General features: G+C 55.7%; 12 protein-coding genes across 12 annotated transcripts; 6 read left to right on the plus strand and 6 right to left on the minus strand.

The window, feature by feature from the left end:
- Positions 1–3,422: 3,422 nt before the first annotated feature.
- On the minus strand, positions 3,423–11,284 carry NCLIV_047790 (conserved hypothetical protein; the record flags this gene model as incomplete). The annotated part of the gene is made up of 7 exons (XM_003884330.1): positions 3,423–5,133; positions 5,448–7,177; positions 7,358–7,671; positions 8,124–8,215; positions 8,672–8,816; positions 9,344–9,431; positions 10,385–11,284. The coding sequence occupies 7 exons, from the start codon at positions 11,282–11,284 to the stop codon at positions 3,423–3,425; spliced, it is 4,980 nt and encodes a 1,659-aa protein (XP_003884379.1).
- A 2,162-nt stretch (positions 11,285–13,446) lies between these two features.
- NCLIV_047800 (hypothetical protein) lies at positions 13,447–15,668 on the plus strand (the record flags this gene model as incomplete). Its single annotated transcript, XM_003884331.1, has 5 exons — positions 13,447–13,911; positions 14,199–14,291; positions 14,624–14,722; positions 15,504–15,536; positions 15,606–15,668. The coding sequence occupies 5 exons, from the start codon at positions 13,447–13,449 to the stop codon at positions 15,666–15,668; spliced, it is 753 nt and encodes a 250-aa protein (XP_003884380.1).
- A 6,000-nt stretch (positions 15,669–21,668) lies between these two features.
- NCLIV_047810 (hypothetical protein) lies at positions 21,669–24,128 on the plus strand (the record flags this gene model as incomplete). Its single annotated transcript, XM_003884332.1, has 4 exons — positions 21,669–21,920; positions 22,586–22,726; positions 23,254–23,421; positions 23,916–24,128. The coding sequence occupies 4 exons, from the start codon at positions 21,669–21,671 to the stop codon at positions 24,126–24,128; spliced, it is 774 nt and encodes a 257-aa protein (XP_003884381.1).
- A 4,832-nt stretch (positions 24,129–28,960) lies between these two features.
- Positions 28,961–32,992, minus strand: NCLIV_047820 (conserved hypothetical protein; the record flags this gene model as incomplete). Its single annotated transcript, XM_003884333.1, has 2 exons — positions 28,961–29,472; positions 29,995–32,992. 2 exons carry the CDS (start codon positions 32,990–32,992, stop codon positions 28,961–28,963), a joined length of 3,510 nt encoding a protein of 1,169 aa, XP_003884382.1.
- Positions 32,993–35,867: 2,875 nt separating this feature from the next.
- On the minus strand, positions 35,868–43,585 carry NCLIV_047830 (putative kinesin motor domain-containing protein; the record flags this gene model as incomplete). The annotated part of the gene is made up of 6 exons (XM_003884334.1): positions 35,868–40,064; positions 40,273–40,385; positions 40,810–41,014; positions 41,259–41,330; positions 41,635–41,728; positions 42,387–43,585. The coding sequence occupies 6 exons, from the start codon at positions 43,583–43,585 to the stop codon at positions 35,868–35,870; spliced, it is 5,880 nt and encodes a 1,959-aa protein (XP_003884383.1).
- A 5,479-nt stretch (positions 43,586–49,064) lies between these two features.
- NCLIV_047840 (conserved hypothetical protein) lies at positions 49,065–83,932 on the plus strand (the record flags this gene model as incomplete). The annotated part of the gene is made up of 20 exons (XM_003884335.1): positions 49,065–54,959; positions 55,407–60,329; positions 60,945–61,079; positions 61,771–62,443; positions 62,557–62,807; positions 63,135–63,745; positions 64,012–65,401; positions 65,886–66,294; positions 66,920–67,301; positions 67,766–69,697; positions 70,048–70,176; positions 70,466–70,949; positions 71,375–72,372; positions 73,241–73,885; positions 74,368–77,757; positions 78,358–78,825; positions 79,427–79,532; positions 80,175–81,155; positions 81,595–83,223; positions 83,669–83,932. The coding sequence occupies 20 exons, from the start codon at positions 49,065–49,067 to the stop codon at positions 83,930–83,932; spliced, it is 25,695 nt and encodes an 8,564-aa protein (XP_003884384.1).
- A 1,322-nt stretch (positions 83,933–85,254) lies between these two features.
- On the minus strand, positions 85,255–87,853 carry NCLIV_047850 (putative exosome complex exonuclease; the record flags this gene model as incomplete). The annotated part of the gene is made up of 5 exons (XM_003884336.1): positions 85,255–85,550; positions 86,097–86,250; positions 86,732–86,887; positions 87,157–87,255; positions 87,515–87,853. The coding sequence occupies 5 exons, from the start codon at positions 87,851–87,853 to the stop codon at positions 85,255–85,257; spliced, it is 1,044 nt and encodes a 347-aa protein (XP_003884385.1).
- Positions 87,854–96,098: 8,245 nt separating this feature from the next.
- Positions 96,099–98,390, plus strand: NCLIV_047860 (hypothetical protein; the record flags this gene model as incomplete). Its single annotated transcript, XM_003884337.1, has 1 exon — positions 96,099–98,390. One exon carries the CDS (start codon positions 96,099–96,101, stop codon positions 98,388–98,390), a length of 2,292 nt encoding a protein of 763 aa, XP_003884386.1.
- Positions 98,391–109,289: 10,899 nt separating this feature from the next.
- Positions 109,290–121,159, plus strand: NCLIV_047870 (putative cAMP phosphodiesterase; the record flags this gene model as incomplete). The annotated part of the gene is made up of 18 exons (XM_003884338.1): positions 109,290–110,048; positions 110,726–111,032; positions 111,419–111,698; positions 112,072–112,171; positions 112,632–112,736; positions 113,158–113,246; positions 113,444–113,504; positions 113,906–114,149; positions 114,561–114,924; positions 115,089–115,194; positions 115,606–115,713; positions 116,123–116,209; positions 116,764–116,816; positions 117,438–117,480; positions 118,625–118,758; positions 119,114–119,904; positions 120,469–120,559; positions 121,057–121,159. 18 exons carry the CDS (start codon positions 109,290–109,292, stop codon positions 121,157–121,159), a joined length of 3,825 nt encoding a protein of 1,274 aa, XP_003884387.1.
- Positions 121,160–123,023: 1,864 nt separating this feature from the next.
- Positions 123,024–127,899, minus strand: NCLIV_047880 (conserved hypothetical protein; the record flags this gene model as incomplete). The annotated part of the gene is made up of 7 exons (XM_003884339.1): positions 123,024–123,611; positions 123,942–123,988; positions 124,367–124,438; positions 124,697–124,984; positions 125,380–125,486; positions 125,707–126,746; positions 127,144–127,899. The coding sequence occupies 7 exons, from the start codon at positions 127,897–127,899 to the stop codon at positions 123,024–123,026; spliced, it is 2,898 nt and encodes a 965-aa protein (XP_003884388.1).
- Positions 127,900–129,649: 1,750 nt separating this feature from the next.
- On the plus strand, positions 129,650–130,288 carry NCLIV_047890 (conserved hypothetical protein; the record flags this gene model as incomplete). The annotated part of the gene is made up of 1 exon (XM_003884340.1): positions 129,650–130,288. The coding sequence occupies one exon, from the start codon at positions 129,650–129,652 to the stop codon at positions 130,286–130,288; it is 639 nt and encodes a 212-aa protein (XP_003884389.1).
- A 2,852-nt stretch (positions 130,289–133,140) lies between these two features.
- NCLIV_047900 (conserved hypothetical protein) lies at positions 133,141–137,084 on the minus strand (the record flags this gene model as incomplete). The annotated part of the gene is made up of 3 exons (XM_003884341.1): positions 133,141–133,592; positions 134,272–136,524; positions 137,066–137,084. 3 exons carry the CDS (start codon positions 137,082–137,084, stop codon positions 133,141–133,143), a joined length of 2,724 nt encoding a protein of 907 aa, XP_003884390.1.
- Between the last annotated feature and the right edge of the window lie 1,616 nt (positions 137,085–138,700).

A 138,700-nucleotide genomic window follows, 5' to 3' on the forward strand; every position in this document is an offset into this window, starting at 1 on the left:
CTTTAAAGCTATGCGTTGAAGGACAATGCAAAGTGCTTGAACGGATTTCATGGGAAAACTATAGATTCGCCCCGTAGACGAACATCTAGCTGCTAACATTCACTCAGTCCCGAGACAAGTGTTCTACCGCGTAGGAACTGGTTGGCCGGCCTTCCAGCGGTGCTAATGCCTTGTTACAGAAAGCCGGAAAGTGCTGAATCCTTGAAATCCCGGGGAGCAGCTCAAAGGTAACGGAAATGCGGCCTTCCAGGAGAAACCCTTCATTGAAAACCCGCTAACTGCGGACGAAACCCTACCACTCTGGAGCTCAAAACAAGTCTACCTGAAAAGACTCGGCCTCATCCCCCAGCTAGTGCTTTTATCTGGATTTTTCATGTGCATGGTAGGTAAGACAGATAAACTGGATGGCAGCATCTCCGTGACGCCAGAGTGGATGAAGAAACAAGTGCGTTTGCGGTATCAGGGTGCCCTGAGTTTCAACACTAGTGGATGAACCTTTCCGACTCGCCGTTACCAGAAAAAACCCTATATGCGCGAAGGCGGTGGTCATGCGCTGCGCAGAAGAGATATTCGGCTCTCTGAGAGTGAAAAAGGTGGCCGGCGTCTAGACAGCGAAAGAAACGACCCTTCATCTTTGCATCTCGTTTCCTGTCACAGCGAGGATCGAAGCTCCAGAGCTACGTTTCTGCCGGGAGAACCGGGACCGACAAAAAAGCAGACTCTTTGAGCTCTACTGAAGGTTACTCCTGGCGTCTCGTTAGAGTGTGTGTGACCGCTGACGCACAGAACGCTCCCATGGTCTGTAGTAAGTTAACATTGAAACGTATCCAGTGTAAAGTTTGAACTTAACGCAGCTTAAATTGCTATGTTGCTACGTTAATCAAATAAGTTTCAGCGTTATTGACATTTCATTGACATGCTGACGACATAAATACTAACAAACCGGCGGCTTTGGAAGAAACGCGCACCAGTGCATGCGATAGAGTGGTACATTGCCTGCCCCATATACCACGCGTTGTACCCCAGGGATACAGACATGTTTCAAGTGGAATGAAGAGACCAAGCCGGGTCAAAGCGTGCGGCGAGGCTGGGACTTCCGTCGACGCTTCTGCCGGGCGGTGGATGCACCGGAGTGCACCAGCAGAAAACGGAGTGTTTCGCGACAAAAAGCGAGAGTGCCGTTTGACACTGTTCTAACGCGCATTCAACGTATTGGCGTCTCATACGGGTTCAAACGTTTTGACAAAACTGTGCCACTGTCTTTGTTTTTACCTAGATTTATACGTAGTTACAGATACACTGGTATGTGCATGTGTACATATGCGCGGCCAATGTCCGAAAGAAACGACGGCAAAACAATCGCTGTTTGCGGAAACGATGGGTCAGAGAGCGAAGCCCCGAAAAGGAGCGAGAGACAGGACTGCAAGGGCGGCGGGACAAAAAAAGGTGCAAAAACGATGCAGTGAGAGGGCATCAGACTGAAGAAGGAAAGTGACGTGCAGACAAGAGAAGGGAGTCAAAAAAAGGCAGGCGTTGCCCGTGAGAAAACCTACGACAGCGAGGCCTGCCACATTCTCATGCTTCACGAGTGGCACCAAAAAGCAAACAGAAGAACGGCTCACCATTCACTTTCAAGAAAATCCCACCTCAGACAAAAAAGTGAAGGCGGTGGTGACAGAGAAGAACGGGAAGGGAAATCGTTCGTTCAGGTGGCTCGGGGCGAATTAAACATATGTGACTCAGAAACACAAACACCCAATTTGACAAGAAGACAGAGAGACAATGTAAACACCGGGTTTCAAACGAACACGACCCTCTTTTGTTGCGTCAACGGAACTCAAAAAACGTGGTGCATGCGCTGCATGCGCTGCATGCGCAGGAGGAGCCCCTGTCGGAGGTGCATGAACCCACGAAAGGTGCGTCTGCTCTCAGTCCCCGAGACTCTCGCTGGAGCATCCGAGCACTGCAGAAGCATTTCGGACCGGCAAACAGTCTTCCTTTCTTCCACTCGCGAGTCGGCTTCGCCCCGTCAGTTTCCCTGGCTTTGGCACTTTCGAACGACGGCACCAACGAAGAGAAAGCATAGAGATACTAAGATGTGCACAGTGAAGACTCCCTGGGCATCGTAGAGGAATTTCGGAGCGAAGACGAACCCGACCTGTGTGCAGGTGGAACACGTGACACGTCCAGTGAAAAGTGGGAAAGGGTTCCAAAGCAACAAAGTCCTGATCGATGCTCCCTGCCGCTCGGCGTCTTTTCTTTGTCGCCTTCCTTTAAAACGTGAATACAGCCCTATCTGTACTAAGCGCCGGTGTCATATCTAACTGCCATGGCATCTACGAATCTCCCTGTACTGGACCACCTGCCTGTCTGTAGCAACGCACTGATGTAGAGACACAGGCAATTCGGTAGGCCCCGCGTCTCGGATCGGCCGCAAGCGCATGCATGACCCATAGGTGTGTCTCTCTCCACACACAAAGTCGACACAGTGAAAACGTCCAGAGCTCCGGAGGCTTCCAGGGCCGAATGGAGCCGCCACGCGGCGGTACCGGAAGTGGTCACCGAATATAAGCCGAATAGCGCCGCTTAGGGTGACACTGCGGTTCGAAGAGAGTATGGCTAAAGGAGCGGCACGGCCGTTTCCCAAGTGGCCCTCGTCTGACCCATTTCGCCCTTCTCGAGAACCGCCAGGGGACGCCCCACGTACAGAGAGCGAGGAGCCCGAATTGGTTCGATAGTGTCACTTTGAAATAATGAAGAGACGCGCTTAGAAACGCAGACAGCAACTGCGAACGGCTGCAGTCTTCGCGTGCGTCGCAGCGAAGTCGGGCGTTCCCCGTGTGAACAAACGCGAAGATGGGCGGGAGGCGTATCCAGGCCGCAGGCGACGCCGGGGCATTGCACTTACCATCAAATGCCGCCGAAGATTGTAGAGTGCTATCATCGAACCGGTGTGGCGGATGGCTGCAAATAAAATAATGCTGAGGCAGAATACACAAAACACCGGGAAAAAGACATGGACCAAGCACCGCCAACAAGCGGCTATTCACCAACGCAGAAAATGTCGGCGGATAGAAGACGAAAACAGATAGCCCTACCACCTTCACGTCGCCTCTGTCGAGGGATGTAAATGCACAATGCACAGGCGGCATCAGTAATAATGCTCCACGCAGCATCAATGCATATCGCTATAAGCGCATAGCCACAAACATGTATGTATGTATGTATATATATATATATATATATATACGTTCCGACATGAGAGGATTTATGCTTGTAGAAGTGCGGATGCGGAAACTCGTGAGGCAAGCGGCCTTCCACGCAGGTGAGTGTCCAAGTCCAGCGATCTACAGCCACGAAAACGCAGCGGTGGGGAGCCGAGCGCAGGGATCTCTGTTTCCCCGAAAGGAGGGAAAGCGCCTCTATGCTTGGGTGACTCTCCGAAAGAGCCTGCGGCAATTGCCGACGCAGACAGGGACGGCTGACCCGACAGAGACGCGCGACACGACGCGGAGAAAATCTTGTAACTCGCGTTCTTGACACCCTTCTTCCATTTCGTCGGCCCCATGTGGAAGTTGACACAAAACCGCCTCGCCTTGGCTGTCGTCTTGGTCTTCACGTGTCCCCGGGAGAAGCCGAGAGTGAACATCGGCTGGAGGCTCCGCAGGGTCGCCACCTGCGTGCCCAGCGATGGCCGCGGGCGCCCGGAGAGCGAGAAGAAGCGACAAGACAAGGGGAAGAAGCAGAAAGGGGAAGAAGACGTGAAAGAAGGTGAGAACTAGCGAGAAGACTGAATGGAACGAACTGAGCCCAACAAACGCGGCTTCCACGGGAATTTCCTTGAAGGTCATCCGGTGGCCTGTGACGGCAAAAACGTGGAAGGCAAGGAGGACGATGGCGGCAGACAGAAGCCCGTCAGGCACCACGAAGACCGAGGAAGAAACGGACGGCGGGGGATCCGAAAGCGAAGCCGCCTCAGGAAGAGACAGGTGCGATACTTCCGCCGAGTCATGAGGCAGAGACGCAGGTCGGAACTCCGCGACGAAAAGGTCGAGAAGGAGAGCCGTTTCCGCGAGAGCGAGGAAGAGCGGGAACATCTTCGCGTTTCCCAGAAGTACCATGAAGGAGGGAAGGAGGCCACACACTAGGGTGTACATACACCTCACGACGATGGCTACAGCTCGCTGGGTGCCTGCGCACGGCTGCCTGGCGTCCTTCCCGAGACCACGTCTCGGTTCCCGCCTTTCCGGTTTCGCCGCAGAGTTTCCGTCGCTGTTTGTGGAAGCCTCGGGCGCGGCGGCCCCCGATCGGCTCCAGAACGGAAGTGCAAAGACGGAGGAGGTTGCGAGCGCGTACCCGGTGGTCAGCACAGACAGCAAAAAGATGAGGCGAGGCAGAAGCAACACCAGCTGGTGGGCGAGAGCCTGGAGGGGCTGAAGCGTGGATGCAGGGACGTGGCGTTCGAGGAGACGGATATTGCCCTTGGAGGTGAAGAGTAACTGTCCCAGTCTCACGAGACGCGTCCACGAGTCGGCGAGTCTGAGTGCATCTTCCTCGCAGCCGAGAGCGATCTGTGAAATCCAAGTGAGACTGGTGAGAGTCCACGCGAGCAGGCACCGACAGAGAGAGAAGAAGAAGAAGGAAGGAACCGCGAAGACTGGCGACAGAACCGAGGAGAGCAGAGGAGAAGACAGAAAGAACGGCAGTTCCGAGAAGTAGTAGCTGCCGAAGGCGAGGGCAGGGCTGGGGACAGAGACGGTCGCTGGCGAAGGCAGAGCCGAAAACGAAGAGCTAGCCAGCACTTGCGAGACGACGTACAGAGAGAGCGCGAGGAATTGAACCTTCATACTCCACTGAACGACGGACGATCTCGAGGACAGCTTGCTGGCGCCCGTCGCAGCCGCGACCCGACCACGAAACGAGGTTGGAGAAGACACACACCGACGAGAAGACGAGGAAGAGGAAGGACTGGATTCGAGGAGCGGAGACGCGAGCAAGTGGAGAGAGACGAAAACGAGGAAGGACGAGAGCAGCGCAGAGTCGACGACAACTGGTTCAGGCTGGCTTCCCGGCAGCGCTTCGACAGGATCGAAGAAGCCGTCGATTCGCAGAAGCGCCAGCAAAAGCGGAACCCTGCATGCACATACACAACCAAAATCTGCTTACGCATGCAAAGGCTGTCCTAAGCGGCGAGAGCAAGGCCACGTCGCGGAGAGAAACGAACAAGGCGCGCGCGGCGCCAGAAGGAATCCCTAAGGGCAGAACCCCAACAGAAACACAACCCAAACTCGACTTCGAACGTTCTCTAGCTCGCTGGCACCGGAGCCCAGGGAAGGTGGAGTGTATGTAAGCACGGAGAGGCGTTCGCCGGAATCTCGACGCGGAGTCTCCCGTGGGTACCTCTCTGCTTGGGAGGCGCCTCTGAACAAAAGCTTGGCATTCCTCACTTGAGCATGTTTGCGCGGAGGTGCTGCCTCTGCCGTCTGGATGGATCGGGTTCCACCTTCTCGCCCCTCAGGCTCTCCCGCCTCGCGGCCGCCTGGTCTAGCCTCCGCTCCCTCGCTGGTTCGTCGGCGTCGCCCTTCCGCGCCCGGCCCCACAGGCTTCCCGTCCCGTTCGGCTCGTCCTGGCCGCTCTTTCCGCCTCTGCGAACCCGCGCGTCGATCGCCAGGCAGGCGTCCGCCACCCGCGACGCGAGAAAGAGGCTAAGGCCCACAGCCGCCACGGCGAGAGACAGCAGGAACCGGACAGCTGCATGCTCGCGCATGCTGAAGCAGTCACTGAAGAGGAAGGCAGTAAGGAGAGACCCGACAACGAACGTTCCGTAAAAGTTGGTGACGCTTCGCCACCAGCAGAAGAGCGAACAATACACGGCCCGCCGGTATCTCGCCTGCCGAAGCGCCGGCCAGGGAACCGGGGAAGGCGTCTCGAAACCGCCGTCGGAAGGCTCCGGCGCGTTCGCCGAAGGCAACATCTCCCTGGCTTCTTCGCACGTGGCTGCTTCTCGTCCGCCTCGCCTCTTTGTTGTCAGCGTCGCCTGCTGGCGCCCTGTCGGGTCCTCTCTCCTCGCTTCGTTCGTCAGCTGCTCCGAGTGCACTCGGGACACACTCGCGCCGGTCGTTGGTCCGGAAGCCGCTTGGGCGCCGCTGCCCGCGTGCTGCGCGGTCGGCTCTCGATTTTCGTGCAGACGGAGAAGCGACCGGAGAACGAGGACGGTTGCAAGGCCCAGCAAGACGCCCGCGAAGATCGAGGAGTCGTGGGTAGTCGAAAACTGCAGTTTGCTCGCGTCGAAGACAGCACGCGAAAACTCGGCGCACGCAACCGCGTAGTCCGAAGCCCCAGAGAAGATCTCAGCAACGAGGGAGTCCCCAGAAAAAGAAGAAGACGAAGAAGGAGACGAAGGGGAAGGAGACGAAGCGGAAGGAGACGAAGCGGAAGGAGAAGCGGCCTGTGAGGATGAAAGACGATCTGGCTTGTCCGTCGCGTTTGCCCGTCGCTGGCCGGAGGGCCTGGGCTCCTCAGTGACTTGTTTGCCGTTTCCTGCGCGTCCTTCTCCTTCGTCTGCGTCGAAGCGGTCTGTCTGCATGGTCAGGCGACGTTTGAACGCAAGGGGGAGACGCGCGAGAAGACTCTGGAGACGTTGGAGAAGCCCAGAAACGCGCTCCCACGACTGGCGCACGGTGTGGTGATCAACCACGGCTGTGCACTTGGCCATCCGCGCATAGGCATCGATCGACCGACGCTGGTGCCACGCCACAATGTGCTGGAGCTGCGCCACGTACAGCAGATCGCTGCAGCGGAACGCGAGCGAGGCGTCAAAAGACGAAGGAGAAGCGCCTGAGGAAGAAAGGACGGCGCAGGAGGGGACGAAGGACGAGAGAGACGGGACAATGTCGGGGATTAGAGAGCCTACCGCAGAGAAGGGAATAGGGACACCCAGGAGAAGAGCCGCAGTGGATGTCCAGTCGACCTGGCGAATGCGTCGCGGGCGATACAGAGGAGACGCCGACGCGGAAGAGGAACCCGAGGCCGAGGCGAGAAAGGCGAGCCCGGAGTGGTGCCGAATATAAGGAGGAAGAGGCGTCGGGAAAAGAGGGAGAGGCGACGCGAGGTTGGCCACCTCGGAGGAGGTGAAGGAGAAGGGAAGCATCGAAAAGACAAAGAGAGCTGCGTCGACCTGAAGAGAAGGGAGACACGAGAAGGCCGCGACGACGTTGAACGGGACAGTGTTGAAGAAAGAAACGGTGCGCACCAACGCGCGCGGCTCGGCCCTTCAAAGAAGCCAAGACACCTTTGTGGAAAGACGCGAACCAGGAGTCCGTCCATTCAGTCGCGAAATGGTTCTCTTCAGACTTACTTCCTCACTCATGGATCCTCCGTGCGCGCCATCATCAGTCATTCCGTGGTCTCCCATAACCATCAAGAGGGTCCGCATAACGGATGTCGGGGCGGCTTCCGAGGACGCCCGACAACGCTCGGCGGAAGCGGGGGAAGCGCAGGCCGAGGCACGCGTCTGATTCGCGCTCCGTGAGGCCCTCTCTTTGCCAGCTTCCTCAAGAAGGTGGGCCGCGACATTGAGAACGGCACGATCCATCTGCCTCAACTTGGCGCCCATCAGAGGACTCCGAATGTCAGCCTTGTGCCCCACGTGATCGACGCCGAGGAAGTGTCCTGCGACAAACCCCCACGTCGACGGCGAAGAGAGGGGAGAACCAGCGGTGGCGGAACACGAAGAGGCAGAACCTTCAGCTTTCCCTTCGCACCTGTCTGCTTCGAAGTCACACCTAGCAGGAAACAGAGGAAAGAGACTCCGGGAGAAGTTCGATGCAGACAGACACGCCCGTCACGCAACCCAGGCAGTGTCGGAACCGTTCGCGACCTCGATCAGTTTTTGCCGCGGTGTGCTTCCTACAGAAAGAGCCAACCAATGGGGACGCGATGAACCGCACACAAGTCGGAGACAGAAGCCGCGAGAGACAAGTCCCACGGTGGAACGAGGCACACAAACAGACAAAGAGCGAAAGAGAGGAAGGAAGAGAGGGAGAGAGAGAGAGGAAGGGCGAGAGAGAACAAGGGAGAGAGAGAGGGAGAGACAAAACGGAGAGACCGGAAGGCACAGGTACCTTGGAGTGAAACTGCGAACAGAAAGCGGAAGGCTGGCACACGAGACGAAGCCCCGAGCACATCGGCATCGCCAGAGAAACAGTCGAAGAGCCTGGCGCACAAAAACGTGTATGGAAGGGATATGTTTCTACCCCCTGCGCCTATGCTGCAATTTTCTCTCCACACTTTACGGGGGGACAGAAAGAGGCGTTGCGCCTACGGTCCCCGGAGAGTCTTCCCTCTTTGCTTCACACTTGTTCTCTCTTTCGGAGACTCTCCTCTTCTCGTGCCCCTCGCTTCGTCTGCGCGCTTGTGGAGAATGGAAAGCCCTCCCACCGACGCCGCTGCTCCGTGCGCAGTTTTTGTTCACGCACGCTTCCCTCTGCTTCCCTCATTCCACCTTTTCTTCTCACAAGTGTGCGGCCGTCCACGTGTTTGTTGTCCCTTTCTTTCGTCTGTGGCTCCGCGCAGTCGCCAGCTCCAGAGCGCACTCTCGGCCCTTTCTCCTCTTCCTCCCCGGCTTCACTGGTTCCCTTTCTTTCTTTTTCGCGTCATTCTCTTCGCTTACTCGGCTTCTCTCGCAGTGGGGAGGAACTGCCCCAGAGACCGCAGCACGCCGTCGTCGACTGTGTGGATGTCGTGGATGTCGAAGGACGGCGAGCAGTGCGTCGCGGTGAGTAAATGCCCAAACAGGCTTTCCCACGTGTCGTCCCCTGGCAGGAAGCAGCAAAAGAGAAAACGAAAAACAACTGCAAACGTGTGAACGCCGAGAGTCCCCCGCACAGCGCGAGGTACTCGAGTTCGCACACCCGTCACCACCATTTTCCGAGACGCGAAGAGAGAGGCAAACGCCGAGAAAGGCAGAAAGAAAAAGCTGCAGGGAGAGACACACAGAGAGAGAGGAGAAGCGTGGGGGCGCACCAAAGGAGAGAAACGCCTTCCTTCCAGGACAGCTAGAGGAACGGCGTCTGCATTGAGAGGAACGTTTTTGAGTGTGGGGGAAGAGACCTCCAAAGAAGGCGAGACACAGAGGGCAACACACGCCCGTTTTCTTCGCCCGCGATGTGACGATGTGACAGCCCCCGTTTTTGGGCACCCTCGCCGATTTTTCTGCCGCGGGTTTTGCTACTCTGTCCCTCGGCCTTCTCCCTTTACGTGTCTCCCTCGTTCTTCGATCGCTCTTCTTCGATCGTTCTTGTTCGATCGCTCTTCTTCGACAGCTCTCTCGTGGGCCGCTCACCGAGCGCAACCGACGCCCTGCCACTGTTGCGCAGTTGGAGCAACAAACTGTCTTCCGTCATTCGGGACGACGCAAAGGATTCGCGGACCTGCGCAAACCCCAGAGGCAGTCGTCGGAACGCAAGTGCACACAGAGGCGAAAACGACGAGAAACGCGAGCAGGAAAACACAGAGGGCGGAGAAGAAACAAGCACCGACACCTGGGGGCCGGGAACGTGGCATTTCGCCGTCAAACGCCCAACAGAAGTAACGAGCAGTAAATGCCCGTACAGTGTGCTGGGGACACAATGACTGATATGCATGGGATAGGGCCATCGCACGCCTCCGCTTCTCAAAGTATTTTCACGGAGAAAGCATGGCAGAAACTGCGTTCAGCTGCCGAAGCAGCGGAGACACAGGGAAACCGCAGACGGCGCCAGACTGACAAGAAATCTCGACGCCTCCAAAGCGGCGAGCCTCGGGAAGAGTTCTGTGCATCTTTCGACTGACGTCACCACCCCTCCGGGCGTATAGCTGCAACCATATGGATGTCTTTACAAACCGGATATCAACAGAGGAAAGCAGAGAGCGAACCGTCTTGCACCGGCATCTCTCTCTCTCGTCCCCCACTCCACACAGGCATGTGTGCGAAACACGCACGTACACAATACGTTCAAATATACATATATACATATATATATGTATATATATATAGATATATATATATATATATGTATATATGTATATATGTATATATATATATATATATGTATATATGTATATATATACATATATATGTATATATATGTATATATGTATATATGTATATATATGTATATATGTATATATGTATATATGTATATATATGTATATATATGTATATATGTATATATGTATATATGTATATATATGTATATATGTATATATATGTATATATGTATATATATGTATATATATGCCGTGTGCCTTGGTCGAAGCAGATTTCGCGTTGGGTTAAGTGAGCCTCTTTTCGAGCATTTGGCACAGAGAGAGCGGAGGTGGACCCCCTGTTCTTGTGCTGTACCTCGAAGAACGTGGGCAAGGTTCCGGACCCCAGAGCTTTCAGCCTTTGCGTGGTGGCCGTTGGGGCGTCGGCCTCGAAGACGAAGAGCCGAGAGGAGAAGGGAGACTCGGCGACAAGATGGCGGTCGTGGGCGAGAAGGAAGTGAAGAGAGGGCATGTGGTTGTGGTGGGGGGGGGCATCCTCGCCTGTCTCGCTGTCTCCGGTTCCTTCATCCTCTCCGTTTTTCTTCGCGTCTCCGAAAAACTGCGAAAAGAAGCGCAAGTCCCTCGGCTGCGTCCAAGCCGGCTTCTTCGGCGAACACGCGACGTCAGTGGAAGAACCAGGAGAGGCGGGCGGAGCCGAGGCTACAGAAGGCGCCGTTGAGGCCGCCGTTGAGGCCGCCGCGGCGCCCGCAGGCGCTCCCCCGTGGGGGGGAGTGAGGGAGAAGCGCGGAGACAGTAAATTCGGAGGCAACGCTGCGGGCCGTTTCCCCGGTTCCCACCAGGCGAAGTCGAAGCGCAGGGCGTCCACGAGGAGAAGGAGCAGCTGTTCGTACGGATAGACAGACACCCAAGAGTGCGCAGACGTCGCAGAAGATGCCGCGCGAGGCGGGGCGTTCGAACACGCAGGCGAGGGAGACAAAGGACACGACGGAGAGGCGTCGGCTGTCTCCTCGTCTCGGCGCGGCGGGCGCGCGTCTCTGTCTCCGGCGCGGAGCGCATCATCGTAGGGGTGGAGGTGGAGGAAGAGAGGGGGAAAAGGCAGCTCGGAAGAAGAAAACACTCCGAGCTCGATTCTGGAGAGAAAGAAGCCTTTCAAGAAGAAGAAGGTGGCGGCGACGAGGAGAAGGCCGATCCCAAAGAGCAGACCCAGCGGCTCCCACGTCAGAGGCCCGCAACAATCGCGACGCGCTTTCGCCATGGCTGTGTCCGAAGAAAACGAACAAGTCGCGGGAGACAAGGCAAAGGAGACACGGGGGTATGGGGAACGAAGGACATGGGAAGACGGAGAGACGCAGGAGAGAGGGGGAGAGTCCACGCGCCACACGCGAAAGGCAAGCGGCACGGTACCGAGATGAGGACAGGAAGGGACTCGCCTGCGAAAACTTCCAGGAAAGGAAACGCGACCGCAGAAAAGAAACTCTGCGGCCAATTACGGGAAAGAGAGAACGGTGTCAAGGAAGCGGGGCGAAGGGACTCGGAAACACACGGAGCCTCGACGCGTCACCAGCATCTCTTTGGAAGTGCCTGTTTCAACTCACGTGGCCAAAGAGCTTCACGTTTCAACGTCCAGACCCTCGCGGGAACCTCGGAGCCTTTACAAGAGACTCCCCGCTCGTGTTCGGCTTTCCACGAAATAGCCATCCCGGCCGGCGTCGCCAACACCAGTGGCAAAGATATATATATATATATATGCGTACCAGTGTATTTGTACGCTTGAGGTGATACCGGTTCACCTATATATGTATGTGTGAATAAATGGAGACGTGTGCGGGCCCCTGCCTCGTTGCTTCGGAGACCAAGAGTGTGGGCGTCGTCCGTTGGTCTGCGGCTTACAACGAAAGTCCGTACAAGCGAATGCAGATGCAGATCCACACGCATGCAGGTGCGTGCGTCTACAAATCGTAGATGCAGTTGGAGAGGCTTCGTCGTCGGGTAGTCTTCCAAAGACGGGAGGGTGTTTGTTGCCAGGGCCAAAGTCGGAAGGCGCCTTCTGCGGAGAGTGTCTTTGCAGTGCGGGGGCGAGAGTCGACAAAGACGGAGACTGTGGAGGGTATCCGAGCGTTTCGAAGGCGGTGGAGGCGCAGCGGCTCCATCCAGCTTTCGAGGCGTTTTTTTGACGAGGCACGTCTCGCGTGAAGGTCGGACTCCTCTCGCCTCGCACACAGAGAGATGCGGTCGGAAAGACACACAATGGCCAGCTCTCACCGAGCCAGGAAAAAAGAGGAAAAAACGGCGCGAACCCAGCCTTCCGCCGGGTGAAAACAGTCAACGCAGTTGCCTCTCTCTTTCCTGGCAGACGACATCGGTCGATTCCAGCGGACGGCCCTCCCGCGCGAGCGGCGCGCGCACACGTGAACATGAAAGGGGGGTACGGGGGGAGTCTGCCTCTTCTCGGTCTCTCAGAAAGGGACTCTGTCGGCTCTCGCCCGGTCCTCTCGGATGCGGGCACGGAGGAGTGTGAAAGGAAAAGTGCGGGATTCTTCAGACGGGCGCTCGCAGAGAGGGCTTCGGAACTCCCGTGCACAGGGGCGCCGGAAACTGCATGCGAGTTAGCCAGCAGAGACCACGGACTGCTTCTTCGGAGACACAAGAAACACCCGCAAACTCGCTGCCTCCGCCGTGCTCCCTGTGGACCAAAAAAAGGTCTGAGTTCAGCCGTTCCTCGAAACTGCCGACGCGCGAGCTAGTGATGCCTGCCTCGTCTTTCTGCCTCTCTGTGCGTCTCTCTGCCTTGCTTTTCCTGGCTAGGACAAAACGCGCGGCTCAAAGGCCCCGTGTGTGTCCTCTCAACTGCTGTTGCCGTCTCGCGCTGCCGTCCTCCCCCTTCTCGCATTTTCTTTCCCGAAAGCGAAGGCGCCAGCGAAGGAGTCGAAGGAGCCGCTCTCGTTCCTGCGGTATCTCTCTGGCTTCTTTTCTGGAGAAAAAGAAACGCTGCGCTGGGAGAAAGCCGTGCCTTTCTCGCGCCTGCGGCGCTCTCCAGAGGGGAAAAAGTCCAGGCGAAAGAGAAGACAACAAGATCCTTTCTACACACTTTGGTGTCCAATGAAAGGGCGGTCGTGTCGCCTTTTGTCTCGTGACTTGTCGGCCATTTCCCCGGGAAACCCACGCCCTCTCGCCTGCCGCCGGGACGTCTCTGTCAGAGATCCACGCGCGCAGCCGCCTTCACCTGTTCCTGGCGATTCCCACGAAGGCCACCGGTCCTTCTTCTCCCTCCTAAAACCGTCGTGTTTCCTGGCTTACTCCGTTTGTTCTCCTCTTTTTCCCTGTTCTCGTTCTCCTCACTCGCGTTCTCCTCGTCCGCGTTGTTCTCGTGCGCAGCGCCCTTCTTTTGCCTCTCTCCCGCCTTCCTCTGCCTCCTTCATGGTCCCCCGACTGGTTTTCCGCGGTCTCAGACCTGTTGGCCTGCTTCCAGACGCCCTTTTCTCCTTTTCTCTCCTCGCCCTGTGCTCCGTTCTGTGTCGCCTCGCGGCCTCTCGCGCCGCGTCTGCGGTGTCTCTCCCCTCTGCGTCGCTCCCCTCGCTGTCTACCACTTTGTGCTCTTCTGCGTCGCCCGTGCTCCCCGACCTCGGCTTCGCGTCAACGCTCGGACAGCCTGCGCGCACTGAGACGACGCGTGTTCGCGCGGAGGTTCCCGCAGGCCCCGAATCTTCTTCCAGAGCCCCCAGTGCATCGAGAGACTCCGCGAGCTTCTCGCGAAAAACCGCTCCTGGCTCTGACAGCGAAATTCAGACCATGGAGGGAGAAGCCGCCGCGCAAAACAACGAGGTGAAGAACGCCGTCCAGGTTGCCTACGTCACCTGTAAAGACAAATCCCAAGCAGAAGAGGTGAGACGGCAACTGAGCTCGGAAGCACTGAAAAAAAAAGGGTAGTTGACGGGGCGGAGAAGCGGACTGCCGCGGAGTTGTCTTTCCGTGACGCGGGAAAACGGTCAGCTGAAAGCATCTTTGGTGTGGATTCGCCTCGCGCCTTCGCTTCGTCCTCGGCTTTTCGCGTCCGGGTTTGCCCCTATAAGGGACGGATTTAGGTAGGTCGGTGGCCGGCGCTTCAGCTGCTCTGTACGGCTTGCCGATCTGCTGGAGAAAGGCAAATCCATGTGGGTTTTTCTTCTCAGGTTGCCTCGAATCTGGTGGCGAGTCGCCTCGCTGCCTGCGTCAACATCGTCCCGGGCATCACCAGCATCTACGAGTGGGAAGGAAAGGTCGAGGTGAGACTCCCCGCTATGCCTTTTCCCGCCCTTCTACGATCGCTTTCTTCACTGGCGCTGTTCGGCGGAGCCGCCTCAAACGCTGCGACTCTCGCACTGCGGCACTGTCTTCTTCGCGCGTGAAGATCGCGTCTTTCCTGCTCCCGGGGGGCGGGGCGTGCCTGTGTGTTCTGTGTGCAGTTTGTCTTGTGCGCTCAAACCTATGTGAGAAGTGGCTGTTCGCCTTCTCGCGTATGTTTCTGCTTTGTGTCGCGCTTTCCTTTTTTCGTGCGGCATTTGGACGGGTTCGTAAGGCCACCGGATCGCTTTGTCGGCGCTTTGTGTGCGCCCAGAAAGACGAAGAAGTTCTGCTCATCATCAAAACCCGCAAAGAACTGGCGTCCGAGCTCGTGGCAGCTGTCCGAAAATTGCATTCCTACGACGTTCCCGAGGTGAGGAGCATGCAAGCTTCCTACTCAGATTTTTCTGCCCGTTCGAACGCGTGGAAAAACAGAGAAAGGTGCATTTGAGATTGCCGGCGAGGACTGACTCGCATTCTGCGGATGCTGTGTTGGATACACAAATGCAAACGATTGCCGTTTCGGCAGAGTCGCGCGGGTCTCCATAGCTTCACGCGAAGGCCGATGGGCCGCCAGAAGGCATCCAACAGAGTTCGGGGAATGCAGGCACGCGGTGAAGGGGGTTTGGTCGCGACTTTAGGTTTACTTACAGGCGATCTTCGAGAGACAGCTTCGAATGTCTGCGTGCATACGCAGATTTCTCCGAGAACCGCGAGCCTCAGCAAAAACGGGGCACGAACGGCGGCGCTTCGTTGCCGGGATCCCTGCAGACGCATATACTTCTGTTCTCGTTTTTTGTAATACAGTTCTGTGTACAGGTACATTCTCTTATGCATATACAGCAGATGCACCCGGATGTATGTGGACACAAATAGATGTATATTGATGTTGTATATCTAAATCTACCTATATATATATATATATATATATATGCTAGATGTAGGCGCAGAGGTGAATCTGCTCATCCACCTACATACATCAAGAAAAATATCTTTATTTTGACAAGCTTGAGAGACGTCACACATGCTGTGCATCCGTGGGGGCCGTCTGTTGCACGGCGGCTGACTTTCTCTTCTAAGTTGTGCTTTACATCGCGGAATTCCATGTCGGCGTCTGTTGTTTTTTTTTGGGTCCTCGGTTTCTTTGCTTGCAGGTGATCTTCCTAGACGTCGTCGGCGGCAATGAGGTAGGCAAGACACGGCGGGTCTCGAGAAAAAAAACGTTTGTGAGGTCATGTCTTTCTCGCTTACGGCAGCCAGAGGCCAACATCCTTGTGGAAAGGTTCCAGAAAGTGAAGGAAGCGTTGGAGAAAGGGTAGGTGAAGCAAGGGTGCCAGGGAAAGTAATCGTAGAAATATCAGTAATCACACTGACGGGGCAGTAGGCGTGGCATCAGTGGTAACGGCTGTGTGGGGCGAGGCGAAATGGCGCAGTGGATGGGCTGGTGTCACGCAAAGAGTTTTGCTCGGATCTCGATCGAGAAGACGATCTACAGAGAGCCGGCTCCGCTTTTTCCTGAATCGGAAGAACCAAAACGTGTGCGTTTGCCTGTTTCCAAAAACAGCCTTACCTCGACTGGGTCAAGCGCAATACGCAGAGAACCACGTGAATGCACTACAAGGTGGCCGACTTCAACGCACACAGCAAACGCCTCACCCAAAGCATAGAACGCTGAGGGAAACACCCCGGAGTCGCAACAGGGGTTTCAAATCGCAGTGGTGTGTGCCAGTGCCTGGGGGTTTGCCGATTGCAGGCGCTTTTTCACTGTTGATGGATATGCTTGATCCTGTGTATTTCAACGTGTACACTTTTTTTGGCATACGAACACATGCCCATTTTCAAATGCGTCCCTCTAGGTTAGGTGGACCCACGAAGTGCATGAGCATTTGAAGCGCCTCTCTAAAGTTTGAGGTTGGGACGCGAAGCCCGGAAATCGAGTGCTCTGCGTCTCTGGTAACCAGACCACGGAGGGTCACGTTCTCTACGCAGGGACAGGAGCTCGACTCCCCGGAAGACTTCTGAACGGCGTACGTTCTCTCCCCCGTGTTTGCATGCGGCCACGATGGATGCGTACGCTCCATCCACGTCACGCCAAAGGGCAAGCTGGACGGTCTCGGCGTGTAACAAGCCGGGGTGCGCACACAGAGAGTCCCATGCAGAGTTCCGTAGATCCTCAGCACCCGCCAAACGGTAGAGGGCGGATGGCTCTTTTCAGAGTCTTACTTTGCCTCGCTAACGTAGGAAGAGCTTCGTTTCTATAATGTGGTACATCTTCCGTGGATAGAAAAGAACAGGAAACTGTGAACGGCACATTTGACGAGAGGGAGGTGTCTTTCTGTGCACTTAAACTTCGTGTGGGTGTACGTCGGCAACGCAGTGGTGTGGTGGGACGGAGATCAAATTCAACTGGCGGAACCGTACGAAGATCGCTCGTGTCGTTTGTAGAGTGTTCTCCGTCAGTATTCAACCCTGGGAATTGATACAGTTCTTTCTAGTTCCCGTATTTCTCGCGTTTTCCGCGTGTGCGGGTCGAAGAAGTTGCAGGAGTTTCCGCAGAAGCTTCCTCTGCACCTCTGAGTTTTTTCTCGTCGATGGCAAGTGAACCAGATATGAGAGCAGGAGTAGACGGGTGTAAGCTCGAACGCTAGTCTAAGTCTCTAACGTACCGTTTACCTACAACTGTACGGAACGCAACAAACCTCCAGGCCAAAGAGTAAAGCCGGGTAAACTGCAACAGCACAAAGTAGTAGTGCGCACGCAGAACCTTGTTCGAGTCTCGCTCGACGATCAGAACTTGAGATGCTTTTCTTTGTCCGTGGTCTGTCGGCGATTCGCTCGAATTGTGCCACACTGCACAGCGTGGTGAGATATTTTTCCAAGTTTGGTATGTGTGTGTGTGCGGGATCCAAATACCTAACGTGCTTCCACAAATATAATTCCACTGTCCACAAGTACACAGTCATACAGCTAGGATTCGGAGTCGTCTTTTATGACGCCCTGACCTAGTAACGCTGTACAGTCTTCACCTGGATATTACGCCATATACATGCGTACAATCGCGCAGCTTACTGCATGGCACAGTGAATTATTGCGCGTAACGGAGAAGCTCGGGACTTCGCCGCCACCTGTACCTCCTGAACAGTCTCCTAGTTACCAAGGAAGTCTTCGCGGAGAAAGGAACCCCACTACGTCATCGTGATGCCTCGACAAAAGGAGCGCGGGATATAGCGAATCCCACAGCCACATTCCAAATACGCCTTTGAAAATTGTGTCCGTATGGCCATCGTGGTTGACAAGCAGGTCTCTCAGCCTCCGGCGTGTCGAGGTAAATAGAAGGGCACGAAAACCCACCGAAGGCTCAAGGTTCAAGTTCACTGCTTAGAAACCACATACCACACCAGCTAGTGGGTAGTAGGAAGCAGATTTGAAAAAAAAGGTTGTCCAACTGTCGAGTTCCGTCGTTATGTGGCACGAAACTGATAGCCATCCTCTCTGAGCAAGCTGCCTTTTTGTCTGCTTCAGCACGCGGAGAAATGCAAATCTCTATGAACTCTGTCAGCTCTCCTCATTCTGATCTTCACTATCATCAAACTGCTCCACAGCGTGTGCGAGGAAAACTTTGTACATCTCCGCCAGTCGTGGTCTACATCCTTCTCTACAGGAACTTCCGTACTTGCCGAAGAACCTTTTCGCCTGTAACGGATTTTCCCCGAGCCCGTCTCATTTTATTCAGACCAGTTTGCTGTTCTGTTTTTACTGCCCAAGGTCTTCTTCCAGAGCCTGTAGGCGGCGTTGGAGCTGGAGCTGGCTCTGTTGTAACAACGCATTTTCGTTGCGGAGCGTTTTGATGAGGTCGTGGAGGCGGATATTTTCGCTCCGCTGCTGGACAAAGAACTGCTTCAGTTCCATTTTTGAACGCTCAAGATGTTCTACGAGATCTTTTTTCATGTCGTCTACCAGAGTCTCGCATGTGCTCGTCTGCGGAAAAGGCAGAAGCCACAACTAACGCACTCGTGATGTGCACTGAAGTGTCCACCTTCCTTTGCTGAGATGAGCAGCGCCACTCCTTGTTCCAGAGAATACGAAATCGAAGCCACAGTGTTCCACACAACTCTCGCTTATCTTCAACTACACGGCAGCGCAGTGGAGCTACCGTGGGATAGTTTTCGAACAATGAACGACAGCCTGTCCACTCCCTTCTGTCCTCAGCTCAGTATCTCTCTTCAGACCCTTTTTCTACGTGTTCCTCTCTACTCCTGTGAAGCGCCAGGAGTCCCTGGACCTTGTGACCTTTCTCCTAGACTGACTTGCACTACTTTTTGGTTGCGGTACATGTGAACTTCTCTGTGAAGAGACTTCAACTCAGAGTCAATGATACTTTCGAGCTCTCGAATTCTCTGTTTCAACCCCGAACCGCTGGTTGGAGTGAGGAAGGTTGTTCGAGGGGATTCCAAAGATACATGTTCGATAGCGGGTCTAGGCGATGAAGGGGAAGGCTGCTGCGAAGGAGCGGGCTGCTGAGAACACTGCATTGTTGTTTCGTCCTCAAAAGATCGGGAACTCTAACGAGACAAGTTTCTAATAAACGTATAAGTCATACAGGTACGTCAGTGTAAACCGAACCGAAAGCTAGAGAGCAGCTAACGGCAAAAAGACGCTGGATACAAAGAAGTATGCAGAGGTTTGTAACTTAGTCACCGATGTCCTTGCCTATAATGAAAGGAGATGACAAGTTTCCAGGGAGTGGCGACCGCTGCGTTGATCGTGGGAGCCATGAGCGAGGCGCTGCCGGAATAAGGGGGAGTGAAACATACGTTCAAGGGGTAGAGAGAAAAGAGACGTACAGACGGAGGAGGAAGAAACGAGGAGGAAAGTAAAAAAGAGACAGGCGAGGCCAGTGAACGTTGTCAGATACCCAAAACGTGTGTTGGTCTACGTATCAACTGAACTGCGTTCCCCTTTAGGGTCTCGCGACAGCATCGATTCTTCTTGATGTATCTTGAACCAGCTTGGTTTATCGAGCGTCTGTCTGCATGTCTCTTCACAGAACGACACAGGGAAAGTCTGCACTGTAAACTTCAAATTTCAATTCCTGGCTCCGGTCGTTGAAAAAGCCTATCCAGAGTTACGTTCCCCGTATTCACTTGCAAGCGCCCGTGTAAGTCTTGTGTATCCTTGGCATTTCATTTGACTCTCTCGAAAGTTTACGGTCCTCTAATTCCTGCTCCAAGCTCTAGGCAACGACCTTGTGTTGTCCAAATTGCGTGTGCATCCGCGTTCGCAAGAAATGGGGCAACACACGTAAAACGTGGGGCCCCAAAATCGGTTTGTGTGTGTGAGATGCATAATATTAAGGGGAAAGATGTTTCGTCTGACCTCAGCCAACAAGCTGGAAGGTCATCCTGCTATGTTTGCGGCGCAGGGACCGCGGCAATACAGCGCGGATCTTTCCGAAACAACGGGTCTAACACGTGACAGAGAATCAACAGATGGACAAGGGACGCAGGGACGAACAGGTCGGCAGTACAGAGCGGGGAAAATGGGCCGGGAATACGTCAGTGAAAAGAGAGCTCTCTCGCCGAGAAAAAAGGCGAGCACTTTTAATTGTCATCACTCTGAGCCTATACGTTTCGGTCACATCCACCGGAGACGAAAAGACCCCGCTAGAGAACGCACAGCTCTCGCTGGAGAACGCACAGCTCTCCTTACGAGAGAGAGGGGAAACGCAGAACCGAACAACTACTACACCAGCAAATAACTGGATGAAGAAGGCGCATGAGCTCCGTTTCGTCTGCCGTTTCCTCAAGTTACACCCATGGTGACAAACGCTGCAACCCCCAGATCATTTACAGAGGTTTTGTACACGAGTGCCCGAGTGTGTGCTCTGGTACGGGGTGTCTAGATGAGACCTCACCTGACGCGGCTACCGTAAGCAGGTCCGTAGCTTCAGATGTATAAAGGCAATCGGCAATAGACTGCACATGGACTCGGCACTTGTCCTCGTATCGGTATACAGGAGGCTGAGGCAAAGGGGACAGGGAATGAAATCTTTTGCAGAAGCATTGACGACGAACCGAAGAACGGTTTGAGGCGGGAGCTCCAAAAGCGAGATCGCCTCCACCTGTTGCCGAAGCCTCCCAAGGGACTTCGAAGATAACCTCCTGGCGCAAAATGTGACAGTCCATACGCTACTCCAGATACTCCTAGTGATCGTCTGTGACCTCCACCGTCCGACAAGGAAGTCCATATTTGTGCATCTCTACGCTCGCACAGAGGCATATTTGGTCGTGACTTATGACGCGTTGGTGAAAGTCGCGTGTTTCCCCGGAGTTTTCGCCACGGTCGGGCCGAATGCCTTTTTACCCTCTTCTAGACGTCGTCAGAGGTCTACAGGTTTTTCTGTACGCGGTAGACGTGGTCGGGCGTATGTCACGACCAGGTCTACGATTCAAAACCTATCACACGGACTGGCCGCCAACGCGTTTATCAGCTTAAGAGAACCGACACCTCCCGGAAAAGAGATACTGTTTTCATGCCATCTGGACGACAGGAGACAGATTGCGACAGGTAGTACCACCGGCTCCTTGCCCGTGTTGCAGCTTGGCGCATTTGTATCGGACGCGTGCACAACTCGGGGACGCCTCTCTGTGCATTCGCGACGTCTAGCTGCCAGTCCACATTCAAAGCGGCTGAAAACAGATGTTCTCTCACTTGTATATGTCGGGCTGAATTTATTGCACACAACAGTTTGAACGTGGTTCGAGGCGGCAAACTATTGCCACTCTAGGTGACTGTCGCCAAGTGACACGGGGCAGCTACTGCCACGTCTCGACGTCCTCGTCGTGTCTCTCTCGTCACTAACAGTGGAACACAGGACACATCTCCAGGCTTGTGTGTCGCAGCTTTTTTGCTTCAGAAATTTCAGTGTCGAAAGGAAACAAAGCCGGGTTTTACTCAAACGCTTCCAAGGCTTGTTGCCTCGAGAGCCTCCACCAGGGATCCTCCGGTCCGCAGTGCAGAAGTGTCATGTGGGGATTCGTGCGCACACCTCTCTCTGCATGCGGCCGGTTTTCTTTCTCGGAATCCAGCCTCGTGTCTCTCGTTTTTTTTTGCGGTCGCCTTTGTTCGCCATCTTGTAGGCAACGCACAACCGAATCTCTCACCGCGAGCGTCTTGAGCTAGACAGTCGAAAGCGCTTCTTTACGTACCGACACACGAGTGCGTTTGGCCTCCGGGTGCTTCGTGCTTGCTGGGGGCTTTATCTCTGTCCCCGTTTTTTTTCTCCATTTCGGCCTGCGTCCAGTATTACCACAGTCACCATGGCTGCTCCGTCAGGCAAACGCGAGGGCGTCGACCTCGAGAATGTGGCGACCGTCGAGCTTCTCGAAGAACTGAAGAGACGCTATGCATGCTTGGCGAAGCCCGAAGGCCGCTACATCTTCATTGGGGCTCCTGGGTCTGGGAAGGGCACACAGAGCATGAAACTGAAAAAGAGTCATTGCCTATGCCACCTCAGCACCGGCGATATGCTTCGTCACGCTGTCGCCACAGGAACCGAATATGGCAAGCAGGTAGGAAGGGAAGACTGGTCCAGGCGCCAAGTGCAGAGCGAGAGAGAAAAAACGCAAGTTCCTGTGTGTGGAAGAATCGACATATTCAACAAAAAAAAGCCGGCATCAACCAGAAACAGTCGATTCTCACATTCTAACCACTTTCACAGATTAATGTGTATAGAGATAAGAAAAAAAAGGGGCTATTCACACACACACACCGTGCCCGTAGGAAATTATGTATGTATGTATGTATGTATGTATGTATGCATGTATGTATGTATATATCTATATATACATATGTACACATATTTGTATATGGGCTCATGCAAGTGACTCTACCGTTGTAAAACCGGAGTTCTGATAAGCACTGGGGAAGGAGGCAGATCGCGGTGTTCTGTTCGCTTCACGTCTAACGTCACGGCGTTAGGTTCCCTGTTAAGTTGGAAATTGTGTCGCTGGCCGTTACGTACCCTTGTTTGTTTGCACGGAAATGCGCTTGCGAGGTGTAGCATGCACATTGCAAACGCGGTGAAGAAAAGCGTAATAAATAGCTTCTGTTGCTGAAAGGTGTGCTGCCCATGTTCGGCTCCCCGAAAGTGCCAGTCAGTTCAGCTTATGGGCGAGAACTGCGCGAGAGGCAGGTCTAAATCCTGTGTATTGTCCTTCTCGTCGTTGCTTTGTAGGCAAAGGCAAAATTGGACGCTGGTGAGCTCGTCAGTGACGATATAGTTCTTGGTTTGATCGACGAGAAGCTGAAGACGCCTGAGTGTCGCCGAGGGTTCATTCTCGATGGCTTCCCCCGGAATACCTCCCAAGCCACAGGAGTAAGGGAACGCTTGCGCTTCCGTAGATTTCTACCTTCGTGTGGATTTCAAAACAAAAGTGCTGTCTTGCTTGGAATCTCATCACATGGAGACACCTGTGGCTACCTCTCGTTTCTTTTATTTATATGTGAGAGGAACAGCGCTTCCCACGCTTGTTTTCCTCACCAGACTCCAGCCTAGCTTCCCTCTCCGGGGGCCCTCGTGGTGGGCATCAAGTATTTATCAGTGGGGTCAGGAGGCGTCGGTGTAGCTGTTGCCGTAGATTCCGTTCGAGTCGATGTAGGAATCGCCTCATCTCTGCAGAGTGATTACTCTTTACCCAAGAGTTAATGTCTAGAGGGAATTCTGGAAAAACAAGTTGGTTTTCTCTCGTGTTTCGATTCTCCCTGTCGGCCCCTGTCTCTGTTTCTATCTGTTTCTCCTCCCGCGCTTGCTCGGTCGGTGGTGTCGCGTCTGGCAAACAGGTTTCCTTGTGTCCCTATCATCAGACTCTCCCTGCATTTCGTCCGTGTGCACCTGTCCTTCAGCTGGACAATCTGCTGAAGCAGAAAAACCAGAAGCTGGATGGCGTCCTCTATTTCGACGTGCCCGACAATGTCCTCGTCGAGCGCGTCTCAGGCCGGCGAATCCACTTGCCCTCGGGGCGCGTCTACCACGTCAGCTACCATCCCCCCAAGGTTGCTGGCCTTGACGACGTAAGCGAAATCTTTTTCTGCGTTGAGGAATTGTAGAAACTGTCACGGAAAAGCGGAGGGGCTTCCAGTACGTGATCGTAGAGACGATCAACGCGTATCTGAATCTGCAGAGACGGACCCCGGCCCGTGGGAGGCACGTGTGCCACTTGCCGACAGCGAAAGATGAGCGGCCCACGACACCGCATAATGAATGTTTTTCTCGGATCCGATGAGTTTTGTCGGTCCACTGGCAAAGGTTTCAACTGTCTTCCGTGGCAGAACGCTCGTTGCGGGTTCCAAACGGGGCACTGCGGTGGAGAGGAGCCTGGAATCCGTGCTCTCGTGTAATTATGCGCAGCATTCACTGTTGAAATGGCGAAAGACTGAAGTCTCCAGCAGGAATACCACTATAGCTCTCTCCGTGTTCTATGCGCGGACTCGGCACTGTTTCTCGTGTCTAAATTGAACGCATTTAGGACGTTCTCGGGTCCGTACCCTTTCTCTCTATGTCGCAGGTTACTGGAGAGCCTCTTCACCACCGGAAAGACGACAATGAGGTAACTCTGAAGAAGCGTCTGGATGTATTCCACAAGGAGACGGTTCCCGTGATCGAGCACTACGCGAAGATGGGTCTGTTGTACAAGATGGACGCCGCTAAGGACTCGACTGCAGTCACCAAGGAAATGTACGACTTTGTTAGCAAGCACCATAAATCGTTTTTCGGCTAACCCGTCCCGATGCTGTTCTGCTGTCACAAACAGGGCGAGGGCGTGAGGGACGCGAAAGGAACGGCAGGAAACTTTGTAACAAGAAATATGTGTCAAGCGAATGGGAGACGCGACGTATTGTTGCCGGGCAGATATGTGTCTTCGCCAACACTCGAACGTAGCACCTTCGTGGAAAGGTTCCGCTGGACAGAGTGAGATAAAGGGGAGAAACTGCAATTTGTGGAGGTTTCAGGCAGGCTCGGACTGGCCAGGCTAGTGATTGTGATCGTCCGCGTCAGGAAGGCTGGTTTTTCAGATTTGGCTGCAACATTTTCTGAGAGGAAAGACGCAAAAGCGGCCGGTTCTGAGCACGACTGGGAAGAACCAACCCGGCGAGAGCGAGATTACCGCAAAACACAAAGGGAACGGTCCCACAGAGGAATTCGTATGATATCCTCCCGGGAGGAAAGACTAAAGACGAAACTGTATGTAACGAAAACGGTACGGCTTTTATGCAGCAAAGCTTGTCTGCGAGGACTCCGCAGAGCAGAAGCAGGTGTGTTTCCACCCCTCACAGAGGCGTAGTCCAGAGTCCGAAGAAGTGCCCTAGCAGCAGAGTAGCGGACCTTTGTGGCTCCTCGCGCCAGACGAAAGCTCGTTTTGCTCTCTTGTATTGACTTCTGGGGTGAGAAAATCTTGAGTATTCTCTTGGGAGACGCCGCCATGGCCCGCTCTTCGTGAGGTCCGGGACACCGGAGAAGTCTTTGAGGGCCTTGCAAGCTTGTTTTTCCAGTTGGTATTCATGAGTCGAGGAAGCAGGAAATACGTCTGTGCTTACTTCCGCTTGTGCAATAGACTGCGAAATCCCGCCTTAGGTTGAGAACAACCCTGGGTGTACATCGTCGCGAGAAGCAAAACGTTTCCGGCTGCAGAGAGAACGAACAAAAGAGCGTTTGTTCCCTTTAGAGCAAGCGTCCTTTTGTGAATCAAGAACCTCTAGAAATCGTGTGGACGTGGAGGTTGGCACTTTCCGTACGCAAGCATCGCGCCAATAGATTCGAAAGAAGACAGGGGCTGGAGTGGTTTATAGCTGTGACGGAGCTGCCTTCCATAGTTTCTGCACATGCTTATGCCCTTCCTGCTGTTGGCAGCCATATCAGAAGAATCTCGCAATTAAACGTCTGCTTCGCCTGTTTCGAAAGAAGGCGAGCAGACCAAAGCGTCCTTGAACGGGCAATCATCGCCACAAGCGGTTCTTGGTGGTTGTGTGTAGGGCCTGCGAACGCAAAATGAGAGTGGAGAGGTGTCTATAACTGCGCATAATACTCGACGTGACGGACAGGGAAATCTTTTTTACACCGTATTAAGGAAGAACCCACCATCCGGTTACTTCAGTAACACGGTCACCGACGCTGCTTGGAATTTCTATCTCTACGCCAAACGTAATGGCCCCGTTAAGAGGCAGCTGCCCCCTTCCATGCCAGCAAAGATGCATTGTATATATCCAGTGCTGGTCATCCCTTCCTTGATGGTCACGAGCGTGACAAGGCGTCATGTGCTGTTTTTTCCATCCGTTTGCAATCACTGGCTTTGCAAATGAACTTATTTGAGCCTTTTATCTGTCATGGAGAACCAAGGTAGTGCCCGCCAGTCTCACCCTCCGCATCGTCACATGCGCAAGCGACGTGACAAGTCCTTCAGCTGTTACTGCCAACAGATGGCACAAAAATATAAAAATGTCGTTCTGATGGTTCTGCCAGAAGTGCGATTGCTATCATCAGATAGGCCGCTGGAACACCAAAGCGGTACCATTGAGGGCGCCGTACCAAGTCTGCGCTTCGTGTCCTCGTGTCGACTCCAGTCTCGCTTGAGACGTCTGTTTTTTATCTGTGAACAGCCCAGAAGGCGAGTTCAATTGCTTGGTCCAGTCTGGAAAACGAAGCTATGTGAAACGCGTTTTCCGTGGTTTCAGCTGCTCACTGGTATCTCGCATCGAAATCGATCACCCAAACTGGTCCAAAATCTTCCCACTTTCAAGCCTGGTCGGATAGCTGAGAAAGTCCACGGCACAGAGCACGGAATCCAAAGAAATTTGCGAGAATTGAGTAAAGCCTTACGCGCCCCTTCTGAAATTGTTCGAAGGCTTTTGCTGTTCCGTCGCTTCTAGTGAAAAGCAGACTTTAGGATTCTGCACTAACGGCCAGGATGCCTTGTGCGGGTGTCCCATGGACTATTCAATATGTGACCACTTGTCTGGAAGGGAAACTTCGCTCTTGGACTCTCCACTTTTCGCCCCTGGATTGATAGGACGCTGAGAGGGCAAAAGTCCACAACGCTGACTAGTTTCTTTCTCCGGAGTGTTGTATCGTTTAGCGACTTTCTCGCATATTTACCAGCCCGCCAAACTGGAACAGCGTGCAATGCAGCAGACAACCGCTATATGGCACATGCAGAGAGTCCTTCCGACGTAAATTTTCGCATACCCGGTAGATAGATATAAATGTGTTTACACCTACTAGCCCCGGCTGAATGACGCACGCGATAGTGGGATTCGTTTCGACTGATGTGGTGGAAGCGTCGCCACCTCTCTCTCTCTATCAGACATACTCTTCACCGGAGTTCAGGACGAGCGACACACACATATCACGCAGTATCACGGAACTTCTTGACATACAGCGAGTTCTTTTTTAACTCAAGCTGTAATCAAAAAGAAGCTGCCCTCCATTTGCCGGTTCTGGATACCACCACAATGTAGAACGACAACCAGCTAACCAGGGATAACACACACGCCACTGAAGAGCTCCGAACCTGCTCTCGAGGAACTGATATACATTCGTACCATGAGAAATGGTATATACATAATGGGTTCGCTCACTTCATAAACATGGGACGCAGCGGCTTGTCTCCACAGCATCCCGCGAGCTGGATGCCTATCTCATTTTTCTGTCGAGAGGAAATGGCAATCACTGAGGCACATCTGTTGTGTGATCACATCAGCCAGAACTGCGTACCGAATCGCATAACGCATACATGTATATATATATATATATATACATATATATATCCGAATGGAACTCGTTTTTGCTCTCGCCAGCGCGCCAACACAACGACACAGGCAGGACCAATATGCTTAGCAGCATGGGCGAGTGTAATTGCATAGCCAATGCTGATCCACATATTAAAGAAAATGGAAAAGGGGCGCAAACAAGTGGACGATTCCAACCGTTTCTCTCCTTGTTCGTTGAGTGCGAACCGGAACAAAAAGCCCGCGTATTGTTTCTCACAGACCAGATCCAGCAACACCGTTCAGCCAAGAAAACAGAAGGGTGCTTTTGACAGTAACCTCTATAGATATATGGGGTTACGTATTAACTCGACACGATTTGAAATTCGCGACAAACCACGTCGCGAGTCAAAATACGTAACGTTCTAGGACAGATCTGCGTGCATACACATGTGAATATACACACAGCAGCCCGGCGAATGTTGAAGACGGTCCAGCCACGAAAGAAAATTCATGGACATGGACTGAGTGTTTCATAGTCCTTCGTTCCTTTATGTGGCAGCCGCGATACATGGATACTGAGAATCCTGTGCACATATAGTGTGATGAAGACTCATCACTACTGCATACGACGCATGAAATTTTTCGAATCTGTTGCGCTCTGAAACGCGTCAGCTAAACCTGGTGAGTATCCGTACACGGTAACGATACACTGTGGGCAATCCCCTCACCTTGTTTGCAGGGTAGAAGAAATACAGCATTACGGAAAGGCACAATATGCTGATAAATGAGAACGACACCACTTGCAGGCAACAGGTCTATCCACGGATCACGGCCTCCTTTTTTCCCCTTGCTTGCCTATTGTAATCTTCACCTCTTCTTTCCCCTTCTTTCCACTGGGTATCACATCTTCTGACTCAACGGAATATTCGAACCAGTCAGCAGTCACGAACTGGCTCGGGACCGCTATCTCGTGAACGCGCAAATGTGATGGCGGGAGCACAATGAATGCCCGTCCGCTCCAAAACCACTCGCCTCTACATCGTAGCACGTCGGTACAGACGAAACAACGCAAACCTATAAACTAGTTAAGAGAGAATTCCGGCGCTGCGAACTCGGAAAAAGCCTGACAACGAAGCCATACACAAATGACGCGAGGACGTCTGGTCCGTTGAAGAAGCTGGGTTCGGATGGCATCCTTAAAAAATTATTCAGTATGTACCTCCTTCACACAGCTAATCTTCCTTGCAGTTTCTTTGTTTCCGTTTTCTTCAGGGTCTCCTGAACTGTGTAATTTTCGCATCTAAATTGCTTTTACTTTTTCTGCCTCCGTGGGGGCTTCCCTCTGCAGTCCCAGATAAGGTAGTCGGGCACGTCGTGTCACCAATGATTCCGAGAGCGAAGAAAAGAAGGAAAAGACGGCGCTGAGAGGAAACAGAGGACAAATCTCCCCGACTGCGGAAATATGTACCCGCTTATCCTCGTTTATATGCCGTGCGCTGCTTTCTCCTTGTCTGTCAATGTGCCTGCGAGCATGCATATAGCACCACATATTTCCTTCAGTATGGCGTGCCCTGGCAGGTGCATAGCGAACGCATAAAGTTCCATCGGAGATTTACACATACCTGAGCCTACACCTGTACCGGTACGGCAGTCACAATACGGCTTTTGTAAGTACTGATAAAAATTGAATACGGTCAATATATAGCGGGAGGCAGATCCACGCAGAAGCTACAACGTGTGCATTGCTTGCCTACTTTCGCGATATACACGGATCTATCTATCCCTATACATGTATATGGATGCAACAATATATATGCACACATTCCCTGTTAGTCAGTTAGGCCGCCTACATACATTTGAATGGTATGCGTGCGTCGGTATGAATATAAGCGTCACTGCTGTTCTCTGTACTTACTAAACGCATACACGAGTTCCACATCCATACGAGCATAGGCGGACCTGTTATGGTAGTGGGGCCCTCAAGGCAGATATTCACACACCTACACGTAGAGACGCAAATACTGCGAAGGCTTGCGCCGTCGCACGCCCGCGCCATCTCCACTGCTTTTTGCAATCCCGTGGAGGGTGAATTACGATATGCAACCCCCCACGCCCATAATCCCAAGCAGTCACATTCCCACTGACACCAAGAACACTTTCCTTTCCTTCGAACTGCCGACTCACCAGTGCGTCCAAGAAAGTAGAAGAAACCCAGACGGTCGACGCTCATGAGATCCCCCGACCGGCACCACGCATCGTTGTGGCGGAAAGCATTTCTGTACACCATCGCACGAGTGACGTCATCGTTGACGAACCCTAACCAATCTTGTCGGTCTGCGAGGTTCACAATCGCTTCGCCTACACACGACGAAAGAAAGCAAGCCCAATAGCAAAAGAACCATAGAGGGAAAAATATACAGATGACGACTCACATGCACAGGAGACAACGAAAATGTCAGAACAGGAAAAGAAAGAGGCCGTAAGATGGAGAGGAAAATTTGGGCTGTCAAACTCTTAGGCGCCTAGTAGCCTCACGGGGAAACCTCCTTCGACCCTCAAAAATCGCATCTAAACAAACTACCGCAGATCAAAAACTACTCAAGAAAAATTGACTCGGTGTAAAACAAATATCTGCTTATTTCTTCTTCAGAAACTTTTCGATCACCAACGCGTCACTAGTAAGCCGACACTGGGTCCAAACAACACCACACCACAAAATATGAATTTTCCAGTGCACAGCTTTCACCACACATCGAGCAACGCGCCACAGCCTCACGGCAATCATGCTTCGTATGTGTTGTGTACTGCTTTTGAAGACAAGAGAGACAAGACCAGAGCAACCCACTGGAAGCAGCTTCTGTTCTTCCATATGTCTCGTACCGCGCCGCTGATCAAGACTGCTCCGCAATTCAGCATCAAGGCACAAGCCTGTGTGAGGACCCCGGACGATTTCTTGTTTCACTTCGTCGAATCGAGCAAGCCTAGCTGTTCCTCGTTCTCCTTGGACAGTGTTGGGAATGAACCCACAGGGGCCCATTTTCCCGAGAGAGTTGATAAGGGGAGAGGAAATAGGCCAGTGAGGTCGGTAATAATGCTCCACACAAGTCTTCAAATTCTTGCCGGCTTCCTTTGTCAGACGTGACCAGATGTAACTTGTCATACCATATCCTACACACCCTCGGAGGCGGCGGTTCGGAGGAATGGTGGGCGCATTTCGACATTCCGACGCCAAACGCTTCTCTACAGAGCTGTCCCCGTTTTTTTCTCTCAATGCGGGTAAGCCGCCAAAGAGATTCGTCAACATTCTCGGACAGTATCCGGTGTAGGTACACTGGAAAGTGTCGATGTCCTGCCAGAAAGCGGGGACGGAAGGAGAGCACTGACGAGGAAGGACGATGCTCGCGCGGGCCTGTACAACGGCTGCGAAAATTGCTAGACCTCCGCTTTCTTCTTGAATACCAAGAGGGCAATATACTCTATCTTTATCCGTCAGGTCCATATGTCTGGCCCACGTGACACCAAAACTCATAACCGTTTTATCGCTCAGTTTAACAGGTACCAGTCGTCGCTCCTCTTCTCGTCCAGGATTATGTTCACCCTTTTCACCGCCCTGATTCGCTTCCCCCTTCTGCCTTTCTCTGTCCTTGTCGCTCTTCCTGTTTTGCGGAAGGGGAACAGTGACATAGACGTAAAGTGCAGGGCGAAGGTGGCGGTTAGTTGCTTGCCCAGGGTGCCCACAAACGGCACAGGCAGAGGGCCGCGTGGGTCCATTTCCATCTACAACGGATGATTCTTGCTGTTTCTTCTGCCTTTCTGAGGCAAGCAAAGTGCCAATTGCGTCTTCGTGCCGAGTGGACGTACAGTCGCCCGACTCGAGACACGCCCAACAAAGGGGAGACGATGAGCACGTTCGGCGGGGGAGATTAAAGACGACGCCCAGAGAGGGAGAACAAGGAGGAAGAAGAAGTTCTTTCACACGCACGCTCCTTCGTCGGGCTGGAGGCATTTTGCCCTTGGCCGTGCCAAGGGATTGCTCAGATGCAGACGCTTCTGGACGAAGCATCCTTTCGTCTGTCGGAAAATTAGTCTCGAGCTTCCCGGGTTCTGAATCCCAGTTATAGTACCCTACAGAGACACACGCGGCTTCTCGGATTTCTTCGAGAAGGTTCCGCTCCTGCGTATTTGGAGGACAATCGTGTGGCAGAGCTGCATTGCCGTAAACAAACACGGGAAACGCTTGCTCATTGATTTCTCGTTTGCCCGTAGGTCGCTCTACCACTCCTCGTTCCCACCTCGGACCACCCGGCAAAAATGTTTTCTCCCACAGTGATTTGGCCTCCATATCTCCACTTGATTTTCCAGTGCGCCCGTCCTCACGGCTGTTATTCCTGGCACCCACAGTTCCCGAAGTCTCCGCATCATCATGCGTCTTACATTCTCCTTCGTGATCTTTCAGTCCGTATAGCTCTCGCAATGTGGGTAGATTTTCGTCGTCGACAAAAATGCAAGTTGGTTTTGCTGCGGCAAGGGCCCGGAAGAGGGAGTGACCCTTCAGGTGCGGAGGAATGAGCGCGACAACGAGGGAGGCCTTGAGCAAACCCAGCATCATGATAATTGACTCTATACCTCTGGACATAAATAACACAACCACAGCACCTTCTCGGAGTGGCGCCTGTCCACCGTCAGGTGCACACGCAACGCCGTGTCCTGATTGTTCTGCGTCGACCGGCAGACTTCGACCACTATTATCACCGGCGTTTATTGTGGGATCGGGGACCGTCACCCCACTTCCACGCCGTCGGCGGACTTCATCTTCGTCACTTTTCTCTGGATCACACGGGGCTTGGTTTTTAATCTCGGTCTCTTCCTTCTCGGCTATATCGGAGTCTTCGGCGCGCGGCTTTCTACCGGGGACGGTGATAGGTATCTGCATCACTTCGTCATCGGGGATAAGATTCCTGGTACCTTCTCGTAACAGCACCTCTAACGTCCCGGCTCCTCGACGGTCTTTGTGGGCCCAGACCGCAACCGCGTTACTCCGCTCATTTACGTGACGGTATGAGAGAGATATGTTGGTCTCTGCAGAAAACAGAAATGGCTTTTCTCCTGCATCTACTGCCGCATCTTGGATCCAGTCCGCAAGTGTATATACGCCACTTTTGGCTAGCTGCATTATATTTTCTTGGTCTTGGAACAAGCCTTTCCACCATCGCTCTTCTGCTTCTTCCAAAGTCACTCCAGTATCAAGAAGAAGGCGATCGCGATCTGCAGCGGAAATGCTTACCAGTGTGGGCTTGAATCTATCGGCAGAAAGGTCACACTCTCCGAACTCCGCTTTCGTTCTTTCGTCTCGCGTTTTCCTCCCTTTCCCCTGCCTTTCCCCTTCGAGAGGCCACTGGGCCGTACCACGTAGGCCGATCTCAGCAGCGACATCTTGACCGTGCCCCTCGTCGCCTTTTGGATTGTCTCCAGCTTCCCCGAACCTGTCACCTTCAGAGGATCCAAGAAAAGGATCGCAGTCGTCTCCGGAAAAGCGGTTACTTCTGTGTTCTTGAAACCCGTGAGTTGAACAACACGCACCCCCCACACTGCTGTCAACTTCACAGTCACCCCCATCGGTCGCGCACATACTTGCGTCACGAGCAGCCCCTGTAACTGAAGAGGCACACCCTTGTTTGGATCCTGGAATTCCAAGGTAAGGCGGGGATGAGTCCAACGCAGCTGCCGTCAGCCGAACAGGCACCGCACCAGTCGTAAGCGGTGAGTTCATTTGAAACAGTGAGGAGCCCGACTGCATCTCGCGGCGAGGTGAGAGAGACACAGGGGGGGATGTCCCACCTTCGGAACATGGAAGTGGGTCATGTTCTTCGTGATCCATTGCGAAAAGTAGAAGAAGATGAGATTCGGACCAGACAACACAGAGAGCGCTGTGTGACGTAGAGGGGAGAAAGGAAAGACAAGAAAAAATCGGAGGAAACCCCTCCCCGATGTATAAGGGCAAACCTGGGGGCGCTGATGAATTCTTTTGGCAGCGTGATGACACCCGTGCACCGTTTGCGATCGAGAGGAAATGGACACACGGACTGAAGCACAGTGCAGGAAGGACTGACGATCCTGTAAACGATTTTCAGGAACAATACAGCGCCATTTTATAAATGAGCATCACCGGATTACGGCTTGGTGTTCTCGTTGGGTGCCGGCCCGCTTAAATTACGCGGACACACGGGGGAAGACCCTACTCGCTCGGAAACGGTTGAACGACGGAAGTCCCGAGACTTACACGCGGCCGTATTGTGTACCACAGAATTGCACCCGACAACGGAAGGAAAATCCTTCTCGAATCTTGAAGCAGAAAAGGAACACGGCATCAGTAGGGGAGTTTACGAACACAGATAGTAGGAAAACCAAATTAGACACAGTAAACAGGAACAGCAGACGATGTGCTAGTCCACGTGTCTCAAATATGCAGTTTTGTGGAGACCACAACGGCGCAAGCGCGATACCCTAGTCTCGATTTTCCTGCGCTGGAAAAGTGTGTACACGGACATCATTACGTTTTTATTAGTGGCACGTTTGTCATTTCTCTGCTCCTTTCTCGTACCCAACAACTTTGCTACTCTTAGCCAAAAAGAGCTGGACAGTGCGCTACCGCTTGTTGATCTGCATCATTGAGCAGCATTAAAAACGCTCCGCCCCCCCCCCTCGACAGTGGCGCAAGCGATGGCGTTACACTCCCAAACGACATACTCAAGGCAAAAACGGCTGTTGATGCATTTCTGACAACCAAGACTCGCAAGGAAAGGAGAGATGGTACCTTAAAAGTGAGTAGCGATGGCTAAGTAGAGGGGAAGGGATTAAAGCGGGAAACGAAGAAACGCAAAGTGATTTCCTGGAATGAATCCGTAACCGGTGCCTGCTTATGGACCACCTTTTAGAATAGTACAGGTGTATGGAGGCTACTTCACGTCTCGCTAATAACGGCTTGTGGGGATAACCAACTCGTCGAGGGTATCCCGATGTACCTGTGCTTTTTATTGCAGGCACGATTTATCTAGTACAAAACAAAATGCATCCTGGCACTTGCAGCCTCTTGAAGTGGCGTACTGTTTGCTGGAGCGCCTGTGAAGTGCCTTAAATCGCCACGCATCAGAACAAACTTTACTCGACAGGGTGCGCGTTTCATCCTATCAAAATAAAATCCACCACATTTGGGGTATGGGCTGTAGGTTGACAAGTTTACATATCTGTTGCGACCCCTCCCAGTTTTTTCTCCTCGTTTGTTAGCAAGCGCCGGTGCGAACTGGATAGGTTCGGGCCGAATGAGTCCTGGACTTGACAGTCCGGAAATTCAATAGCTTAGAACAACTAATCGTCTACAGGGTTCCATCTTGAAGCTATTCAGTGGTCTTCAGCCGGTCTCATGTCGGGGGAAAAGCCCTCTGGCGTTTGTTGTGTTTTGAATCGCCAATGGGAGCGTCTCATGTGGTTGTGGACACTGTTGACCGTCATGACACCGCTTGGAAGAGTGAAACGTTGATGCCTACACGCCTGGTTCGTTGTTTGGGACGTACAGACCGGAACATCAGTCTCGTTCCAGTTTTTGTGTACACGTAAAATCCCTCTATGACAGCAAGCTCGGTCATTTGATGAGCAGGCGAACACATCAGTTCCTCCATACGGAACAAAATAGGGGAATTGCCCGTGGGGCCTTCGGTCGAAGAGAGTATATTCAAGTAGCACAGCTAGTTCGCTGCATACGGGATCGGCGCCGTTATGTACAGGGACAGGAGAAACGCAACTAGCTTGGAGCGATGAGTCTCTATAACACATGAAGTACAACAGAACTGGCAAGCAGCACCTTCACCAGGGCCATACCATGGCTATTAAATGATGCTTGCTGTCGTGAGTTAGATCAAGCAAACGAGGGTTGGATGTGTTTCATGCCTGCGTGTTGTCCGTAAACACACTCAGGTCTGACGAACTGCTGCGGCCGGGCAGCCTGAACACAAGAACGGTGGCCATAAGAGTGCGGCAAGCCATGCAGCGACGCAGTTCTACTTCACCTGCCTCTTCGGTCGCCCCCCTCTTCTCAATTCTCAAACGCTCATCCCTCCCTACTCTGCTCCTACAAGGAGCAGAAGTACTCTTCACCTTGTTTGCCGACTCCATTCAACCAATATTCTGGGCGAACAAATGAATGCCAAGTAAAGTCACATCTACTCGAAATGTAGGCACATGCCATGTGCTACACACCAACCTTCTTTCAGTTCCTCTCTGCTGCTTGGCTTCTGCCCCCACCAGTACAAGCATGACCCATGAAGATAATCTATTCTTTCTCAACCGGCGAGCCGCCTACTTTCTCCACATTCCCTTGCGTTTTTGGAAAATGTGTCTTCGCACTACAGAAGGGAGGCTACAACAATAGCCATCGGCGTGACCGCAGTGTGATCGGTTCAGCGCCTCTTGTTTGCCAGCACCGCTGCCCCTTTTACCCCTTGTCTGTGAGTCAACAGGCGAGGCACTGCATCCCCGGGACCCGTCTGTGGAAACCGGAAGGCACTGGAAGTCCACGAACTCCCGCTGTCTATCCAGAATTGACAGCAGACGACGTTGACTGAACGGTCCCGTTTTCCGCTCTTCTCCAGTTTCCCTCCAGATTCATAGCTGAGATCCGTCGTCACACATCTCCATTCGGTTTTAGAACGCGGGGCGGCAAGAGAACACGCGGTCCTTTGCTTTTTCTCAGAGAGGAGCTAGTCTGGACGTGCTCGGACCGGAGAAGAAAGATAACAGATGTCTCGCAGCGGCCGACTGTGAGACTGACTCTGTGATACAGCGACACGTCGCCTGTCGTCCGTCAAAACGGTGTAGCCGTACAATCGAGAAGCTTGCAACGGTGAGGCAGGAGCAGAAATTGCAGTCGATTGCAAAGATTCCGCTGAAAGGTTATACGCGGAGGGACCCACCGGTGGATTCGAGACGTCAGTGAACTTTGGCGCGCATCCTGCTCCACCTAGCGCCGGGACGCCTGGGTCGCTTCCGTTCGGAGGACGACGTTGCTGCATTCCCCTAGCAAACTGGATCTGATAGCCGGAGCACTGCGTGGGGCCTCGCTCCTGACACATCTCCGAACCTGAGGGGGATGGGGGAAAATGAGAGAACGGCGGCCGTGCCATACGTGGGAGAGGGCTCAACGTTGAAGCCACAGACACTTCAGTGGTCGCCTGCGGTAGGAGCGTGGTAGACCGCTGTCCCCTGTACACACTTGGCTGGCAAAACGTATACGCTGCGGCCTCGAATGATGTGGGCAGATGTACCCTTTGTTCGACTGACAGCGCCTGGTTGTGCGGCGTTTGCGGCGGGAGTGGTGGAAGGCGATAGCGGCAGTCTATTCCCTTGTCCGCTGACGTACCGTGACCTTGCTCAATGCCTGCTCTGTGGAACTGCGGGGTCGGCAGGATTATTCCAGGCCCTAGCTGCGAACGTGTCTCGGATCCCACCGAAGCAGACAAATGCTTGGAAGGTTGGGCCATCGAGAAGTACTGGCCACGAGAGTAGGAGTGGCAAGACAGCTGTTGCTGGCTGCGGAGTAGCAGGTGCTGCGGCTGCGCGGTGGCGCTATCACGCTGCGGTGGAAGGGAAGGGATGAACATGTCCTCGTACCCCCCCCGGGTGGCGTGTAAGCCGGTCGATGGAACCGAGCTGTGAAGGTGCCGGAGCTGTCTCGTTTGCGCAGTCTCAGAACTTCGCGTGGGACCCGCCGAGGCGGAGAAATATACGGGTCCCCCGGCACTGGGGAGGGGTAACGATCCGTCCGTTTGTCGGAAAGACGATGGATCTTCCACCACTGGAGAAGATGGCATAGAGAGCCGGTCGCAGCTGCCCAGTCCATCCATTCGAGAACCTGCAGACGATTGAGTATGCAAGAATCCTTGAGATTGTGGGACGTGCCGAGGCGTCTGAGAATCGCCTGGGAGACCGCGGAATGACGGCGAGCCGGCGCCAACGACACGCGAACGCCCCAGCGTGTATTGCGGAGGGAAGGACGGTAGGGATTGCCGGGCCGCACTGTGGAGGAAGCATCCAGCAGTTTCAGGAGGGACGGTCGTAATGTTGCTGTAGATTTCATGGCGGTCCGGGTTAGGGCACTCACGCGTTTGTGCTTGAGCGTAAAATTTTGTTTGCAAGCCAGGAGATGAAGAAACCATTTTTGTCTGTCGATCTCTCAGAGGAATAGGGTAGCTCTCTACAGAACGAGACACGGCAGATTCATTGTGACCTGCTTGCTCGGCGACAAGGGAAGGTCGAGCGGAAGCCATGAAATCATGGGATTGGTGCGAAGTAGGCGGGAGATACGTGGTGGTTGTCTGGACCTCCACGTTGCCAAGGGTTCCCTGCCACAACTGTTCCGTGGACTGCTTGTCCACAAGGGTGTTCCGCTGAGTTTGATGCTCGAAGGCGGGATGTGGCGTCGGAGCAAGTGCATACGGATATTGGTTTACCTCCTCAGGTTCATTGTGCTGCCGTCTCTGTTCGTCTGGGGAAAACGCTTGTCGATCGGCGGCTGGCTGGGCACACTCGCTTCGTGCGGATGCTCGTGGGGCGCATTCGCCATTAAAAGAAAGCGGAGTGGACGCGCACGAATGATCAAACGGCCAGATTTTAACAGGACCACCGCACGTGCCTGCGGTCACAGGCTCTGAAAAGGGAGCACCCGAAACTAGGGAAGGAGCCTGAAATAGATATGGCTGGGCAGAACGCTCGCCGTAGCTTGGCCCTCCGCTATAGCCCGGATGGCCTTGAGCTTCTCGTCTCTCGTGCTCGCACCTGTCTGGGTTCGCCCTCACCTCGTGGTGTTTGCCGTGCCAGTCGCCTGGGTCTCGTCCAGAAACACGAAACTCGACTGAACCTGCCTCTCTATAATACCGAGCGTTGTGCCGCGTTGGAAGCAATGACGATGTGACGCTTCTAGGATGGATACAGGCAAGGTGATTAGCCGCATGAACATCGTTTTGGTTCTGGCCGCCGTGCATGACAGCGGAATAGGGTGGAGATGCGGATGGCTCGCAGTCATACTCACTGCACTCCCTATCTTCATGGAGCTCTCCGGATGCTTCGGACGATTCGTCGCCTGCCTCTGTCTGGTATTCAGCGGTCTCCTCGTCGATGTCTACATGCCCTTCCAAACGTTTCTTGGAACACAGTGCCGAAGGAAGACTTTCGTGCTTCGCTGATACCGGCGCAGTCCGGAGGCTGGATGTCGCAAGGCTTCCTTGAGTGGCTGCACCCGTCCTGGTTTGCAATTCCTTGTCACTGTCGCGTGCGAATCCTTCTCCCCGATTTTGTCCTTCTCGGGTCGCTGCCTCACGCTGGCCGTCGTGGAGACACTCACGCACGTGCTCCTCTTTTCGGCTTTCTGTTGCTCGGTGCTTTCGCTCAAGCCAGCACCTCAGAATCTGGAGCGCCTCCTGGACCTGCTGATGCTCGGTGTCATATTCGGGTCCTTTGTCGCCTGCGTGTGTACCTGTTCCATCTCTGGCTGCCTCACTCCCTGCTTCCGTGCTTGCGGAGTCAAGGGTTGAGCATACGCCAGGCGCGGCACTGCCCTCGGACAACGTCGAGCAAGCGTGGGGATGCATCTGTTCTGCTTGGCCTTTCAAGAGGGCTTGCAACGTTCTGCGGTCTTGCACCTTCTGATGAATGCGCTGAATCTTGTCTGCTGAAAGGGATGAAGATCGACTGTCAGAACTGCTGAGATGGTTTGCAGACTCGAGGGCATGCGCGCGTGACGTGGAGGAGTGCGGGTCACTCGGTTCTCGCCTGGACTGTGGAGATGACCACTCCTCGCTTACGTCAGATGACAGATCGACTGACTCGCCAGGTCGATCTCTCCGTTCGCAGGGGATGCGGTGTCTGTCTGCCAACTCCCCTTGGAAGCCAGAGCTCGATCGACGTTCTTCGCCGCGGCCTCTGCACGTCTTCTCGAGTGTATCGTCTTTCTTGTTTCGTTCTACCCCCGTGTGAAATGCGTCGTTTTGTCCAGCGGAAGAGCAAGACTGGACGGGGCCGGGAAGGCGACAGGCGTGGTGAGACAAATTGGCCTGAGGGGCACACCTGGGGGTAGGCTCGGTGAGGGAAGTGCCGTCGGTGTGATCTGGGCAGCTAATGGAGCGCTGGAGCCCTTTGCGTAAAAACCGAACCGCTGTTCGAATATTTCGTGCCTTGAGAGAATCATCGCTGACGTGAGAGAAAACGGACGCCTCGACATTGCTAGAATTCGGGACGCGGTCCAAGCGTTGAGGAAGTGATGGGCTCTCAAGAACGGCCAACGCAGAAAACTCGACTTTCTGGGTCGAAAGACGGAGATTTGGTATCAACCGCCCGTCTTGCATTTCCCCAGTCCCGAGGATCTCGCGACGGAAGGGGTGCTGAACCGCGGAGGCCGAGACTTGGTTCACGGCCACAAAACAGAAATTTGAGGACGTCCGCGATTCAGTGGCGTGGCTTCCGCAACGTGCAAAACTGTCGTACTGGGTAGGCTGACTCATCGCGTCGCCTCGCGCGCCACAATTACAGCTCTTCATTCTCCACGTTGCAGGACCGATTTTCTTCGGTCCCACCTTCCTGCCTCTGCTCTGCTCGCTGCCATCCTGCCCACCACGGGATCGCTGGTGCGGCGGCTGCCGCTGGTGTCTCGCCAGAACTTCAGCGAACGCAACTTCTCTCTGAAGACTTTTGTGGCCCGCTGGAGACCTGGTAAGCTCGTTCAGTTTGGCGGTGATCTTGACTGTTTTCGCTCGGACAGACAGGCGAAGGGTCGACAGCGTCTCGCGAACAAACAGGGCGGAGGGCGAGATGGTGCAGATGAAGACTGTCCAGCACGAGCCCCCGAGGGATTCCTGAAGCAGGCGGGTCAAATTGGACGATCGGTAAGAGACAGCACTCTTGCCCTGACACAAAAACGTTGGGAAACGCAGAAAATTCCAACACAGGAAGGTTGTGTGAAGGCGGGGCACATCCATGCAGGGTGACAGTTAAACGGTGGCGCCTTCCACAGTCTGTACCTTGCGCAGCGAGTCAGGACTGCGGAAGAGGCGTCAGTCCATGAAGCAAAACGAAGGGGTGGAGCGGCTGCGGCAACAGGTTCGCTGCCCGTACCTGCGCGAGTTGTTGAATGCAAAGTGTCAGCGTTGACAGACTTCTGTTGATCGCTCCAATTTCCGCCACGTGCATCTTCTCCGTCGCTCGCGACCGCATACAGCGTTCGTTGCCTGCGTGGGGCGACACAACACGTGAAACTGACGGACTGTGAGCGATTGAGACAACTTTTGCCCGCGGGGACGCCGCGTTACATGCAGTTGCCAAGCAGCCACCTACACGGGTCCCGGCAGAAAGGAGCAGGGGGGGGGGGGGCGACTTGGCTTTCTACCGCCCCGGCGTTCTGAGCAGCTCTCTCACTACGCGAAGAGACGGCTGCCTGGCGCGAGCGGTTTATGGATAACGGCAGAGTGTGAGGCAGTTGCTGCGTGGACAGCGTCTTCTGGTGCGACATCCGTAGTAGAGAGAAACTCAAATATGGAAACTGGAGAAGTGGGCGCAACAGGCCAACACTTTGCAGACTCAAGGTGTGGAAATTTGGCGCGGTCGAAACGCCGCTTTGCCAGTGACATTTGCCTCGCGTCCAAGTACGCTCACCCGCAAGGTCGACAAGGTTCAGCCTAGAGAGTTTCATCGTTTTCGTTTCACCGTTCACAGTCTGGCGAACTTCCACTTGGAAAATCGCATGAGAACGGCCTGACATGTCGTTCTGTTTCGTAGCTCGGAAGGCGCGATTGATGGTCCCTTCCATGAGGAGATGTATCAGCTCCTCTGTTGATTTCACTTCGAAAAGTTGCAGACCCTGAACGGGAGAATACCACACCGATAGCGGGAGGGTCAGAACCTATCTGGAGCACCCTCGTAATGGACGTTTACCATCGCACCAACGCGTCAAACCGCCTGACACGTCCTGAAACGGGGAGAAACCTAAAGTGAATGTCCAGTGCCTCGTCTTCTGCTCGGACCTTCCACGCGGACACACTGAACGGTGTGGCCCATCGACGGCAGCTGCCAGAAATCCCGAAGGGAGGGGACACGGCGCTTACCTGAACAACGACAGAGTTCGGATTGTGTCTATCGCTGACAATAACGAGAGACGAGGCGTGAGAGTTTGGAGGCTGAGAAGCAGAAACGTGAAGGCCCACACACAGACAAAAACCGGACCTGTTTTTATGAGGAAGCGACAGACACGCAACAGAAAAGCAAACCCTCGGCCTACATCTTACTGACATTCAGCTTCAACGAGAGCGATTTCTGTCGCCAACAAAACACTAGTAGTCCGTGACCAGCTGATAAGTACTCTGCTCGCCCCGTCCAAGTCGATGACACCATCTCCAGAGCAGTGCCGCAGATGAAGACACCAGAATGAGAAAAAGCTTGCAGGGGAGAAAGTGGAGGTACAAACGCTGCAGACAGACCTACCGCGAGGAGATCCACGAGCTTCTCGTTGTATATTTGGACATAGGATGCGAAGACCTGAACGTTCTCGTTATCCGCTCCAAATCGCTGATGAATTCTGGAGATAAAACACAGGTGAGATGCAACTTCCTCGTGTACGAATGAGCAACGGAGACACTTGGCCGTCTCCGGGAACGCGGCGCTCGTAGTAGCAGCTGTACTCGGGTGCGAGAGGCTGAAGCGTCAAAGATGTTTTCCCGTTCACGTCCGAGAGTGGACGAGAAGAAAATGGCGAGGAGCCGTGCACCGAGACTGCCATAGAGTGCACAGCCTGCTGCCAAGACGTAGTGTGTGCTTGAATGTGGAAAGAGTGGAGGAAAACCCTAGAGGGAGTCAAGGTACAGAAGATCTCCCAAGAGCCCCTCCTCAACGAGATCGGAGTGTGACAAAAAACACGGAGCGTAGCGAATACGGCAAATCGGCAGGGGTCGAATAGTGGAACGGGAGAGACAGAGAGACCGCAGCTTGAGATGGAGGTCTGGTTGGCGGACTCACTGGTCAAACAGCAGTTCACATGCCCGTGGAATAATGCCGCGTTTTGCTGACTTGAGAAGCCTTGAGGAGTGCCTGGAAACGCAACGCGACACAGTGTATAGCTGGTCATTCGTAGCAAGAAAGAGGAAAAAACACGCAGGGCCAAGGAATTCAACGACTGTTGCCACATCGTGACATCTGTGTCTTCAGCAACGCAAAACGCCACTTTCTCGTTCACGTACTTGGTGTGGTGCTGGATTAGCCGGTGGATAGTCTGCACTCTATGGGCGTTCGCTTGCTTGAAGACAGCGTAGTCACGGGACTGCTCTCCGGAGAGGAGTTCGCACCCTCTGCAGCCCTCGATCATGTCCGGCCCCAGCATCGTGTAGGTTTTTCCTGTTCCTGTCTGGCCGTGGGCGAAAATGGTGCAGTTGTAGCCGTCAATGACTTTCTCGACGCACGTCGCCACATTGTTCCAGACGTCTTCCTGCGTCGCTTGGGGCCCGAAAACCCGGTCCACATCGAACGTCCACCCGTGGCTCTCGTGCACTTTGTCAGTGACTTTAATGCGCGTTGCCGATTCCACCACGAGGATATCTTCGGATTGAAGCTCCTCGTTCTGCAGGGGCCGAATGCGGACAAAGGTTCGGAGCCGATCACTGCAAGGCTCCGTTGAGGTTGGGGGGAACAGAGGAGGATGAGCGGACGGGGGGGCCGGGCAGTAAGCGGGAAACGGGGGAGAGTCCGGCTCTGCGAAGGCCGGTTGCAGGCGACAAGACGACGAGTTGGAGGTCAGACAGGGGGAGGGGACGGAGAGCTCCAGTCCATTCCCAGCTCGAGCCGGAAGTGGGGACAGAGACTGCTTGAGCTGAGCGCCGCGGAAGGGCACGAGAGGAGGCGAGTCGGCAGAAGATAAGTTAGACAACAATCGGACCGACGCAGGAAACGGTGAAGCAGGGGGAGAGCTGCTCAGACCTTCGGCTGAGGCTGTAGGCAGCAGAGACGCGCTGTGTGCGGTCAGAGATGAAACCGCAGACGCCTTCTCGGCGAGCCATTCCACGGCTGTCATCGCGAAGGAAGGCCCCTTGCAGTCGTCCAGGAGCGCTGTCGCGAGAGGTGCCGCGGTATCCTGCGAGAAAGAGCCTAGACGGGGAGACGTGAATGAGGAGTGAGGCCCCAAGGGAGAGTAGGCACTCTCCGGCAGTTCGAGATCTTCGATTCGGAGGACAGGGTAGCTATCGTTCGAAGCAAAGTCACAGTCGCTTCCTTCTTCGGTGTCTGATTGCTGGGACAGCTCTCTGAGTGTGCCCGTCTTCCCGATGGACTCATCCCCAGAAGAGCGACGAGAAGTGGGCGGAAATGCGCCTGATCCACTTTCCATTTCTTCGCGATTTCCAGTCGCGCCGAGGCTGGGACACGAACTTCCTTGCGGATACTCCATTGCGCCAGTCAGTCCCGCAAAGCTGCAGAGCGGCCGCAGTGCACGAGACCTTGGTGACAACCACGCAGCAGACAGCAGGGCGATAGCTCCCGTACCAGCAGCGTAACGCTGATCAAATCCAGGACAGAAGAGCGGCCAGGAAATGCAGTCCGTTTTCCTTTACTACAAGAGGAAGAGTTAGGAAATTGTGCAAGAAAGCAAAGAAAAAAGTTACATGAAAGCCAAGCTAGGTAGAATTGACAGTTCAACTGAGACGAGAAAACCACACGTCCTTTTTAGTCAAACGAAAGAGAGGACAACCCTCGGTCCTCGTAGAACTACGTCAGATTCAAAAGGTCAAACAAATGTGCCAACAAATAGTGAACACGCCGTTTGAGGCGTGGTCGGCCTTGCCTGCAGATCATATGATCAACACCCCTTTCATGTTTTGAATTGCAGCATCGCCTTCGTGTACCACAGAGCGTGGCAGCAACGCGTCACACGCGTTCGTCCTCCACAACACGTCCACAACGAGAACAAAAGGTCAGTTTCGAAATCTACTTAAATAGCGGACTGGTGTCCTTTCTGGGCCGCGAACAGCGGGACACACATCTTAGCGAACTCCGCTCCCACGAATCCAAATGCTTCCTTCCGTATCCCAGGTGCGAACTGGGGTGACAATGAGCACCAGAGACACCGGAAGGCACGGCATTCACCTTAACGACATTGTACTCCCTGGAAAAGACTTCCATCAACGGTACGTGGCGGAAAAGCCAGGACCCCGCCTGACGAACTTGAATGGTATGCTGTGCAAGTTCAGGTACACTCCCTGTGTTTCCACTGCATTGTACCTGCTCTTTTTCAGAGCTTGTGTTCAGAATTCTGTCAGACGAGAAGCTAGAGACTTGCAAAAGGTAGATGATTCGTCAGTGGGCGAGCGGGGAAGCAGACAGCGCGACTGGAGAACAAGACAAACTCACGGCATTTGGAGTTGCATGCTGTTTTGCTGCTGCATTAGAACTTGCGGAGATACAAGAGATGCGCCACTCACGGTCCCATCACGCGCATAAGAAAGTCCTGGAAAGAAAGCGTCTCGCACAGAACCGTGCCTGAGGCCCCGGGAGGAAATGTGGCATAGCAGAGTTAGGTCTCTGACCATGGACTTCACGCACCATTAAAACATAATCGAGGCTCTCGTCTTCGCGTCAAATTCTGATACCGTCGAGTTCATGACACACTCCATTCAACCACGCCCTGCAAGGGATATCGAAGCAAGTAGACGAAAACAAAATTCCTTCAGCTTGAAACGGCGCGATTTTGCTCTAGACACGCGTGCGGTCTTAGCTGGCAACTCCATCATCCCGGTTTCGTGTCACAACGCACGCCGTGGCGGGGTCGACACGCAACTCCCCGTTATTTACTGGCAACAACCCGCATTTTGCCGTTCCCGTGGTGCCGAAAAATAGGCTGCGGGCAAAGGGAAAGGCGAGGAAACCACAGAAGCACTTCGTCTTTGGAAGACAAGAAAACGCAGCTGAAGTGTAACCAAGAACATGCCACAGATTCTCACCCTGGGACCATTATTCGCGGCTCTTCTTTTGGCTAGTCAGGGCTGGTCGCCCCCAAGGGGCCTTGCTAGCCAACAGCAGCCCTACGTTTTTGCAGGCGTGAGGTCCTCACCGAAATAAGGGTTCTTCCTGGAGAACCTGTCTCGTTAAAACACTGAAACTATTCTTTGCAAAGAGTTGCATGCTTCACTGATGCCAGCGACGTCCGTCAGACAACCAGAGATATGACTCCACCCTGTCAGCTTGACAACGGTGCCGAGTTACGCGACCGAGACACTGTGCAACGCAGTCACCGCCACGCCGAAATAGGTGACTCTTTGCCTGCTGGTGGCATTCCAATCGCGGGACTGATCCTCAGCTCTGAGAGCCTAACTGAATCCTCGAGAAGGAAGGCGTCGCGAGCGGCAAGGAACGCCGCTAAAATAACGTCAGATGCTGCTGGATCTCGTCATCTTAGGACTCCGCTCCGAAAAAAGTGGAAACTTGGCGGTATCCGCTTGCATCCTGTTTGTTCAGATGGCAACACAGGTTTTGAAGAAGCTCCAGCTGCAACGGGACCGCTCTTAATGTAACTAAGATTGCGAAGCCAGAGGTTTTGCCCCATATTAACTGGAAGAACCCAGCCACTGCCCGCAAGTCGGTTAACCGAGCATGTCATCATAGGAAAACGCATCTGCGCCGCTAGACATTGTTTCTCATCTCTGTAGAAACACGACACAAGAAGAGTGCCCTCCGGCGTGATCCTATTGGCTGTTGGCCTGGGTCACTCGTATGATGCTTTCAAACAGGCAGCGGAGTGAGCAAAGCAGTCGTATTCAAAACTGAGTCTTGCTAGTTTGAGATGACAGGTGTCCAATCATGCTTCATGGTCCAAAAGAGACAGAGGCAAGGAGGCTCATGGACGCTCTCCTCAAGGAACCTCAGACCACTATTGAGTTCGTTGGTGTGGAAGCTTCGGTTCACACAGAGACTTTCAAGCCTTTGTGACTTCTTCCCACAGTGCTGACAAGAACATTTCCAGGAGTCGCACAGGATTTCTGATGCTTGCTACCCTTCCTCCTTTTTGTTGAACCAGCTGCGTCACACGCCATAATTCTGGCGCCGTTCCTCCTCACCACCAGCTAGTGTAAGCTCATTCCCGATAGAAGAATTTGTGGACGACCGATCCGTCGCCTGGTGACAGTGAGATGCGAGAATTCCTCTGCGTTTTGGATTCCATTCTCAGGTTAACCAGAACGGCGGCGGAGGCCGTCAACGGGGATTCATTTTCCGTACGTTGCCTGGGGAAGAAAGCTCTCGTCACAGTGGGTGATATTATGATCGACAGCAGACTTTTTTGGCGAAAGTGGCGAAACAGCTGCCTCGAAAGCGACCGCCGTAAGTGATTCCAGCGTCAGTTGCGTTGGAAGGGAGGCGGCGCATCTTCAGCACATGGCACACGATGATACAAACTACTGACACTGGCGATTTTTCGGCAAGCCGGCCATCACACCAGAGGGAGGTACAGGCATCTGAAAAGATGCAAGCAGATAACTTGATTCCATGACGGCTCCCGTCGTATGATGGAATTCACACTTATGTGGACCGGTTTGACGACCCTGGCCGCGGAACGTTTGTTCCCCGGTGTCCCAGGATTCGCCGTTGTAACTGTTGAACGTACTTTGCCGTTTGCTTCCGGAACTTCAGATGAGCTGCGTCTCGTTCGCAGCGGCGCCGCTTCCAGTTTCCAGGCATGCAATCTATCTCCATTGCATCAGTGGTCCCATCCCTGGATCCTGGAAACGGTGGTGCCGACACAGAACCCCCTAGTACCATTCTTTTTCGAGCTGAAACACACCGTGACTTTTGTCTGAGGCGGGGGGACTGCGTAGGGTGACGATGAGTCTTGTAAACAGTGAGGTCGAAATAAGCAGAAGCAGGTGGAGGCAAGTGTGTCCAACAGCGAATGGCAAACAGTAACATGACTGGAAGTGGACCGTAGGGATGATAGGGCTGTCATGGCATGTCTTCTTTTCCGTCTGGTCCCAACCACATCTCCGTGCTGCCGGCTAGGATGCGTGGGAGAGCACATATTCTATAGGTGCTTGCTTCCTCAATCGGCCTTACCCGTTCGACGTACATCGCACAGGACATTCAGTGGCGGCGGGGGGCGGGGGGGGGGGGGTCATATTGTTGAACAAAGTATTGCCTAGCCACCAGTGTCCGCAGTCTATTCTCAGCTCCCACCCTGACAACCTTAGGGGCAGGCACCAACAACGAAGAGAGCCTCTCTCGCGAGTTGTGCCCCAGCATGTAACTCTGGTTGGTGCGTTGCCCAGTCCGGTGAATATACGCGTAGACGGTTCTCCACCTCAGTTGCAAGGCGTGCCATGAGCTATACGTGGCAGCTTTCCCCATTGGTCGGGGATGCTCTAGTTGAATACGCAGCAAAATGGCCAGCGATATGACACACGAGGATGCGCAAAAGGCAGAAAGGTGTCTCGTGTGCTGCTTCGTGCGTCGGCGGCAGAACACGACGTGAATATGCACTTGTGGTCGACCGCGACACAAAGGCAAAATCGTTCCGTCCCTGGAGATCTATAGCTGTCGCGGACGGAGAAGTGTTACCAGCAAAAACTCGCCATTGGTCCTTACACCTCGTACGCCGTGAAACCCGGCAACGTTTTCTTAAGCCATTCGACCGGCAGGAGCAGACCACGAGCGCCCCCGGGGTCAGCCGACAATTCCAAGCATACCAACGAGTTGCTAGTGAACCACTGTCAGACTTCTGTGAGTGGGCTGGAAGAACAAGCATCTCGCCATTGGTGAAGCAAAACGGTGTGTCTCCCTCCACGCGCGCCCTTCCAAATATGCAGTGCTTGTGCTGATGCTGGTGCATGCAGCCTTGCCGTGAATCTGTGGCGATTCCCCAGAAAAGCCCAGGAAAGGATGCGTTTGCTTTAGATCCATCGCGCAACCAAACACAGAACTGAAGAATAGGCAGGAACGAGGAAGGTGTGCTGCTTTCCATTACTCTTGGCTGTCGGGTCGGTGTGCGTGGAGCCAAAAGGCTATCTGCATGCACGTGGACAATTCGTGCATGCCACCGAGCCGTACCCGGCACGCCACAGGGGGCAGTTGGCAACGACCGATTGCGGCTCAACAAGCGAACAAAACTCTCACAGCTCGTTGGAGAAATTCATAAAACTTTTCAACTCGTAGCCTTCTGCTCATCTTCACGAAGAGGCTGTGAAATGGGTAGAGAGCGGAGCTGCTCCGTTCTGGTGACCTCGGGACGTCGGCCACGCTTTTGTCTCGAATGGCATCTGCCGTTCACACGACGGGTGGTACGTCTGAAAGTGCTGACACGCTTTTCGTTGCCCGTCCCTCCTTCCCACTCTTGCCCAAATACACGCTTCGGCTAAAGCACTTGTGTGCAACGCGTATTTTCTCCTTCCACTTTACCGTGTGTAGTTGTCTCCCGACCTCTCCGGAGAGGCGTCTCCTGGTTTCTCCCCTGCAGTTTTCGGGGCTGCTGCCAAGACGGCGCTGGATGCAAACTCCGACCTTCTCTCAGCTTCGTTTCTCATCTCTACCGTCCATGCCACGCTCTTCTGTATACGATCCTGGTTCGAAACCGTGTGCCGGGTTTCCGCGGTTCTGGAGGTCCAATGCACTGTCTACGCCGTTTGTCCACGAGCTTGTTCACTCACCTCTTCTTTCCTGTTGGACCGAGTCGCACACGTTTGCTGTTTTCGTTCCTCTCTCTTAGTTACATTCGGTTGACTTCACAAATGCAGCGTATCACCTCCCGGTCACCACCGGTAAACGCGTTTTGTGCCTTCGTATCCTCGCGCCGTTTTCCAGTTCACAAACTCTGGTGCAGCATCGAAGCCGCGCACAGTGAGAAAAGATGAACTGTTTTGCTTCCGGAGAAACAGAAAACTTTTAGGATGGCTTTCGTCTCCTGTTCCGGCGGTGAACACATCGAAGAGGAGGAAGAGGACTCCCAGGAAGATGCTTTCAAGGGCCCTCCACCGGCACTCTCCATGACGCGGACTGCCGCATCTGACTGCCGCAGTGAGGACTCGCCAGGGGGCAGTCATCCTCGTTTTTCTCTCTCTCGGCTTCGAGAATTCGACGAAGCCTTTCCTCTCTCTAGTCGGGCGAGCGAGGGATCAGCAGTCCGTATCGCCCTCGACCGCAGTGTCTTGATTGTTCTCGAGCCCGCCGACCGTCTTGTGGCCTCTCGGTCCCACAAGGGGAGATGCGGCATTGGTGCGGAGAGTGGTGTCTCCGTTTCCCAATCTCCTTCCGCCTCTTCATTTCGGCCAAGTCACGCGCCCGGAGACGTTCGGCTGAGACTCTCCGCGCTACGACCTCTTGCCAAAGATGGGGAAACCGAAGCCGAGCTGGTGGGGGGACCACACAGCGCAGAAAGTGGGAAAGGGGATTCGAAAAACGAGGATGGCTACGTTTCGCCAATGTCGTCTGCATTGGCGCGAGCTTCGCTCACGCATGCAGCCCCGTTCCAGTCGCTAGCCTGTTACCTGTGTAGCGTGAAGGGACATCCGCGGCAGGAGGAAGGTGCCCGCGACCCGGTCGGCTCATCGCCGGTCGTCGACGCGCTCGCTGCGGGCTCTGGCGGGGCGCAGTGGTCTGGGCCGCTGTATCTGCGAGACGGACCTCGACCTCTCCGGGCTCCTTTTGGGCCCTCGAGGCCCCCGTCCACTTGCAGCACGCTGTCTCAGAATGTGGAATCGTTTGCATGCGTGCCTGCCCAACGCCCAGGACGCCTTGCGGGAGCGACGTGGGATCTCCTCTGGGTGCAGATCCCCGAACCCCGCGAACTGCTTCTGCGGCAGCGCCAGCAAGAGGCCGCGTCAGCAGCTTCACCGGGGACTGAAGACTCGCCACAGGGGCGACTCCAAAAGGGCGGAGGGGCCCAACAGGGGAAGCGATGGATGCGGCAGTTACGCCCGAGAGGTGCGTCATGCGCCGGGGATCTGCGCCATTCCACGCCGTGGACGGGCGGGCCTCGGCACGGCGATGAAGACGAAGAGGAACGGTTCCTCAAGCTCCCCAGTGTTCCTGTCCTGGTCACACTCTCGGAGGCGTCTCTGGACTTCTTCCTCTTTGATCGCGTCGGCACCGCCGACGCGCCCCTTGTGGACTGCTGCTACGACGGCTGGTGTGCGTGGTCTGGCGACGCAGGTCGAGATACGCCCGCGCCGCCAAGTTACCACGTGGGTGCACGGCTACGGAGTGGAGGCGAGCTCACCGGGGCGCCATGCGCATGCCATCAGAGTTCGGCCCAGGGCGTGGAGACAAACGTGCTTGAGGGCGCAAAGGGAATAAACAAAGGCCGCGCGACTCAGAGGCGAAACAGGCCATCTCGCTGGCTCATTGAGTGGGACTGGTGGTGGTGGCAGAAACCCCGGCTGTCTCCACACGGCAGTGTATCGTCCCAGGAGGACACAACGCATAGGTCCTCCGTTGCGTCCGTGGTGAGCTTCCCGAGGGCCGAGATGAAGACTCGCTTTGCCGCGAGCGGCACCCAAGCACCATCCGATGAAACTGAGGTGGATAAGAGTCTCGTGTCCTCGGCGTGCTCAGATTCCTCGCGCGAACCGTCTCGTCTCGACATCCCTAAAACGAATCTGCGTGCCTCGCACCTAGAGCTGCGGGATGTTTCAGGCGGCACGGAGCCCGCCCTTCACCACGGAGAAGGTGTCTGGGGAACAACGCCGTTCGGCGACGACCCAGTGGCGAGCCGGCCGGCCTCGTCGCCGTGCACCTGGTTCGGCCCAGATGCGGAGAATTCCATCCGGCGATTCCGGGCACCGCTCCGGGCCCTCCTTCCCTTTGTCACGGTGAAAAAGAGGAAAGGGAAGACAGGGGATCTCGGGGCGGTCGGGAGAGCGGGAACCAAGTCGAAGGCTGGCATGAAAGAGGACGCGAGCATTAGTGAGCAACCGATGCGTGAAGGGGTGGACAAAATGATGAGCCGGAACGCAGAGACTGGGACGCGGCGTTCGGATCCTCAGGCAGGCGACGCGACGCCTGCCGCCTCGCAGATGTGGCCGTGGGGGGGGACGTTCAAAGAGGCCGTGGAGCACGGCTGCTTCCGTCTGCAGTTCTGCTCTGCGTCGAAGCCCGACGAGCTCGTGATTGTGTGGAACTACGCCGTGGCACTCTGGTGTACAGTGTCGCATTGTGGCCTGCTGGTGAAACGGCGTTTCTGGCTTCAGCGGACGCTGTCTTTCACCGTGCACGAGAAAGAGATATCGGAGTCCGGTTCCGTCGATTCTTCCTCACAGCCCGCGAGGGTCGTGAGATCCACGACCCGAGCTTTGGCTCCAGTCCAGCTCCTCTCGCTCGCCTCGCGTAACGACCTCCTCTTCGCCCTCACGGCGCCTCCGAGACAACACCTTCTCGTCTGGTCTCTGCAGGGTGTCGCGCTGTATGCTATCACCTTGCATAGTTATTCTCCACTCTCCGCCACTCCTGTTCCGAGTGTCTCTTCAAGCGCCAGGCGTTGTGTCCATACACCCACAAGCTGTGTCCCCAGGGCCTCTGCAGTCTCCAGCGGTCGCCTGCGGTTGCGAAGTGGCGCAGACTGCTGCAGTACGCGCCCTGCCAGTGAGGCGCCCGGGAGAGGCTGCGACACTGTGTCGAGAGCTCCGCGCGCGAGAGGGTTGCCTTCTCTGCTTGGCTCAGCTTTGGGGCTGGCGGCGGGGGCCGAGACATGCGGGTGTGGCAGTGAACACGACGGGACGCTGAGCAGAGACGCGAGAGGAGAAGAGGCCGCGGAGAGCCCGCAGGGTGAATGTTCCTGGGAGTCTGCATCGCGTCGAACGAGCCGGCGCCAGAACGGGAACACAGGGTCGTGCCCCGTCAGGGCCCTGGGGGGAGACACTACCAGAGGCGAAGGGTTGGATGGGACTCGGCGGCCCACGGTGCGCTGTCCTTTCTTTCTGTCTCTCCAAATCACTGTGGACTGTACGTACGCGGTCTTGACTGACAGTGACCACGCCATCTGGTGCATCGACCTAGACGCGTATTTTGCCTCCTCTCCGCTAGAGACGGCGGGCCACTTCCTTAGTTCGTCGCCCACAATGCTGCTCCGTCGACCTTCGCTGTTGACCGTCTTTCCGTCTCTCTGCAACCTGGGAACGGGGGGTGCTCAAGCAGACGGTGGATCCTACCTCTGCGCGACCGCTGTGAGTGCGCTTCTCCCTCCGTCAACGGCTGCGAAGGTCTTTGGTCCCTCTCTGCCGACGGCTACGCCCAGCCGAGATCCGAGGCTTCCGCCGGGTACGCGTGGGGCCTGTGCGCCTCTAGACGCCTCGAGCCGATCCTGGATAGCGGTTCTGGAGGAGCGCCGGCGGGTGGCAGAAGGCCTGTCTTGGCCAACACAGCTGCATCAGGCATCTGCAGGTCTCTCAGCCTTTCCTTCGGCCTTCAATCTCCTTCCTCTTGTCGTCTCTCTCAAACGTCGGCCGGGCCCCAGACCCCACATGACGCAGACTGGCGGCGTGTCGCGGCCGGAGCCGGACAGCAGAGGCTTCGAAGGCGTTACGCAGGAAGCGCACCAAGGGAGGGGACAGGAGGGACAGGAGAGACAGGAAGTGGATCAAAGAGACAGAGGCCCCGCAGTTCATGCTCGGCGTTCATCTGATGGCCCGAAATCGAGCACACTGAAACAAACTGAGGTGGCGCTTTCGGGGAACGGCAACACGCAGAGACTTTCCTCTTCGCCATCGTCAAGTTCTGCCCCAGGGGAGGGCCGAACGCCTCTCACTGGAGACCGCGGTCGCCGCACAGAGTGGTCATCTCCCCAATCTGTTTCGAAGTCCCCTCGCTCGCCGTTGCCTGAGAGCGAAGCGAACTGGCAGCTCCCTCTACCCGGCGCGAGCTGTATGGACACCGCACCAACTGGAGTCTGTCCCCGCTTCTCTCCCCCGCCTTTGTTGAGTGTCCGCAAAGGCGCACGACCCTTGAAGCGAGCCGAACTCCCGACAACACCCTCGGAGGCATTTGACGACCTTGTGGCGGAGTGCAGCCGCGTGAATCGGTCTGCCTTCTTCACCCGGGACTTGGGTACGGTCCCGGTTGTCCCACAGGCCCTCTGGAGGCCCCTGGAGCCCTGGCGGGCGAGCGAACGGGCTAGAAGTCGAGAAGGCAAAACGCACCTAGAGCGGAGCCCATCGGCAGGCTGCCTACCGGCATACTCTGGAACCGCTGCACAGCAGGTGGGGCCAGCGCCTTCGTCAAGTCCCGGAAAAACGCAGCCTAGCGGCCACGGGGCGGCCTCGCGAAGATCGTCTACGGCGGAAGAATCGCGCGAATGCCAGTCGTTTCGACAGAGTCCGGAGAGGCGGGAAACCGGGATAGCTGCCGCAGATTTTGGGCACGACGATGATCCGCGGCGGTCGCGCATGTACGCGCAGGCGAGCTTTCGCTCTGAGGAGTCAGAGAGATGCTGCTGTCAGCATTTGCGCGGGGCGCCGGATGGCAGCTTTGGCGGCGGGCGACCTGAGAGAGGCGAGGACACGGCGACAGACTTCCGTCTTTCCACGGCGTCGTCGTGCTCGTCCTGGTATCTGTCCTCGGGGCCCGATGACTCTCCCGCCATCGTGCTGTTTGTGACTCCGGCGGAGCTTCAGGTGGAGATGCTGCTCGTGCGGAATCAGGCGATTGTTCTGCAGGGTCGAGAGCACCACTTGACTTCGCGTTTGGCTGCCTCGGATCCTGCCGGCCCGCGCCTCGCGGCAGGCTCTTCTCCGCCACACTCGCATGAGGACGCCGGAGCGGCGTGTTCGGCGCGTGGCCGCAGCCCAAGCCAGGCGCCGGCCTCAGCTCTTCCCTCTGTCCAGCTGGCTGACTTGCTAGCGCTGTCTCTCCTCCGCTGCTCGAGAGCCTTCCTGGCACTGCGGGGGCCTGAACGGCACCTGCAGAGGCTACGGCGCAGCGCGTGGCGTCCGCCGAACTCGGCCTCGGTGCAGGCCACGCCGTCTGCTCACGTGTCTGTTCTTCCTTGTCCGTCGAATGGTCAGGAAAGCTGCAGCGCGTCTCAAGCGCCGCCCCCGTTTGTCTCTGCAGCGTCGCCGTCGTTCTCGCCTCAACGAAGCCTCTCAGAGAGTGCGGCGCTGATTCGAGGTTCCCCGGGCCTTCTCCCAGCTCCCGGGGGCGGACCGAGTCACGGGCAGCCTCGCGACGATCTCGCGCGCCCCCCGCGACGCTGGTTCGAACGGCCAAAGCCTGAAGAACTTTTGGAATTGTCTGTTCGTTTCGGCTCGAGGCCGTCTGGCGGCGCGCCTCTTCAATCGAGTAGCCACCAGCGCCTGCTGCTGTCTCATTTGCAAAGTGGCGGCAACGCGGTTCTGCGTCTTGTCACCCAGACTCCGCCAAGTTTTGGGTCCATCGCTAGCGCGTGCGGCACAGGCTGTGGCGTGTCTTCGTTCCGCGACAGTCTTCTCGGATCCGAAATTGGCCGCGACCCGTCTGACGGAGTCCCCCGCCGCCAGTGGGGCCATGCAGGGACGTTCGGGGAACGCCTCGCGGAGGTCCTAGACGAGGGACAAGGTAGCCTGGCGATGGAAGGAGCGGCCGACGAGGGTGACGGCGTCTTGGAGCAGCTGCTTCTAAGCTCGCCTGCGCAGTTCTTCTGTTCGAACTCAAATGACGGCGGAGGAGCGCCGCGAGGAGGCGGGCTCCTGGGCTGGGGAAGCGACGCCTCAGTTATGCTCCTCGAGCTTGACGCTCTCATGGATCGGAGCAGCGGGGCTCTCATGAAGATGCGAATGCGTCAACAAGCCGAGGCCCGCGGCGCACCTGGGATGCTTGTAAGTTGCGTCCTTGAAGCAAGATCGCCGCCCCACTTGTGCAGCGGGCTGCTGGCAGACTCGCGAAGCCAGCTATCAGCTTGGAGCTGCGAAACCTCGCCTCGCCGCAACTCACGTGCCTACTCTGTTGTGGGCGTTCGCCCTGAACCCGTACCGAGTGCCGTCCACATTTTCATGTATATATATATATATATATATACATTCGCGCGAGGGTTTTTGTCCATGCAGACAGGCCTGGTTCCCTGACGGCGGATGGGTCCGCTGCTTTCTCGTGGCGCGCTTCAACCTGCCCGATGTGTGTGCATGCAGGTGTCGGTGGCCGTGTCCTGCACACAGAGAGGTTGGTTTCAGTTCAGCTGCAGCTCATCGGCGAGGAAGTGCGCTAGCGCTGGGGCAACCTACGTGTGAGGTGAATCAAGGATGTTTGTGTGTGGTGCGCTGCGTCAGGCTCCGTACTCTTCGAGGTGGTTTTCCGTGCCAGAAGATTCGGAGATGTGGGCGGACCCGAGAGGCGTTTCTTCTGGATCTTTCTCCTCTCCCTGCATGGCTGTCGGCGAGAGTGCAGCGGTCGAAGACCTGCTATCGCTCCTGTCTGCAGCACTTCCTCCGGGAGCGCAGGAGCAGCTTCTGCCTCTGCTTATGCCGGCTGCTGGCTGCGGCCGCGACGCGCAGGACATCGCAGATCTTCGGGCTTCCTCGTGGCACGCCTCTTCCGTGAATGGCGCCGTCGAGACGGGAGCTTCGCTTGAAGACACAGAGGCTTTGGACCACGACCCAGGGGTCTCTCAGGCCCGCTGCGGATGTTGCGCATGCGTCGGCCCCGCCGTTCTACCTTCGTGGCTCACCGGTGCGCGGCTGCCTCTTTCCTGCTGTTGCGACCAGGGCGGCAGCGCGTGGATGCTCGGTCGGCCAAAGGAAGGGGACAGGCTTCTGGGGGCAGCAGAGACAGACGACCGAGACTGGTCACCTGGCGCCAGGTCGCGTCTCTCTCGACGTCGTTCCAGCTTCTCCAGCGTGACTTCTCGAGACTCCGGAACCTCTCCCTTCTCCAGTGAACCGGACTTGAGTGCCGCCTCAGCCGGCTCGGGGCGCCTCGCTATCGGCGCGGGGTTGTGCGCCGCGTCAAGGAGTGGCGGGACACCGGCGGCCCTCCAGGCTTCAACGGCGGGTCCCTGCCAAAGGTGTTGCTTTCTCGTTCCGCCCTCGTTGCTCGAGGACGGCTTCCCTGGCGGCGTCGAGCTGCTGACAGCGCAGGAGGCGAGGCGGCCGAGCGCCCGAGACTCTCGCGGGTCGCCGCGCTCGAATTCGCCCGACAGCAACCCTCTCCCTGTCACAGGTCGGTCTGCGCGTCCTGCCTCGTCCCTACGGGCTTCACACGACGCGCAAGGAAGCCGGATTGGCCTGGGAGTCGCAGCGCAAAAGGCCCACTTGCGCAGAGTCCCCGCGGCTGCCGAGAGAACTCTCGATTCCGCCACGGACGTTGGCGCCCTGAGCGAGTCGGAGGCGCAGTGCGCTGCCTTGAGTGATGCTTCTGGAATTAGCCGGCAGCGCAACGCAAACAGCGTGGAGAGTTGGAGCGAGCGCGACGGCGAGGGCGCCTCGGATCCAGAAGCCGACGGCGGTGAATTCGACGGGTGTCAGCGTACGAGGCGTTCCGAACGATGCCTCCGCGGCGAGGCCCACGCAGAGGAGACTGTCCCTTCTGGGTGGCTCGGGCCGTCGGCGGCTGCCGAGGGGATTCCCTGGGCCTCTGGTTCCGGGCCGGGGGAGACTGTGGAAGAGGCGCCGACACACAGAGGGGCTGGAAGCGAAACGAGCAGCCGCAGGCGCGGAAACGCCGTTCGCGGTCGCGGCCCAGAGTGCCACGTCAGCCTCATGCAGGTTCACCTGTCGCTGCACTTTATCGCGGTCGAAGTTAGCTATGTGTGCGAGTGTCGCCGGGCCACGTGGCAAGAAGCAGGCGAAGACCGGGACGGAGACAGCGTGTGGGGGCTGGCACACCACTCTCGCAGACGCGAAGTTCCTGCTGCGTCGCTTGCCTCGTCTCGCGGCCCCGCGCTGCCGTCTCTTTCGCCGGCTTCCCATCTGCTCTGGCTGCTGCACTGGCCTCACACCCCAGAGGAAGAGGACGACTTGTCTTCGACCTTTGCTTCTTTCGCCGGCAACAGCGTCCCGGCTGCTGGAGCTGGAAGGAAACGGGAGAGCCCACCGCGTCCCCGGAACGGCGAGGCGAGTGTGGCTTCGGCTTCTCCCTTCTCGACTTCTCGAGGCAGAGCGAACGGGGACCCAAAGAACAACGGCAGTCGGAGTCTCCGTTGGCAGCTGTTTGCAAGTCTCGTTCTGTCTCCGTGGAAGGGGCTGTGTGTCAACGACCAGGCGTTTTACCTCTTCTCGCCGCTGTCGCTCTTCGCCCTCTCGCCGTCCCAGCGGCCCCTGTCTGTTCTTCTCAATCTCGTCATCTTTGAAGGGGTGACGGCTGCGGTTGCCTTCTGCGTAGTCAATGGCGTCGAGCTGAAGTGCCTCTGTCACTTGCTTCTCTTCGTGGGGCTGAAATACCGAAAGCTTGAGATGGTCAAGTCGGCCCTCGGCCTTCTCCCCGAGGCGCAACAGATGGCCGGCATCCGCATGCTCGTCCTCTACATTCTCCACGGCTACAGCAGTGATCGCCTGGTCGTCCCCGTCCACCTTCCGCCTCCGTCTGAGCCTCGGCCGCGCGCGGCCGAGTCGCCCGAAGCCGAGGGAAGGAAAGACGGCGAAGGAAAAAGGAGAGCAGGAACGGAGATGCACGCTGCGGGCCCTAACTCGAACCGCATGCAGCGGAACCCGGCTGCGGACGGGGCAAAAACGGAGCCGTGTGTCCAGCGCGAAGGGCTGGAGCTTTCCGGCGAGGCATCACCCAATGTGGACTACTACACGGCTGCCGCTCCAGGGCTCTACGCCACAGTTCTCGACCTCTTAGATCTCTTTCACTTCCCCACGCAGGAGAGACACGTGTCTCCATATGCGTTGTCGACAACTCCGTCTCTCCTTCCCCAGCGCCTCGCCTTCGTCAAGGCCTCTGCTCAAAGGGCGTTTTCCAGTCCAGCCGGGCTGCCGCTTCGCAGTGAGAGAGCCCGAGACGCCGATCCGCCGACACTGTGCAGTCACGTAGGCGGCCAGCCCCTCGCTCGCCGAGAAGACGCGTTTAGTCTCTCTCGCGCGTCGTTGGATTCGTCTCCCTCTGCGCTGGCCCCTCGTCCCTACGACTCGCCGCGTGCCTCCGCGGACTCCGCCGGAGTCGTGCAGCGCCACGGCGAGTCCCTGCGTCTCCTGGACGGCTGGCCACTTGACGCTGTCGAGCCCGATCGAGGGCCCGTTGGCGCGACCCGCCTGCGCGATGCGAGAAACGCGTTTCCCCCTCCGTCAATCTGCATTCTGCCTCCGCAACCGCTTTGGCCGAGAGACGGCGGCGGCTCGCGTCTCCCTGCTCTGTTTGGCGCGTCGCGACGGCCGTCCTTCTTCGCTCTTGATCTGTGCCAGAAAAACGACCTGGCGAACGGCTCTGCGCTCGCTTTCCATCTCGCCGACGCTGTTGAGCGCGCGAGGGCTGCAGCTACACGCACAGTGACTGCATGTGTCGCGTCCTGGAACCGTGGTGGTCCCGTCGCGTTCCCGGCTTCTCTCGCCTCCCACCTCGGAAGTGGAACTCTCCCTGGCGGCGCGGCGCTGGCCTCGGAGTCTCACGCGACGACGCCGAGCGCTCTGCTGCTCTTTGGAAACCGCAGCGGGTGCGACTCGCGTCTTCTCTCTTCCTGGACGGACTCCAGGGCGGAGGTAAAGCCGGCGGTGGCCTCTTGGGCCAGGTGCGCCTCGGGAGGAGTCAGTCAACCTGCGGCGGGGTCGGTTTCGTTTGCCGCGCCGAATGCGTCTGCAGTGCCCCGCTGGCCGGGCGGCAAGGCGAAGAGCCAGGAGACGTTGCTGGCGGAAGCCGCGACAGCGGCTGCAGCCGCTGCAGCCGCTGCGTCTTCGTTGCTCGCCGTGGACAAGGCGTTCTGTTCCCGGCTTCTGGCAATCATTTTGCAGTTTACCAATGCCCTGATCTGCCGGCGAGTGCTTCGCAAAATTCAGATCTGTGACGCAGCGGGCCCGTCGGCCTTCACTTCGTCGGGTGCCTCTGTTCGGGCGTCTTCTCTCGGAGGACCAGAAGCCTGTCCCGACTCCGCGGGGTTTGAAGATACCGACCGGCAGGCAATGCGCAAGGCACAGCAGCAGGTGACCGACGAGCTTCTCGAGCTCACTGTGTATCTCCAGTTCATTCGTGCTTTGCAGCAGGCTCTGATTCTCTCTCTCCCCAGTGCGAAAGTCTACCATCTGTCCGCCTTAAATCTGCACCAGGTCCGCACTCAGCAGCAGCAGGCGCTCCAGTGGCCGCCTCTCGCTTCGCCCTCTCAGGTGTCTCCGCCGGCCATTCCGGCAACTCGCCCCAGAGCGGTCGCCACCGACTCCCCGCCCTCCTCTGCGTCTCCATGCAGTTTCCGTCAACGAGACGGAGAAGAGCACGACGAGGAAGGAAGAAGGCGAGAAGGCCTCGCCGCGAGGCGGCGCACCGCGCACAGTCGAAGGAAGGACGAACGTCTCAGCGCAGAGCGGGGAAACGAGCAAGGTACCGTGAACGACTCTGAGCTTCCGCTTCGTTCCGTAGAAAGGATGGCCGAGGTCGGATCGAGGCTCGCCTCGCAGCCTGGACAGAGGCGCGAAGAACGCAAGAAAGGCGACAAGGAAGCGCACACAGCCGAGGCTTCGGAGACACGGGACGCCCTTCCCAGTGCCCGGTCGCGGGCCGGTAAGGAGTCGCCTCGGGCGTCTCTCGAGAGGAGCCGAGCCCACCCGCAGGAGCCGCCCGAACCCGCCTCGCGATCTTATGCCTCGCCATCCTCGACCTCCTCACTCGCGCTGGGGAAAGAGGACGCGGACGCAGCAGCTGCAGCCGCCTCGGTCACCTCCTGTAGCACTCTGGCGAATCTCTGGCCTGAGGAGGCAGACCCCGAGGCCGTCATCCGGGACGCTCTTCTGACCGGGCGTGTCAGCTCTGCTCTCGTCTGGCTGGCGCGCAGGCGTGCCGGGAGCGCAGGGCGAGGCTCGAGCAGAGAGCGCGCCTCTGTGATCACTTCTCATAGTGCAGACGCCTCGCGAAGCCGAGCGCTTACGCCTTCTCTTGCGGACTCGAGAACTGCGGGGGTTTGGGCGGAGGCAGGAGCTCGGGAAGGAGCAGAGAGCGAGACGGCCATGGCGACTGTCCAGCGCGTGGGCCGCCGGATGGTGTTCCAGCTCTTCTGCAATCAACAGGTGGAATTCTTCTTCGTGGGCATGCAAATGCTGAGACAGCTTGGAGTAAGGGGACACGGCGACGCGCGGCCGCCTACAGGACAATCTCCAGATTCGCCGCGCAAGCTAACGCCCACGATGCCGCGCTGTGAAAGAAATCGATCCTGTGTTCACTTGTGTTCGCGGTTATGTGTCTCCTCGACTCTGGTCGCCGAGGTCGTCGTGCTGTCTCGCTCCCAAGGCAATCCTTCGTTGGCTATCCCCTCATCTCCCTGGTCTGTCTGCGTCTCTCGGTCTCCCTCGTTCGGTCTCGTCGTTTCTTTCGTTGATTCTACTCGTTCTGAGGTCCCCTGTTCTTTGAGCCGTCTTCCGCGGCATCGGCACGTGTCACCTCACGTTTTGCGCCCCCCGTTTAAACGGGACATCCATTTCTCCGCTTCCGTCTTCGTGCATGCCCGTTGGTCCTTCTCTCCGGTGGTCTCTTCTCTAGCCTTGGCGTCTCCTTTCTCTCCACCCTCCCTCTTTAGTCTCCCTGGAGCCTCTCGTGAGTCCTTTTTTCTGCCCCGCTTGTACCACTGGCAACCTGGGTTTCCACCAGGCAGCTCGCGATCGGCTTCTCATATCCTGCGGCGTGTGCTGTGTGGCTGTCTCTGTCTTTTGCGGTGCTTCCTGCGTCTTCAGATCAACGTGCCGGCCTTCTGCATGGCTGCGGCCTTCTTCACCACACGCCCCCTCGTCCGGCGCCGGCTGCTCCGCCACTTGCGGCACATGGGGCGCCTGAGTCAGGCTCGCCTGAAACTTATCGATTTCTTACAAGTAGGTGATCCGCGCACATGTCAGAAAAAAGATATCGAACCCCGTCGAGTATCAATCTCTCACTCTTGTCTTCTCGCTGTCGCCCTTTTTGCCTCGTCCTCGCTCGGCTTCCAAGTGCTGTCCCTCCTATCCTGTCTTCCGCATGCGTTTTCGCTCGTTCGTCGCTGCGGTCCTGTGCATTCCTCGACATCTCGCTTCTCCGTGTTCCTCTCTGTTGCGCTCCGGCTGCGAATCTCTTCTCTTGTTTCGCTTCTCGCTCTCTGCAGTATGTGACACCACATGCCTGTCTGGAGCGTGTACTGTCTGGTAGCAGAAACCGTCGGACGAGGCAGAAACGAATGCTCCATTCCTCTGCTCGTGAAACGCACTCTCACTTCCTCTCTCCACATCCCCGGGCAGGACCGAAGCCGTTTAATGACTGTTCGGTTTTTCGTCTCTCTGGCCGCTTTTCTTTGTCACACGCTTCGTTCCCTTGCATCGTCCTCTTATTCTTCTTACCCTGCGTCTCCGGCTTTTGGCTGCACGGCCGTCCGAGGTGGCCTTTTCCTTCGAGGCTGCCTCGCCTTCTGTTTTTTGTCGTGCCACACCTACGCGTCATTTGTCTCACTTTCACAGAGCTGCGTTCGCTTCGCGCGGGCGTCTCATCCGCATCTGTCCCCTCCCGTGTGCTCTCCCCGTTGCTCTTCATCAGGTCCTCGAACAGGAGTTCACGAATCAGTGTTACACAGCCGAGTACAACCGACAAGTGACCTTGGCTTTAACTCAGCAGCAGCCCGTGCACATTATCGACGCCCTTCCTCCTCTTTCGGCGCTTCCAGCTTCCTCGGTTTCTTTCAAAGGCCGCGAAGACTTCGCCTCAAGCCTCCCGCATTCGACTTCTCCAGCTCTCAGCCGCCACCTCGACAGCTGGCCCCACCCCACACAGAGTCGGCTACCCAGCGGAGAGGAGGCGTGGAGCGAGCAGTTCAGAGGGCCTTCCGCCCCGGCCAGCCCCGACGGCAGGGACCACTGTCTCCACGCCTTCGGGGCGGTGCTGCGAGAGCCTGTCGGCGGCGCCGCTGGAAGCCCAAGACGCTCGGCGGGCGCGGGGACGCCCGCGCTGCCTGTGCTGAGTGAGCGAATCGCGGGGACAGCTGTGTGGCCGCCTGGGGGCCTTTTGGCGCTGTGGATGAGCGTGGACTGCGCAGGCATGGTCGGGGAGGAGACCCGCGAGATGCTGCTGGCTCGGCTGGCGCCATGCTTGCTGGAGGCGGGCGAGAAGACGGGCGCGGGAGAAGGCCGAGTGGGCCCGAAAAAAACGCGGTCAGTCGTCTACGTGAATGCGCAGGGCGAGGACGTGAGTCGAGGCGTCGCCGGAATCTTAGGTGAGACTTGCGGTTCGTGACGGAAACAGACTCATGTGGCCGTGCCTCTTAATGACTTCGGCGCTCTTTAGCGGGTGTCTCCATTGTCTCCTCTCGCCTATTTCTGCGCTCAGGTCGCGAGGGCGAGAAGGTCTGCGGCGACCGCGTGGTCTGCTCCCACAGTCTCTCGGACGAAGATGAAGATTACACCCTCCTGTCGGTCCATGCGAACGGTCCTGCGTTTGCCTCGCCTCTTGGCCAGACGAGGGCGCAGACTGCCCTCGCGCCGCCTAGCAACGACCCCGTTCTCGCAGGGTCGCAGGCAGCCCCAGAGCGCGTCCCGACAGCGGCTCTCGTCTCCCACTACGCAAATGAAGCAGTCACTGTGAGAAGGCCCACAACGCCTCTCGCTTTCGCAGGGCGTTGCTACACTCCATCTACACACCTGTGTTTCGTTCTGTATATAGTATATATATATATATATATGCATCTATGTACCTTATATGGAGAGCTCCTTTCCCGTGGGGGAAGCAGACAGCGCGTTGTGTGGGTCAGCAGCTACGAGATGCGCATCCATATCTGCCAGGGTCTACCGGAGAGATCGCGAAGCGGAGTGTTTTTCGTTTGCAGGGACGAGGTGTCTTGTGCGGCCTCTTGGTTTCCCTTTCTGTGTGCATTGGGCCTGTTTTTCTGCGCGACGTGTTCTTTCAAGGCATGGGCACACTTTCAAGTCGGCGACGTGGACGATCTGTCCGCTGAGCGCCTCTTTGGGATCCCCGCCTTTCCCCACAATCTCCACACCTCCACGGCCGGCGGCCCCAGCGAGGGCCTGGACTCGCACACTGCTGCAGCGGCGGCGGCTCTGAACGAGACATTCAGTTCGGCGTATGGCCTCGACAGAGGGCCCCCGAAGGAGAGACAGGCCCGCAAGGAGCCGCGAGAAAGAGCAGAACAAAGGGCCGGAGACGCAAATGGAGAGGATAAGCAGCGGCTCGACGCGAAACAGCGGAGGAGTCAGGCGCGAGGGCGCGCGGCGGGCGAGGGACCGGGGCACTCGCAGAGACAGAGAGGCGCCAGGTCTTCTTCGACCCCTCCATCTGAGTGTGAAAGGGAGCAGACGGAGACTGCGCACCGAGGGAGAGACGCAAACGCAACTGAGGACGAGCCGCGCGATGGCTCAGACGACAGCGACCCGTCTGCGGAAACAAGACAGCGAGGGCGAACCCACGCAGCAACAGAAACTGGCGCGGGGCGAGGAGTAGGAAGCGGAGAGGGCGAGGCGTGTCAGAGACTCGCAGAGGAGACACGGCTAATGAAGATGAGGTAATCTTTCCCGATGCGGCTTTTTTGCTGGAAAGGTGGTTGCACTAGTGTCAGATGGACAGAGGTGTTTTCCACTCGTTTTCCGCGTCCCTTGCGTCTTGGCACTCTGCACACTCGGCGCCGGCTTGATGCCTGCGTTTGCTCGTCTTGACCTGTCTGTCTGGCGAGAGCGCGACGCGGTGTACGCCCTGTGGCCGTGTTGACGGCCGCGGAGTTTCCTACCGTTCGCGCTTTTTGTCTCATTCTCTTGTGCGATTCTGACGCAGAGGCGTCTGTTGGCAGTGTCGACGCGCGGACGTGAAAGACCTCGATTTTTCCTTTAGCCGGGCGTCGACGCGCCTGCCGTGGAGGGGCCTCCGGCACCGCCCCGGGAGCGCGGCGTGCGAGCGCGGGCCAGCTGCCTTCTGCATGCAGAGCCACGAACGGTCAATCGAGGGCGCTGAATCGCCCTGGCATGCCCCGGCTGGCAGCGGCGACCTCGCGGCAGGCCTTCAGAAATGTTCCCACTCTTCGTTCGGCGCAGATGCGTCTGCGAACTGGGCGAAGGCTGCGGAGGGGCTCGCGAGTCGCGGCCGAGAGCCAAGCGAAAACGGAGAATCGACCGCGAAGCACGGCGAGACACTTTTGCTGCGCAGTCGCGACGCGTCCTGGGCCGCGTCGTTTCTGGAGGCTTTCGAGCTGCGGCTCCCGAAAAAATCGATTCTGAGTGGCTACTTATGTGTAACCCTTGACTGGGTGTCCAGGTGGAGTCGCGGCGCCTCGCTGCGCATTCTCCTCGAGCGGCGCTATGTGTCTCTCCTCGATGCCTTGCGAGCAGACGGGAGCGCCGAGCGGGCGCGAAACGAAGGCCCAGAGACGGAGGCAGCTGGGGCGAACCCTGCAGACGCTTTGACAAGGCACGCGGAAGAAGCAAACGAGCAAGAGCGGGGACGAAGTTGGAGCGGAAGGCAGGAGACGCGAGACAGAGGACGGTGCGACCGGAGAGTCGACGGCCTGGACGCGTTTTCCAAGAGAAGGCCCAGCGACCGCGCGGCCGCATTCCCCCGGCGCGGCGGTGCCGGAAAGAAGACGGTGACCTCCGTCATTGCTTCTTCTCTGAATCTCCACGGAAACTCGCTCGGTCTGTGGTGGCATACGCTGATGTACTTTGTGAGTCACCACGACTGGCGGGGCGTGTCGCTCTGGGTGCGCCGCCTGCCTCTCGAAGGCCTTTCGGTCAATCAGTTTGGCCTCTGTTGTCCCCAGGAGCCTGCGACCGGCCCTGCGCGCAGACACCTCGTGCCGCGTCTTCTCGTGCGCCTGACCCGACGCGGCCTCGACGCCTGCTCGCCTTTCCTCCGCGATGTTCTGCTTCAAGAGTTAGCCAGGCGAGGCGTCCTCTGCGAAAGCAGCGGCGACACCCGGGGCTTCCCGCTCCTCCTCCGCCGCCTCGCGAAGGCAGGCCTTCTCTTCGCCCTGGCGACCGCGGGCGAGCCGGGACCCGAAGCTGACGCCTCCAAAGCGGAAACGGAGACACGCAAAGGTGAACGCGATACGTTTAGCCTCTCTTTGACCCAGGCCTTCGTGCCCAGCCACCAAGTGTCGCCCTTCCACTGCTACCTTCTGCTCCTCTTCATCGTCAACGACGTCCCAGGACTCGTCAGCGCGTACCTCCAGGTGAGACGCGACCCACGGCGGCGCGGCAACCGGGCAATGAAGCTTTTCGCTAACGCGCAACGCGTCGTGCAGCCTCGAACGCATCCCTTCCACGCACCTAGATGGAAACCGCTACGCTTCTATTTTCCGCTTTCCAAATCGCTGTCTATATATAAAGATTTATGTATGTTGATATATGTGGATATCTGGGTATATAATACATGCATATATGTGTGTATAGGTAACGAATACATGCATATATGTGTGTATAGGGTAACCGCGACTGTACCCAGGCGAGAGACTGAGAGTCTGTGCAGCGCCGTGAACTGCCCCTGCGGCTCTCGCAGCCCGCTCGGCCCGAATGGAAGTCGATGGGCATGCACTGGAGTCTATCCGTTCGAGCAGACGTGTTCGTGCGCCCGGCTTGTCTGCATGCAGATTTATGAAAGTGTGTATGCGTTTCCCACGGCCGAAGCATTTTTGTGCGTATGTGCTTTGTGAACAGGTCTATCGCTTAGGCTGCACGTACGCAGCGATGCACGAGCTGAAGGAGGCCCTCCGCGAAAACGCCGCTTTTCTCTTTCGAGATCGCATTTGCCACGACCCTTCTCCGTCTTCTTCCACGGCTTCTTCCGGGAGCGAGACTGGACAGAAAGAAGGCAAGGGTTCTCTGCAGCTCGCAGGGCGGCCGGAGAAGACGAATCGCAGAGTGGCGCGTGAAGAAAGGCCCGACACGCGGGATGGCAGGGAGAGACAAATCGAGAGAGAGCGGGAACTGCCGCGCCAATGCTGGAGCGCTGTCGGCGGCTCAGACAGTGCGTATTGGCCAACTGTCTTGCTGTTGGGCCGTCTCGGGAACAACGCTTTGTTTGCCACCGCTCTCCACCAAGCCGCCTGGCTGCTGCTTGAAGAAGGTAAATTCTTTAAAGCGAGGCCGCGCGGTCGCGCAAGCATCCAAGCGTCTCGTGGTACGGAGGAGCGTGTACGCGGATATGTGAAGGTGTGACCGTGTTCGCGTGTAAATCTGCATACGAATATGATTTTGTGCCAATACTCGCCTCCCTCGCGGCAACATTAGCTCTGCGGTCATGTAGGTATCTCGCGTATCGGCTTTACTTCCCTGCACGTCCAGATATAGAGACGTATTTTTTATGGTTTCTCACATGTCTATCATAAATAAATACATATATATATATATATATATATGCATATGTAGGGCCTCCATCCTTACATATTTGTTTGCCCGTGGAGGATTTCTGCCAACGTGTTAATTAAAAGGTGAAGCACATCAAGAGCTATCTGCTTTTCGGTCCTTCGCTTCGTCGTCACATGCCTCTCCCCACATCGGATCGAATTGTTCCGCGCAGTCGCCTTTCGCTCACGTATTTTTCCCCATGTCTTCTTTTAACTGTCTTTAGCAGTCCACTAGAGTGGTGGGTAGAGCAGTCATGCACCATCTGGTTGTCTGCATCTCGTAACTGGAGTCTCATCCAGTATCTTACGTGTGGCGCGTGCCGCTTTGACTGTCTCTTTTTTCAGAGCGTCTCGCGGCTCTCGTGCCCCACGAGGAGTCTGCCGGCGCGAAAGAGACAGGCCAGGGCGTCCGAGAGGGCGAGAGGGCCGGAGACAGCGAGACGCGGGGCAGGCGCCAAACAGAGGCTCTCGCCGCAGGGCCCTCGCGGGGACGAGGGTGCTGCGGCGCACAGAGGTCGAAGGCTGGGGCAGCAGTCCCCTTCTCGGTCCGCAGCCACGTCGTGTATGACAGCGACAACGTCGGTTTCCTTTCCCTCAATTCCCTTGCGGCGGCCGGGAGGCCGCTTCTCTTCCTCGCGACGCTCATGATGCTGCCGCTCTCCTCTGCGCTCGATGCCGTGCATGCGGATGCAGCGCAGCCCTGGCACCTGGAGGAACGCACGCTGAGGTAGGCCGAGGAAGCGGAGCCCCGAGGCTCAGGGACGCACAGGGCAGAGCCCCCAGAGAGCCCACTCGCAGGCTGCAGGCCGGCACGACAGAGGGTGGGATGCAGCCGCGGTGGAGGCTTCGGAGGTCGAAGGCCAATTTACGCAGTACAGAAACAGAGAGACAGTTGTCGAGAGGCGGAGGTGTGAAGGCGGGGTGCGGCGGACCATGTTCTGGGCCAGGGGCCGGAAGAGAGCATCTTTCTCTCTTGCCAGTGGCCGTTCCTCAACTGTCGTGTGTGGGGTCTTCTTTCGAGACGTGGAAAGCGCTCTGTAATCTCATGACTTCTCGTCTTCCGCGGGTCTGCCGCGGGTCTTTTCTTTCCGTGAAGAGCCCGCGACTGGGCCGACTCCCCTGGCCGCAAGGTTCGGGGGTAAAAGGGGTGGCGCCATGTCGTTCCCTTGGATGTCTCTCTGCGTTCTTCAGGTCCGCCATCGAGGCGTTTCCGGAGTTGTTTGCCGCCTACTACCCCGATGAAGCTCAGCCTCACGAGGGCGTCCCTGCCGTTCCTCTCTCTTCTGAGGGGGAGTTTTCAGGTTTGCGGAGAATCCAAAAGGACAGCGTTCTCACCTTCCACACAGGGGCACATCCGCCCGCGACCTTCTTGCCGCTGCCGCTCTTCGAGATCGTCCTCCGCCAGCAGCATCGTCAACGCATGGAAGGCGCGACGCGTCCGGCGGGCGAAAGGGCCTGCAGAGACCGGGGGGGCCAGCTGAGTCTCCAAGACCTCGATGGCGAAGCGAGAACGGAGCGGGAGCGAGAGCAAGCTCGGCCCCAGACAGGGAGAGAAAACGCTGGAGCCAGCGATGTTTTCACATGTTCCTACGAGTCGCAGGATCACCGAGAAGAAGACGATTTAGATTGTCTCCTTCCGTGGATTGTCTCGTCGGACACAGACTGCGTCTCGGATTCTTCGCTGCGAAGTTGGCGGGGCGACGTCTCCCTGTTGGCCATGCTCTCGGACGTCACGAGCCTCGACGCCGCCACTCTCCTTCGTCCCCTACCGCTCTTTCGACGGCTCTTTGAGATCCAGAGAGACAGGCTGCGGCGCAAGCGCCTGTCAGCACTCCTGGCTGGTCGGCGCGAGTCTGCCGGTTCCTCTTCAGGCGCCGGCTCGGAGGCCGCGAACGCATCGCAGGTCGAACGCGAGAAAGAGCTCGAAGACGCGGAGGGTGAGCGCGTGCTTCTCGCCTGGCTCCGGTCTGGCCAGGCCTTCTCCTCCATCAACGGGGACTCCCTCCCAGGGGCGGAGAGTGAGTGGTGCGGGGCCGCGGAAAAGGCGAGCCTCGTGGCCTCGACTCTCTCCCCGCGTCCTCCCGCTGCGCACGCGTCGACGTGCACTGCCGAGGGCCTGAGCATCGCGTACTACATTGCTCAGGGGCGACCTGCGATGGCTTTCCATCTCCTCTTTGCTCTCCGCGCTGCCTCGTCGCTCCCGTTCTCTGCCTCCCTCTCGGGCGCCGGGCCGACCGTCCAGGAGGCTCTAGGCGGCTGGGCTCAGCAGGCCGCGGACCGCGTTTGCCTCAGTCTCTCAGAGGCCGAGCAAGAGGCGCTGTACGATGTCGCCCTGACCGTCGCGCTTCACAACATGCTCAACGATGGAGTCGTGGCTGCCGCGCTCTGCTTCCTCGAACTGTGTGGCCTCGAGACGGAGCGAGTCAGAGTCGACGCTCTCTCTGCGCGACAAATTTATCTCCATCAGAAGGGGATCCAGGCCTCCAGCTCGCCCCACGCGCCTTCTCGCGCACATCGAAGGAGACAGAACAAGGCAGGAAAGGAGGGTGCAGGCGCTGAAAAGAAGACGGGGGCAGGAGGCGACTTGCCTTCCGACAGAGGAGAGGCGCGGGTGGCGGCGGGGGAGAGGCCGCGGGAACGAAGTGCGGCCGCGCAGCGCAGCCGACGCGACGACACCGAACTGGACGAGACAGAAGACGAGAGCGGAGACACTATGTGGCCGCTGGAACCGGCTGAAGACGCGGGCGAGGACAACGTCCCGGACGAAGAAGCCGCCAGCGTGATCGACCTCTTTCTTTCCTTTCCGAAGCCCGCAAAGAGGCCGACGACAAGGGAAGCGCAGACCGGCGAGGGGGATGGGTTCTCCCAAGACGAAAGTGGCCAGGAAGAGCGCGGCAGGCTGAAGCCGGCGAGAGCGCGCGACGAGAGGAAGGTCGACAGCAAAGTGTGCAGAGACGAGGGCGAGGAAGAAGAGAGCTCCGCGGGGATATCTTCGCCGCACCTCCTCGCGGCTCTCCGAATGCTCGAGGAAGCGACTTGGTCTCTCGACCCGAACCTCGCCACCACGCAAGCGGCGGCGGCGACGCCCCTCAGCCTGGATTCGCCCTGGCACCTGGTTGGCTTGTTCTGCAGGCGAGTCTGGGGGAGGGGGGGGGGAGTCTCAAGAAAGCGGGTGTAAAAGCCGGTGCGCGCCCGGCCAGCAAAACCTGGCAGAGGGACAGCGGGAAAGACGAAGCTCGAGAGAGGACAGGAGCGGCGTGTGCAACGCTCTGCATGCTGAAAAAAGTTAGGACGCAGTGAGAGGAAGGAACGCGGGAGACGAAGAGGCGGGAAAAGGTGTAGCACAAGAGGAAACCCGAGGCTGACAAAAAAGGGGAATGGAAGGCTGAGGGGCGTCTGTCTCGCTCCCTATTCTTCTCTGTGGAGCGTCGGTGTTCTGTGGCTCCACTCGCGCTGCGTGCTGTTCTCTTCAGAGTCCATCAGCTGCCGCGATCCCTCACCCTTCTTCACGAACTGGCGAGAAACGACGACTGGCTTCTCTTTCTCCACGAAGGCGACTTGCAGCAGTGCCCCGTCCAGACCATGACCAACATCATTGACGGGTATGGAGGTCCACGCGTCTTTCCCTCCTCTCCAGTTGCGTTCTCTCTCTGTTTTCTCTTCAGGTGGCTGTCTCGGGCTTTCCCTCTCGCTCGCTGTCCCTCGCCTGTCTCCGCCCATGCAGCCCTGATACCACGCCCCATACCCTCTGGGCCCCCTGTCCCTGTTTTGCGCTCTGCTGCTGACAGCTGTTCTCCTCCGGTGTGGCCTTTGCCTTTCTCTTTTCTCTCGTCCTCGCATCCATGCTCCCGAGTTGTCTCTCCCTCGCCTCGACTCTTATCTTCTCTCTAGGTACTTCCGCGACGCCCCTCTGCGTCACCACCTGCGCATCGTGGTCCGCAGCGTGGAGCGCCCAGAACTGTCTCCTTCCCCGCCTCCCGCTCGCGTCTTGCCTTTCTCTTGTTCCTCCGACGACGCAGGCGGCGAGGAAACTGTCTCTGCCCTAGTCTCGCTCGAGTCGGAGTTCCCGCCCAGGCAGCCTCTCGCCCTGGAGGCGTGGCCGGTCGACACTTCTCTTGTGGAACGGCAGACAGCCGGAGCCCCGGAAGAGCGAACGCAGCAAGACGCCAGCAGCCAGCTGGCAGAAGATCCAAGGAGAGGGGACGGAAGCGAGGGAGCACGACCCAACCCCACACAGGCTTCGGGTCTAACGAGCACGCATCTGGTCCCGCGGACGGGGCGCGGAGACCGCGCGTGCGCCCCAAGGCCCGGCGTCGGCGCCGCCTTCCGTTTGCAGAATGCAGGGGGAGGAGATGTCATGTCTCTGCTGCTCAAGGTGAGAAAGGGCGAAAACGCAAAGAGAGGAGCATGCCTCCACTCTCTCACGGGGGGTCGGTACCCTCTTTGTAGGGGGGGCCTGCACCCGCTGCGGCCCGCTGCCCGCGCCCTCAACAGGCTGTCAGGACCGCGGGAAGCTCCTCCCGGATCTTCTGTTCTTCTCGTATCTCCTCTCCCGAGAATCACGTCCTCTGTGTGTGTGTCGTAACAAAGCCTAGGAGTCCCCGTTCTATGTGCGGAATGTATGTGTAGCTTCAGTTCTTATTGGACGGGTGGTGGATGTCACTGGTAGCTCCAGTCTGGTTCGTCTAAGGGGGATCGCAGTTCCCTGACCATCCATTCTCTCTTGCTTCCCCTCCCTCGCTTTTTCGTTTATTGCCTTCCCCGTGTCCGCTGTTTCCCTTTCGCCTGCTTCTACCGCAGTCGCGAGTCGCAAACCCTGCGTTTTGCCTGGCATCGTCGCGGGGCGTTCCGCCGGAAGTGGAGACGCGTGCGCGGCCTCTTGCGGCTCCGCTCCCCTCGCTCTCGCCATCGCCGCCTTTTCCTGCCGATTTGAAGGGCGTCGGGACGCAGTTGTTGCTGCATGCGCTGAAAGTCTGCTGCCCGCGGCTCTCGGTGTATGCGTCCTGCTTCGCAGACGCCAGCACGCTCGTTTGCATCAACTCCTGGCTCTACCTGCAAACGCAGACGCTCCTCCTTTCTTCCCACTTTTCTGCAGAGCGCCCGCGGCAGGCAGGCGCACACACGAGCCTTCGCGAGGCGCGGCTGTCGGAGCAGGTAGCGAGCGACGAGTCACCGGACGCCCGCACCCGCAGAAAGAGAGGCCTTGGGAAAAAACACAGACGGAGGACGCTGGAACTGTCGCCGCGGAGAGAGGTGGAGTTTTTACGCCCTGCAGGCGCCGCGCAAATCGAGGGCGACCCCGGCAGACAGCCGCCAGAGGCCACGCTCCTGGAGCTGACTCTGTTGGGGCTGTCGACGGTGAATTATGGACGGGGCGCGAGCGGCTGGCGAGGGCGCAGCAGGGAGAGAGGAGACGGAGATGTGTCTTCCGCAGACGACGCAGGAGAGACGGAAGGGCCGACGCGCGGCAGTCCAGGGAGGCGACCAAGAGGCGACAGGCGACGGAAGTCCAGGAAGCGGGGCGAGGCCGAAGCGTGCGGGGAGGCGTTTCGTGGAGACAGCTGCGACGAAGACGTGGACGGGGCGAGAGAAGGCGCAGGCATTCTCACGCCGCCCGCCTTCTTTCCTTCGGCGACGGAAGGCCAAGAAGAAGCGCTACTTCTCTGGCTAGCGGAGCCCAGCCACACTGTGCGCCTCGTTCTCTGGTTGTGCGAAGTGGGCATGTACTCCCTTGTCATTCGCGCGTTTCGTCTCTTTGATGAGAACAACGTCCTTCTCGACATCCTCCTCTTCTTCAGGTAAGCAGGCGGTGCGCGGCCAACGCAGCGATCCCTGGCGGGGCCCAGCTCCACGCGCAGACAGAGAGGGGCCAGAGTGCGTGTGGAATCAACCAGGTGCCAAGAGAAATTGTAGACAGCCGGCGACTCCAGGCGACACGGATCGGATTTATCGCCTGAGCTTCGCCCCAGCTGAACGATGCGAGCGGCTCAAGCCGTAGACAGGTCCCTCCCGACCTCCCGAACGCCGTGACTAAGTCCGGCTGTTACCACCGGGACAACGCCACTCATGATGCACCACCATATATGTATATTTAAGCTATATTCTATATTCGTTTTATATACAAGTTGTGCATAGGCCTAGCAGGGTGTGCAGTGCACATGTGGAAATGTGTGGACGTGCAGCGTATCTGGGAGAGGATTCGGAGCGTGTATATCGGCACTGCCAGTGCAAAGGCATATCCCACGTGACGCCTTGTTTCTTCCCTTTTCCAGCATGCGGTCCAGCTACTCTCCTGAAGCGACTCACGCACCTTCAAATCTCTGCACCTATTTCCATCACATGTATATATATATATATATATATATGGTAACGCGAAACAAACCATGTAGCCATTCCATCCTATATATATATATATATATATATATATATGGTAACGCGAAACAAACCATGTAGCCATTCCATCACATGTATATATATATATATATATATATGGTAACGCGAAACAAACCATGTAGCCATTCCATCCTATATATATATATATATATATATATATATGTTAAAGTGTGTGAGTCGTCAACGATCGTATAGCATAGGCATGGAAACGGGTGGGAGAGTAGCTGAGAGTCGCGCTATATTCTGTGTGTCGTGTTCCTTCTTGTTGCCCAGAGCGTTTCTCCAGTGTCGGTTTGAAGCCTCGGAGCGTCTCCTGCGTCGTTTCGTTGAACGCCGAGATGCGGTGCTCGCCGCACATGAAAAAAGCGCGCAGGCTCCTCCGTCTTCTCGGCAGAGCCTTGGGTCTCTGGGAAGGCCGCAAGAGGTCGAAGGCCCCGGTGCGGGTCCGCTCGGTGAACAGGGTGGGACTCGACCAGCCAAGTGCGTGCAAGTTGAAACAAGCCTGCGACTGGTGCCGGACGGCGTCCGCATGGCCGACGCTCTCGTCCATTTCCTCTTGAGCAAGCATCCGCTGTTCCGGCGGCAGATCCTGCAGCAACTGCACAGCGCGGCCTATTGCCCTTCTCTCTCGCTTCTCTTTCACTCGTATATTTTGGTGGAGGAGCACAAGCTTCCCGCGCCTCTTGACTTCCGGAGCGACAGCAGCGATCTGCTCGACGCGTTGATTGCGATCCACAAATATCGAGAAGCTCGGCGATGGAGACGCTTGGCGGGTCTGTCTCCGAGCTTCGACATTGTCATCACGGTCCACGAGGTCACCCACCTTCTCGCGTCCTTCAAACACGGCGGGTGCTGGACCGACGGCCACGAACGCCTCAAGATCTGGATACGCAGCTTCGAAATCTTTAGGCTCCACAAGTCAGTCGCGGTGACGCAAATGCTTCAAACATCCACGAGCACATGTGCATACATACATATATATATATATATATATATTTTTATATATGTATATATATATTTATATAGATATATGTATATATACGAGGCAGGGGTAACTATGGTGAACCTCTCGTTTTCTGTGTGGGGGAATCGCGCGAGGAGGCGTGAGGTCTCGGTTCGGCTTTGCTTGGTTCGCTCTCTTGTCATTTTCGGGTGTCTGTGAAAGCCGCTCGCGTTTCTCGCGATTCGCCATGCTTCAATCCCTGCTCGGTTTTCTCGGCTCTGGCCTTAATTGTCCGCGGGATTCTTGGGGGCTCGCGCAGATTTTGCGTGCTGTTAAAGATGGGGCCCGCTCGCCCGCAGTGTGTCTGTTTCTTTGGCTGTTCGGTTTGTCCCGCTCGCCCCTTCTCTCGCCGAGCACATCCTGTGGAGAGTGTCGCTTTTCTCTCGCCTTTCTGCAGGCTTCCCAAAGTGCTTGCTGCCTTGTTTTTCCTCGACGTCAACGCGAAGCTCGAGCAAGAACTCTTCGCGAGAGACCAGGCGATGCTCCTGGCGATGGCTCTCCAGCTTCTCCTCGACTCGGTCCCGTCTCTTCCTTGTGCGTCCTCTGCTTCCGTGCCGCTCTCGCGCCACGCGCTTCTCGCACACCTGAGCCGGTGCGTCTACTTTGCACAAGATGTCGAAGAGGGCGAAGAAGACCGCCAAAACGTACTCGTCGAGGTCGACAGGGAGGCCGCCGAAGGGCGGCTCATCCCGGACGCGTCCCCTCTCGTGTCTTCGTTCGCGTCTCCCTTTTCCTCTCCCTTCTCGTCTTTGTCTGGCGGGGCCTTCTCTCAGCTCGCCACTGCCAACGCAGCTGACGAAGTCACTCTGTTGTCGTGCGTACCCCTCCACCCTGTCGAGCTTCTCGCGGTTTTCAAGTCGCACCGGCCCAGCTCGGGCGACGCGCCGCCTCTCTGGCGGTCGTACGCGACGACGAATCTCCGAGAGGAAGACGCGCCGTTCCGCGGCGACGAGGACCGCAGAGGCGAGAGGCCGAAGCGCGAGCGGGGGCTCAGCCTGCGGCAGCTCTCGAGGCCGAACGGCACGCGCAGAGGCGCGGAGACACCCCTCGGAAAACGCGGGAGTCTCCGAACGCCCCACCTCCATTGCCTAGTGCTCGCCAGGGAAGAAGACGAGAACGGCGGCGCGAGAGGAGACGGCGAGCGGCGCGAGGGACGGAAGAAGAACGTGCTGGGTCGATCTGCAGGGGGCCAAGAAGACGAAGACGAGGGAGGAGAAGAAGAACCTCGCTGGAGTGAAGTGGTGACTGAGCCGCTGCTGCAGGACGTGGCGTCTCGCCTGCTGCTGCTGCTGGCAGGGCAGTCCATCGCAGCAGCTGAGGAGGCCATGACGCCGCGCGACCCACAGCCCCGCAGAAGCGTCGGCCCCCCGGGGGGGCGAAACGAGACAGTCCCTCGAGGGATGGAGAGAACAGGAGAGGCGGAAAGCACGCGAAATGGAAGGCGGAACTCTTTCTCGGGGGCGTCGCGAATTAGCGCACACAGAGGTGCACTGGAGACCGTGGAGTCTGCATCTCGTGACGCGAGTTTCTCGGGAGGACAGGCGCCTCCACCGTCGGAGTCCACGTCCCCCCCTGCGCCTCGCCTTCCGACCGTCCACCACCCTCTCGCCTTCGACTTCTATGACTCTCTCAGAGCCCGCATTGAGTCTCTCCTGCCGGCGCACCTCCCCGCTCTCCCCTTCAGCCTAGAAGCGTCTTCGTCTGCCTCTTGCGCCTTTTCTGCGGTCTCTCCTCGTGCCGGCCAATCCGATCCGCGCGACGAGTCTTCGTTGTGGGCTGCGTCGTGCGCTGCTCTGCTTCGCGGGTCTTGGCACGTGAGCGACTCGCGGTCCTCTCCCCGCGCCGCCTCTCTCTCTGCGCCCGATCACGTGGCAGTCTCGGGGTTGCAACAGGCAGTCGCCAGCGGCTCCTGCGCTGCGCCTCCCGCCTCGGAGGCGCGCAGACTCCTCAGGTGTCTCCAGAGTGCGACGGCGAATTTGATAAACTGCAGCCACCTGCAGGCTGCCAAGAGTCTTGTTCTCCGTTTCTCCCCCGCCGTCCTCAGCTGGGCAGACGCGGAGGCGAAACGCGCGGACAGGTCGCGCCGAGAGAGAGAGGATGAATGCGAAGAGACTGGTGGCCGAGGCGGAGACGAAGAGCCTCGACGGCGAGAGATCCGCAGGTTAGCAGGGCGGGCGGCCAGGCGGCGTAGTTCGAGCGGAAGGCGACAGAGGGCCGAGCCGCCCGGCGCGAGCGCGGACCGGCGCGCGCCGTCTCGCGACTTGCAGGTCGCCAACGGAGATCGCGAACGGGGCGTGCGCGGCGAGAGGAGAGGCGTCGGCGATAGCGCAGAGAGAGCAATGGAGGCGCGGCAAGGCGACGTCCGCGGCAGAAGTCCAGACGTCCAGGCCCAGCTCGAGTTGTTGGCCGACGACGTGGCCTTGGTTGAACTGCTTCTGCAAACCGTCAAAGTTTTCAGTCAGTGCGCGGCGAACCGGGACTCCGGCTCAGACCCTGTGGGGCCGTTGGAGACACCTCGCGTGGCCGCGGGAGCAGCTGAAGAGCGAAGCGGCGAAGACGAGGAGGAAGACCGAGGCGGGGACGCAAGAGTCGGAGGCAGAGAAGACTGCTGGGGCGAGGGCCTCAGAGAGGAAGGCGAGCCGCACGGCGCGGAAGTGCTCAAGACACTCAAGAGAGCGGTGCGCCGGGCGCCGTGCTTTTCGCAGCGCGACAAGCAGCCGCCGCCGCTTCTTCCTCACCAAGTGGAACTTTTGGAGCTTCTGATGGACGACGACGCACGTGAAAAGGCAAGAGAAGCTGAAGCGGAAACTGGAGGCAGTCGCGCTGCGAAGACATCCGTCTCGTCTCTGGACGCGAACGAGCAGACGGAGGAAGGCGGCGCCTTCGCTTCGGCGTCGCAACGAGGTCATGCGTCGCCTCACATGCAGTCTTCGGCGTCCTTTGCCGAGGGCCTGAGCGACCGGGAGCAGTGCATCCTGTTGGTCGAGCAGCTGGTGTGCCGGTGCAGTCGCGCGATTCTTCCCTTCTCCAATCGGCTCCTCGTCTGCTTGGCCATCTCGCAAGTCCTCCGGGCCCCGTTTTCCGCCGTCGTCCAGCAATTCAACGACGCGCCTCACGACCTGCTCCTGGCGCTGCTGCAGCGCGTGGGCGTGCCCACAGCCGCGCACCCGAAGCTCGTGCTCTGTCGCCACTACCTGAACATTTCCCAGAAACTCCCCCCCCAGACTGTCGCCCGCGTCATCGTGCGAGCCTTCATCGCCCACCAAATCGAGGAATTCCACACGGCCGTCGTCCCAGACTCGAACGGCACCCCAGAGGAAGACGAGGACGAAGAAGGAGAGGAAGAGGTTATGCTGGAGTGGTTTGAGTGGCCGCTGAGCTTGCTGTATCAATTTGTCTCGTTGGGAGGCGTGTCGACGGCTGTAGGAGACGAGGCACTTCGTGTGCTTCGCTGTCAAACGCAGCTATGGAAGGAAGTAGAAAAGCGAGAGGAAGACGGACGCTTTCACCTTCTCGACACAGGAGAGAAACAGCCGGAAAAGGACGATCGGCGGTGGGCGGCGTCGGCTTTGCCTCTCACAGAACCTCTGCCTCTGGAGTGTGAAGTCGAAGTGATGGTTCTTGCCTACTCCGCATTTGCCAGCAGCAGCTCGTTCGCAGGCGTGGCAGATCTCCTCGCGGCAATCAATTCTCGCCTCGACGTCTACGTTGCCGCAGGCCGCTTTTACCTCCTCTGCCGGCTCCTCACCACCATTCCCGCCTTCCAGGGCTTGGAGCGGGCTCTCGAGTAAGCCTCCGAAGCGCAGAGACGGACCAGACAACGAGGGAGCGGGAGGAAACGGAGACGAGGCGACGGGAAAGCGAAAGGGTGTTGTTAAGCCGAGGAAGGGGAAGAGGCGCATAAGTCAAGAATGGGACGCGAAAACAACTGAAGGGAAAAAAAAGAAACTTACCGGTGATTCATTTTTGACAGGGGACACAGGGGTACGTATAGAGAAGCACATGTGGCGGGGATTTGTATATTTATATATCATAGGTCCATTAAGTGTGGGGCTCTGAGCGCAGACACATAAAAATCGAGGGGGCCCGATATGGATGATTGCACAAAGTAGTGTGAATCCCTGTGTGTGTGTGGATAGGTACAAACGTATATATATATATATATATATATATATAAGCGTGTGCGAGTGTAGGGTATCCCAATAGGGTATCCAGGGTTCCCGAGGGGAGCGCAGACGGTACGAGCAGGGTTCCCGAGGGGAGCGCAGACGGTACGAGCGGGGTTCCTTGTCTGGATAGCGTCTGCCGCGCTGTATGCGAAACTGTAGTCGCTGCTTCCCCGCGAGGCATCCTCGGGTGTTGCTGGGCTCTCCTCCGGTGGCTGCAGCCTGTTGCTGGACAACAATCGCCTGGAGGACTTGCTCCACTGCTGCCAGTGTTGCCTTGCTCTGTCTTCCGCTCCTCGGCGCCACGTCGACTTTCCGCTCGCGCCGTCTTTTACTTGCGCTTCTCGTTCTCCTCCGCACGGCCCGCTGGATCCACATCGCCCCGGGCGTGTCCCCGACTGCTCGGCGCGGGCGCCGGCCGCGACCCCGGCGAGCTCCAGCCTCGGCGTCGCGGGCGTGTCTGCTCTCTCGCTTCCCTACGGCCAGTTCCCGAGTGTCTCTGCGCTGCCGTGGACCGACGAGCGGAGCATTGCAGAGAGCCTGGCGATCGCCATCGTCTGCTACTTGCACCACCGCATGTTTGCGCCGGAGGGCACGGCCTCCACGGGCGAGGAGAAAAAATCCGGAAGGCTGCAGTTGGACGTCCTCGTCAAGGCGCACATTCAGCTCGGCCTCACCAGTGAACTCGCGTAGGTGTCGAGCCGAAGGTTGATACGTCCACAGTTTATGAGTCGGATCAGGGGAGCATTACAGTGGGGTCTCGTTTTCGCTCTAAAACGAAAAAAGTGCTACCACTCCGGAGTCGCCACCGGAGACAGCGGTCGCTGCGCACGCACGCGACGAACCCAGGCCGCTGCATTTCCTCGCCACGAAAAAGGGCGAAACGGAGCGGCGCCGAGATGACGCGTCTGGGCACCTCTGTAAAAAATCTTTCGCCACAACCCTGTTCCATCGCTAGCTCCGTCCATCGCTCTACGGTGCTTTCCACCGATCTGCGGAGCGCCCGCGACCCCTCCATATATATATATATATATTGACTGAGGAGATCGCACATAGGTGTGTATTGTTTGGTTTTCGACTGGTGGTGAGAAGATGTGAGTGTGTTCTTTCGTGTGAGGCCCGTTGCTGATGCAAGTTTGTAGCGGGTGCTTAGGGCTCTGGCGTATCCGAGCTTGGGCGGTCTGTGACATCGCGGGGTCAGTGCGTTCTTCTTTCTGCCCCCCAACCTTTTCCCCGGAGTCGCACATCGGTCACACGCTCTCCCTGTCTCCTGCGTTTTTTGCTTCTCAGGTCTCTGCTGCAGGAGGAGGCTTTTCGATGCATGCAGCGGCTCGGGCCCGATGTCGACGTCCTCTACTCTGAGGCCGGCGAGGACTGTCTGTTGTTGACACTACAGGTACGCCCCTGCCCCGCAGCTAGGTGCGCGCGTGAAAAGAAAGACAGAAGGCGCTCCTGGACCGGTGCCGCAGCGTTGATTTTCGTCGCTGTCCTGGCCGAGTCGGAGTGTGGCCCTCGAGATCCGCAGACCGTTGTGGGTCTGTAAAGTTTTGGGCTGTGCATGCGTGTTTGTATACCTCCGTCGCCGCAGGTCCACATCAGACTGTTTCGCGGGCCTCCGTTTCAGGCTCAGGGCTCAGTCGAAGAGTTCATTCAACTGGGCAACTGAACCAAGCGAGGACGAAGAAGAGGCAGAATCGGGGGTCGGTGTGGATGGCGGCACTCAGTGCTTATGTGCCTGTTGCTCGTGGATGTGTCTGTTTGTGGATGGCATCGTGCGGTCACGTGTGCCGACACTCGCGGATGGCACTGTCCTCGAGAGTCTGTCCTTCTTCTCGCTGGGCTTCGCCGTGTATTTCTCTTCCATGTGTCGATATTCCTCCAAGCAGGGTGTAGATCGACATCCAGACGAGGCGAAGAGGCGCTCCTCGCTCGTGCCGCGCGCACGCGCGCGCCTCCGGCGCTTTGCGAGAGGTCCGCTTTTGTGCTCGCGCAGCTGTCCACCCGCTTTCGTCTCTTGCTTGTTCTCTGCTGTTTCCAGCTGTTCCTGGAGAGCTCGCGGTGGTTCTTGGCCGCGGGACGCCTTCAGTTTCACATGACCGTGAATCGTCTGGCTGCACTCGTCGCGCTGCAACTCAAAGCTGTCGAACTGTTTCTCTCGCTCCGCAGTCTGTCGCGGAAAGCCAGAGAGCACGACCAGCAGAGGCGCGCGCTGGTTCTCGGCCTCCTTGAGCGCGTCCAAAAGCCCGGCTGCCGTCCGAACTTCAAGGCAGACGGGGAGCGAGCTCGCGGGCTCGGCCTCTCCTCACCGTCTTCGGTTTCCGAACAAAGTGGTCGGGGGCGGCTTCTGTCTTCCTCTCTCGTGGAAGCTGACGCAGGACGGCCGCAGACTGGCAGCCGAGGCGTCGGCCGGTCCCTCTCCTCGCAGGCGGCGTCTCCCCCGCTCGGCGATCTCGTTCAGACGCTGTTGTTCGAGTTGAGCTGCGAAGAAGGGGCAAAGAACGCGGCGTCGACAACGCCCAACTTCCGCTCCTTTGCTGCCTCTCTGGCCTCCCACGGCCCGCGAGAAAGGGTGGGGCGACACTTGGACGCCTTGGCTCCCCGGCGGCCGCCCCTCGCTGCGGGGCGGACCGGAAGGGCCCTCGGGGCTCACCTGCCCTACGACGGAGGTGTGCACGCAGCTCCCAGGCTTCACGGCGATGCCGAGCTCAGGAGACTCCCGAACGCGGGAGAGGCGCAGGATCCGCTCTCGGCTTTCGGAGGCTCCGACCAGGCTGCAGCCGAGGGGGCGGCGGGATCGGGCGGTGGCGGGGCCTGGCCAGAGACAGGTGGAGAAACTCGGGCGGAAGAGGCAGAAGATGACGCCGAGACCATCAGTGCTTTATTGACGCGCGGGGAGGCAAGGCGCGAGACAGGAGAGTGGGCTGCGCGGCCTTTCAATGTTCTCCACCTCTCTCTCACAGAAGTCCTATTGTTCATCGAAGTGCATACGGACGCCACTGCCAGCGTTATCGTCTCCAGGGTAAGGCAGAGAGACTCCACAAGCCCAGCAGAAAGAAACCAGAATCGCGCTTCCCTCAAACGCCGCGTACTCGCCAAGACCCAGTCCGCAAACCTCTCGGCAGTTCCCTGAATCACTTGCAGGCATATATGCGGGGAAATCGATGTGGTAGCTGAAGAAGGAACAGGCAGGAACAGATAGGTAGACACTTCGACAGACAGGAAGGCAGAAAAAGAAAGGGAGGGAGATACAAAGAGATAGAGAGAGAGGGATACACAAAGAGAGAGGACGATAGAGATAGGTACGTGGGCAGATAGGTGGCGGGCTGATCTCGACACTGTGGAATCCGTGGCCGAGTCTGTCTGTGTCTGTCTGAAGGCGTGAAGCCGGCCTGCATGCAGTTATGGGGGCGAGTTCGGCCTGTGAATGTTTGCTTTCCTTTCGGCTGATGCGTGGCCAGGCATACGACCATATCTACGGCAGCATCGTTAACGCGGCGTGGCCGCGAGCCCTCTTTCGCCACTGTGTCCTGCGCGGCGACCGCCGTTACCGCGAACAGCTGCAAGGCCTAGAAGTCCGAGGAGACAGAAAGACTTTCTCTGGGGACAGCTTTGTTCTCGCCGGCGAAGACCCAGTGGCTCAAGGAAGCGGCGCGCTTTCCACAGGCATGCCTTCCTCCCCAGGCAGGAGAAAAGGCTTCCTCGAGCCTCCTGCCTCTGGTGCCTCGCCCTCGTGGCGGGAGTCGCGGGAGGCTTTGGGCGCGTCCGATGCCGAAGGCGCTGCATGCGGTCACTCTTCGTTTTCGGGGACAGACGCGAGCCTATGGGAGACTGCTGGCTTCGGAGACGAAATCATGGCCGCAGTCGTCCGTTTGTTTCTGGCAGAGTTTTCGCCCGACAGCGGGCCGGCGTCGCAAAGCGGGTCGCAGAAGAGCCACAGCGCATGCGGAACTGTCGAGCATGCGCCGACCGTGCACTCGCCCGCTGAGGCCAGCGACGAGGATGGGCCGGAAGCCGCAGGGGGAGAGAGAGCTCCCTCGGCGGCAGGGCGGCGGTCGGCGTGGGGAGAAGGAGAAGATAGGTTTTCGCGCTGCGACCGTCCACGTCGAGGCTATTCGGTTTCTGCAGCTGCGAGCGGCCACGACAGCCGAGGCGAGAGTAGGGAGGAGACGCCCTCGCCGACAGCGAGGGCCAGCGGGCGAAGCCGGGGGCTGAAGAAGAGCTCTGTGGATTTCCGCGAAGGCTCTCCCTGGACCCGCGCGGAGCGACAGGCGCCCAACACCTCGCTGGAGGAGTCCCTCGTCGCTGACAGCCGCAACTCGGGCAAAGTGGGAGGCAGGTCGGGCTTGGCGGGGGCTTCGTCAAGAGCCAGCAGAGACAGAAATTCGCGGCGGACGGCAACAGCTAGAGAGAGCGATCTCCGTTCTGCATCTGCGCGGCCTTCTTGTAGGACAGGGCCAACACGCGACGAGACAGACCTGTATATTGCCCGAGCCTTGGATCCGGTCTCGTGGTCGACCGGGGGCGCGAAGGCAAGTGATGCGTGGGCCAGCGAGTACAGCGCATCTTCGAATATACGGCGAGACCTGGGACCCCTGGTCTCCAGCAGTGCTTCGCGGCTGCCAGAAGGACAGGGGCGCACTGGGGAGATGCCGACTGGCCAGTTTAACGACCATTCCATGGATGTTGCTTTTCTCCGCTCGCTCTTTCTCGAGGGAAACAGCGGTCTCAGTCTCCCGGCGATCGCAGGTGTGCAAGAGTACAGCGTGAATCCCTGGGCCACAGGCGAGGCCGCCGGCACCGTCCTCCAGAGGTCTTCGCTCAGTCCGTCTTCTCTGGATTGTCCGTCGCCACACGATAAGGGCCAGCGCGCTCTCTTCACTGCCGCTGCCGACGTGGACTTTGAGCAGTACGCCTTCCAACCTACCGGAGTCGTGGAGCGGATTCGCCGCGCCTGCGGAGCTGGCCGAGGAGACTTCGAGGCCGACCGCCTTGCTGACGAGATTGTCCAGAGGTTCAAGGAGCAGTGCATCATCAACTTGAAGGATCTCCTCGTCCGCGGAGTCCACAATCTCGAGCGCCGATTAAAGGTGAGCCTTTCAGTGAGTCGACGCTCGAGACACGCGTCCCGTTGAAACGCCGCGCACGTGAAAGGCCGCGTCCTCATGTCACTGCCAACTTCCGAATCGGAGAGTCAAATCCGCACTCACATCTACAGCGGGCCCATAATAAATGCATACATATATATATATATATATATATATATATACATATATGTATATATATATATATATTTACATATATGGAATTGTCTACGTGTGTCCGATTGTAGGTCGTGTGTGTATGTACTCTCCTAGTTCTACCAGAAGACTACTGCGCATGTCTCTGTGTCTCTGAATATGCCAATTTGGTTTTATGGACAGCGGTAGCTGGGACCAGCTGCGCGGCGGGTTGGTGTGGAGATATCTGCGGCAGGAGGGTCGCAGAGCTTTGAGCACATCTGGAACTTCGCCTGTGTCTTCATCTCGCGCTCAGTTCTGTCGCCAGCTTGGCCCGGAGTTCGGCGACATCGCGGCAGAGTGCAGCGTCATGGCGGACGATGCGTCGCTCTACCCACCCGAGGGCTTCCTGCGCGCGCAAGGGCGGCTGAAGCACATCAGCTTGCACGGAAGCCAGGCGGTTGTGTGGGCCTCAGAGAGTCGCGGCGCTGGGCGCAGCCGCGAGGGCGAACATGGAGGCCAAACTGTGCGTGCAGACAGACCTCTCTGGAGCGCCGGCGGCTCCAGTGTCGACGCGTAGGCGCTACAGTCTCAGCGAGGGTCTAAAGAAAAGCCGTCGCTTGTCTGCCTCGGCGTGTGCAAACGTCTTCGCGGATTCGATCGGGCGCAGCAAAACATGTCTAAGGCATCCCGCTCATCGCGTCTCAGACGCGCCTCCTCTGCATCCGCCGTCTTTCCAGAACGGACCACAAAGCGATGCGGCCGTGTACGCGCCTCTGCGTCAGTCCTCGGCCTCGCGCGCCGACTAGGAACAGAGGGGCACTGGGGAGGTCGGGGAAGGCGGGAGAAAACAGTTCGCCTGAGACAAAGGGATTTGAAGAGTCCTAAACTGGAAGGGACAAGGGCGTCGAGTGGGGTTTGAGATGCACATGTGGCTGTCGTCTCTTTGTCAAACGACGCCGCACGGGGACCGCAGGAGTCTCTTGTGGAGCCGAAACACAGACGTGTGCGACACTCCGCAGCCCTCAGAGCGCGTAGGGAAGTCGTGTTTACTGTGGTTCCAGCCGCAGGGCTGACCCCCGCGACAGGATGAAGCAAGACAAGTCCTTTTAAGAGAGACCACATGCGAGTTTTCCCAACACCTCTTTGGGAAAGCGAGACGCCACGGACAGCTGAGGCGGCCCGACAAGGTGCCCGGGGGGCCAGAACTTCACTCCGCTGTTTCGTCAAACGCCACCTGCACGTGGTGTTTCTGCACCAAGGCGCATTTGTGTGTGTGTGTGTGTGTCGCTACGGCGGTGGGTACGCGCTTCGGCTTATGTTCGAAGCACATACACCGCCTTTCGTCTACCGCCACACCAAGGGACTCTTTCCGTCCCGCGGCCGCCCCAAATCACGAGCCGCACCCGCTCCTCCACGACCCACACACACAGACAGATCTGGCGGCAGTTTGCAGAGGCCGCCGAGGCTTTTTGCATCGATATATGTACGTGTAAACAAGGGAATTTAAAAGATGTGTACCTCCGGTGCGTCGTGCTTGTTTGACAGGTAGGACCGTGGGGGCTCATGGCTCCTGTTTTCAGCAGACGCACGCAAGTCACGTAGAATGGGCCGCGTGTGTACACCTCGTGCTCCGCGAGAAAACCCCACCTGGTGCGCGCGCTGTCCGCTCCGCAGCTGAAACCGTTTATCTCTAGTTGACAAAAAGGAGTCGGAGAGACAGTCGAGAGGAGAGAGGGAGAAGGTGGTACCGACATAGAAGCGAAAAAGAGGAAGACGCGCCGCGGGGACGGGAGACCTCGACGCGAGACAAAACCCGCGAATGTGCGGGCGCGGTGAGGACGAAGGAAAGAAGACTCCAGAGAGAGGTGCTTCGAGGCCACAGGCGACCTCAGAGAAAACTTAGACGTCTTCGCCCAGGCGCGCCGCAAGAAACGCCTCGACGAGTTCCTGCATGACGACGGGGTCCGCCAAATCCTTGGCCTCCCAGCCCCTCGAGACGGAAATGTCGTACATGCGTTCAAGGGCCTGCGTGGAAATGTCGAAATTGCTCTTCGCCAAACAAAGGACGATGTTGCGCACGCGACTGATCGCCAGGCGCGTCTCCTTCGACACCTTCTCCTGCGTCGTCTGCACATGCGCATAGTTCAGTGTGTCTTTGGCCGACGTCTTCAGCGGCAAGGAGATCCAAATATACCCTACAAACGCACAAAAGCAACTCAGGGACACAACATGCATTCACCCGCCATTATGGCCATATATATATATATATTGAATACCTATATTATATTTATACAAATGTATTATATATATCTATATGTGCATGCGTGTGCGTCCATGCGCCTTCGCCAAGGACATGTGCCAACAAAACACACAAGTCATCATAGATACATCTGCACGTAGAAATTTTCAGAACGACGGATGGAGTTCCTGCCCCTCCATAAGTGCACACAGAAACAGAAATGTATTTTGGATGTTTGCGAGGTGAATAACAATAGTTGAGAGTGAGGTATCCGCGCGCACTTTCACGCCAGTCCTCTCGACTTCCGAAACGCGGACTGCCCATCGAGATCCTTTAAGACTTGTTCGGTGACACTCTTTCTCTCTCGTCTCCTGGTCTTTTGGCTTCCTCCCCGGCCCCTCTTCCGCGTGGCCGCGACGGTTTGTCCGTGCTTTCGCGAAAACGCGTTTCCTGTCTGCGGTGCATGCGCTGCTCCTTTTTCGCCGCTTCTGTCGCCACTCACCGTTGAGGCCGAGAACAACTTGGACTCCACACGAAAGCTGCACAATGTGGTGTCTCTGTCGCTGGATCTGTTGCGGCGCGACTGCGAGGAAAATGCCGTTCAGCAGTCGCCCGTAGCGTGCGCTTCGCGTGTGTAGAAGAATTTGCCCGTCCGCCTGCGAAGCCCAAACACGGGGGTCGGAAAGAAGCGGTACAGTCATCGAGGTCGACGCATGTTCTGCTGTTTGATCCCGGGTTAGGCCTCCCTATGCAAGCTCCTGTGCAGTTCACAACTTTGCACACGTACAGGGATGCGTCGAGAGGAAACACAAAAGTCTGTGCCGACGAAAAGGCGTCTTGATCCTGTTCAGCAAGATCTCTAATACAGGCCTAGTCACCACAAATGATCCACAACTTACAAAGGTAAACCCAGTATGTCTGTATGCAGGTGGATAGGAATAACCATATATATATATATATATATATATCACTCTCTACTACGGATTTAAATGGCGATGTAGGCAGAAAACGGTGCCTGGTCAGGTCTGGGGAGAGTTTCTCTGGTGGCCTTTCCGCGGCAGAATCGGTGAAAACGGCCCAGGCGCGCTCCTGGAGCTCGTCAGGGCCGTTTACGTGGGGCCGTGCGACTCTGCCTACTCGCACGCGTTGAACCTCGCAGCAAATGACGTCTCCGACAACGAAGAAGTTTTGCATTTCCAGCATGTCCTCGTCGAGTCGCCGTCGCTGCTCGGGAAGGGAAATCGCGGCGAGAGCCAAATTTGCTGCCTGTCCCGCGTTCACGTCCACCAGCCACTGGACACACAGAAAGGGACAGAAACGGCGGCCGATATTAGGAGACAGAGAGAGACACCCTAAACGCATTTCGAGGCAAGGTGATAGCCACGGAGACAGAGAGACCCAAACAGAGAGAGGCAAGGGGAGAGGCAGCGGCACGGGGTGTCAACAGAAAGGCCGCAGAATAGTCGAGGCATATATCTCCGGCACCCCTTGGGCGACTCTGCCCTTCTGTCGAAGTCGTAAAGACAAAACCAGTCCACGGATGAAAAAGTCGAGACATTTACCTTGCCGTTCAGAATGTCTGTGACGCGCCCCACAACCACGTCGCCGACGCTGCCCTGATACCGGGACCGCAGGGGCCGGATGTACACCAGTTTATTCACCTGAGGGAAGCGGGAAAAAGAGCGGAGAAACCAAAATGAGCTGGACGCTTCCAGTGTCCATATATATATATATACATATATATATATATATATATATACCTGTAGATGTTGTCCGTTTCTTCATCTGTGCCGATGTCCATGGATATGCAACCTTCTCGCACACGGTTTCTGTATACAGCTGCGCATGTAGATGGACGTGTACAGGTGGTTGTGGGTAACGCATTGGTCGATGCATGTGTATACGGTGTTTCGCATTTACCTTTTCGAGGATGCCGCACACAGCGGCATATATTTTTCCCCCTTTTTCGTATGTTCCATGTCCGCGCATGCATCCTTCTTCCACAACAATCTGCTGGCCCGGCACCACCACGCCAAGCCCCGGGATATCCCCGCGAAAAACGCTTTCTCTCTCCCGTTCAAGAGAGGCAACCGACCATCGCATAGCCTCCCCCCACGACCGCTTGTGACTCCCTCGCGGTTCTCGATCCGCTTGAGCAGACGAAGACGAGGAAGAGGAGGCGGCGTGGCGGGAGTGACGCGTGGAGGAAGCGGCGGCGCTTAAGGGCGGAAAGTTGTCTGTGGCTGTGTGGTTAACCATGTTGAGTACGGGGACGAACGCGTGGAGAAGGCGAGGAAAGAGAAGAAGTCCCGAGCGAAGGAAAAGCAGAGAGATTGCAGGCGTATCCCAGAAGCACGCCAGAACAGGCAGGCATCTTTTAGCAGTGAAGAGAGCGATCTAGATGCCTCTCGATCTCCGTAGCAATGTACAATTACGAAGGAGCATCGCCAGTCGTGGACGTGCACAGGAATACGCGTCCATACATGCGCACATGTATCTAAAGTTAGGTATATGAATATATATGTATACACAAGGTAATCTAGTCGCTGAAAATGGTCGTCTTCGTTCAGTCGGGAGCGAGAGAAAAGGAAATGATGAAACTTTGAGGAGTGCTGTGACAGCCCTGCAGAACTCGAGGACAAGCAGAAACGAGGGAAAACCGCAGTTTTTATACGAGAGAAATCCGTCACAAGCGAGAGGGACCGAAATCGTCCATGGCAGCATGAAGCTTCGAAGACCGGAACTCACACTCAGGAGCATGTGAAAAGCGGGAAAAAAATGACCCTCCCGCATCAATTCTCAACGCCGAGATTGCTGAGGGTTGCAGTCTTCAGATGGGCGCACGACCACTTCCCTTGCTTTCAGCCGAATAACTTGAGACAAGGCTGAGAACAGAAAAGAGAAAGCGCACATTCACATTGGCTTCTTCTGTTTTTTTTTCAGTTCCGGCGGAACACAAAGGAACAAAAAAGGCACACAGGAAGCGTCCTCTCGCAGCGCAAATCGAGCACACCAGCGTCGTGGAGCCGCGGGCTGCAGGAGAGCGTTGTTCATCTTTTCGTTGTTTCGCACGTGCTCTCGTTGTTCTGTGATTCCCTGGAAAAACGTCCTTCTTTCGCAAGGTGAAGGTAGAGCAGTCGGCACAACGGAAAACGTTGCATGCATGCAACACGCAGCTGCAACGTTTCCCGAGAAATGGACAAAACGGGTTCACAAAAAAGCACGCGGTGTACCTCTTTTACAGTCCTCCAGGGGAGAGGGCGCGTCAAACGTGGAGACGGGTTTTGGACGAGTCAACCGCCTCCTAACATCCTTTCTGTGGCAAGAAGTTGCACATTTCTCGGTGTCTCCAGCTGCAACGGTTGTGGCTGTCGAGGCTTCGCTGGACGGCGCCTTGGGATACCCCCGGGAAGTCTTCTTCGTTTAAGAAGCCTCCCTGAGTAAACCGAGGGCACACACCACCGTTGAAGTTTCTGCAGTGTCGGTTCCTACTGAGGAGTTCACGTCTCGCTGCGTTTTCTCAGCCCTCCTGTGTCCTCCCTGCGCCGCGAACGCCATGCGGATCAGGAGACGAGACACGTCCACAGCGGCACAGAGAGAGAACGAAAGAGACTGAACCGAGGGAAGACGCCCTTTGCCATGTCAAGGATTCTTTCATGTGTGTTTGCGGATATGTGCGTCGTCATTTGTATAAACCACGAGATGCGTTTTTTTACAGATGCATACCAGCAGTTCGTGTCACCGCAGAGGGGTAGGTCGACGCCAGCCCAAGGGGTACTGTATCATTAGGTCAACCCGAAATGCATTGGAGGTGATTTCGCCGGTAGCCCGCCAGAAAGGCATTTTAAAGATAAAGAATGGCCCTCATCCCCCAAGGAATTGCGTGGTTTACCGGCGTCACACTGACTTCCGGTCTCGACTCGTCTCCCAGGTTCTCCATGTTTTCCATAGATACAAGATACAGGCGAAAACGGGTTTTTTGTTTTTTTTTCGTAGAGGCGGTACAACCTTTCTTCGGTTTGCCTTGAAGTCGAACAAAGCTCTTTTGAGTTGAAGAACATCGGCACGGCCGCAGTGGTTTAGATATCAAAGTTCTTGTGTGACTCAGTAAGATTACATTCCCGTAAAAGCGTGTGTCACTGCTCGCCCAATAGCAGTACAAGAGCGTTTCAGCCGATCGAACTGCTATGTGCCGCACAGCAGGAAGAAACTACTTTCGGATTTCTGCATAATGCAATCCTCCTGCCACAGCCACGTGGCGAATCCTACAAGTGCTACCGTTGTGTTTGACCAGACTCGCCTGATCAATATCTCCCGTAATCGAACTACGAGGGCTTGTTCTGCTTGGAGCACGCGCGTCTGTGTGTGGATAACTGTATACTTTCATGCACCTTATAAGTGTAGCGGAACAACGCAGGTTTCAGGTATGGCGAGCGCGTATAACGGGACTTGAAGTGAGAATCGGTGTACAGAAGAGAAGAAAATACCTTGGCCCGACCGTTGTTCGTCTATTGCCCCACCCGGAGCAACATGCAAAGGAACAGACGTCGACGATCAGCTGCATTCTTGTCGAGCCCCGGACACTCCTCTGAAGCTCCACGGCACCTCAATCTGAAAGTCCACGCAATATGCTCCACCGGCTGCCGTCGGTCATCGATACTCACCTTTCCTAGCGTCCAGATAGTACGAAACTTTGTCACTAGCTTGCATGTTCCCCAAGAGACCATTCCCGACGAGCGAAGTCATGAAACAGACAAACATGCATCCCAAAGTACTGTGAAATGATGAGTTTCGAGTATGCCCAAAGTTGTGAGATAACGCTGGCGAAAATCGAAGCAAGGCATTATTCAGGACTGATGAGAGTGCAATGCTCATGGCTCCTAGTCATTGTTTCTGACTCCACATAATCTCATGAGTTTGCCAACCTTCCTTAACCGAAACGGCACTTCCCAACCTTCAAGGACACCAAGCCCACGAAGTAACGCGGCAGCGGAACCAAGATGTCGTGTCCAGCATAGTGTACGACGATCTCCCACCTACCTGAAAAAGGAAGTTTGTTGACCAAAATTCTCACAGAAATTGAGAGCTAAGGGTCGCGTTTACTCCTATCTGGAACGGGTCCACGTCCTTTTAAGAATCTGTAGACCTTCGCGGCCATCCAACCACTTTGTGGTGTCTGTTTTCCTTTCTCACGAACTCTTCGCATTTGCCTGTCACCACACGCCACATGACTCTAGGGCCTTAAAACCGGACCAGTTTTTATCCACCTCTTGGATGTTGGATTCGGCGCAAGAGGGGAGTCAACGATATAGAGGACAAACAATAGGCCACAGAACGCTAAGCAGTAGCCGTTTTACTGTATTGCAGAGGTTGGCATCTCTTTCTAAATTACGAGCCCGCCTCCTGCATGTGCCTCATTAATTTCTTTGTTGGTAAGAGTCCTATGTCGGTGATCAAACGGAGGGGTTAATCGTGACGGCCGCTATCGACAGCTGGAAGTAACGAGACATCCGACGCCTGTGAAGCCCGTTGCACGAGAAAACGAAAAAGCTTTTTGTTGTGCTGGTCGCCGAGGTTTTCTCTAAAAGGAAAAGAAAGATGTTCCTGGTTTTTTTTTAGAAAAGCAATATCAAGTGGGACATTTGTGTAACTGTGTACGTATGTAAGGCCAGATATTGTGTCGTATATAAGCCTGGCAGCGTAGTGCTGTCGCGCAGCAGGCAGAAAGGCAGGGGACCGCGATGTCGAGCATTTTCTGTCTGTATGCAGGGAATCTGTGTAGTGGTAGTGAGCTGGGGCCATCTTCGGACTACTCGAGGAAGGTCAAAAAAAACAAAAAAAGACGACGGCTTCTTGTGTTGGGGAAGTTGGGGTAAGCATCAGTTTCTGGAGCCGTTTGTGTCGTATTTTCCCGCCCTATTCGTACACATCTTTTCGCCTGCCACAAGATTCACGTAGATGCCTCACAACGCCTGGTCCCGCAAATCCTCCAAAATCAGTGACTTTCGACTCTCGACACCGGCCTCTCCGCACATCCACGCTTTTCCCTTCCCTTCGTGCTTCGCCTTTTCGCTTGTTGAAAAAAGACAGAACCGCTGCAGGCAATTCACCTCTTGGAAACAGAGGAGAGACGCTGTCGTCCGTCTGCCGGTTCACTGCGCCGTCGCCTCCAGCTTTCTGTGTATGCGTCCTCCGTGTGTGTTTGTGGCCCTATGTGAATTCATTTGTGTTGTGTACGTGTTTGCGTGTTTGCGACGATGTGCGTGTGCCCCCGCGCCAGATGTTTGTAGATGCCTTTTGTGTGTGTAGCGCGGTGTTCCGTCACTGGATTATGGCGCTTCGTACCGGAGAGAGGGTCTGAAGAGAGAAGATAGAAAAGGGGATTGAGCGTCACCGTTCGCGGCCGTTTCCTACTCTCCGCAGTGGCAAGGATATGCATTCCTCTTTTCGGCTTGAAACGTTCCCAGGAGTCGTTGGTACCCCGTGCTTTGCCGTGTACGTGCATTTTGGTGTCTCGCCTGCTCCCATTGTTACGCGCCCTTCTCCGTTTTCGTCGTCCATCGTGTGTGTACCAGCCGCCGAGCTCTTCGACGCTCGCTCTCGCAGTCGCTGCAGCCCCTGCGCGCTTTAGGAAACGCTGTTCCGTAACCCTCGTACATCTCTTTCGCGTCTCTCTCCTCACCGCACGCGAGACACGTCTTGGGAAAATCTGCGTCCGTGAAAGTGTATCGCTTGTGTGGAGCACGAATTTCGGCGTCGGCATTTGTCCGTGAAAGAACACAATTTCCCGTCTCCTGGAGAGTCAAGGAAACACAGCCACACTGTGCATGTGCTTCTCTCTTCCGTGTTTAAGGGTTACTTCGCCCAGTCTGTGTCGACAAAGACGCAAGAGGAGTAGTCTTCCCTTCTTCCGTTAACTGGCATGTATGTAATATGCGCATCTTCGGGTGTATGCCTTCCATATTCCAATTTCTGGTGGCTCGTGTATGCCACAAGGATAACCGAGTCGTGTAATTTTTCTTCATTTTTGCGGCAGATTCCTCCACTTTTCTCCAGATTCCTTTTGGATCGCGAGTCGGCCAAAAAGTCGGCGTCCGCCCCTTCGCAATTACCAGTTCAGCGCAGGCGGATGCATCCTGTGTATGGAGATTTGTGTCTATCCATACATGCTTATTAGCGGACTTCACGTCAGCCACAACAACTACATCAGCCGTCAACCTGCGCACGTGCTTATGTGCTCTGCATAAAAGACGGGATGGACACGCGCGTCTGTTGTGGAGACTAGCAGCCGAGAACCTACACATCTTTCGTTCTCCGCTTCTTCTCTTTGCATTTTTCCTTTCGGGCGACGCCGTCAATCAGTTTCTGTTTTTTTCATAATTTATCGACCTACCAACCCGTGTCGGGGGCGTATATGCATGTATTCGTGTAGTGTACGCATCTCTAATGGTTCAGTAACGTCTCCGAATTTGCCGACCAAGCGGGCCAGCAAAACTCCCAGACTTTTCGCTGCAGTCCTCAGCAGGGTGTCTCGCTGTCCGCTCTGTCTGCTTGTAAAAGCGAAGCAACGTCTGTCTAGGTGAGGACGCGGCGCTTCACCTTTTCCAACTTAGTTGCCTGCGGCTCATTACTGGAGTCATATTCAGAATCGTAGGTACTAAAATGCCTCCGTTTCTTCGATTTGAGTTATACCAATTTGGACACGTCTCTCAGTGTGGTGTCGGGTGAAGGGGGTTCTGTGCCTCTGCATGATTCTGCGAAAACATAAATGGAAGTGTGCGCGAGAATTTGGATCCGGCACGCGAACGCACTCAAGAAAGACGCCAGGAGTCGAACTCGTAGGGCATAGCGTAGTTGACAGGCCGCGCAGGCGGACAAGTGCGCTGGGTGTCTGCCTTGAGTGTGAAACGGCCCCAACTGTCGAAAGATGCAGTCGCTCCTTCCCTTTCCCGTGTGTTAAAAATATATGCATGTACTGCTTCATGTCTCCGAACGTGTTCGCTGTATAGGCTTGTGTGTGTGTAAGTGCATGTACGGCTAGAGCAAGCAGCTTGTCACTTCTCGCTACCTCCCCACTGCGGGGGACAGTGAGCATCAGCGTCTCAAGCCCTGGAAGTCCACCTGTGGAACTTCCGTGTACCTGTGTACGGCGACAGTCTAGATTCCAGTGCAGATACTGTTGTTGCCGTACACCAGTGACCAGACTCACAGGTTTTGTCACTGGCATCTTCGCCAATTGGGAGAACTGGAGTGGAAGACCCGCCCAAGATGCTCTCGGTTTGTGTGCGTTTCAGTGCAGATAAACGGCGCATCCCCAGAATCCCCACGTCCCATTTGGTCACAAGCCCGCCGAAGGACGTGGCAGTTGTGGTGCCAGGTACGGGAAAGTTTTCGCAGGAAACGGGAAGTTGTGGAGCGGATGCTCCGGGAGACGTCATCTTGAACGGTGCCTTTTGCCCCCAGAGCATGGAATTTTAGAACAGAGGACGGTCAGATGCCCGTTTCCATCGACGTTCTTTTTAACTGATTCGGAGGAAAAGCTGGCGGGGAAACAGGACACTGTCATCTGGCCGCCTACAAGTCCATTCGGCTTATATATATAGCGGCGGTCGTGCTCGTCGGTGCGGGGCTCGAAGTTTTTTGTGAGGATTGGCGTGCTGAGAAGTGTGCTCCTGCTCCCTGTCGCCTAATTTCCGGAAGGCCGCGCGCTTTCCAGCCTCCCTTAAATAAAATTCCAGCATTTTCTCGTTTTGCGGGCAGGGTTTTTTTGGTGTGCTTACCTGTGGCGGAAACTGCTGCTTGTGCTCGACCCCTCCCTCACAGTGGTTGAGGCGGGCCGCGCGGGGCTTTTTCGCTGCGGAGACGGCGTCTCTCTTTTTCGGCCGTGGGATGGCAGTATATGGCTCTGTTTTTTGCTTGTGGCGTAGAACGACGCCATTCGACCTTTGTTCACTAAGTTCCTGTTTGACTAAGATTTGTGAAGAGGGCGGGGACGCAGGAAAGAGAGGAACTGGGTTTCGTCTTTTGATCTGTGTGTGTTGCTGGCTGTTCTTAGAGAGCGCACAATCCAACAAACCACGGCATATCAAGTCTTACATGTATGGTACAACACACTGATACTGGAGTATTCTCGTTACGTGAGGCAGACGGGTGTACATTGATGAGTGAGGCCACAGTGCAAGGTCGGAATAGCTCTCACGTAGGGCGGCTGTGTGGCGTCGCCATCTTTTCGCGGCGTCGATTTCCGTGATGCGCGGTGGGTTTCCTGCTCCCAGCACGTGTGCTTTAGGATCTTGCAAGCTTAAATTTGGAGGCGAGCGACGCTTGTTTTGGGGAGCACACGGCGAGAGCGCGCGCTGTTGCGGCGTTTTCGTGGCCTATTCGGACGGCGAGAGGCTGCGTCAGCATCCCCGAATTTTGGTCACTCGGCGGGTGAGGAGTAGCGGTCTTTGCCCCACTCTCCGCGTTTCGTGTGACAAACAGACCGAGTTTCAAACGCAGAGAACGCCTGTGTTTTTTCGGCACGCGCGGGCGGCGTTAACGAGACAGAGATATATGAAATATATTTCTGCTCTTTTGGTGGGGGAGAAAAAGTTTTAGAGCGTCTGCCTTTTTCTCCTCCGTCTTCGGTCTGTTTCTTCCGCCCCCGCTTACTCGCTGTGTGGTCCGCTGCCGCTCCGTTTCTTTCCAATCGTTCGTATTTCACGGCCTTTTCCGGTTTCCGACGACTGTCCTGTCGGCTCCCACCCCGGTTTTCCATTCATTGGAAAAGTTCACGCGCCCAAAAAGTCCTTCGAAGGCGTGGGAGTGAGCGCCGCTTTTGTTGCCCCAACAGTGGATCTCCCCCCCCCCCTCTCCCCCGCCCCGGCTTTTTTGGCCCAGCCTATGCGGTATTTGCATATCGTACGGGCAGCTCTGCATTTGTTCAGCGATATACGCGAAATTCTGCGTGTCAAAATTCCGCGTTGTTCGGTTCCCTGACGGTTCGCATTTTTTCTGGAATTTGTGCCCCGTTCCCACGGCTGCTTACCCGTTCCGTGGTTCCCGCAGAAATCAAGCACTTGTCTACGCAGGCGCTTGTCGCTCCGTCCTGATTAGGTGTCACCCCCGTGGCCCTTAGATATAACCTCCTTCGCAACATTTTTTGGGAAGGAAGAACGGCGGATCGCTTTTTTAGAGCCAAAATCTGTCCGTTGGGGCCCGTCAGCTGCCAGGCGTCGCGCCGCTCTGTTCCACTCGTGCATCTACTGGGCCAGGGAATAGACCCTCTGCATAAAGTTGGAGAACTGACGGAAATCGTGCGACATTCTTTTTTATCGCGACCCGTTCACTCGTTCTCCCAACTTTTTTCGCGCGGGGAAACCGTTCAGGTACATTCGCTCCCGCGTGGCACACACTTCGGCTGTCTCCGCACGCGCGCGTCTTTTCTAGGTCGCTGTGTGGCGCGTCCTTTTCAGGCCTTCCCAGTTGGTAACGCTTCCGGTTCGTCTCTCACCTTCTCAAAATGGCTACTGCGTCGCCAGTCGTCGCGCCGTCCTCGCCGGCATCTCCCCCGGCCCAGCCGAGCCCCATGCCAGTAGCGCCCAACGCAGGTGCGGATGGCCCCGCTGCGGGCGCAGGCCATCAAGCAGCGGCAGATCACACAGCAGGAAATGCAAATGTCAGTGGAGGCGGAGTGTCCGGAACGGCTCCGCCGGCTGGCCAGCGCCCCAATGGATTGAATGCCGCGGCGTCGGCTGCAAACTTTGTCTCGCCGTCGCTGTACGTCGGAGACTTGCATCAGGACGTGACGGAGGCGATGCTGTTTGAAGTGTTCAATTCCGTTGGTCCTGTCACGAGCATTCGCGTTTGCCGTGACACGGTGACGAGGCGGAGCTTGGGGTATGCGTACGTGAACTACCAGGGAATTCAGGACGCTGAACGTAGCTTGGACACGCTGAACTACACCGTGATCAAGGGCCAACCTTGCCGGATCATGTGGTGCCACAGAGACCCGTCGCTGCGCAAGAGTGGGAACGGCAACATCTTTGTGAAGAACCTCGACAAGAACATCGACAACAAGGCGCTGTACGACACCTTCAGTCTCTTTGGCAACATCTTGTCCTGCAAAGTCGCAGTCGACGAGAACGGACACAGCAAGGGCTACGGCTTTGTCCACTACGAAAACGAAGAGAGCGCACGGTCTGCTATCGACAAAGTGAACGGCATGTTGATCGGCGGCAAGACGGTGTATGTCGGGCCCTTCATTCGCCGAGCAGAACGCGACAACCTGGCGGAAACCAAGTACACGAATGTGTACATCAAGAACATGCCTTCCGCGTGGGAGGACGAGGCGCGCCTGAGGGAGACATTCGCCAAGTACGGATCGATCACTTCCCTCGTGGTGCGGAAGGACCCGAAGGGTCGCCTCTTCGCCTTCTGCAACTTTGCCGACCACGACAGCGCCAAGGCTGCGGTCGAGGCGCTGAATGGGAAGCGCGTGACGGACGCAGGCGCCATCAAGGAGGGAGAAGACAGTGGAGCGGAAGAGAAGGATGAGGAGGGACAGAAACGCGAGGGCGAGCAGATCTTGTTCGTTGGGCCCCATCAGAGCAAGGCCCACCGCTCGGCGATGTTGCGCGCCAAGTTCGAGCAGATGAACCAGGACCGCAACGACCGGTTCCAAGGCGTGAACCTTTACATCAAGAACATGGACGACAGCATTGACGACGAGAAGCTGCGCCAGCTTTTCGAGCCCTTTGGCTCCATCACGAGTGCCAAAGTGATGCGTGACGAGCGCGGAGTCTCACGGTGCTTCGGCTTTGTGTGCTTCATGTCTCCGGAAGAGGCCACGAAGGCCGTCACCGAAATGCACCTGAAGCTCGTCAAGGGGAAGCCGCTCTACGTGGGTCTCGCGGAGCGCCGCGAACAGCGGCTGATGCGTCTCCAACAGCGCTTCCGTCTGCCTTCCCTCCGCCCGGCAGCCGCCCTCCCTGGGAACGTGGCGGCCGCGGCGGCAGCAGCCCAGCTTCAGTACGGAGGGGCCGCGCCCCAGCTCCAAGGCTTCGCTGGCCCCGGCGCGATGTATGCGCCTCGGCCGCTCATGGGCTTCTCGCCGCATCCGCACCAAGTCACTGCCGCCATGCTGCCCTGGAGACAGCAGCAGGCTGGCGGGCAGTTCGCCTCTCAGGGCGTTCCGATGCGACCGCAACTCGGGCCCCTGCAGCACCTTTACGGACAGACGAACGCCGCAGCAGCGGCTGTGGCAGCTGGCATGCATGCGGCAGCTGGTGGCCCGCCCATGCAGATGCTCCAGCAGCAACAGCGCGGTGGTCACCGCGGAGGAATGGGTCGCCAAGGCGGTGCAGGCCCAGTGTTGAATGGAAACAAGCAACACATGATGGGTCCCAAACCAGGAGCTGGACAGCAGCAGCCGCAGGGCGGTCCTGGCAGCTTCAAGTTCACTCCACAAGTGAGGAACCAGAGACTCGACCAACAGATGCAGCCGCCTGCGGCTGTTCCAGCCCCACACAATCACCATCAGGTGATGATGGAGCAGTCTCAGCAGCTGCTCATGAACCCCGACGCTCCGCTGACAGCTGCCGCCCTTGCGGCCGCGCAGCCCTCGATGCAGAAGCAGATGCTTGGAGAGAAACTCTTCCCCTTGATTGCGCGCTACCAGCCTGAACTGGCCGGAAAGATCACGGGCATGATGCTGGAAATGGACAACGCCGAGTTGTTGATTCTCCTGGAAAGTGAGGCCCAGCTGAAGGCCAAGGTCGACGAAGCGCTGCGGGTGCTCCAACAGGCCAGTTGAATGCAAAACCGCTGAAAGCAAAGGGCGGAAAAGATGCGAAGGATACCTCTGACATACGCACCAGGTATCTTAGGCCTCGCGAAGCTTCGTCGCCTTCATACCGTGTCAGTGCTTTGGCTCTGTAAGACGCACTGGTGATTGTCGGTGTGCAGAGAGCCGTGTAGTGACAGGTAGGCATCGGTTGGGGCTCCGTTTGGTCGTGTTCTGTTGATACATCTGTTATTTGAATACACATGGGAGGAACAGAACGGGCGTGTGCATATGGAAGCTGAGGACCGTGAAGGAGAACCGAAAGAGATTGCGGACCGCTTCTTCCGCACAGTCGAGGCAGCCTGTCGGGGCAGGAGAAAGCCATGAGTGATTGGTGTCGAGTGCACGTGTGTATGAGAAACGCCGTACTCGATTGTGTCCCCCTGGCGTGCGTGTTTGTGTCACGAGAGCTCCAATGAAGGCGAGAGGAGTGAAGGGCGTTCAAGGCACCTGGCAACGAAGCGAATCTGTGTGGAAGATGGGAAGACAACCAAAGCGGTGGCTACGGGGGAGTGGTTTTTCGCCGTGGTCATTTAACGCGCTGTGTGGTTCAGCGACGGTCGCGGCCTCGGGATGCGAAGCAGAGCTCTGGGGACCGCATGCCTTCGCTATCAGAGTCTTGCCCTATCGTCTTCTGTCATCTGTTTGTTTTGTAGCGGAGAGACGATTATCGTGTTCCGAGGGTCTTCTCTCACTGTTTAGTGGAGTTCCATTGCCCTGGGGGAAGGTCACTGTGGAACAGAAAAGAGTGGTCCGCGTGTATGTCGGATATATATCGCAGGGATACAGGCAATACGGAGACGAGTGGACGGGGAAATGGCAGCGGCAAGCGAGAGACAGATTTTGGGAACGGTGAAATAACGTGGAAGGAGCGACTGGTGAACGGTTGACTGATGGATTCAGTCAGGCGACGGTTGAGTTTCGGAAAGGGGAAGGACCTGAATGTGGGCGAGATGAACACGTGCACAAGGTTGACACGAGGAAGCTCAGTATACGGAAGTCATTCCGCGTCAAGTTACTTTCTTTTCTCGTTACCTTAAGCGCGTGTTTCTCTATTCCCGTATCAGTTGAATTTCCTTCCACCGTCCATCTGTCCCCTAGGGACAGATGCGACCTGTCCTGCATGTGTAGGTTTTCTGGGAACAGGGCCATCCCTTACGGCAGGGAGCCCTCCAGTACAAGAGAGCAGAGAAGATGGGATTGCACGGCGCCCTCCGTGGGTCGTTCGCTTTCCGTGTGTTGCTTGGATTTACGACATTTTCCGCCGTCTTTGGAAGCAAAACAGAGAACTAGGTGCGTCGGCACCACGCTATGGGCCTTCAAGTTGTAAAGCAGCGGAACCATTTGCGTGGACGCCGATTGACCACGTGCGGGGACGCGCGGAAAAAGTAGTATGCTCCACCCACAGCAGGCTTCAAGACAATAAGGGTCATGACTAGATCATGTGAATGTGTATCACTTGAATACCATGCAGCTATGGTCTCTGAAGAACGTTAAGCAACTTTTTCACCCGCGGGGGGAGGCACTCTACACTGTTTCTGTCCACCATAGATACTGACGACACTCGCTAGAGTTATAGTTTATTTGACTACCGCTTGGATGTCTCGTTTTTTTGTATCTACTTATAATAGCCACTGCCTTCCTCGGATATGTACTACAATGGGGTCTGGGGTGCTACACTGATTACAAACCTCCTTTATCGAATACCGTATTTGGTACCTTGGCTACTTGGAGGATACTCTGTATCTGATGTAACATTAAAACGATTCTGTGTATTACATTATAAATTGCCTTTTATATAGTTTTACATATTTTTTCTACTTACATTTAAATGGTTCTAGTAACCCTGCAGGTATAGATAACGCGCTTGAAGTTGCCTTTTAACGTCGTATGTTAACGACGGATGCTAAATGCCTATCTTACCTAGTTGGATTAATCTTCTTAATATTACTTAATTGGATTAATCTTCTTACAAGCGGCTTCCGGTCTGATGGAACTTCCACACCCAGATAACTCCATACCAGTCAACCGGTTCGTAACATTACTTCATATCGTACCTGAAAGGTATTGTCTAGCATATTATGCGGGTTAAAAGGAATACCATACAAAACCGGTGGTTTGTTAGTATTTATGTCATCCGTTAAAAAAATAAAGTTTATTATCAGATATTCGAGCTTTAAATACCCGAATGTTGATTCGTCAACAATTTATGACTCGAAATGTAGTCAGTGGATGGGTTCTTATTTGGAAATATAGTATGATCTTGATTATTATCGGTAGTGTTATTCCGCCAAGCGACTTACATCTTATATGGTAGACTATCTGTCTTATATCTTACTACCGGATTGGCGCTAGCTTATACTGAACAACAGTGTTAATGACTACACCTTCCAAAAAACATGAAGACCGGTAAGGTATTGAAATCAAGGGGCAAAAATGATCGACATCCACAGAATCGCAACTGAGTCGAATTCCTGTATTTGGGACTGCGTGTAGCTCTTCATATCACTCTAGCTTTTAGATATACTTCAGAAGCATGTTGTGCATTTGCTAGCGTTCAACATCTAGTTAGAGAAGTAGCAGCAGGATGGGATTTCAGGATGTTGCATGCTACAACTGCCTCTTTCGTATTCTTGTGTATTTTAATTCGCATGACTGGAGGACTGTATAACTGGAGAAAACGCGTCAGTGGGACTGCTTTGTTCTACTGGTGACTACTCTGCCTACCAGGCTGAAAGGTAGACTGGCCTGCATTAAGGCTCGAGCTAAGCCATCGCATTCTCAATGGTAGGCCGCACTAGCTTTTGACTGTAGTTTCGGTTTCGTCTTCGTGTAATCGCCCGTATGGCCTCGTGTGTCAACGTGGCTCGAGTGTCAACAGCTGAGCATCTGGTGAACATAGGCGGCAGACGTGGAGGGAAAGAGCTTGCACTTTTTCTGGACGGATCGACTTTGCAGCAGTGGTCATCATCGTACTTGTCTGGTTGCGGAGATGTCGGCGAAGCAGCTTTCTGACTGCGCAATCAGCGCGTTCAGCTCTTTGTTTACTCGAGCGAATATCGCAGCTGTACTAAGCATGAAACAGCCTTACCAGTCGCATTTTTTCGGAACTCCTGCGTGTATTTCGTGCAAGAACTGTCGAGTTGGTTGGCATTCACACGAATGGCACCGATTACTCATCGCCGTTCACTAGGCGTTAGCCTGGTGCATCACCGGCAGGGTGCACTGCATCATTTCTTGCTGCATCATCTCCGTTTTGGTGTAAGGCTGCAACAGGCTAGGAAGTGTAGAATTGTACGAATGCCGGCATATTGGGGTGGCGTTTGATTCGACGGTACTGGAAATTCATCATATGTGCATAAAAGTGCTCTCAGAGGTCACTGTGTTGCGCAGTCTACGAGATTGTGTTGTATGCATATCGTAGGAACTGAATATAGCGGTTCAGCACTCCCTGGCTTTGCCTTGCCAGGGACAGAAACCCGAACCGGCCGGGGGGTGCTTTCACCGATCATGCCCAAAATAGTGGGAGTTGTGTCATGAAGGCATTAGTTTCATTGATCGCTGAATAGTCTACAAGAGCGTCTCAGTCAAAGGGCACATGCGATTCAAAGCCAAACAGGGGCAAGATCACATTCACTAGCAGTACTAGCAAGCCAAACAGGGGCAAGATCACATTCACTAGCAGTACTAGCAAGCCAAACAGGGGCAAGATCACATTCACTAGCAGTACTAGCAAGCCAAACAGGGGCAAGATCACATTCACTAGCAGTACTAGCAAGCCAAACAGGGGCAAGATCACATTCACTAGCAGTACTAGCAAGCCAAACAGGGGCAAGATCACATTCACTAGCAGTACTAGCAAGCCAAACAGGGGCAAGATCACATTCACTAGCAGTACTAGCAAGCCAAACAGGGGCAAGATCACATTCACTAGCAGTACTAGCAAGCCAAAACCGCAGTGAATATTCTAGCTGCATTTCACGTGGCCGGTCATGGCACGTACCTGAGCCAGCGGCCAGTGGCTCTGCCTTTAAGTGACACGGAAGCGCAAAGCCAAATGGCATCATTAGACCACGGGAAAAGTCGTCTGGCTGGAGGAAGACCCTAGTACAGCAGCTTCTGTCAACGCAACACGAATGTTTAGCGGCGTTGTTCTTACTGATTGGTATCCGCATTACTGCAGCCAAAGAGTTCAAGAGTTTTCTTAGTGACTTCTGCTGCGTTACGGTAATTGGGGGGTGGTCGCTGGGGCTTGAGAACTGCCCATGGAGGCACAACAGGGCCAGTGGGGAAGCATCCCTTCGTGGGATTTGTCCCAGGTATTCTGAAACCAAAATAGTAACGCAGAGAGGAATGGGAAATTTTGAAGAAACTAGAGCCTATTTTTTATGCCTGCATTGCGATCAGCTTCCACATCAATCGTATCATTCAGACAACGTTGCCACACGATTGCATTTTAGTCGTGGGGGCAAGAAATGTGCCGTTTTGCTGTACGGTGCGGCTGCCGACGCGGTGCTTAGACTCGTGTCACACAGGCGCCCTCTCACCGGGGGTTTCTTGTCAGGTATGATCTCCCTTGGAGGTTGGCCTCAAAGTCGCCGAATGTGTCTCTGTTTGAATCATGCGTTAGCTCATATAATCTCTTGTCGAACTGCGTGTTGCGGTGGAGCACATCATGTCGCATTGTCGCGACGTGGCCGCCATATCCAGAAGGCATATTGCTTTTCACATGAGTCTCTAGCTGGAAGCACAGACAAAGGATTAGATGGGTAATGAACCTTTCAGACAGGTGAGTGGCCCTGAAATTACGCACATGTAAGGAAAGGGGGACTAAGGCACCGCAGCATTGAGCGGCCAACATGCGCCTCTGTAATACTGCAGTTGATTGCACACCCGCACTGGATGGATAAACTGTCATACGGCCTTGATGAGCTTTCTCTCGCCAAGCAATATTGTGCTAGGGAGAAGTAATAGAAACGTCTCTCCGATCCTGGTACCGGCCACAAAAATTCTAACGAACGCGTGCAGTATTAAAATACGTTTTCCCGGACAGAAAGCTGACTTCGATGACTCCGGGGGCGTGAAGTGCAGCTGTGAAAACAGCGAGTGTGGTAGATACATACGTGAATATCCTTCTCGAGATTACGTAAGCACGTGGGAATACTCCGGTGAGCTGCTGCGTGAGCAGCCTCCAGTCCGGCGTTGGTCAACCCCAGGATTTTAAAGACACATGTGTACTCATGGTAATGCAATCTCGTCCTTTGCGAAGTAGTGTTTCTACTCGGAAAATGGGGGGAGTATACGTTTTCCCGCTGTTCCATTCCTTCGAGAGGTCCCTGTGTGTGACCGCACCTAGCTTGTTCAACGTATCCGCACGTCCATTCAGAGAACGTATTTCACCGAAAAAGGGAAAAAGAAGCAATTGTATTTCGGGGAAGGGGGGATGGTATCGACATGGAATACCTGCAAGGTCCTCGTACGTCCTTAGGACCGTTGCGAGTTAGCACAGCGCTATTGCTTACGCCTCGTGTCATATCCGCGGTCAGTGTCCGATATGCATTCATGTCCCGGACGCGCAGCTGCGAATCGAGCATTCCAGCCTTGACTGCCTCTGTTATCTTAGCCTGAGGATCTGATGGGAGGACCCCACCTCCATCGGGCTTGTTGAGGGCGTATGTGACTGGAAGCATCGTCAGGGTCCAAGTCCTATTCTCGCTTCGAGAGAGTATGGGAAACTGGCGGTATTTCCCCTGTGGAGTACTGTCCACATCACCTGCTCTTCCGTTAACAGTGAATTACCGGGCAGGGCTATATTAGTTTATCTCTGTGGAGCTTCTTCGGTACATATACGTTTCTGGCGCTGGGCAGCAGACCATTTGAAATACAAGTAAATCCGATTCTCTGTTAAGTAGAATGAATAGGTGAACAGGCATGCGTGGGATCGAACACAGAGAGAGGAGCCGTTGAACAAGCGCATTTAACCCATGCGGAAGCTTATTCGGGTTTTAAGGGACAGGCTGTGAAAAGACCGTGCTACGGCATTGCAGGGCCTCCATCAGGGCTGTGGCTTGAAAGCGCTGGACTGTTTAGTTTGGTGGGGGGCCCCAAACGCTGCGAGAGTCCCACAAGGCAAGGGATGCACTAGAAAATGAAGCTCCTTTGACCGTTTTATACAACAAAGCGTGCAAGCAAAGAAGGGCAATTATATCGCTGTCGCCCAAGCATCCAATCCCCGTCTTCACTTACGATAGTAACGTTTGCTGTCAACGAGAAAGTTGACCTCTCTTGGAAACAATCCATATTTTTTATCTTGCACCACGGCGTCCCTTCCGTGGTACGTAATCTAGTTGTGAAACTCAGTGCTACCCGGCAAAGAGACCGAGTCCCGGCGCTCCCGTTTCGACGCCGCTACTTTTCATTTGGTAGTTCCAGCGGCACGACCCAAGACCAGTGAAAAATATTTAACTCCGAAAAAAAGTGTATTTCATTGGCCTTCTGCTGGTTGTATGCACCGTTCAACGCCAGCACCGCCCTGAGGCACGTTTTTCCTGCCAAATTCGGGTGCATAGCCACGTTTGTACTTATTTATCCACCGCCATTAAAGCGTACTCATGCGTTTTGAAAGCATTTCAGGCTCAGGCGCGAACGAAGTCGACTTTCTCTCAGGCCTATAACACAAGCTCAAACACATTATGGACGAAGCTGTTGTTGATCGCATACGTATACGCTTTTTTGACCCGCCTCAAGAGGAATACGCTCCAAATTTTGGAAAATTGTAGGAAGGATGGTGTACACCTGTTTCCCATATTATTACAAGGAGCCGCGGAGCGCAGCTGACATGATTTTTGAATAGCCAGGGTCATCAGCAGCAGTGAAAAATTGCAGAAATCGATTCATCAAGTGAACTAAGCGCGCCCGCATCTGGTACTAATACACTACGACGACTACTATGCGACCACAACCTACGCTATAACTGTCACCGTAAGTTTCCAGCTGCTCATTTGCTCTCTCCTGAGTTATGAATTTGATCCACAACGACAGGGATGTCAGGCCAGGTGCTGTTTTTTGTGGTTGGACTCCAAGTGATCCTCCCAAACAGACCCGGGATGTAACTCCATTTACGGCGAAAATTAGTTGGAGCGATGCCACCTTCAGTCGTGCGCTTGATGCTTCACCCAAGCCAGTTTTCCGCGCGATCTGTGAGTTATGCTATGCGATCTGAAGAGTGCAAGCTACCAGCCTTTCGCGCATGTCTCTTATTCGATTGCTTATTACTTAGGTCTCCTTGTCGTCCACAAGTTGCGTTTTGTTTTTCCACTTATGGGAGGAAATACGGTACTCTACTCTCACCAATCCTTACTCTACCACCAATGTGCCGCGCGAGGAAGGGTGGGAAATGCCACTTCTCGCCTGCAACAGTTCACATAAAAGCGAAACATACCAGGTATCACGAAAAACTGGTTGTCTTGCAACAACCCGCCACTCGATGTGAAGAGTTATCTGTGGGAATTGAGCTTGGTCTACTTCCTAACGTCGACCTACGCCGTGAACCCCTATGCACATTTCTGTTGTGAATGCCAGGAGCCCCTGTAGTCACATCTTAGAGAAGCCAACAAAAACACAGCTTTGTGCATCTGACGCGAAAGACTTCTTGAAAACAAAACTCGGCAGCGGTCTCGCTAGAAAACTACTGGCTCAGACACTCTACATTCTAAGCGCTTCACGACCTTTCAATTTTTTAATTGTGCAGCATGGCCTGCTGTTACTTCCTGTTTTTCAGTTCACAAACTACTTTTTGTTGAGGGTCACCGCTATTTGCTCATTGCAGAGCAAGTATTGATACGGATGCTTCAGGGTCAGATGCGGTACGGCGCCTACTGTGAAGACGATTATACAGCCATTTCTGTCCTTGCCACCTAGTCTACATTCGAACGGACACAATCGAAGACAAGTTCCCGGGCTTGAGAAAAGACAAAACAGAAAGAACTAATGCACGACTCCTGTGACTTCTAGTATGTTACCGCTCTGTCACTTCCACCCTATCACATTTCTCTGCTCTTGCGGCCAAATCCACGAGGCGAATATTCCGTTCAAAATCAGAACCACCTTCACGTCTTTGTAGCATAAAAGACATACCATAGAGGCGGGGAAAACCGTTCTCTGAAGAGGCTGCGGACGAAATAACCACAAGGTTTAGCTTGCGAATGACTGACAACCACTGTCTTTCATGGTCCCACAGGATGAGGGTCTGGTCCTATCCTCAAAAAGTCTCTAGCATTCCTATAACAGATAAATGACGGGTAGAACTGTCTGTGCGAAGAGCGGAGCCGGCACACACTTTCGAGGTATTGCCCGCACGGCGCTCGATCAGTGCTCTAGTTCGGCAAGTTTATCCTTTCTGGAGACCACCGCCCATCACTGGATGGTCATCCTACAACTGATTCGCTTATTGAAAATCTTCACGTGTTTATGGCACATAAAGTGCTCTTGGCGGACAAAGTCAACGGAGTCCCCACTCGCACAGCGAAGACAAACGGAATCGTGTACAGACTATTTCTTTTGCTCTCCTCTTTTCCCAGGCAAGTCTCCAGGCAGACAGGTAGAAGAGTGGTGACACCGTATTTCAGAAAATTCCTGCAAAATCGGTTTGGCAGCGCTCTACAGAGGGGCATGGCGGCCTCCCATTTTACGCATAGCAACACACTGCTAGATCTATACGTCCAAACGCCTGTTACGAGCATAGTATACTCTGCAGGAATGGCGCGCGCGGTGAGCTGACAGGGCGTTGTTGACTCCACTGCCAAAACCATCGTGACCAGTTCATCTACAATCACGGTTTGCAGTACGGTATGTCTGAGTGAAGACGTTTACCGCCGCACCCCGATAAACATTTTTGTCGACTGGGCACCAAACTGAGAACTGTGTTAGAAGTCCGCTTTTCCCCTCCCGCCTGTGTCACCCACAAATGCCTTCCTCGTCTTGCGTGCGTTCTGGACGCTGGCTCCTCGCTCTCGAGCTTTGCCTCTAGTCACCCAACGTCCGGGGCTTTCTGCACGGCACTCGGCACGAAGGCACATGAACCACCCGCTGTTCGGGGGGTTTTCACGCAGACCCGCAAAAAAGACTCATCTCTCCGCATCTGAACATTGCCGTTCTCTGCCTCTCTCCTCTTTTCTCTCATGTTTTCCCTTTTTCTTCTTTTTCGGCGGAAGTGTTTTTCTACCGCCTTCTGTCTGCTAAGACATTGCCTGTCCCTCCGTTGACGTTATCCGAGGCCTTTCGTTTGGAGCAGCCCTAGTGCAGGCGCTGGCAAGTGTGGACTTCCACGAGGGAGAGAGGCTTCGATAGTGGGTAAAACCAGCCCCAATTTCTTTGTTTTCTCGAGCAAAAAGGGAATGATGAAAACACTAGCTACACGTGTTCGAGACATGGGGACTGTGCACGAGATCTCTCCTCGATTCCGGCGTTACTGGTACGCCGGCGCAGCAGCGCAGCCAGCCTGTCGAGTACAACTCGCTCCCTCCGTGTTTGCGCTTTTCTCCCTCATTTCGTGAAGATTTATTTTTCTCTCGGTTTGGCGAAAGATTTATAACTTGCTGAGTCCGCCGCTTTACGCGTGGGACAGCTTTCGGGAAATCCCTCCTCTTTGTGACCAGCCTCGAACGCTGCATGAACGTGGACAGCTTGCCGGAAACTCGGTAGGAACTATCCAGAATTTTGTCCTCTGTGGCATACGTAGGGCACATTTTATGTCGTGAAACCGGCTGACCCCCTAGAGGCATGAAGACGGTCTTTTCCGGACACACGCGGATGCCCCGGATATTCTCATTTGGCAGGTCTTCCGTGTACGGCCAGGGCTCCCGCCAGTTTACGTGGCCTGCCTATTGACCACGATAAAGATTAGCAAGGACATTTATCCGTACATACACTGCGGCGTTCGTAAAGTCCGTCGAGCAGTTCGCGTAGATTTTTTTGTATCAGGTGTACTGCCTCTGTCGCTTTGACGCCAAACGCTGTCTAAGCCTGAATCGTGCTCGCGTTTCGCGCCGTTTTCTTCTGCTTCCCCCTCCATCATCTTTCTTTGAACTTCTTTTTTCTCCAAAGAGTACCGGGACCAGAGGACGCCCCACTTTTGGACGTTTGCGTTCACGCTGTGTCGTCGCTGGGAAGCAGACACTTCCCGGCCCGCAGCACGCGACGTTCTGCTGTTCGAATTGCCACACGTTCAGGTGCGCCTCTCCCCTGAACTTGAACCCGGATTTGCTCCGTTCTCTTGCAGTTCTACACTGCCTGTTTTGGGGCTTGATTTTTTCGGATTTACGTATCCCTGGCTTTCGCGGTGAGAGGAACCGCCACGTACTCCGTGGTGAACAAGAGGGATACTCGTGCCTACACTGTGTGTCCTCGAATGAACTACACGGTGTACGTAATGTGAGGACATCCGGCGTTTGCATTCCGCCGTGCCACGATTGTGGAGTTTGCTTCGTTGTATTTCGTCGCTGCCTCTACTCTTCATTGTCCTCTTCGGCGACGGCATCGTTTTTCTGCCGGGCATCTCAGGCGAGCCGGTCTCCTAACAGTTCCGTCTCGAGTTTTTCCACGCAGCTGACGCATCTTTCTTTTCCTCTTGATTATCTTGCCAGAGGGTGGTTCTCAAAAAGCGCGCGACCGAACGCAGCAAGCACTCTCCTTGTGGGGTCGTGCATTTCCGGCTGCGCCGGGTTGCTCACAGTGCGCATCTAAGCGCCGGTTCGCCGACGGTTCTATACTTTCTGTCGGCGGAAATCTTTTTTTCACCAGTTGATTCGAGAGAGTAACTCGACAAAGAGGAACATAGGTGAAAGCGAGACGAAAACTCCAGTCTCTCCAATGGAGGGGACGCGCCATAGGTCTAGCTCGTCTTCCGCAGGGAAGAGCGAGTCGCAGAATCGTGACTTGGACGATGTGGAGCTAGGGCAAATGCGAGACTCGTCGGGACAGTTGGGCGAAGAACACGTGCGACTGACGAGGAAGGACACGACCGATGATTTGGGAAATGGAGGCGCAACGACGGCCCACGGGACGCTGGACGTCTTGGACGACGTCAGTGATTACTCGTCGCATGCTCTGGAAAGGGCGCCGTGGCGAAGGGGACTTCTTGGCCGGATGCGGGACCGCATGGACGCGTTTATGACCGATATTTTCAGGAGTGAAACGGACTTTCACACCGCGTACACGAATGCAAAGACACGGATTGGCGGGCTGGCGAGCTCGACTACGTCGCGGAGTGAAACGACAGATGGAGTCAGCGCGACTCAGTACCTTCACTTCTTTCCTCTCCGCTTCAGAGACGGGGGCCTCGAGACGGAATATGGACAAGTGTGTGGCCAGCTGTTTATTGGCCGTGACTTCCTTGTCCTTTGCTTCACCATTCTCTTCATCATCCCGACGACTTGGTATCTTGCTGACTACAGCTTTAGTGCCATCGACCTTCGAGAACACTCGTACGGCGCCTGGATCGCTTTCCACACCGCCTGCGGCGTCGACCTCTTGGTTGGGCTTATCTCACTCATCTGCCTGATCTTCCCGCAAGTCTGTCCCATTCTGCACAACCACTACGAGAGTTTCTCCTACGTCATTGTCTTCCTGGTACGCGCACCGCACTCGGAAAGTGCGAAAGCGCTCAGCCCCCTTTCTTCCGAAAACAGTGGCGCCACACTCAGTTTCTCTCGAGGCCTATGCTTCGAAACCCTCTTCCGCATCAGCCGAACCGCATCTGCATGCTGTCTGACACCCTTGTTTACCATCGTACCTGTTTTCTTTCGTGCTCTTTCAGCTCTCTGTATCAAAGATGTGGCTTCAGTCACGTAGATCCATGTCCGGATATATGTACATATATTTCCACTTGTATACATGTGTATATATGCCGACACCCCTCTGTGTGACTCGGCCCCCCGTTCAGTGCACCTGCTTTTCGTTGCACACTGGACTTCTCGCTAGGCAAGGGGTACAGGAGTCTTTTCCAGCGGGGCTCTTTGCCACAACCATCTCCACATTCTCTTTTCGTCCACAGAAGGTCGCTTCTCGATCTGTCTGTACACGTGATGGAACTTCGATCGATATCTGTATACTCTGTTGCGCAGATACCGCCACCTGCGTGAAATATATATATATATATATATATAGATATATATTGCTTGGTGCGTGCCTTCGGATATCCCTTTACTCGTTTTTTTTGTCGATGCCTGGATAAATCCCGCTCTCTACGGACCGTGGCGCTAACCTGTAATGCAGAAGGGAGAGTGTGTGCTGTGTGTGCCCTGCAGTGGATGTCTGTTTTGATGATTGTCATGGCAACATTTCCACATCTGGTGGTTGTTCCGGATCCCATGGAGCTTCTGTTCAATTACAACGACGCCGAACTGGAGACCGAGATCATGAAGCTCGCGCCGGTCTGTCGCTTGATTCAAGGGAACGAAGGCCTCTACGAGTACACGGAATCCCTCAAACACAATCCGGACCACATCGGCTCCGCGATGGCGACGTGCATCGCAGAGCAATCGTGCGTCTCCGGAGCTATGGAGATTGTCTCTATGTCTGCTTCGAACTGCGCTCAACAGCTCAAGATGCTCGGTAAGGGCGCTCGTCTTGGCGTGGTCTCCTTTGACGTCTTTTTTCCGTCCCGTTCTTTCCCTGGGCTAGGCCTTACCGCGTGGTTCGTGTGGCGCGGCTCAGCGAGGGCAATGCACTGGTTCCTCGCTAAGCCGAGAGATGGCCTCTACACTGCGTGCAGGACGGGGCGGTGCTCCTCTCGTCTTCGTCTAAAACTCGCTCTGCTCTGTGCCACGTTCTCGTGGATGCCGGGGACTCGAGTCCGGCGCGCGAGTCGTGGCAGGGCCGGGTTTGCAAGCGTCGGAGGCGTGAGGAGGGACACTCAGGGAGAGGTGGTCTCGACGCGTCGGCCGTTCCGTTTCTGCCTTCTCACACATGCCTGTGATTTGTGCGACCTTTTCGTTCAGCGGGACAACCCGACTTGACGACGCTTGCCGAGGCCCTGTGGCTTCCGTTTGCGACTTACTTGGGCTACGTCAAGCAGATGCTGCAAGTTTTCAAGGTCCCGATTGTTGCCCTTGCCGTCATCATCATTCACTTTGGGACGGGCATGATGTTCATGGACACCCTGTCTCCTTCCAGGACCAAATTCACCCTTGCGCTCCACATCGTCGTCGTCCCCATTTGCGCGCTCCCCTTCATTCTCCTGCAGTCGAAGTACCCTTTCATCGTCCCAGTCCAAGAAGCGTAAGGCCCTTCGCAACATGCGAAACGAAAAGCCGGGACAACCGCCGAACTCGCCGGTGGCCGTACAATCTGCTCCCTTCCCCTTCTGCAGACATTTACTTAGCCCCTCTCTTTCGCCCAGGCAGCGGACGCGACACGGTGCAGAAAACAGAAAAAAGAAATCGAGCGCGAACCGACAACAACCTAGGATACACAAACACACAGACCTATACTTTCATGCAGATGCGTGCAGATCTTCATGCTCAGGCACACATCCCCATGCAGGTGTATCACCATGTGATGTAAAGGACGATCATCCACGATGCAGGTTTTCCAAAGTCTGGAGAATCTCCCCGCATGCGCGGTGCACGCGTCTGTCTGGCTTTCCCTGCAGGGCCCTCTTCCTGCTTGCGTTCACGTTCGTGGCAGCCGCTGGGTACTTTGGACGATATGCCCAAGAATTTCAACATCGACTTCTCTTCTGTTCATGGCGCGTAAGGGCAAATACCGCCGGAACCAACCCCCTGCGCGAAAATGCTTATCCTCTTTCCCCCAACACCGTTACAGTGGAGATATCCATCTCCGTGTCCCCTAGCAGCTACCGATATACTCAGCGTTAGGTCTGTGGCTGTATGTGTGTGGATGCACACACGCGAAATCCGGCGCATGACGCGCGTCTTCCGGCTCTCGACTTCTTTGTTCTCTTACAAGTTGGCAGCAGGCGAGCAAGAGATTGCAAGTGCATGACATACACACCTATATACATATATATAGGCCTACCTACATCCCCCTCTCTCTCTATGTAGATAAACGCATATATATATATATATATATATATGCGTGTGGGTATGCATGGATGCCTAGGTGGATATGAAGAAGTCCTGGCGTCGAGTAGATGGAACGCCGATGCGTGTTGTAGGTCCGTTTGCCGTTTTTTCTCTCTTTGGTTTCCAGGTGACCAGCAAGAAACTGACGGATTTGAATACGAAAATAAAGAACCAGAAGAAGCAGAAAAAGAGCTCGACTGCTGTTGAGGAATTGATCACGCAAGTCAAGGAGGTGAGGCAAATGCGAGTTTGCGTCCACTTTCGTTGTCTCGCTTCAAATGCAGGTTGCACGTTAACGTTCGTTGCAAACGGATGCATGTGAAGCGTATACCAATGTACTCAACTGTTCATGTGCCAGTTTCCTTGTTTGTCTCTGTCCATCTATCTCCAGCTGTATCTACCTATGTTTATTTCCACCTGTGTATATCAATCCCTATTTTTCTACCAGTCTGTCTCTGTCTAAATATTGGTAGATAGGTAGCTCTACTTGGATACCGGCGTGACAGCATCACTAGATCTCTGCTTCTCAGCCTCTTGGTGATCAGCCTTGCAGCGGAGGATAGGCAGGAGGAAGAGGCGTTTCGTCGGTGTGCGTGAAATTGGGAAGGTATCTATGATTGAGTCACACTTGTCTCTTTGCTTCCTCTGATCAGTGCCAAACTTTGTGCGGCATAGCGCGAAACCGGGGCCGTCGCGCAGACGTGATGGAGGAGTTGATCCAGATGGAGAAACTTCTTGAAAAGTAGGACATTCGTCTTTAGCTGTTTTGTCTGGGGTCTCGTGTAGCAGCTGCGTCTCTGCGCTTTCCTCTCTTCCCGTCTTTCGTCCAGTCGTCCACCGCGCCTTGCATCGACACGAAGATGACCGCGATGCACACCCTTCCACGCTTTTAGGTCTCTGCCGAGACCGCGCGCACATCCTTGTGTCTTTTCTCTTTAGGATTCTTGAAATTCTGACGCAAACGGACAACCTCTACTCCGTCCACTTCGCCGACACGAATGTAAGAGCCGATAGATGCGGAAACACGGCGCTGGCTTCGAGGTGGAGCTAGCGCGCTGACCTCCGCCTGGACAAAGTCGCCCGGAAGCCTGGCTTCCCCTTTCTGCACTTTTGACACCCCACACCCTTCGCATGCGCATGTGCGACAACTCTGTTGCCTCCACGGCGTGTGCTCGTGGCGCACGTGGGCACTGCAGTTGTTTTCCTCTGCACATGCCTAGCTCCACTTCTTTTTGCCGTGCGTTTGGTCGGCCGCCATCTGCGTATATCGGCTGTCTCTCCCTCGCATCGGAGGGCTGCGGCTTTGCTTCTGAGCCGTCTGAACCCCGCCTGTAGCTGCACTCTGCATTCGCCGCACAGCTCCGCTCTCACTGTCCCTCGCGGTGTCGTGCTTGTCTGCAGGAGGTCCATAGGCAGTTCATCGAGCTGTACAACAAACCGGAGAACTTGGCGCGGGAGTTGCCGCATCGCGCAGCGAGCCGCAGTGCGCAGAAACGCCTGACTTCAGGACGCCCAGAGTCGATCGCCTCCTCAGGGCCCTCGCGACGCATGCAGTCCAGCGGTCTGCAGCTGGGCAGCAACATGAGCATGGCCACGGAAGGCGTCGGCAGCGGACCGAAGAGTAGCAACTCCAGTCCCGTGATCGGTGAGTGCGGATGCATGCCTGGTCTGCGTGTGCCTACAGGGATCCGGAAGCGAACGCGAGAAGAGGTCTTAAAGAGAAACAAAGAAAGAGACAGGAGAAAAAAGAGGGAGAGGGAGGGATGTCCAAAAAGGATGAGGGAGACAGGGGAAAGTACCCGAAGCTGCGTAGGAAACAGAGAGAACAGTGGCGAAAAGCCGCGAAAGCACACGGGGAAACGCTGCTGCGACAGGAAACTGCTGGAAGCGTCGTGTCCAACTCATACGGCACGGGGGAGGAGGAGGGGGATTTGCTGGTACTTCTTCTCCCCGGTCCGCCCTCTATCTGGCTTCCAGGGGGTTGGGTGCTTTGCGTCTTTCTGCCCAATTTCGTGCGTGCAGTTTGACCCCCGTCCGCGTGTTTTCGGCTTTGCAGGCTTTGAGTTTGGCTCTGGGTTCGAGCAGATGAACAGCGTTGTGGGCGACAGCGGTGTGACCGGGACGTTCAAGAACCTGCCGATGCCCGAACACACTGCCTCGCTCTTGACGTGCGTTGGGATCGACTGGGACTTCGACATGTTGCATCTGAACTCGCGGACGGAGAACATCATCGTCGAGGTCGGCTACGCCTTGCTCTGTCGTTTGGCGACCGACTTGGGGTGTGAAGAAGTGCGCCTGATTCGCTTCCTCTACGCCATCCAAATGCAGTATCGCGACAACCCGTACCACAACAGAATCCACGGCGCCGAAGTCGCTCACCTCACGGAGTGCCTCACGCGCATGCTCAACGCCCAAAGGAAGTAAGTGAAAACATGCGTGGGGTGGCGGGGGAGGCGTTCCCGCGGCGGAATGTAGCCGGTCGGTTGTGGCGTCGCGCACCAAGCACTCAAAGAGCGGTTTAAAGCATGGACGGTCGAGACGACTCTCTCAACCTCTCCCACTCTATCCTTTGCTTGCGGCTCAGCATGAACTCAATCGACAAGGTGACCCTCACAGTGGCGGCGATCTGCCATGATGTCGGCCATCCAGGCAGAAACAACCAGTTCTTCATCAACGCCTTCGATCCTCTCGTAAGGCGCAAAACAAGACGTTGTGCAGTTATCTATATCTATCTATCTATCTATCTATCTATCTATCTATCTATCTAAGCGTGAATACATCTGTCGAGATGCCCATTTATGCAGATCTGTCGCTGTGTACAGTTGCCGAGAAGCAGGCAAAAAGCTTGAGCGAACATGCGTGGGAAACAGGTGGGTCTGTGCATGCAGTCCGCCTCACAGCCGTTAGGTTCGTGCTGACTGCATGTCGTTATTTCGGCGGATAGGAGATGGATGCGCAGGTTTGGAGGGATGTCGTGAGGTGTCTGGCTGCCTGGGTCAATTGGGTGTGTGGACGACGGCGCCGACTGGCTTTGATTTTCTTTGCGGCTGCCGCATCGCTCAACCTCCCACGATTGTTTTTCCGTGCTCTGGCGCTCCCAGGCGGTAATCTACAACGACGTCGCTGTCCTCGAGAACTTCCACAGCTGCTTGACATTCCGAACACTCGAAAACCGAGACTGCAACATCTTTGCCTGCATCGATGAAAGCGTAAGAGCACGAGATAGCGGGAAATTGCCTGCGACGTGTCTGCATGCATGGAGAAAGAGGGACAGGGAGAACGCTTCACGAGCTTCCTGGCTAGTTCTCTCCAGGGGGGCGGGCGACTTACTATTCTTGTTATTGGGAGCACAGTTCCCTGGGTATCCAGTCCAGCGCTCTGCCGTGGGCGCTATGAAAGGGATCTAGTCTGCATGCAGATGAATTCATGTGAAAAAGAGATACATGTGTAGGCGTGTGCAGAAGCGTTGCTGCGTGAGGGGCTGCATTCGTGCCCACCGAATTGCGCACACATCGACAGATGCCCCCGTTCTTGGTGTTGCATGTCTGTGCATCTGCTTTCCGGCTTTCTGGTGCCGTCCTCTGAAACGTCTTCTCGCAATCGCCTTTCTGCGTTCAGAGCTTCCGATATATTCGCCAATACGTTATTGAGTGTATTCTCGCGACCGACATGAAGCAACATTTCGAGAGTCTGTCACGTTTCCGAGTAAGACAAGCGTCTCCTAACCTTCGCAAAATGCTCCTCTCTCCGGAGCGCTTATTTGCACCGCCGTTGACCGCGTGCCGCATACTATGCTGCTTACGTCGATTGTCTTCGAAACATTTACATATATATATATATATATGTATATATATATATATATGTATATATATATATATATATATATATGTATATATATATCTGTAGATACATAGGAGTGTCATTGCGCACTTTTGCCTCCCCATTCCTTTCGTTTTCCCGCGTTTCTGCACATGTCATTTTGTCACACATTTTTGGTTGGTTCAGATGTTTTCGATCCGTGTCGTAAGGACATGAAGCGTAGACATGCGTCGAAAGAACGCTGCATGCATGCTTTCCCCTGTTGTTGAAGGGCGACGTTGGAAGGGGCGCGTTCTCTCTCGTTTTCTGCCTGACCGTGAGAGTTGTGCCTCGTCTTCTCATATAGACTGCGACGCTGTCGATTGGGGGTTCGCGTAGGTGTGTTGTGAGAACTCTGGAGTGTCTGCATGCTGGTGTCTTTGCGCGTTACGTTTCGTCAGATCCGGCGAAGCTCTCCTGAGTTCAACTACGTTAAAAATGTGGAAGACAGGTGGTAAGTGGGACGTCGACCTGAAGATTTCAGCGCTGTGTCTCGGTCTCTGCAACCGCCTTACGCTTCAATGAGCAATTTGTCTCCCGCCAAGCCAGTTTGTGTGCCGATTCGATTCAAAATATCATACCCCTCACTTTCCCTGTCCCAAGATGGAGGGCTGTTTGGGACTGCGACTGCATCTGGGGCCCTATGGAGTGTCTCGTGCCTCTTCTCATCCCTTCTGTACGAGCCTCTGGGCGACTCAGATATATCTGTAGCTCATTTACATCTATGTCTAGTTTTCTATATCTATCTATCTATCTATCTATCTATCTATCTATCTATCTATCTGTCTATCTATCTATCTATCTATCTATGACTACAGACATGTGCATCTGTGCGCTGGGGTGTTTGCTTCTATGTCTACCCGACGTGTTCTGCCTGGTCGTACGTGGACAACCTTACCTGTCTGCCAATCGATGCAGACCCATCTATATGTATATATATATATATATATATATATACATATATCAGGTATGTATGTCACATATATTGTCTGGTTGTGGAGATTTTTCGGGAGAGCTTTTCCGACAGCGAATGCTGCATGTTCGTGGGCTGGGCCGCCGCTTGTGTCTCTCTTAGGCTCGTCGCGAGGATGTGTGTGAAGGTCGCGGATATTGGACACGTAAGTCGAAGTTCCTTTCACTCCTTATTTCACGTCAGACTCGTCCGTTCTTCTCTCCACATTCGGACATCATCATTTGACCACCTGCGTCTAATTATATAACTAAATATATACAGGCATATACATATACTGTATAGGTAGCATACATGTATTCATTAGAAACTCTTTGTCTATCCATATATATATATATATATATATATATTTCTTTTGTGGTCTCCGTCTCTGATGTACGCCTTTTTTTCTCGCTTCCTCGTGTAGATCTGTTGGTGATTCCCAGTTGTTTCAGGGCTGGGACTTTCATATAAACGCATTCCCTTTTCTTCTCCCTCCTTGTGATTCCCTGTTCGGATTGTACATACGTGCATATACACCTATACATATGTGCATCTGTAGATACGCATTTATAGGTAATTATTTATGTACAGCATACGTTTCCGACTCGGTTATCTGCCGCGGCCGAAGGAGTTTTTGTTTTTTTCAGTCGTGCGTCCCGTGGACCCAGCACTTTGAGTGGTCCTCGCGAGTCGTGGAGGAGTTCTACCTGCAGGGAGACGAAGAACGCTCGAGAGTGGGTGAAATGAAAATAAATCACACCCCGAAACCACAGTCTGTGGCTTCAAGGCCTAAACCCCAGACAAACATTTCCATCTCTAACGATATACATATGAGTAGATATGCTTGTCCGTATTATTATCCCTTCTCTTTACAGTACATATGAATATCTAATATATATATATATATATATAGATAGATAGATAGATAGATAGATAGGTGTATAGTCACATGGAGGCAGCGCGTCTACCCACATGTATACGCATGCATTTAGGCGTGTATATGCGGGATGTAACTTCGCGTGTTGATACATGGACATGTGTGTGTAATGTATTGAAAGTCTTGTCTTGGGGCTGTGCGTTTCCGAGTGGACGGTGCGTGTCCATGCCTTTGGGGGTTCATTTGTAAACCGTGCGGTGAAATGTGAGGCTGTCGACCTTGGCGAAGACGCAGCCGTGAGTGCGTGTCGGTCCGTGGGGTGTCTGCGCGACCCTGAGAAGAGGGTCAGCGTGTCCAGTTCGTTTTTTCTTCGAAGAACTGCGTACGGGGCTCTGTTCACGTAGGGTGCGCGACGGTTTTGTTTGTTGTTCAGAACATGCCGCTATCGCCTCTCTGCGATCGCGAGAAGCATGCGGACATGGCCAAGTCTCAGGGCGGCTTTCTGGAGTTTGTCGTCAAGCCTCTGATCAAAGAAATCGAGGAAATCGATCCGTTTGGTCGCGTCCGGTGCGTTTTCGAAGGAAACTGGGAAAGCAAAGGGCTGCGGGTTGGATTTCGACGCGAGTGCCGATCCTGCGGCATGGGGCACGGTCCCAAGGCAGCGTTTTGCGGATCGCGCCCTCGCTTCTCACCACTGGTTGTTCTCGCACTGCGATGGTCAACACTCTCGCGCCTCCACCGCGAACGTGTCAGCGTCGCGTCGACGTGTGGTTCAGTCTTATATGCGAGCAATGGCGTCGGGAGCGTCGTCGTTTCGCTCGTGCGAGGAGCAGCCCGCTGGTGACAGCGTGCGCACAGTCGGTCACGCGCACAGTTCCACGGTCGGGTGTCGCACGCGTGTCCGCTTTGCGTTGTCTCTCAGAGCGGAGATTTTGTCGAACATTGAGGCGAATCAGCAGCAGTGGCAGGAGCTTCACGAGGCGGGGACGGAGATTGAATTGGTGCGGCACACGTGCCCAGACGCTGCGGAACAGAACACGGTGACGACGTACGCAGTGCGCAAAATCGCGGGTCTGGGCCTCCAGCAGTCGAAGGGCATGAAGCCGAGCTCCTCTTTCTTCGTGCCGGAGACGGGGGCGCAACGGGGGAACAGCCAAATGATGTTGCACACGATCACCTCGACGCCGGACGTGATTCGCAAGCACTTGGAGACGCCGAAGGACGGCGAGACGGAGGACTCACAGCCCCAGGCTGCTTCGGCTGCGGGTCCCGGATCAAGAAGGACGAGTCGAGAAGAAGCGTCTCGGGGCGCGAGCGCAGAGGACCGGGATCTTCCGCGCGTCCGAAGAACCCAGGGCAGTCGAGGGTTAGCCTCGCTCGACAGCGAACGAGTGAAGGAGCACGTGAGTTTTGCAGACAGCGTCGAGTCGCTCGGCCGCCGCGGAAACCGCGACGCAACCGCCTCAACCGACGGCTCCAGACGCCTCGACACCGGCCTCAGTCTCGCCTTCACGGCTTCCGACTCTGGCGCGGTCCTCGACCCTTCCTCGATGTCTCTGGACGACAGTGCGCCCCAAGACAGAGACCAGAGAGGAGAGACACGCCCGTCGAGCACTGGGGGCAGACGAACGCGCGAGAAGATCAGCTTCGAGGACTCGTCGCCGTCCTCGAAAGGCTTTGGATCGTCCCAGGGTTTGCGCGTCACGTTTGGCGGTAGGTGATCTCGGAGACGGCTTGAGCGGAGGGGGTGGGGTTGTTGTGTGTATGAGAGGGAGCGTGCGCGCGCCAGGTCGGTGGTAGGGGATTGCACTTGCTACAACTGTCCATATGGATTTGTGTGGATTTTACGGTTTAGAGTCAAGAAACGCACGCGTTTCCTCTGGTGTATCTGGGGGTTTTCGGGGGTTCGGGCTCTGTCGCGATTTCGAGCGCGGCTTTTCCCTTCGCTCCGCATTTCGCTCTACATTTCCCCCCGTTTTCGGGTCCCCGCGCCTGTCGCGAGCGTCTGTCGCCTCTGGAGTCCAGCGGAGCTGAAGACGCCGCCCCTCTCTCGGGCTGTGCGACTCGCTCCGCGTCACGGGTGCGGGGGTGAGCGGAACCCCGTCGATAACCAGTCTCCCTAAGCCAGCAAAAACAGCGGTGGATTTCAGTGCCCTACGTCAGGAAGGTTACTCCCCATCTGGTGCGTTCTAGGCGTGTCTCTTTTTGGGATCTTGTGCATGAAAACGCTCTTTTGGGTCTGTTGGCCCGGCGCCTCCTATGCTACCTTGTTCACAGATTTGTCGGAGGACAGCGAGAGCGGGGACCGGCCCTCGGACGACGCCATCTCCGTCGACTCTCAGCCGAAAGTCTCCGAGTCTTCGGAGAGGTGAGGATTTCTTCGCCTGAAGCAAGAGGTCGCGTTTGGGACGGCGAAAGGAGAAACACTGTCCACGGTTTCTCTCTTTGAGCGCCGTTTTCTCTCTCGAATTCACTGTTTCGCGGATGCGTTCCGGCTTCGACAGCGCCCGCGTTTTCTTTTTTCTCGACTCGGGTGGGCTCTGAGCGAAAACTACCTCGGCCGCTTTTGCCGCGGGGGAAGTGCCGCAGTGCGATTTGATTCCGTCGACAGTGCGCAGATGTAATGTTTTCGGCTTCGTGTCCTCCGGTCCTCCTCGATGCTCCCTGCAGACAAACGGTGGCAACCGCTGGTGCACGCACATTTTCACGTTCTCATCTTTTTCTATCTGTATCTGCACTGGCCTATCAACATCTAAAATCTATGTACATGTACATCTATTTGCCTATTCGTAGATCTCTCTATGCAGATCAATTTCTATCTATATAATAACTATATGCGATTTTGGCGCTTGCGTGTTTTCTCAGCTCGCAGCCTGAGCCCGATAATGGGCGATCCTCCCCGCCGCGGCTCTTCGAGACCGCTGTGACGATGAAGCGTGACGAAGGTTCGGCGTCTCGGAAGAAGTAGATTGTTCTCTCTTTTCGCTCGCGTTGCGAGCGCTCTCTTGGATTCTCACTTTCTACCGGTCTCCGTTTCTGACCAAGAATTTGACTTCGTTCTGTTTTCCGTCTCCCCATCTCCGTCTGCTCCGCCGCAGGCGGTTCAGCTTCCATTTTCCCCGCCTCGGCGCACCGGGAGGTGGAGAGGAGGGGGCGATTTCGTGACTGAGAAAGAAGCGTGTGCGCGCGCGGCCGCACGGAGGGACACAAAAAGCGAGCAGCGCGCCAGAACGGCGTGTCTCGATCGAGAAGAAAACGCAGCGCAGCACCATTCATAATGGCTGTGTGAAAGATCACTCGCTACTGCGGCTCCAAAGGGAACAGCGGTGAGCGCAGTATCGAAGCAGGTATCCCCGCACATATATCTCTATTTGCATTTCGATGTGTCCATCGCACAACTGGGCAACAAGCGATTCGCCCGTCTGTGCCCGAGTGCATGCATGCCCAAGTGCTCGCTTTGAACGGCCTTCACAGTGTGAAGTGCCTACGTCTCGAGGCGGGGGTCTATCCGCCGTGCTGCTGCGTCGAATCGTGCACTGTTCACCCAGGGTGGTTTACCTATACATCCCTTTACAGTCCTCGCGCACGTACACCCCCTCTTCCCGTCTCGAGAGACGCAGGCGTGTCGCGGCGCCGAAGACGCATATCTGCGTTGCCGGGAGGAAAAAAGGCCCTCGGCTCCAACCCGCCGCGCCGAAAAGCGCCGCCCCTTTACCGGCGAGATCCCCAGCCTCTGGCCGTTTCCGCCTCCCACACCGCAGGCGGTTGTCCGGCAGACAGTTTCTGCTCCTCGTGGATCCAAGGATCTCTTCCGCGAAAAATTGTTGCCGCTGTGGGGGCGAAACCGAGGCGGGAAGAGCGCGCACTGAAGAGAGTTTGCGCATTCCACGCTTTTATGCTCGCCCCGCCGGAGACAGCCCGTATCCGGGTCTCTGTGTCGCTAGGTGCTTTGTTTTTTTGTGCATTGCCTCAGGTCGGGGGCGAGCTGCGTCAACGCAGACTTGCAGGCTGTCTTTTTCCCGACCGTTGTGCCGTTGTTTGCCGTTTAAAAAGGGGAGACCATTTCGGAAGTGAGTTGTGTCTTTGTGGTCGCCGTTCTCTGAAACAGCGGCGACCTATGTCCATTTTTCTGCGACCAAAGACGCGAGGAAAGAACCTCTTTCTCTCGCTTTACCCCTTTTCTCGTTTTTTCGGTCGCGCTCGTGTCTTCTGCTCTTGCAGGAAAACGCAATCTTTTCCACGAGGAAAACTTCCGCTTTTCTAAATGTATATTGACATACAGAGAGGATGCATATGAGCACATGTTACAGATATGTTGATATAGCTCTGCATATTTCTCTCTGTATGCGCACTTGATGCTTTTAAAGAAGGCAAAACGCTGGAAGACTTTGAGCACCTGCAACGTGTCGCGCGCCCCGATGCGGCACCAGGCTCCGGTCGAAAGTTCCTTCGCCGCTTTAGCCACAGAGAGAGAGAGGCAGTTGACACAGAGAAGCTCGCGAGGAAAGGCGAAACGCACAGCGGGGCCAGGACAACTCGGCCGCATTTTCAAAGGCACGCAAGACACAGCGGGCGGAGCTCGTGCCGCGAGAGATTCTTCTGAGTGTCAGCGCGTCGAGAGAAACAACCGGGAAAACGCATCGCCTGCGACTGCAGACGTTCCCCGTGGAAGACGTACAGTGCAACTGCGAGGCGAAAAAGAAGACGCACAGCGGCGAAGAGCGACGGCGCCCACAGAGACCCGTCGACAAAAGCACGGCCAGGAGAGGAGTAATCGCGAGAAAGGTCTCGAAACCACTTCGCGGTCTCTTGTTTTGTCTCTCCGCTCGCTCTCACTGCGTTGTTTGCGGGAACCAGCATCTGGAGGGCGTAGCAATTTTGTCCGCTCTGTCCAGAACTGGCTCATCTCCGCGCCGCACGCGGACATTCTCGCGTTCCTTCTCACGCTCCTTCTCGCGTTGCTCCGCCGCTCCTCGCCGCCTTCCCCAAGCGCTTGAAAACGCTTGTCCGGACAGGATTTCTCGGTTTATTTGCTCGACTGCGTGCGCAAGAAAAGACACAAGGCCTCCACTCCCCAGCGGCACTCGCTTTTCTGCGCAAACGTCGGAGCACGGGGCGCTCTCTTCGCCTTTTTCCCGAATTTGAAGAGAATCTGGCGACCGCTGCGAGTCTGCGTTGCCATGCACGGGCGCATGGCCTTTCTCCTCTTCACCGCCGAGACGCTTCGCCTCCGCTGCAACGCGTTGCGCTTCTGCCTCGAACCGGTCGCTGATGCGCACTGTCTGTCTCCTCACTTCGGCGCCTGCGTCTCCTAGACCCGCTGTCTGGCCGCCTGCCTCACGCGTTTCTCCGCACGAGGTTTGGGCGGCGCGAAGGCGCTGCGCGGGCGGCGAAGAGAGAGGAAGGAAACCTTCGAGAACCTGAAAATCGGCGGAAGAAACGAGGCGCAATGTGGAACGAGGCGAGAACACTCCAGCAGGGACACAAGAGAAGAGGAAGAAGACGGACAAGAGAGCACGCGCAGCGAGATAGAGGGAGGAAGTCTCCGGAGAGGCACGCGCACCTGGAAGGAGAGGCGAAGGCGAGCCATGCCGACGACCCGCTACGTCCATCTGTGCATCTAAGTTGATACTCGGTTATGTATTTTAGACTTTGGGCGAAACAGGGTTGGGCACGGGGGAGAAAAGCGAAGGTGGAAGCAAAGAGAGAAGGCGAGGCACTTAGATGTTGAACGTGTCATCGGCGCTCACCTGCAAATCGTGCGCGACAGTCCACACTGCTGCCGGCGACCGAGGTTCTGCGAAAAGGCCAACATCGCAGACACGAGGAAAGGAGCTTTCAATCCATCAGGCGCACAGCCTCGAAACGCTTCGAGAGTTGCTTCCCAAGTTTGACATCTCCAGAAACGCTTCACTGCGCCCGAGCGTTTTTCTTCTCTCTCTGACCAGTCAAAGGTCTTTCGGTCGCTGGTTTCGCAGTCTTTAAATGCGTTCCCGGCGCCTCTTGTCAGGCTGTTCATTCCCCTTCCGCCGTCGCGGGCGGTTGCTGGGTGACTCCTTTTTTCGCCGTCTCGCTGACAAGCGTGAAGCTTTGTCTCTTCGCCCGTTTGAGATTTTTCTCGCGTGCTCGCAACTTCCGTTTCTTGTCCTCTCTTCTCCGCCTGTTTGCAACTCACCAGCGGCGCGGGGGCGACCAAGCAGCAGGCCGTCCGGAGTCACAGCGCCGCAGCCCACCACGGCAATGTCGACTGAAACAGGAAAAGGAGATCACGGGAAAGAGAAAGGAATAGACAGAGGCGGAGCCGTGAGATCGAAGGTAGCACTAGAGAGAAAAGCCAGAGGAAGCGGAAGGACAAGAGAGAAGTGAGAGGTAAAGAGGAGCGAGAAATGACGAATCAACCATATGTGGACATGAAACGACAGAGGAAGAGAGCACAGCGCCAAACGCTGCCGATGCGGGAGAGAGCCTGTAGCTAGGTGAAGGAAAACGAGAGTTTCGACCTTACCTTGAAAGCTCTGGAGGTCTTCCAAGGGTTTTTCGTCGACCGCAAACAGCTCCCGATGTTCTCCTGCCGCGTCTCTCGCCTTCAACACCAAAAACACCTTCCTCTCCTCCCCTGGTGGTGCTGACGAAGGCGCGGAGTCGTCGCCAAACTTTGGGGTCCTTGCTGCCTCTTCGCTCTCTTCTGTCTCTTCTCTCTCTCCTTTTCCTTTCCTCTCTGCTTCTCTCTCTTCTGCTTTCTCTTTCTCTCCCTCTTCGCTGGTCTCCCAGAACGAGGGGAGAGTGAGGAATGCTGCGAGAAGAGAAAGAGGACAGAAGACAAAGCCGGGCAGAAGCAGAGAGAGATCTAGGTTGCAGCGAAGATAGAGGCGGCCCGAGATGGTGCCAGCCGGCCTACACGAGGAAGAAAACGCGAAAAGGGACAAAACACGGAGCAGAAGAGACGAAAGCTTCGGCAACCGGAGGAAAACGGAGAAAAACTAGGAAACCGAGCAAAGCGCATCGGTGCTTCAAAGACGGAGACCGAGGGAAGACTCCGAGAGAAAAAAGGTGGGCAACATTTCACTTCGGCAGTCTCCTGCCGGATGCTAGTCGGTACGGCATACTGAGGTCTATATGTTTAGGTTAATTATGTTAAGGCTACGGGATTTGGTAAAGGAGGAAAACGACGCGTTTCGTGCAACTTACTCTTGGTAGCCAGCTCGTCTTCTCGCATGAGAGCCAGCAGCGTGCCGTCGAGGAGCGCCTCTTTCCCCGGGAGACCGGGGTCGATCCAGATGACCGATGCGTGTCGCCTGGACGCACCCGGAAAAACGTGAAGAGAAAGCAAAGCACAAGACTCGACCCCGGGTGCGACGACAGGTCGCCAAACTGTCGAGACGGCAAAAGGGATCTAGAGAGGAGCGAAGTTTTACAAAAAACACCCCTTCCCCTTTTCTTTTCGCGCTCTTCCCTCTTGCCACCGAATCCTCGAGTGCTGCCTTTCTTCTCGTTTCTCCCACTGTTTTCCCTCACCAGTCTTCGCTTTTCGTCAGTCGCCCCAGCGCCGTTGGCGCGCCGTGGAAGTTCGGGAAAAGCCACCGTTTTCTGTTTCTGGCTTCTTCGCTCTCTGCTTGGCGTCCTTCCGCCGCACTGCGTTCGCTTCTCTCTCTCTCCGCTTCGCCTCTCCCGTCGCTCCCCCCTTCGCGCTTTCCTGCCTGCGTCGTCTCCGGCACGGCCCGACAGCGCGAGAGCAAGCCGAACACGTGCGCCAGGAGGTAGTCTTCTACGTCCTCTCTACGGTCGAGCACGCGGCCTCGAGACGGCAGCAGAAGAGACAGAAGAGGCTGCCCTGGCCGAGGCGATCCAGCACGAAAGGAAGCGCTGCCAGAGGCAAAAGAGAAAGGAGACAAAGAGAACGGAGAAGGAGAAAGAGAGGAAGGAGAGGAAGCACAGGGAGACGAGGAGGGAGGAGACGAGCAGCAGGTCGAGTAAGCTGAAGATGGAGAGGACGAAGAACGACGGGCAAGAGAAGCGAGAGGTGAAGAGAGTTTCCCTGCCGGCGTGCGCCCGTCGTTCTCCTGGAGTTTGCGCTTGACGTCCTGGAGGATCGCCCCAAGCTGTGGGTGTCTGAGACGATAGTGGAGGGGCGGAAGCGAGCACGGCGCGGGAGAGACGCGCGGCTTCGTTTGGCTCTGGCGGAGGCCCTCTGTCGTTTTCTCTGTTCCGATTTCGGTCCCCACTCCGGGCACTCTTCCTTCTCTTCCTTCGTGCTCTCGCTTGTCACGGTCGTCCTCTTCTGCGTCTGGCTGGCGCGCGACGCGTTCGAGTGCCCTGCACGCGGGCGGCCTCGGTTCCTTCGCTTCGTCACTCGCGCCGCGTTTTCCTAGCTCTGCGCGGCTCTCGGCGACGCGAACTTCGTCCGGAACGAGAGCATCCACGTCCACCCAGACGAAGCGTCGATTGCGGAGCCCGCCGTCGCCTTCTTCGCCTCGCAGGTTCATGAAGAGGAGTGGGAAAAAAGCTGGAAATGGCTTGATGAAACATCGGTACTTGGATCGTGAGAAAGACGCGAGCTGCGGGAAAACAGACGACACTGGCAAGGATGACCAAAGCGCAGAAACAGGCCACCCGCCCCCCGCAGGCGCGCCCTCTAGAGCGGCGCCAAAAAGGGGAGAAGACACAGAAGCGAGGAAGCGCGTGAAGCAAAGAAGTACGGAGGAAAAGAGAAAGAAGCGGAGAGGAAAGGAAGCAAAGAGGCAAGGCAGCAAAGAAGGAAGGCGGAAGGAAGAAGGCTTAGGAGAATCACGTACTGAGCAAGTATCGAAAGCCTCCTTTTTAGAGCACAGGAAAAAAGAGAGACGAGACGAACTCGCCAGTTGACGTACGCCGCCGCACGAGCGTCAGGAGACAGCGGAAACCGCACCACGGGAGCGGCGCCACGGTCTCTCTCCAACCCCCCTCGAGGCTTACTGTGGGTAGAGATGTTAGCCAAGAGCAAACTTCGTCTCTCCATCTTTTCCTGTTTTCCTCCAGTTCCAGGTCGCTGTCCTCTGCCTCCGTTTTCTTCGAATGTGTCTTGTCCTTTTCTTGCTTGCCTGTTTGCGCGCGGTCGCCCCCCGAGTCGCCTGCTGCCTGCGGCACGTTTCCTCCACGTTCTCTGCCTTCTCGACCTTTCCCGGCGTCTTCTCTTCGTCGCTTCCGGAAATGCGGCTGCGCATGCAGATGACTGGCCACGAGGCCCCACAGCTGGTCTGTCTCTTCCCAGACCTCTCGGGCAGCGCATGCGTCGTCAGCTTCCCACCCCGGCCCCTGCTTTGTCCCCCCTTTCTTTCTCGCCTCTAGCCGCGCATGCTCCTCTCCAGGCACAGAAAGAGAAGAAGAAAGAGACAAAGCAGAGGCGCCAGAAGAGATTTGAGCATCGGCAGGGGGGACTGGAGACGACTGACGGCACAAGGTGGGCGTCGAGGGCGAAGGAGAGGACTGCGAGGAAGAGCGCTCCTTGCAGCCCCCAAAGTCGACGAGGAAGTTCTTCTTTTTTCCGCCTGTCGCGTTGTAGAAGAGCGCGAGGACGCGGTCTCCCACTCGGCACACAGGAAGAACGCCTGCAGCGACGCACTCTTCGTCCACCGCGGCCAAAGAGCCAGGAGGAGAAGAGGCAGGTGCAAAAAAACCGGAAAAGCGACGAGGAGACGCTCCACGCTTGCCGGCTGGCGAGACACTCGCCATTCTGGGCGGCGGCTGACAAGGCCAAAGCGGTTTCCTCGCGAAGCCGAGTGGCCCCGCCGAGCTCGAGAGCAACGAAGGAAAAACACTTGAGTCAGAGAGGACTGAGAACGATTGCCGAGAGCAGAGAGGCGCTAGAGAGAGAGCATCAGAGAACGCGAGAGGGAAGTGAGAGAACGGAGGGGTCGGAAAAAGAGGAGAGCTCGAAAGCGAAGCGCACGAACGAGACACACACAGACAACGAGAAGGAAGAGACAACAGACAAAACAGGGTTTCCCAAAACGGGCTCCGTTGTTTCCCAGAGACCGATGCTCCTCTCCGCTTGCCCAGCATCTCAAGCCTAGCGCTACAGGCGATGTCTTTTGTCCCTGGAATCGATGGCGCCGACACTCCGCTTCCGTGCTACTTGTCGTTCTTCTCCGGCAGCTTGGCTGTCTCTCCCTCTTCCTCTCGCTTCTTTTGTCCGATCTTTCCTTCTCCGTGTTACGTCTCCAAACTTTCTGCTTAGAAAGCGCCCGCCGACGTCGAGAGGAGGGCGCCGTCAGCGCTGCCAGTCTCTCCGGGGTTGCACATGCTCGCAAGCTACGTCACAAACGTACAGACAGATCTCGAGGACGAGTGTCTCTGATTATTGGGTTTGAACTGTTACCAGCGAAAAGCTGAAGGTTTGTCGAGACCTCGCACGGACTTTCGCCCCTATACACATCGACAACTCCACTCACAACTGCCCATTTTCCCCTTGAAAAGTTCGAAAAGTTCAAACTGAACCACTAGCACATCAGCGTTCAATATAGAGAGATATGTGAAAATGAAAATAGATAGGCAGAGATGAATGCAGACGGAATTCCTGGGTGTAGATGGATGCAGACGAAAACACCTGGAAATGAATGGATATAGATACATACAGAAGGATCTACGCATGAATATGAGTACTGCGAGGGCAATGAGATTGAGGCCTGCGAAAAGACGCACACACGTGCACGGAGAGAGGTTGAGCGGGTCAGTAAGGAAGAACAGAAGTCGACGAATTGAAGTGAAAAGACATTCCTTAGTGAGATCAAGATGACACGGCGAGGGAACGGCAATTTGTGTGCGCAGCGGGCCTCGCAGGGCCGCTCTTGCGAAATCCCCTTGTGTACAAGTGAGAGCGCCGCACAAACACAACGCCGGAAGGCAAAGAAGGAAACGAGAAAAGGAGGCTGGTTATCAAGCGTCGAGATTCGCGTCTCTCCGAGAAGAATTCCTCTCGTTTTCTGGCGTCGCGAGGAGATATCGCTGCGGTTGTTTCCACGGAAGAGTGAATTGTTGATTTTCTAACGCGTGCATGCGCATCTTTTTTTCTGGATGCATGTGTGTGCCGGCTCAGGAGACAGCAGAAAACCCCCGCGTTTCCGCGACCGTGCTCTTCGCGCGCACCCTCAGCAAGAGTCCTTTTCCCTGTCTCGTATCTCCTGCTTGTGCCCACGAAACGTTTTCCCCCGTAGATCCAGCAAGTCAAGCGGACCCACAAGGTGTATAGGAGTAGCAGAGGAAGTTGGGAGGACAGGAATCCGCGGCCGGGAACAGAGGCACACAGGCCAGGCACTTGGAGACCGGTTCTGCTGGGCCGGGTCGACTGGCAATTCCAAAGACATTCAGACCTTCACAGTCTGAAGTTACGATTCCGTCTATGCCTGCATCGACCTGAACACGAATCTGGGAAATGGAGAAGTAACCTGCCAGTGTCCTCTCTCTGCTTCGAGCTAGAGAAAACATGGCAACTTCGCGGTTCTCTCAGCTCCTCTCTGCAAGAGGCCTGGTTGCTGCGGGTCTCTCTTTCGTCGGGGGTTGGTACTGCAGACAAACTCTCGCGGATGTTTCCCGCCCTCCCCCGCGTGCAACGCCCGCGTGTGTTTCTTCGACTGGTTCAGCTTTGTCAGCTTCTCCTTCAGCTTCGCCTTCAGCTTTTCCTTCCGCTTCTTCGCACCAGGCTGTGGTTTCTGGAGGGACGAGAGGGCGAGGGAGAGAAGGGCCCTCTGGTTGCCGTGGTCTCTTGGTCACGCGCCGAATTGTCGTGCCGCTGAGGGAAGTCGAAGAATTTGCGGATTTGCTGAACGCCCTGGCGAACTACAACACTCGACAATATGGTTTTCTTTCTCACTCCATCTATGTCCACGAAGTAACTGCTTCGCCCTCGTCTTCTGCTTCGTCTTCTGGCGGCGAAGGAAACGAGGTCGTGGCGCTGGAGATTTTGGTGTTTGAAGAGTGGGCTGATCCGCTGGCAGCCAAGGCCGCTTTGAAGTCGGCAGAAATCAAGAACAGCATGGAACAAGCGAGGAGGCGAGGCTGGGACTTGAGAGGGGAAGTATGGGTAGGTCTCGCGGGAACAAATGCCCGCCTACAGAAAGCATAGCAAAAGCCCAGGAGACCGGAATCCGGATGGGGCCTTCGCTAGCTCTGCATTTTTCAACAGAAAGCGCCTGTTTCTTCGTCAACTGCCGACCGTGCTTGTCCAACCGAGAACATCCAAACGCACATACCTCTCTCTATGTGTCTGTGCAGAGATGTTTAAATGTAAGTGAATACGCGTATTTGTTGCAGTGACCCGTGTGCGCAAATCGCTCTTGATCAGTGGTTGTATCACTCTAGCCCTCTCTACGGTCAACCACCGCTCTGGAGGTGCGTATCTCTCTTCCTGGGTCTTCATCTCCCCGTCTGTGGACTTGTCTATCCCTCTGTACATCACCTACAGCCTCTCTGTTTCTTTCTATATATTTCCACCACCTGTGCTGCTACGGCTGGCCGCACTCTTCCTCTTCGTTGTCGCTTTCTTCTAGCAAACAGGGTACTGCCGTCTTCTTTCGGATACTCCAAAGCGGAATAACCACGGCCACACGTACGCATATATATATGCATAATGTAGATTCGGAGAACAGTGTACATGGATCCCTATCTGTCTCTTTGACGATGTAGAGTTGTGAAATTCGTGGACATGATAGAGATGTCTGGATAGGCGTTTCATTGTCTGCTTCTCCATGTCGAGTCCTCGTTTCTGTCTTTTTGTTTTCCGCTTGTTCGCTTCTTGGACAAAGCAACCGTCGAATCCTCCATTTTCGGTTCTCTCGCTTCGCAATTCAGCGAGTCTTTGTCTCTCTCGCGCAACTTCTGTGGGTGCCCGGAAGTTCCTGGAAGGCCCCAGAACCCTTTCCGAAAAAAAGCTCTTTTATTCGCTCGTCTTCTTTGTTTGCTCAAAGGCAATCTCTGTGGTGTTCGCTGGCAGCTGCTTCTGGTGTGCGCACACAAACTTTTGGGGGACAGAAAAAGCACCTGGGTACAGCTGCGAAAGCTTGTGGGGATTTTTCTGTCAATCGACCGCGCAACCCCCGATAGTCCACCTTCTCCGCCTCTGCGGTACTCGCGATCCGACGGACCGCAGCCGGAGAGATTTTTTAGATACACCAAGCTGCTGCGCAGCTCCAGACAGCGATAGGGAAACGCTGACGCAGTCTAACTCCTGGTTTCTTGTTTCGTAGCACATCTACAGGAGTTTGTTGTCAAGGCGCCAGAGAAGAACGGCCTTGGACACAGAATCCGGGTGCTGCCTCGCTCTCGACGTTGAGAACTCCAGGGGGTGTGGAGCCAGGAGCGGAGACACGGGTTTCTCTGACGAAAACACGGCAAATGGTGAAGGTCAACCAGCAAGCGACGAGGAAGGCATCGCGGAACGAGAGACTGGCATATTCACGATGTGCCGTCGTTGTCGGCCGGCGGCGTCCACGCGAGAGCCTCCCTCCCGAGGCGTCATGTGACTGCTTTCCTCCCACGTTTGCTCATTTCGCAGAAATTGACAAATCTGAGTTACTGCTTTGTACGAAAAAGCAAGGGAATTCGTTGTTGCGCCGCATCGCTCTTCTGTGGGTCTCGGATAAAGAAAACGGAAAGCCGACACAGGCCACCGAGACAAGGGGAGACAAGAAACAAAAGGGAAAAGAACAATGCTGTCAAGTGGCGGAAGCGAAGCCAACTGAGGAGTTCACAGTAACCGTCAGGTCCTTCTCTCATTCTAAAGCGCCGCTTTTATCTCGCAATCTGACTCAATGCAGCCCCTCCGCGCAGATACACAGATACATGCATCCAGACATAAGTGTATACACACAAGCAGACGCATGCATTTACATAGATATATACAGATAGAGGGTGTACTTGATCGTGCAATGCAATCCGTCTTATAAAGCAAGAAACAGACGGAGGGGTGTACTGTTGTATCTGCGCATCAAGGTGCACTGGACGTGAACCCGCCTCAAAACGGCCACGAACTGAGGAATCGACAAGTGTGCATATGCGTCTTTCGGTCCTCTTCCTATAAAGGTATCTATGCGTTTTGTTAAGTATATTTATTGCGGGGTTGTCTCCATTTGTTTCCTAGGTCGTTTTACTGGAAAGTCAACTGTGTCAGTTCTGTCGGTGCCCGGTCCACCTTTCAAGTTCGTATTCTGTCGTGTTCTGTTTTTCGTTTCCTTTCCCGTAGTAGCGTTGACAAGAGCCTTTCCCGTTTTCTGCTCGTCTCGTCAAGGCCCTTTAGACCCTCATATGGAGCAGTTTTTCGTGCACCCATAGGGCGACCAGGACTTTCACAACGGCAAGAATTTTCCTGTTTTCGAAAGGCAGGCGCAGATCTACACAGCATTGCGCCGTGGCGTTCTTACACCTGGACTCCCTGTTTGCCTATGATCTGCGGAAACAAATCAGACAGCAGAAAACAACCCACGAGAAGCCGAGCTTCGTGAGATTGTGCAGTTGATGGATGACTGCGCCGTTGCATGGAAACTCTTATTTTGCATAAAACAGCAGTGCGTTTCAGCAAGCGGCGACACATGCACACAACCCAACTGGCAAAACGTACAAAATCCAAAGCAGGGAAGGTGGAGATCGACCGATCGCTATGAGGGGACGCTTAGAGGAGACCCACGCTTTTTCTTCTGGTTTAGGGGAACGAAAGCTTCAGACATGCAGTGGCTGTAGAACAGGCAGAGAAAGCCTTGGAGCGAAACAAAACGTGAGGTCGTCTCCACAGCATTGCGCACCAAATGTTTCCGAAACCTTTTTTCTCGTTACGTTCCTGACTACACACATCTCGAGATCTGCGACAGGCTTCGAGTTGTGCTTGCCGGGCGATTTGAGAAATAAACTGAAGCGTTCCCTGACGACCCGAGATGAGTCCCGGCTTTTTCCTTCTTTCTGCCCTCGTGTAGACTCAGCCTCTCCCTAGGTTCCCTTGCGTTGCCCGGTCAATGCTTCGCCATGTGCCCGACGCACCTCAGTCCACGTACAAGTCGCAGGATCGTAGAAGTGGTAGACCAACGCCTCTCCTCTGCCACGCCTTTGCAACTCATGCGTCTCTCCAGCTATTTTCGTTTTCTGTTCCTCGCTTTCCTCTCTCGTCTTCTTTGGCCTGTATACTGCGTGGCTGGCGGAGCCGAAGGAGAGCCTGGATTTCCTGTGTCCCTTTGCGGAGTGCTTTCCTTTCCTAAACTGACTGGAAGACAAGGGAGAACCCGAGGGGCGGGTCACAGAAGGCTCTTGCGTCGCGAAGTCTCGGTCTCCTCTCTGCGTGTCAGCCGGATCCTGTTCATACCATTTCTCTCCTTTATCGGGAGGGAGACTGCCAGCGCCTTCCCGCCCTGAGGCACCTATGCTCTTCTCAGAGTCCAAAAGACCTAAACGTAACCAAAGACGAAACCAGGAAGAAGCCAAACCGCAGTCCCTGTGAGAAACGCAGACCTGTGTTTACGCGACGCATGTAGGCAAATACACACACGCAGTACACACACAAACACGTGGAGGCCAGTCGGGATAGAAATGCATGCATCTTTGTCATGGTACGGGTAAATATGTGTGCGAATCGTTCTAGATGCATCTGTACCTTTACACGAAAAAGAAGACGAATGGCAGACTTTGCGAGCTTCCTTTCTTGCTATTTGCCGTTCTCTCAGCCGCCGCACTTTGTTTCACTCCCGCGGAACAGCCTCGGACACCTCCTCGAGATTCCTACCCGGCAGAAATGAAACGCATCTACGTCTGAATACCTGCTTATGTATGTGTACACGTGTATTTGTAGATCGATACACGCAACCTGCGACCACGCACTGTACTTCCACCTGTCTAGTGAAGAAGGAGTGGCGGCGCGCATAGAATCAAAACGCTATCTCCCTTCCTCAGCATCTCTCCTCTCCCTCTTCTTTTCCTCTTTGCGTCCGTCCCCTTTTTTCGCTGGGTCGCGTCGCTTCTGTTGTTCGTCGAGTCTTTCTGTCATCCCAGGACAATTGCTTGTTTTTTCCTCCCCTTCGGGCGAAGACGCCTCGTAGTCAAGACTCTCTAGTTCGAGACTGAAATTACCTCCGTTCCTGTCCTCCGCGTCCCCGCGCTTCCCAGCAGCGTGAAAGCAGGGAGAGATGCCGTTCTCGTTTCTCATTAGAGCACTGCCGCCAGTTTCTGTTTCCTCCGGAGAGAACACGACGCCACTGCCGTTCATAGGAGCGACTGGGTCATTGCGTCGCTTTTTTCCCGACGCGAACTCGCCCCTGTCATCCTCTGCTTCCTGCGGCTGATCGGCGACTCCCGGTTCGCAGAAGCAGTGCGTTACCGGGTTTTCTTCCCGCGCGCCTTCCTCTCCAGGTTTAGCCAAAGGCCGAGAACAGCAAGGCGCTGCAGGCGTCTGGGGCGACCGAGCCAGCTGATGCTTCTTCTGCGACTCTTTCGGGTTTTCAAAGGCGAGACACACGTTGCCTTTCCTCCCGTTCAAGCCGTCTTCTTCCTTCTCCGCTTCGCCCTTTTCTACCGCGGTCGACGTTTCTGATTTCGCCAAACGCTCCTCGCGCCCATCACCCCCCCTCTCCTCTTGTTCCACCTCTTGTGGATCTGACGCTTCTGATGGGACTGGGTCCGTCCCTCTTCCTGTCTCCTCGTCTCCAGTCTGCCGGGGAGAAGCGCTGTCGTCCGCGGCTTCGGCTTTTTGCATTCCCAACAACGGGTTCACACGAACTCTAACTTGAGCACTAACGTGGCGAGCCTCAGCCCACACTCCATTCGAAAGGCTGTCCTCGTTAGGCGCGTCACGCTGCTGAGAGCTAGCGGCGTTCTTGTCTTTCCAACTCGCATGCCTAAAAGGTTTACGGACACGGGTAGCCTCCTTGTCCGCGCTGTCACTCCCTCGCTTCTTACGCGGGGTACGGCTGCTGCTGCCAGCGAGACTGCTCTCGTGATTGGTGCTTTGCGTCGGGATATCCCTCTGCCCCCTACCGACCCCGTCACTCTTGTTCTCATCCTCACAATCATTATAAAAGGCAGTCTTGCTCCCGCAGTTCCTCTCCGTGTCCACGGTTCCACTCCGAGGAGAGTCCCCACTACCCGCGTTCGCGGCCTGCTGGCTCTTACCCCCAGGCTCGGCAGCGCGTCTATTCGAATCAGCACTCCTCTCACGACTCTCGCGCGCAGGACTGACCGTCTGCGTAGAGTCAGGCGGTTCCGGAGCATCGCTAGGCAGACGCGGTTCGCCGCAGTGGCTGTCTTCAACATCATCTCTATCGTTCCTATCAAGACTATCCTGTGTCTGATTCCTGGCTCTTTTGTTCCCATTCTCGCTAGGCTCCGCAAAGTCGTGAAGTTCGTGGCAAGAGCCGCCGCTGTGTCTCCCACCGACAGGACCATCTCCCTCCACGTGGCTGTCCCTAGGGGAATTCGTGTGGTCATTTGCCGCAAGATGACTGGTTGGAATGCCTCCTCCGGCCACACGTACCGTTTGTTCAACAACCCCCAAATGTCCGTCCTTTCCTTCCCATTCGGGCGCTTCGTTTCTTTCTCTTTCGTCTTCTTTTCGCTTAGCGTTTGGTGAAAAGTAAATCACTCCCAGCTCTGTCGCGGCGGCCGCTTGGCTAGGACTTAAGCAGAGAGGATAGGGCGAGTGGCGACAAAGAACTAAGGGGCGCAAGTGCTGAAGCATGGCTTCCTGCTTGTGGGCGATCTGGCAAAAGTCGCTTCGTTCCTCGGTTAAACCCCTCCCGGGGTTGGACCCATCCGCAGCGATGTTTATGCCGTGCATGTAAGCTGGGTCCACCGCGTGCACGTTCTCGAAAAAAACGGAATTCGCCTGACCGCCGAGCACTTGGGCGTAATAGAGCGAAGACGCGTAGGTCCCAGGTGGAGCGAAAAGGGCGAAGTTGTCTGGAGGCGGCGGAGGCGGCACTGAGGGAGGAGGCGGAATTGTCGCAGCGACGAAAGCCTCGAGCGCGTGTCCAGCTCGCTGCTTTCCAGATCTCGAGTTTCGAGCAGGGAGCGAGGCAGGCTCCTCGGGCAACGCAGAACGCACCGGCTGTCCGTGAAGGGGGTCAGAAGCATAGCAATCTCCCGACGCGAAGGTCGAGACAGAGCCAGCTTCTCTTTCTCGTCCCAGAGAGGGGCAAACAAGCGAGGAAGGCTGAGAATAGACAGTGCTCGGAGGGCTCCACCCGGGGTGGTCCGTTTGAACTTGCGAAACACCCGAGAAGACGGGAAAACCTGGACGGGCCGAACAACCCTGGGAAGTCGAAGGAGGACGAGAAGAGGCGACTTCCGAGGAAGCACCGCGGGGGAATTTCAAAAATCTCCTTCCTACTAGAAATACGCGCAAAGCAACAAAAACGTCAACAACAGAGACCCCGAAACACGGTGAACTGTCTGCTCACAAATCCATAGGCATCCATGCTTTTCTTTGCGGATATCTTCGTTCACTATACGTATCCACACGCACAAATATATATATATATATATATATATATACATACATACATACATACACATATATATGCTTGTGCATGCAGAGATACTCACGCAGATTCACTTAGAGTGAGCAAAGAGAAAGGCACCCCGTTCGCCTTCTACATTCCTGCAGGCCTGCCATGAGGCACTTTCCACTTTGTGTGTCCGTGTGCATGTTGTGGTGACTCCTCGCGTATGTCCAAGTGCATTCCAAGACGAACACCCATTTCCACAACTTTGTGTGAATGTGCGCGGATGGTGTTTTTTTTCTGCTCTGCCTCCACCCCTGTTCCTGTGGTGTCAACCTGTTCTTCGTCTTCTCGTATGAAGGTGGATCCACCTTGCTTTCCCGTTGGTTCTCTCTGGCTGTCCTCTGCATGTTCGCGATTTGTCTTACTCTCAGGGTGTTCGCGCATTGCCCCTCGCCCGAGTGTGGACGCTGGCGCTCGACCGTCTCGGCCGCGCTCTCCTTTCGCTTGCCACGCAGCCTCCCCAGTTTCGTGGCCGGGAGGCAAGTGATGAGGCGCGTTCCACAGTGGAGAGTTGTGGCTGTGTCCAGCAGCAAGTGACGAGGAAGGGTACGGAAAAGCAGCAGAAGGTGGCTTGTGGGCACCTGGTCGATGCGCCTGTGAGTGCGGAGGTCTCTCGTGGCGCAGAGGACGGGGCGGGATCGGCGCTTCAAAAAGAAAGCCCAGACGGCTTTTCGCAGCAGGCCTGGCGCAGTCCAGCACGAAAGAGAGAGAAAGGGAGAGAACAGACAGGAAAAAACGTTTTGAGCCAAGACTCCTAACGGCAAGCAAAGAATCGGTTGCGTTCGTTTTCCCCAGTCGAGTCCCCACTTTCAGTTTCTCTAGATTCTCTCGTTTCCGTCACTCCTGCGCCGCTGTGTCTCGGCTAGGTTTTTCTCCTTTCTCGCGCGGCGATGGATTCTTCTCTCGAAAGAACACGTGGTGACCGGTTCTCCTTCAGCCTGCGCAACCCTATGACACTCTCGCCGCTGGGTTCTACGAGGGGTTCATTGTGTCGCGCTCTGGAAACAGAACAAGCTTACCGGTCACGTGGCGCTTCCCGCTTCTTCTGCAGGCCCAGCGAGGCCCCTAAGGAAGGCCAGGAGATATTTGCGGCATCGTTAGGCCAGGCGACATTTGCGGCATCGTTTTCAGGGACAAGATCCGCGTTTTCATGGTCTCGGTCCCAACTTCCTTTCGGCTGCTCTCCGATCTTTTCTTCTTGCCCTCCCTTCTCGTGAGTCTCAGGACGAGAGCAAGGGGGACGGGGACTCACCGAAGACTCCCCGCCTCCGCGTGGGCCCTGTGTCTCGTTACCAAGTGGAGTTGCGTCGCCCCCACGCCTGTCTCCGGCAAAAGAGGCAGAAGAAGGGACAGCTTCAGACAGCGAGGAAGACGCCAGAGAAGAAGAAGCAAGAGTGGACGACGGAGGAGAGGAGGAAAATCCAGGTTGACTGCCTTCCGAGGAAGCGTGTCCTGGTGTTCTTCCTTTCTGCTTTCCTCGTTCGGGAAAGACCCGTGCGTGATTTTCTTCAGTAGTGGGAAGCGGAAGATGGGGATGGGGACAGATGACACTTTCTTTCGTGTCTGTCGAAATAGGCAAAGGAACGGTTCTCGCCGCTTCCGATCCCTTCTCCCACGAGCAACCCTCCTCTCCGTCGCCAGATATGTGGTCAGTCCAGCGCCGCGGCATGGCAGCCTTCGAGGCAGACGCAGGGAGCGCAGAAGCCGAGACCGAAAAGGAAGAAGGGGAATGAGTAGGTTTTGCGAGGCCAGTTTCCCCTGGAGGTTTCCTTGTCTTCCCTTGTCGATGAACTTCAGCCCAGCGGCTGACGGTTGTATCCTCCAGCGCTGGCGCAGGGGGGGAAGAAGGCAAGAGAGAAGACCGACGAGAAGGGAAAGACGGAGGCGAGTGTGGCGGCGACTCTATTTTTGAAGACTCTTTTTCAGTGTTGTGTACGGCATGCGCACTCGAACGCGAATGGCTCGTCCTTTCGAGAACCAGACTGTTTCCCTGTCTCTCA

The sequence above is a fragment of the Neospora caninum genome, chromosome X (assembly GCF_000208865.1).
Source record: "Neospora caninum Liverpool complete genome, chromosome X".
In the NCBI taxonomy this organism is placed as follows: domain Eukaryota; phylum Apicomplexa; class Conoidasida; order Eucoccidiorida; family Sarcocystidae; genus Neospora; species Neospora caninum.